The 125,000-nt window shown below is 43.8% G+C and overlaps 5 protein-coding genes across 10 annotated transcripts in view; 3 read left to right on the top strand and 2 right to left on the bottom strand.

The window, feature by feature from the left end:
- The window catches only part of LOC123999961 (ras-related C3 botulinum toxin substrate 2), a 26,316-nt gene extending 12,497 nt beyond the window's left edge, over positions 1-13,819 (top strand). The window contains exons 2-6 of the mRNA XM_046306014.1: positions 2,803-2,874; positions 3,444-3,561; positions 4,279-4,341; positions 12,450-12,609; positions 12,926-13,819. Of these exons, the coding sequence (XP_046161970.1) occupies positions 2,803-2,874; positions 3,444-3,561; positions 4,279-4,341; positions 12,450-12,609; positions 12,926-13,056 (544 nt within the window). The 3' untranslated portion in view covers positions 13,057-13,819. The remainder of the gene's footprint in view (positions 1-2,802; positions 2,875-3,443; positions 3,562-4,278; positions 4,342-12,449; positions 12,610-12,925) is intronic.
- Positions 13,820-37,879: 24,060 nt separating this feature from the next.
- On the top strand, positions 37,880-61,648 carry LOC123998732 (somatostatin receptor type 5-like). Its single transcript, XM_046303842.1, has 2 exons — positions 37,880-38,147; positions 54,780-61,648. Exon 2 carries the CDS (start codon positions 54,871-54,873, stop codon positions 56,314-56,316), a length of 1,446 nt encoding a protein of 481 aa, XP_046159798.1. The 5' UTR covers positions 37,880-38,147; positions 54,780-54,870; the 3' UTR covers positions 56,317-61,648.
- A 27,754-nt stretch (positions 61,649-89,402) lies between these two features.
- Positions 89,403-97,892, top strand: LOC123999917 (eukaryotic translation initiation factor 3 subunit D). Of its 2 annotated transcripts, none has more exons than XM_046305949.1 (16): positions 89,403-89,541; positions 90,251-90,376; positions 90,485-90,530; positions 90,688-90,824; positions 90,932-91,017; positions 91,122-91,194; positions 91,377-91,492; positions 92,176-92,308; positions 92,534-92,681; positions 92,883-93,013; positions 93,179-93,264; positions 93,460-93,589; positions 93,719-93,861; positions 95,349-95,541; positions 95,755-95,851; positions 97,790-97,892. In XM_046305949.1, the coding sequence occupies exons 2-16, from the start codon at positions 90,254-90,256 to the stop codon at positions 97,804-97,806; spliced, it is 1,659 nt and encodes a 552-aa protein (XP_046161905.1). In that variant the 5' UTR covers positions 89,403-89,541; positions 90,251-90,253; the 3' UTR covers positions 97,807-97,892. The 2 variants fall into 2 exon arrangements, with proteins under 2 accessions (XP_046161905.1, XP_046161904.1); XM_046305948.1 differs by having other exon boundaries at positions 91,371-91,492.
- A 2,901-nt stretch (positions 97,893-100,793) lies between these two features.
- LOC124000752 lies at positions 100,794-105,585 on the bottom strand. 5 transcript variants are annotated; one of them, XM_046307336.1, is made up of 6 exons: positions 105,500-105,585; positions 104,056-104,152; positions 102,637-103,233; positions 102,504-102,539; positions 102,194-102,322; positions 100,794-102,086 (listed from the first exon to the last, which is right to left on the bottom strand). In XM_046307336.1, the coding sequence occupies exons 2-6, from the start codon at positions 104,085-104,087 to the stop codon at positions 101,096-101,098; spliced, it is 1,785 nt and encodes a 594-aa protein (XP_046163292.1). In that variant the 5' UTR covers positions 104,088-104,152; positions 105,500-105,585; the 3' UTR covers positions 100,794-101,095. The 5 variants fall into 5 exon arrangements, with proteins under 5 accessions (XP_046163292.1, XP_046163295.1, XP_046163294.1 ...); XM_046307339.1 differs by having other exon boundaries at positions 102,194-102,319; XM_046307338.1 differs by lacking the exon at positions 105,500-105,585 and adding an exon at positions 104,567-104,702.
- A 4,695-nt stretch (positions 105,586-110,280) lies between these two features.
- On the bottom strand, positions 110,281-113,099 carry LOC123998565. The gene is made up of 5 exons (XM_046303532.1): positions 113,068-113,099; positions 112,232-112,828; positions 112,099-112,134; positions 111,794-111,919; positions 110,281-111,268 (listed from the first exon to the last, which is right to left on the bottom strand). Exons 1-5 carry the CDS (start codon positions 113,097-113,099, stop codon positions 110,281-110,283), a joined length of 1,779 nt encoding a protein of 592 aa, XP_046159488.1.
- Positions 113,100-125,000: the final 11,901 nt, after the last annotated feature.

Genomic DNA, 125,000 nt, shown 5'->3' with positions numbered 1-125,000 from the left:
AATATACAGTAAGTTATTACTAATCATGTCTTCCACAAGGGTATAAACTATGAATGTTTCTCCAGTTCTTTTCAATGGCATCTATCAGGTTTCTTCTACCCAACCTTGAATGCTAACCTAATGATGTTCAAGGTGGAGCCAATCTGTAGAAGAAGCTGATGGTAGCCTGCGTACGTATAGCCCGGGGTGTCACTTTCTAACCTTGCCCTAAAAATGTAACTCTGGGAGCACTCCTCAGACTAGCATTCCTTCCCTCCTGTCCGTACATGCAGGTGCGTGCTTCTTATTGGAATTTTACTGCAAAAACCTTGACTGTGTTTTTAGCTGTTGTCTGTCAGAGGTGTTTTAGAACACTGACAAGAAGCTAGAGAAAGCAGATTACTGCTTCTCAGAATGTAGGCAAGCCAGGCCCCATCATGCTGTTCATTCAGCACATTGTACATAGTTAGAATGTCTATGGCCATTCGTCATACTGTAGCAAGAAATAAGGACAGTATATTGGCATCTTCTTTGCACAGGGAAAACCAAAAAATGAGTTGGCGTGCTGTTGTTGTACCATTTTATCATGAGTGGGAGTGGATCATGATAGATACCAAGCTGATTTTAATGATGGTATTCTGGCGAAAATATGGTGGAAGCTTTCCAACCAAGAAACATGTAAAGAATTTACCATATTACCATATTAAGGCAGCTAACCTTTACAAAAAAAAGAAGAAAAAAAATTTCACCACTGGTCTCCCATCCAGCAAACAAACAGTCGGATGCAGGGTGCTATCCTGCTGGAATGAATGAGCCGAAACTTGCAACTGGAATCTGTACTTTACTTTACCATTTATATTTTTGACAACTTTTACTTTTACTTCACTACATTCCTAAAGAAGATGATGTACTTTTTACTCCATACATTTTCCCTGACACCCAAAAGTACTTGTTACATTCTGAATGCTTAGCAGGATAGAAAACAGTTCAATTCACACACTTATCAAGAGAACATCCCTGGTCATCTCTACTGCCTCTGATCTGGTGGACTCAGTAAACAGAGAACATCCCTGGTCATCCCTACTGCCTCTGATCTGGTGGACTCAGTAAACAGAGATCATCCCTGGTCATCCCTACTGCCTCTGATCTGGTGGACTCAGTAAACAGAGATCATCCCTGGTCATCCCTACTGCCTCTGATCTGGTGGACTCAGTAAACAGAGAACATCCCTGGTTATCTCTACTGCCTCTGATCTGGTGGACTCAGTAAACAGAGAACATCCCTGGTCATCCCTACTGCCTGTGATCTGGTGGACTCAGTAAACAGAGAACATCCCTGGTCATCCCTACTGCCTGTGATCTGGTGGACTCAGTAAACAGAGAACATCCCTGGTCATCCCTTTTTAAAATGATTCATTCTTTTACTTTTGATGCTTATGTATATTTTAGCAACTATATTTACTTTTGATACTTAAGTATATTTAAAACCAAATACTTTTAGACTTTTACTCAAGTAGTATTTTACTGGGTGACTTTCACTTTTACTTGAGTAATTTTCTATTCAGGTATCTTTACTTTTAGTCAAGTATGAAAATTGAGTACTTTTTCCACCACTGGAAAAAGGCAGAGAAAGCAAAGGCCAGGGTAACATGACCAAAAATAGGTAGAATTGTTTCATTTAATTGCATCCATTTACAATTCATTTTCCCTCGCTTTGACAATTTTTTTCCTTGCATTATTTTGTTTTGCTATCAATACTTTTGGATTTATGTTTTGCTTTCAATATTATTATTTTTGTTTGCAATACTAAGAATTGTGTTCTTGACTTCAGAAGTTTTGCTTGATATTACAGTTTTTTCCAACTGCTTTCACAAGTTTTCAACTGTCTCCTTTTTTTCAAAACTCTACACACAATTCCCAAAACTGCACACACAAAATGCAAAATGCCTCACATCTCCTTCAAAATGTAACACTGCATTCAAAATGCCATAAACACATGTCACAAATGAAGCATTTGCATCAAATGGCAAACACTGCTTTCATAATAAATATTTTCTGTTTCTACATTGCATTGGTGTTCACAGTGTACTTGTTACCCCTCTACATTGTATTGAGATGTAGATATAAGCCTATGAAAGACTAAAGAGTTTTAGATTTAGAACAACAGTGTTTACATGGTATATCCAAAAATGTACTATTATGAAAGCAGTGTTTGCCATTTGATGCAAATGTTTCATTCTGACATGTGTTTATGGCATTTTGAATGCAGTGTTACATTTTGAAGGAGATGTGAGGCACTTTGTATTTTGTGTGTGCAGTTTTGGGGATTGTGTGTAGAGTTTTGAAAAAAGGAGACAGTTTTGAAAACGTGTGTAAGCCGTTGGAAAAAACTGTAATACAAAATGAATATGGTTTCACTTGTTACATTTTACCTCAATATGAAAACAGCTACAGTATCTCACATGTGAAAATGCAGTTTTGACATGTGTTTTTTTTGTAAGAGAAGGGAGTTACTCTGGCAGCCACCCTGTAATGACTATAGGTTCTCTCAGTGTGTGCTAGAGTAAAGGTGTGTGTGTGTGTGTGTGTGTGTGTGTGTGTGTGTGTGTGTGTGTGTGTGTGTGTGTGTGTGTGTGTGTGTGTGTGTGTGTGTGTGTGTGTGTGTGTGTGTGTGTGTGTGTGTGTGTGTGTGTGTGTGTGTGTGTGTGTGTGTGTGTGTGTGTGTGTGTGTGCGTGTGTGTGCTCGTGCGTCAATGTGCTATTGCAGCAAGAAAATGTGTGTGTATGTGTTGGCACACAACTGATTGCCCAATGTCTGTTTCAGTGCTGTGGGAAAGACATGCCTGCTCATCAGCTACACAACCAACGCCTTCCCTGGAGAGTACATCCCCACAGTGTAAGTACTGGACCACAGACAGACACAGTGGACATGATATGGCTGGTACAGTGACAAATGTGTGGGCTGAATGGACAAACATCATACATAATGCAACCAATAACCAGAAATAGGAAACAATACTATATTCACAATAATTCTAGGGATTGGTATGCTAGATATTGACTTTACTTTCACAAACACCTATGGTATGCAGTTTTTATACATTCAGTGGCCCGTTTATTAGGTACACTATCAAGTATGGGGTCGGACCCCACTTTACCTTCAGAACAGCCTGAATTCTTTGGGGCATGGCGTTCAATTGTTGATCAATTGGTGTCAAGGGACCTAACGTGTGCCAAGAAAACATTCCCCACACCAGTACCGTTAACACCATGGGTCCATGGATTCAAGTTCATGCCTGTCTGCCTGCTTTATATAGCAAGCCACGACCATGTGCCTCACTGTCTGTATGAGCGATCCATTTTCGTGAACGGGGTGGTGTACCTAATAAACTGTATACTGTTTATTCTGTGTAAGGTTTTTCACTGTGATATGTTCTAGATGTAATGGACTCATTTGTCTTGCAGGTTTGATAACTACTCAGCCAATGTGATGGTGGACAGTAAGCCAGTGAACCTGGGACTGTGGGATACAGCAGGACAGGAGGACTATGACAGACTCAGACCTCTGTCCTATCCTCAGACGGTAACACACATACAGAATCTCTATTACAAATGATATACAGTGGGGTCCGGAATTATTGACACCCTTGATAAAGATGAGCAGTAATGACTGTATACTCTCAAATTAATAAAGGATGCTGCCATGATTATGAATAATCCTGAATGAATCGTGAATAATGATGAATGAGAAAGTTACAGAGGATCAAAAATCATAGCCCCAAAACATGCTAACCTCCCCTGTTATTGGTAATGTCTTGGGGGTGTGATCTTTGACCCTCTGTAACTTTCTCATTCATCATTATTCATGATTCATTCAGGATGTAGGCTGTTGACTACTTTATTTATAAGAATCTTTAGGGGTGTCAATACATTTGACAACTACTTTTTGAGAAAAACATAATATTACTTGCTAAACTAAATCTCTTTGAGCAATTGTATTAGCATAAAATAATATAATTCCCACGTTGTTTGGAGCACACAATGTAGTTCAGTATTTGCATACTACATTTTATATAGTCATTATCGCTCATATTTATCAAGAGTCAATCATTTCGGACCCCACGTCTTCTACTACTCTGATACACCGTTCTAACCTTCGGTACAACCACATGTATTACTCCCTACACCTTCACTGACCAATGACCATATACACTATATGAATCACTAGATTAAATCTGTTTACAACATCTCCCTACAGCTTTAATACTACCATTGATCAGGCACTATGTTTGTCCCCTAGGATGTGTTCCTCATCTGTTTCTCTCTGGTGAGCCCAGCATCGTTTGAGAACGTCAGAGCCAAGGTGAGTGGATGCTGTGTGATCTTCATGGCTGTTGTGCTACAGTGTATAGGTACATATAGTATTCAATACACACATATTCTATTTGATCTGCCGCCGGTGTTTTCCTCTGTACCTAATGCAGGGATAGCGGAGGACTTTGGTCTCATAATGTAGGCGTTGATTGGCGTTGATTGACACAGTGTCATTATAAAGGCTGCAGCATCCCCAAGAGCTGCATGCAGTATGCAGCATACATTATAGATTACTATATGGAGAGATTAACGTGTCAATACTGTTGATCACTCCTAAAGCACCTGCACCTGCTTACCTTTCTGTGAATATAGATGGGTCATCATCTGTCAGTAATACAGAGGGGGTTGATGGAGAACAGAGCAGGATAACAGTAGTATTTTTTAAAACCTTTATTTAACTAGGCAAGTCAGTTAAGAACAAATTCTTATTTTCAATGACGGCCTAGGAACAGTGGGTTAACTGCCTGTTCAGGGGTAGAACGACAGATTTGTGAGCTCGGGGGTTTGAACTTCCAACCTTCCAGTTACTAGTCCAACACTCTAACCACTAGGCTACCCTGCCGCCCCAGTTAATCCATAAAATGCCTGTCAAGATTAAGATAATGAAGTGAGTCTAAACACAGAGAAATCAATCAATTTATAAAGGATAGGCTACTCTGGTTTACCTGCTTTCAATAGAACATCCAAGTGTACCGTATAATAAAACAAACATATTGCAGATTCTGGCATTTACGGTACAGTAATAGGATATAGTCCAATGGACAATATCCTAACTATGTCTGAGTAATGCTATTGTCAATAGTTGTTTTGTGTTCCGCTGCTTTCAGCTCTACCTATTGTTGCAGAGGCTATGGTTTAATCGCTTCAGTCAGACAGTCATAAATAAAATATTTCAAATCCAAGGGCTAGAACAGCACATCTATTCAGGTGGCACCTTGCATCCCGTTGGATTCCAATGAACCTCACTCCATTTGGATAGGATATAGAGATCTGTTCATCAATAGAAATCATATTCAATCATATTCATTCAGGTTTTTGTCAAAGAGAAGTAATCATCTCTTCTTTAAAGGAGTCAAACATGAACTTAACTCGCCTAATGCACGATGAGACCTCTACCTACTCCCCCAGGTAACTGTCAGGGTCTGTGTCTTTTCACTGCACGGGGCACACAGTTCACCTTGGCAGCTCTCAGCTACTGCTGAACGAAGCTGTCCTTGAGCCCTCTATCACTCTACTGCCGTTCTGATGGAAAGGAGAAAATAGTAATTGTCCCATCCTGTCTCTCCATCTCCATCTCTCCAGAAGTCATGGGTTTGAAACTGACACACTACTATAGACGTTGAATTCACATCAAAGAGCTATAATATCACCAAAAAAGCCTGCCAAACATTACTCTTTTCAAACACTTTTTATTGTTGATTATTCTCATACCATTGCCTCAGCAATAGGCTTTGTCAAGTTCTGGGAAATGGTTAAAGAACTGGAGAATAAACCCTCCTCCTCACAGCTGCCCATGTCCCTTAATGTTGATGATGTGGTTGTTACTGACAAGAAACACATGGCTGAGCCCTTTAATCACCACTTCATTAAGACAGGATTCCTATTTGACTCAGCCATGCCTCCTTGCCCGTCCAATATTTGCTCATCTCCCACCCCTTCTTAATGCGACTATCCCCGATGCGTCTCCCTCTTTTTTCCCTGCCCAGCTACAAAGTTTCTCCCTGCAGGTGGTTACTGAGTCTAAGGTAGTAAAGGAGCTCCTTAAACTTGACAGAGTTAGATGGTTTAGACCCTTTCTTCTTTAAGGTTGCTGCCCCTATCATCTCTGGCCTATTAAACCTGTCTCTCCTTTCTGGGGAGGTTCTCATTGCTTGGAAGGCTGCCATGGTTCGTCCTTAATTTAAAGGGGAAGATCAAGCTGATCCTAACCTTTATAGGCCTGTTTCTATTTTGCCCTGTTTATCAAAAGTGTTGGAAAAACTGGCTTTCTTGATGTCTATAGTATTCTCTCGGGTATGCAATCTGGTTTCCGCTCAGGTTAGGGATGTGTCATTGCAACCTTACAGGTCTACAATGATTTCACCATTGCCCTTGATTCTAAGCAATATTGTTCTGCTATTTTTATTGACATGGCCAAAGCTTTTGATACGGTAGACCATTCCATTCTTGTGGGCCGGCTAAGGAGTATTGGGTATTGGTGTCTCTGAGGGGTCTTTGGGCTGGTTTGCTAACTACCTCTCTCAAAGAGTGCAGTGTATGAAGTCAGAAATTTTGCTATCTCAGCCACTGCCTGTCACCAAGAGAGTACCTCAAGGCTTGAGCCTAGGCCCCACGCTCTTCTCAATTTACATCAACAACAAATCAAATCACATTTTATTTGTCACATACACATGGTTAGCAGATGTTAATGCGAGTGTAGCGAAATGCTTGTGCTTTTAGTTCTGACAATGCAGTAATAACCAACGAGTAATCTAACCTAACAATTCCACAACTACTACCTTATACACACAAGTGTAAAGGGATAAAGAATATGTACATAAAGATATATGAATGAGTGATGGTGATGCGTTTTGCAGACCTCACTACCCTCTGGAGAGCCTTACGGTTGTGGGCGGAGCAGTTGCCATACCAGGCGGTGATACAGCACGACAGGATGCTCTCGATTGCGCATCTTTAGAAGTTTGAGTGCTTTTGGTGACAAGCCTAATTTCTTCAGCCTCCTGAGGTTGAAGAACGCTGTCTGTGTGGGTGGACCAATTCAGTTTGTCCGTGATGTGTACGCCGAGGAACTTGAAACTTACTACCCTCTCCACTACTGTCCCGTCGATGTGGATAGGGGTGTGCTACCTCTGCTGTTTCCTGAAGTCCACAATTATCTCCTTTGTTTTGTTGACGTTGAGTGTGAGGTTATTTTCCTGACACCACACACCGAGGGCCCTCACCTCCTCCCTGTAGGCCGTCTCGTCGTTGTTGGTAATCAAGCCTACCACTGTAGTGTCGTCCGCAAACTAGATGATTGAGTTGGAGGCGTGCATGGCCACACAGTCGTGGGTGAACAGGGAGTACAGGAGAGGGCTCAGAACGCACCCTTGTGGGGCCCCAGTGTTGAGGATCAGCGGGGTGGAGATGTTGTTACCTACCCTCACCACCTGGGGGCGGCCCGTCAGGAAGTCCAGTACCCAGTTGCACAGGGTGGGGTCGAGACCCAAGGTCTCGAGCTTGATGACGAGTTTGGAGGGTACTATGGTGTTAAATGCTGAGCTGTAGTCGAATGGTGGCCCTCTTGAAGCATGTTGGAACAGCAGACTGGGATAAGGATTGATTGAATATGTCTGTAAACACACCAGCCAGCTGGTCTGCGCATGCTCTGAGGACGCAGCTGGGGATGCCGTCTGGGCCTGCAGCCTTGCGAGGGTTAACACGTTTAAATGTTTTACTCACGCCGGCTGCAGTGAAGGAAAGCCCGCAGGTTTTGGAAGCGGGCCGTGTCAGTGACACTGTATTGTCCTCAAAGCGAGCAAAAAAGTTATTTAGTCTGTCTGGGAGTAAGACATCCTAGTCTGCGACAGGGCTGGTTTTCTTTTTGTAATCCGTGATTGACTGTAGACCCTGCCACATACCTCTTGTGTCTAAGCCGTTGAATTAAGATTCTACTTTGTCTCTATACAGACACTTAGCTTGTTTGACTGCTTTGCGGAGTGAATAACTACACTGTTTGTATTCGGTCGTGTGTCCAGTCACCTTGCCCTGGTTAAAAGCAGTGGTTTGCGTTTTCAGTTTCGCGCGAATGCTGCCATCAATCCACGGTTTCTGGTTTGGGAATGTTTTAATCGTATAACATTGCCAATGCACTTTCTAATGAACTCGCTCACCGAATCAGTGTATTCGTCAATGTTGTTGTTGGAAGCAATGCGGAACATATCCCAATCCACGCGATCGAAGCAGTCTTGAAGCGTGGAATCAGATTGGTCGGACCAGCGTTGAACAGAACTGGGCGGGAGCTTCCTGTTTTAGTTTTTGTCTGTAGGCTGGAAGCAACAAAATGGAGTCATGGTCAGATTTTCCAAAAGGAGGGTGGGGTAGGGCCTTATATGCGTCACTGAAGTTAGAATAACAATGATCCAGGGTTTTACCAGCTCTGGTAGCACAATCGATATGCTGATAGAATTTAGGGAGTCTTGTTTTCAGATTAGCCTTGTTGCTAGATTACAGAAACAGAATTTATTGATTGGCAGGTTAAGGGTGCTCTCGAGCGGCTAGGTGTTCTTTACCATTCGGCCATAGATTTGCCACCAATGCTTCTTATAGGACACATCACTGCACTCTATACTCCTCTGTAAACTGGTCATCTCTGTATACCCATCTCAATACCCATTGGTTGATGCTTATTTATAAAACCCTCTTAGGCCTCACTCCCCCCTATCTGAGATACCTACTACAACCATCATCCTCCACATACAGCACCCGTTCTGCCGTTCACATTCTGTTAAAGGTAACCAAAGCACACACATCCCTGGATCGCTCCCATTTTTAGTTTGCTACAGCTAGCGACTGGAACGAGCTGCAACAAACACTCAAACTGGACAGTTTAATCTCAATCTCTTCATTCAAAGACTCAATCATGGACACGCTTACTGCCAGTTGTGGCTGCTTTGTGTGATGTATTGTTGTCTCTACCTTCTTGCCCTTTGTGCTGTTGTTTGTGCCCAATAATGTTTGTACCATGTTTTGTGCTGCTACCATTTTGTGTTGCTACCATTTTGTTGTTATGTTGTGTTGCTGTTATGCTGTGTTGTCATGTGTTGCTGCCCTGCTATGTTGCTATGTTGTTGTCTTAAGTCTCTTTTTATGTAGTGTTGTGTTGCTTCTAATGTTGTGATGTGTGTTTTGTCCGAAATTTATATTGTATTTATTTTAATTTTTAATCCCAGGCCCCCGTCCCCGCAGGAGGCCTTTTGCCTTTTGGTAGGCTGTCATTGTAAATACGAATTTGTTCTTAACTGACTTTCCTAGTTAAATAAAGGTTAAATCAAATAAATACCATTTTAAAAATGACAGCTAAGTGTCTGACTCCTCTGACTTCACTGTCAACCATTTGAATTGAGCTGATTAGTTTGGGAACTGTCAGTGTTGGAGAGGACAGCGTTATATCAAGAGCAGTGGAGGTCAAAAGACAATGAAGTTTGATAAATCTGCTTTACTTGATATGACATTGTCAAAACAACCCTAATATGGTCCAGAGTGGTCTGAAGGCAGGTTTGGTAGGTCGCTGGAAAGTATTAATGTGTCATTTATTCTACTACATAGATTTCAAGTGCTCAAACTAAGAAGGTCTGGAAAGCAAAATGCTCTTGCTATTGGCAATTATTGAAAAGACCAGTGTTAATCCATTCCAATTTGTGCCGTTACGAATCGCACCGCTATCCCAAATGACTTTACTCAGCCCTTTAATTTATGATTAGCTTCAAACAATAGCAATCTCGCTTCTCCAGCCCTTATGCAAATGTTTGCCACTTTTCACATTTCAAGAACAAACCTCTTTAGTTGTTTTTCCTCCTCTCTCCATCTTTCTCAGTCTGTTTTTTCATGGCATGTTCCCAATGAGTCTCCATGGTAACATTGACCATGTATGCAAATGGAGCCTTAGTAGATTACCAGGCTTTCAGGTGACATTAGGATCTATTTAACATGGAAGGTAGGATGTTACTCACACTAACCCACCCATGTCACTCTGGTATTTGCCTGTCAAAAGGAGATTCAATTGACCCGTGTTATCTCTGATTATTGCCACAGTCCTCCTCCTACTGCTATCACCGTTTTGGATCAGCAGGAGATTAATGATCATTTAGCCATCGCTGGGTAAATGGTTGGAGCTTGAATTTCTCTCCAAGCTTCTCAAGACAAGTGTTGTGGTTTATGTCTTCCATTATCATAACACTGTATTGGCCAACTCATATCTTAACCTAGCAGAACCTAATTCCCTCACTCAGTTTCAGAGAGATACTAGTAAACTAAAGGTGCCATTTTCGAAAACACAGAATTGCTACACCACTAAATGAATGTTTCCATTTAATCCAGTCAGCCTCCATGGAAGTTAGGGATGATTTAACTCATGGCACCATCGCCTTTCTTAGTAGGAAGCTGGGAAGTTTTATTTGTTAAATTGACATCTCTTACCTGTCCTGGTATATAGAGAAGCATCCTTTCATCTCTCTTCCACAGAGTCTGTAGGGTCAGGGCAGAGGTAACCCCTTAGTGAAAGCCTTTTATTGTAAAGCTGCTCTTCTCCAATGAGTCCTCCCAAAGAGCTAAGACTCTGTGAGATCTACCCCAGTCCTTTGTGTCGCATTCAAGGTTTGATGGCAGGAAGGACAAAGAGTGCAGAGGAGTGGGCATTTGTCCCCATAGACGATGACTAAATAATGGCTACCCTGCAATGAAAGAGAGACAGACACGAGAGGCAGAAAAACCTTGGTACCAATGGCAATGGTACCGAGAATGCAATGGTACCGAGAATGCAATTGTACTGAGAATTCTTGATGCATTTTTCACAGAATGTAGTGTGTGTGTGTTTTCTCAGTAGACTCGGTGAAATACCTGAAATGTGTGTGTGTGTGTGTGCATACAGTATGTGCGTGCTTCACTGTCACTGTTCTCATTACTATACATTCATGCTCTATAAAAAGGAAACATTTTCAACCTTGACATTCCCTCCACTCTGCTGTAACAGCTAATGATGGTGTCACGCCTTGGTCTTAGTGTTTTGTGTTTTCGTTGATTGTTTGGTCAGGCCAGGGTGTGACATGGGTTTGTTTTGTTGTATTTGGTATTGGGGTTTTGTGGTTATTGGGATTGCGGCTGAGTAGGGGTGTTGTATGGGCTTGGCTGCCTGAGGCGGTTCTCAATCAGAGTCAGGTGATTCTCGTTGTCTCTGATTGGGAACCGTATTTAGGTAGCCTGGGTTTCGCTTTGTATTTCGTGGGTGATTGTTCCTGTCTCTGTGTAGTTTCACCAGATAGGCTGTAATTAGGTTTTCACGTTCCGTTTGTTTTTTTGCTTTTGTATAAGTTATTTCATGTATCGCTTTTTTCATTAAAGTCATGAGTAACCACCACGCTGCATTTCGGTCCGACTCTCTTTCTACAAACGAAGAACGCCGTTACAGATGGCTTGCAGGATGGATCCTATATTGTATTAGAGACGGCAATAATTACTGACGTATAAACATACGTAGAGCTGTTAACCAGGTGTTAAGCAGAGAAGCTGATGAAAGGCCTCCAAATGAACAGAGGCACACTAAAATAAGCGAAGGTGACTCACTAACGTCATTCATAAGCATTCATTTCCTATTCTGCAAAAGCATGCACTGCTCTCTTGTTTCTATCAGTCACTCAATGCGGAAGAAGGAACTTCCTTTTTTATTGAGTGACTGATAGAAACAAGAGAACAGCCATTTTATTTGAATAGTGTAATAATAATGACGGTAATGATAGTAGTAATAATAATAATAGTAATAGACAGAGTAGCCTAGATTTTATGTGTGAGGAGCTATACCAGGAATCAACCTCTGCATTAACTGGCTACTCCATAATACAGTAGTAGAACCAGAGGGTAAGAGACGAAGCGAGAGGCTTGACTCTGCCCCTAAATCTGTCCACAAAATCTGTCCACAAGTAGGGATTTTTATAATGAGTGTCGAATTTCGCCAACTAAAAAATGTCATTCTAATTTGTTACGGGAGCCTTATTTTATCGAATAGACATTTTGTAATGTTTAGGTTGTTACGAATGTTCTGAAATAAGTGGACACACATGGCATTCCTGCAACTTTGAGAAAAAATATTTTATTTTATGTGTATGTGCCCTCTTATTGGTTAGAATGTTCCCGTCTGACCCCGTCTCCTCCTGTCTACAGTCCGCTTGGCGGACATTTATTCTCATTCTTAAAGCGGTCAGTCCAGTATCTTGTCAGAATATAGATCATCTTTGGTAGAATTAACAATGAGCTGTATCACAGAAAAGGAAGTGAAAAGTAATTCAGTATCTTTTGCTGCGACCATGTTGACCGACTCTATGTGTGTGTGCTTGCTCCCACTAGTGGTACCCTGAGGTACGACACCACTGCCCCTCCACACCCATCATCCTCGTGGGCACCAAGCTGGATCTGAGGGACGAGAAGGAAACCATTGAGAAGCTGAAGGAGAAGAAGCTAGCGCCCATCACCTACCCACAAGGCTTAGCACTAGCCAAAGAGATAGGTATGTAGATCTCTGAGATCCTGAATTAGTGATCGTGCATCAGAGATCTGATTGGTATACAGTGGTCACATATACAGTGGTCACTCTGGGTTTGTGATTGGATATGACTGAATCAGCGATTGATTATCTGTCATCTGTCGTTTACAGAGTTGTACAGTATCATGGAACACTTTGTATTCTGCTCTTAGTCCTTATACTGCATAGTTGTTGAGATTTCATGTTGCCCAAGCCATCGCCCGCCAGCCGTGTATTATGCCAGATAAACAGTCTATCCTCTTCATGTCCCTCATACATCTTTTGTGTGTTTTCTGGGTAGACTCGGTGAAGTACCTGGAATGCTCTGCCCTGACCCAGCGGGGGCTGAAGACGGTCTTTGACGAGGCCATCCGAGCGGTGCTGTGCCCCCAGCCCACCAAGGTGAAGAAACGACCCTGTCTACTCATCTGATCTTAGACCTGTGGATAGACCAAGAGAGAAGGGCTCAGGAATCACACAACAGCAAATGTTGATTTTAGTTAAATACAAAGTTTGGCAGTTTTACAAAGTGGTCTAATGTTCAGATGAGTCAACATATGTAGTGGTGAGTCTTGCCATCTGTAGTGTATATCCAGCTATAATTACAGTATATAGTGTATGCCTCAATCCCAAATGAATGGAAGATAGTTAGACCGTCAGATTGTACCATTACAGATGGTGCCTACCTTTCCCACTGGTTGGGGATTGAGGCATATAGCTGGATCTACGATTCTTCTCAATGTTAGACCACTGTTCAGGTCTGAAAACAACCATCAGACTTTCTGGAGCATCAATATAAATGTCCTTAATATTTTCAAGACAAATCCTGGATATGTACACATGGATAAGTGTTTTAGATTCATATATTGGTATTTGGTTTTGGTTTCTAACTCATTTTCTTATACACTTCTTCTATATGGTTTGTTAATGCAGTGACTGGTCCTTACTGTACAAGAAAGACACTGAAAAATACATAGACCAAACATTACAGTGTGTATAGTGATTACATTATAGTCAGAAATGTATTGCACCATCCTAATGTAAGAAACTTTCCAAAATGATCATGTTGTTTACTCTATAAAATGTATTTTTCATATTTTGACATGATACAGCATTCTACTATATTTCTACGGTACCGTATTACTTTTCTCTCTATTACAATTTAATTTAACACAAAATAAAACATATGGGTGTGTTTGTGTGTCCCCTTGCCCTTAGAACAGCCTCAATTTGTCAGAAGCATTCCACAGGGATGCTGGCCCATGTTGACTCCAATGCTTCCCACAGTTTTGTCAAGTTGGCTGGACATCCTTTGGGTGGTGGACCATTCTTGATACAAACGAAAAACCCAGAAGCGTTGCAGTTCTTGACACAAACCAGTGTGCCTGGCACCTGCTACCATACCCCGTTCAAAGGCGCTAACATGTTTGTCTTGCCCATTCACCCTCTGAATGTCACACATACACAATCCATGTCTCAATCATCTCAAGACTTAAAAATCCTTCTTTAACCTGTCTCCTACCCTTCATCTACACTGATTGAAGTGGATTTAACTAGTGATAATAATAAGGGATCATAGCTTTCACCTGGATTCACCTGGTCAGTTTATGTCAAAAATATTTTGTATACTCAGTGATAAGTACAGCATGCAAGCTTTTATTTGAGGGTATTTTCATACATACATGACCTGTTTTGCCATTTGGAAATGAAAGCACTTTATGTTTCTCGTCCCTCCATTTGAAGAAATCATAAGTGTTTGGATTTAAGTCAAATGTTTAGCATTTGGTACCATTTTCCTTGCACACAATGACTACATCAAGCTTGTGACTTTTCAAATGTGTTGGGTGCTGGCCTCCCGAAAGGCATTGCATCACAGTGCTTGAGGTGTCACTACAGACCCGGGTTTGATCCCGGGCTGTGTGGCAGCCGGCTGCGACGGGGTTTGGCCGGCCGGGATGTCCTTGTCCCATTGTGCTCTAGCGACGTCTGTGGCGGGCCGGGCATATGCATGCTGACACGGTCGCCAATTGTACGGTATTTCCTCCGATACATTGTTACGGCTGGCTTCCAGGTTAAGCGAGCAGTGTGTCAAGAAGCAGTGCAGCTTGGCAGGGTTGTGTTTTGGAGGATGCATGACTCTGTACATGAGTTGCAGTGATGGGACAAGACTGTAACTAACAATTGGATATCATGAAATTGGTGAGAAAAAGGGGTAAAAAGATTTTAAAATGTAATAAATTATTGGGTGCTTTTGTGGTTAGTTTTGGTTGTGTTTCTGATTATGTTTTGGAACTGAATGGTGAATAATGTTTGTGCCAATATGTTTCATGTTGATGCTACCATGATTATTGCTAATCATGAATTAATCGTGAATAATGATATGGGGCATAAAGATCACCCCCCCCAAAAAAATGCTTATTTAGTTGAATGCCTTTATTTATGATTCATTCATGATTTGTCTTAATCATGGCATTATCAGGATTCATTTAAAAGTGTTCAGAAACATCTAATCAAGGAATCCTAGTAGACCGGCGACGCCGACTGCCGAGCGCCGCCCGAACAGGGAGAGGAGCCGCCTTCGGTAGAAGTCGTGACAATACTGTATGGGACCAAATACTAAACTTTTGACTATTTGAATACACTATAAGTGAATTTGTCCAAATACTACTGACTTATTCTCATGGGGGGGACTAGATACATATAGTGTTTTCAATTCTAAACGGTAGAACAGATAGTAATATATATGAGAATACCCTCAAATAAAAGGGTATTTGAAACATTTAATCTCAAATTTAAAATTCTGGAGTATAGAGCCAAATACAAATGTTTAACTGTCCAAATACATATGGAGGGGAGTGTGTATACCAGTATCCAAGTTCTACTGGGGCCTACTTTTACAACAGCTACCTAGACATCGTCTCCCCTCCAGGGCTACAGCATAGTACTGTGATGTGTCAGAAACTGTACTACCACAGAAATCCACTCTGTCTTAAAATAAACTCGTATTTTCTCTAGTAGCCTCGGGTATTGATTCCAACCACAGGCATCACTCTCTCATGTTGCCTGTAGGGGAATAGAGGAGTTTCAGAGCGGCAGGATAAAGAGGTTTATTCCTCTGACTCATGACAGGGATGTCTGCTGAACCCTTTGATCCATCCTTCTGGCAACTGGACTCTGAGCAAAACAGGCATCTCACAATCAAAAGTTTGATACAAAATAGGAAATGGCTCTGGCAATTCATCATTTTCACACACAGTTAAGGGTTTATTCAAACACCCATGTTATGTATGGATGGTTTGTCTGTTCTCTCCTCCTCAGGTACAGCACAGTAGGTTACAATACAGTGTGTGACTGGATGCTGCTGGAACAGTTGTTTCAGTAATCAAACATGAGCTCTGTGTGGAGTCCTAGTGATAAAATCTGTCATTTAATCACTACTTGAAAGCCTGCTGTGACTGTGTAGCTTTTAGCCAAAGATGTAGACCAGGGCTCTCCAACCCTGTTCCCGGAGCGCTACCGTCCTGTAGGTTTACACGCCAACCCTAATCTAGCACACCTGATTCTAATAATTAGCTGGTTGATAAACTGAATCAGGTTAGTTACAACTGGGGTTTGAGCGAACACCTACAGGACAGTAGCTCTCCAGGGTTGGGGATCCCTGATGTAGACAAACACACACTCCATAGAGCTAAGTTTTTTTAAGACTAGCTTTTTGGCTGAGACTTTGGTATGCCTGCGTTCAACAACAGATGATTGAGAACGGGGAACCTGGAGCAGGCTCCTTATCCACTGTAGACCCACTGGTCCACAACCGCTCCAGGCACTGTCTGATAAGCTGATTTGGATGGTGATTAAGTTTCAAATCAAATGTTGTTATTGTATCTGTGAACACACAGATCAGCTCAGCCTCTAGGTCCTTATGAGACCAGCTCTGATCTGCCACATGTGTGTCTCTGTGTGACTGCCTGGTAAAGAAACTTCAATCAGACACCCTCCCATGGACATCAAAGGGTGTTAAGCCAAAGTACAAACGCTGCTGTCACTAAGTTCACAGCTCCAGCTCTCAGCCTCATCAGGACGTGTTTGACTGAGCCCTGGAGTTAGACGAAGGCACATTGAAGCAGATGATATTGTGGGTGTAGCGAAATACTTGTGTTCCTAGCTCCAACAGTGCAGTTGTATCAACAATACACACAAATCTAAAAGTAAAAATATATAAATATTAGGACGAGCAATACGGAGTGGCATTGACTAAAATACAGTAGAATAGAATACAGTATATACATATGAGATGAGAAAAGCAGTATGTAAACATTATTAAAGTGACTAGTGTTCCATTATTAAAGTGGCCAGTGATTCCATGTCTATGTATATAGGACAGCAGCCTCTAAGGTGCAGAGCTGAGTAACCGGGTGGTAGCTGGCTAGTGATGGCTATTTAACAGTCTAATGGCAGTCTATAGGTCTCAGCTTTGATGCACCTGTACTGACCTCACATTATGGATGGTAGTGGGGTGAACAGGACGTGGCTTAGGTGGTCGGTGTCCTTGATGATCTTTTTGGCCTTCCTGTGACATTGGGTTCTGAAGGTGTCCTGGAGGGCAGGAAGTGTGCCCCCGGTGATGCGTTGGGCAGACCGCACCACCCTCTGGAGAGTCCTGCGGTTGCGGGTAGTGCAGTTCCCGTACCAGGCGGTGATACAAGCCCGACAGGATGCTCTCAATTGTGCATCTGTTTGTGAGGGTTTTAGGTGACAAACCACCTTTCTTCAGCCTCCTGAGGTTGAAGAGGCGCTGTTGCACCTTCTTAACCAAACTGTCTGTGTGGGTGGAAGATTTCAGATTGTCAATGAGGTGTACGCCGAGGAACTTTGAAGATTTTCACCTTCTCCTGTAATGAAGATACATTCCAGGTTATAGTGGAGTTAGATGAAGAGACATTACAGGTTATAGTGGAGTTAGATGAAGAGACATTACAGGTTATAGTGGAGTTAGGTGAAGAGACATTACAGGTTATAGTGGAGTTAGGTGAAGAGACATTACAGGTTATAGTGGAGTTAGAGCCAATCAAATCAAATCAAATTGTATTTGTCACATACACATGGTTAGCAGATGTTAATGCGAGTGTAGTGAAATGCTTGTGCTTCTAGTTCCGACAATGCAGTAATAACCAACAAGTAATCTAACTAACAATTCCAAAACTACTGTCTTATACACAGTGTAAGGGGATAAGGCGCCGACTGAGATGGCCGCCTCGCTTCGCGTTCCTAGGAAACTATGCAGTTTTTTGTTTTTTTACGTGTTATTTCTTACATTAGTACCCCAGGTCATCTTAGGTTTCATTACATACAGTCGAGAAGAACTACTGAATATAAGATCAGCGTCAACTCACCATCAGTACGACCAAGAATATGTTTTCCGCGACGCGGATCCTGTGTTCTGCCTTACAAACAGGACAACGGAATGGATCGCATGCAGCGACCCAAGGAAACGACTCCGAAAAAGAGGGAAACGCGGCGGTGTTCTGGTCAGACTCCGAAAAAGGGCACATCGCGCACCACTTCCCAGTATTCTTCTTGCCAATGTCCAGTCTCTCGACAACAAGGTTGATGAAATCCGAGCAAGGGTGGCATTCCGTAGATTGATGGCAGCATTCGCGTGAAACTAAAAGCGCGAACCACTGCTTTTAATCAGGGCAAGGTGTCTGGTAACATGACTGAATATAAACAATGCAGCTATTCCCTCCGTAAGGCTATTAAACAAGCTAAGCGTCAGTACAGAGACAAAGTGGAATCTCAATTCAATGGCTCAGACACAAGAGGCATGTGGCAGGGTCTACAGTCAATCACGGACTACAAGATGAAATCCAGCCCAGTCACGGACCAGGATGTCTTGCTCCCAGGCAGACTAAATAACTTTTTAGTTATTAGTTCAAGTGGCTAGTGATACATGTATTACATAAGGATGCAGTCGATGATATAGAGTACAGTATATACGTATGCATATGAGATGAATAATGTAGGGTAAGTAACATTATATAAGGTAGCATTGTTTAAAGTGGCTAGTGATATATTTACATCATTTCCCATCAATTCCCATTATTAAAGTGGCTGGAGTTGAGTCAGTGTCAGTGTGTTGGCAGCAGCCACTCAATGTTAGTGGTGGCTGTTTAACAGTCTGATGGATGAAGAGACATTACAGATTATAGTGGAGGGAAATCAGGCCACAGACAGTACATTCCTGTTAACTTGGGCCTATTGACTATAGCGAGAGCCTAGAGTTATTCCTGGTTACGACACATGGTAAGGAAGAGCTTGGTCCTAACAAGACACCAGACATATAAACATGTGGCTTTCAGAGAATAAGAAGGGCAGTATGTGCCAAGTCAGGGCGGTCCCATGACACCATGCTCAACGATGCTGCCAGTGAGGAGGATCAAGGAGGCAGTTTCCACCGTCACCTCGTATCACAGAGCCTCACTGAGCTAAAGACAGAAAGGCAATCAGCTGGAGTCGAATCTGATTCTGCACACAGACACTCTGTGGGCGCAATTGATGCACAATGCCTCAAACAGTTTCTTAGATTAAAGGGGAGGGGTCAGCTGAGGTTTGTTCCCAGGTTCAGGACTCCGCCACCGGCTGCAAATGAGAAAGCCGAGGCGAAGCATTTAAGGAATTTCAATGAGCAGATCCCATTGCGATGCAGAGGGAAAAGAGAGCATGTGAACAGGTTGATGCTGTATTAGGTGGTATGTGCTGCCCACAGTACTGTGGCCAGAGCAGGTTTGGATCAGATCCAAAATGGTTCGATATGCTGTATCTTTTCTCCTGAACAGAACTCAGATTAGCCTATCAGAGGAATCATAATGTTGAAGACTGCTGGTTATGTAAAACACCTTGGGGAAACAGAACATAATATTCACCTATTCAAAATGGTTGAATGTACTGTACTGTAGCTTCATTCACTGTAATTTCGTTGTTGTGTTTCCAATTGTCTGAGGGGACAATGTTTGAAGGTCATCTCACACATTCAACATAATAGCGTACTGATTTCCCACATGACAGCTTTTGAATCATTGCTATGCCAACATTTGACAGACACTCTTCCACAAAAACTGTACATGATGCCTCCTGGCCTGGTCTCACAACATGGGGGTCTCAATGCTAACCGTCCCTGTCTCCCTGCAGTTTCCTCTGGTATATATCCTATACTGAATACTGAAACAACATGCTCTATATGAAATACAGTAGGCAGAATCAAAGGTAGTGACAAAAATAGTGTTAGTCCATATCTCTTAACAGCATAGACACTATGTTTCATACTGAATAATTAATATAACATATTATCTCATCATTACACTATTGGTATAATACACAATCAAATCATTATTTCAATCTCTATTTGAGATATGGTTTGAGATTAACTCTTCAACTGTGGCAATCTCTCGCCACGACAGTACCCAAATCTTCTTCTTTCACCCTTGTTCAATTGATGTCATGTTTTGTCATTTATTATCTTGTCTTGTCCCTGTGCTTCCCATTCTATTCGTTTCCCTCTGCTGGTCTTATTAGGTTCTTTCCCTCTTTCTATCCCTCTCTCTCCCCCTCCCTCTCTCACTCTCTCGCTCTCTCTTCTCTCTATCGTTCCGTTCCTGCTCCCAGCTGTTCCTATTCCCCTAATCAATCATTTAGTCTTCCCACACCTGTTCCCGATCCTTTCCCCTGATTAGAGTCCCTATTTCTTCCTTTGTGTTCCGTTCCTGTCCTGTCGGTTCCTTGTCTAGAATTCACCGTGCTGTGTTTGTGTATCGCCCTGTCGTGTCGTGTTTTCCTCAGATGCTGCGTGGTGAGCAGGTGTCTGAGTCTGTCTGGTTCAAGTGCCTTCCCGAGGCAACCTGCTGTTCACCTGCTGTTCAAGATCGAGTCTCCAGTTTGTCCTCGTCATTTCGAGTGAAAGTTGTGATTTTTGTTTGTATTTACTTTACTGGATTAAAGACTCTGTTTTCGCCAAGTCGCTTTTGGGTCCTCTTTCACCTGCATGACAGAAGGAACCGACCAAGGAATGGACCCAGCGACTTCAGACGCTCGTTACACTGCCGTCGAGATCCAAGGAGCCATGCTCGGCAGACACGAGCAGGAATTGTCTGCTGCTCGCCATGCCGTGGAGAACCTGGCCGCTCAGGTTTCCGACCTCTCTGGACAGTTCCAGAGTCTACGTCTCGTGCCACCTGTTACTTCCTGGCCTGCCGAGCCTCCAGAACCTAGGGTTAATAACCCACCTTGCTACTCCGGGCAGCCCACTGAGTGCCGCTCCTTTCTCACGCAGTGTGAGATTGTGTTCTCTCTCCAACCCAACACATACTCTAGAGAGAGAGCTCGGGTTGCTTACGTCATTTCACTCCTTACTGGCCGGGCTCGAGAATGGGGCACAGCTATCTGGGAGGCAAGGGCTGATTGCTCTAACAAGTTCCAGAACTTTAAAGAGGAGATGATTCGGGTTTTTGACCGTTCAGTTTTTGGTAGGGAGGCTTCTAGGGCCCTGGCTTCCTTATGCCAAGGTGAACGGTCCATAACGGATTATTCTATTGAGTTTCGCACTCTTGCTGCCTCTAGTGAGTGGAACGAGCCGGCGCTGCTCGCTCGTTTTCTGGAGGGACTCACGCAGTGGTTAAGGATGAGATTCTCTCCCGGGAGGTTCCTTCAGATGTGGACTCTTTGATTGCTCTCGCCATCCGCATAGAACGACGGGTAGATCTTCGTCACCGGGCTCGTGGAAGAGAGCTCGCATCAACGGTGTTTCCCTGCTCCGCATCGCAACCATCTCCCTCCTCTGGCTCAGAGTCTGAGCCCATGCAGCTGGGAGGGATTCGCATCTCGACTAAGGAGAGGGAACGGAGGATCACCAACCGCCTGTGCCTCTATTGCGGAGTTGCTGGACATTTTGTTAATTCATGTCCAGTAAAGCCAGAGCTCATCTGTAAGCGGAGGGCTACAGGTGAGCGCAACTACTCAAGTCTCTCCATCAAGATCCTGTACTACTTTGTCGGTCCATCTACGCTGGACCGGTTCGGGTGCTACATGTAGTGCCTTGATAGACTCTGGGGCTGAGGGTTGTTTCATGGACGAAGCATGGGTTCGGAAACATGACATTCCTTTCAGAGAGTTAGAGAAGCCTACGCCCATGTTCGCCTTAGATGGTAGTCATCTTCCCAGTATCAGATTTGAGACACTACCTTTAACCCTCACAGTATCTGGTAACCACAGTGAGACTATTTCTTTTTTGATTTTTCGTTCACCGTTTACACCTGTTGTTTTGGGTCATCCCTGGCTAGTATGTCATAATCCTTCTATTAATTGGTCTAGTAATTCTATCCTATCCTGGAACGTTTCTTGTCATGTGAAGTGTTTAATGTCTGCCATCCCTCCCGTTTCTTCTGTCCCTACTTCTCAGGAGGAACCTGGCGATTTGACAGGAGTGCCGGAGGAATATCATGATCTGCGCACGGTCTTCAGTCGGTCCCGAGCCAACTCCCTTCCTCCTCACCGGTCGTATGATTGTAGTATTGATCTCCTTCCGGGGACCACTCCTCCTCGGGGTAGACTATACTCTCTGTCGGCTCCCGAACGTAAGGCTCTCGAGGATTATTTGTCTGTGTCTCTTGACGCCGGTACCATAGTGCCTTCTTCCTCTCCGGCCGGGGCGGGGTTCTTTTTTGTTAAGAAGAAGGACGGTACTCTGCGCCCCTGCGTGGATTATCGAGGGCTGAATGACATAACGGTTAAGAATCGTTATCCGCTTCCCCTTATGTCATCAGCCTTCGAGATTCTGCAGGGAGCCAGGTGCTTTACTAAGTTGGACCTTCGTAACGCTTACCATCTCGTGCGCATCAGAGAGGGGGACGAGTGGAAAACGGCGTTTAACACTCCGTTAGGGCATTTTGAGTACCGGGTTCTGCCGTTTGGTCTCGCCAATGCGCCAGCTGTTTTTCAGGCATTAGTTAATGATGTTCTGAGAGACATGCTGAACATCTTTGTTTTTGTCTATCTTGACGATATCCTGATTTTTTCTCCGTCACTCGAGATTCATGTTCAGCACGTTCGACGTGTTCTACAGCGCCTTTTAGAGAATTGTCTCTACGTAAAGTCTGAGAAGTGCTCTTTTCATGTCTCCTCCGTTACTTTTCTCGGTTCCGTTATTTCCGCTGAAGGCATTCAGATGGATTCCGCTAAGGTCCAAGCTGTCAGTGATTGGCCCGTTCCAAGGTCACGTGTCGAGTTGCAGCGCTTTTTAGGTTTCGCTAATTTCTATCGGCGTTTCATTCGTAATTTCGGTCAAGTTGCTGCCCTCTCACAGCTCTTACTTCTGTCAAGACGTGTTTTAAGTGGTCCGGTTCCGCCCAGGGAGCTTTTGATCTTCTAAAAGAACGTTTTACGTCCGCTCCTATCCTCGTTACTCCTGACGTCACTAGACAATTCATTGTCGAGGTTGACGCTTCAGAGGTAGGCGTGGGAGCCATTCTATCCCAGCGCTTCCAGTCTGACGATAAGGTTCATCCTTGCGCTTATTTTTCTCATCGCCTGTCGCCATCTGAGCGCAACTATGATGTGGGTAACCGTGAACTGCTCGCCATCCGCTTAGCCCTAGGCGAATGGCGACAGTGGTTGGAGGGGGCGACCGTTCCTTTTGTCGTTTGGACAGACCATAAGAACCTTGAGTACATCCGTTCTGCCAAACGACTTAATGCCCGTCAAGCTCGTTGGGCGTTGTTTTTCGCTCGTTTCGAGTTTGTGATTTCTTACCGTCCGGGTAGCAAGAACACCAAGCCTGATGCCTTATCCCGTCTGTTTAGTTCTTCTGTGGCTTCTACTGATCCCGAGGGGATTCTTCCTTATGGGCGTGTTGTCGGGTTAACAGTCTGGGGAATTGAAAGACAGGTTAAGCAAGCACTCACGCACACTGCGTCGCCGCGCGCTTGTCCTAGTAACCTCCTTTTCGTTCCTGTTTCCACTCGTCTGGCTGTTCTTCAGTGGGCTCACTCTGCCAAGTTAGCTGGTCATCCCGGTGTTCGAGGCACTCTTGCGTCTATTCGCCAGCGCTTTTGGTGGCCGACTCAGGAGCGTGACACGCGCCGTTTCGTGGCTGCTTGTTCGGACTGCGCGCAGACTAAGTCGGGTAACTCTCCTCCTGCCGGTCGTCTCAGACCGCTCCCCATTCCTTCTCGACCATGGTCTCACATCGCCCTAGACTTCATTACCGGTCTGCCTTTGTCTGCGGGGAAGACTGTGATTCTTACGGTTGTCGATAGGTTCTCTAAGGCGGCACATTTCATTCCCCTCGCTAAACTTCCTTCCGCTAAGGAGACGGCACAAATCATTATCGAGAATGTATTCAGAATTCATGGCCTCCCGTTAGACGCCGTTTCAGACAGAGGCCCGCAATTCACGTCACAGTTTTGGAGGGAGTTCTGTCGTTTGATTGGTGCGTCCGTCAGTCTCTCTTCCGGGTTTCATCCCCAGTCTAACGGTCAAGCAGAGAGGGCCAATCAGACGATTGGTCGCATACTACGCAGCCTTTCTTTCAGAAACCCTGCGTCTTGGGCAGAACAGCTCCCTGGGCAGAATACGCTCACAATTCGCTTCCTTCGTCTGCTACCGGGTTATCTCCGTTTCAGAGTAGTCTGGGTTACCAGCCTCCTCTGTTCTCATCCCAGCTTGCCGAGTCCAGCGTTCCCTCCGCTCAAGCGTTTGTCCAACGTTGTGAGCGCACCTGGAGGAGGGTGAGGTCTGCACTTTGCCGTTACAGGGCACAGACTGTGAGAGCCGCCAATAAACGCAGGATTAAGAGTCCAAGGTATTGTTGCGGCCAGAGAGTGTGGCTTTCCACTCGCAACCTTCCTCTTACGACAGCTTCTCGTAAGTTGACTCCGCGGTTCATTGGTCCGTTCCGTGTCTCCCAGGTCGTCAATCCTGTCGCTGTGCGACTGCTTCTTCCGCGACATCTTCGTCGCGTCCATCCTGTCTTCCATGTCTCCTGTGTTAAGCCCTTTCTTCGCACCCCCGTTCGTCTTCCCTCCCCCTCCCGTCCTTGTCGAGAGCGCACCTATTTACAAGGTACATAAGATCATGGACATGCGTTCTCGGGGACGGGGTCACCAATACTTAGTGGATTGGGAGGGTTACGGTCCTGAGGAGAGGAGTTGGGTTCCGTCTCGGGACGTGCTGGACCGTTCACTCATTGATGATTTCCTCCGTTGCCGCCAGGATTCCTCCTCGAGTGCGCCAGGAGGCGCTCGGTGAGTGGGGGGTACTGTCATGTTTTGTCATTTATTATCTTGTCTTGTCCCTGTGCTTCCCATTCTATTCGTTTCCCTCTGCTGGTCTTATTAGGTTCTTTCCCTCTTTCTATCCCTCTCTCTCCCCTCCCTCTCTCACTCTCTCGCTCTCTCTTCTCTCTATCGTTCCGTTCCTGCTCCCAGCTGTTCCTATTCCCCTAATCAATCATTTAGTCTTCCCACACCTGTTCCCGATCCTTTCCCCTGATTAGAGTCCCTATTTCTTCCTTTGTGTTCCGTTCCTGTCCTGTCGGTTCCTTGTCTAGAATTCACCGTGCTGTGTTTGTGTATCGCCCTGTCGTGTCGTGTTTTCCTCAGATGCTGCGTGGTGAGCAGGTGTCTGAGTCTGTCTGGTTCAAGTGCCTTCCCGAGGCAACCTGCTGTTCACCTGCTGTTCAAGATCGAGTCTCCAGTTTGTCCTCGTCATTTCGAGTGAAAGTTGTGTTTTTTGTTTGTATTTACTTTACTGGATTAAAGACTCTGTTTTCGCCAAGTCGCTTTTGGGTCCTCTTTCACCTGCATGACAATTGAAGCCTCCAAACTCTAGTGTGTGGAATCTCTCTCTTTCCTAAAAGGCTGAGGGGGAGAGAATGAGGATATTTGTTAATTAATTTTCCCTCCTTCTTTTCCTGACCCAGGATGACCTTGTACAACCTTTCCTCAGAGACGTCATTATTACATAACCACAACAGAAACTTAGTATATAGGCAACTCTTCCCTCCAATACGGCTCAATCGCTGACTAAAATATGTGTGTGTGGTATTAACATAGGGGTATGGGTCTAAGCAGGTTATGTGTGTTTCCAGCATTAGTTAAACCAGAAGAGTTTTATTAAATGACGAGTTCCATACTTCCAGCCCTCAATCTCCCTTTCTGTCCCTCTGTTGCTGACCCTGGGGCCAGCTGGTGCAAGGTCACATGATCCTCTCTGGCACTCCACTGAAGATGCTGCTATGTCATATTGGAAATAGTAATTGCTTGAATAGCAGTAGTTGAGCGAATGAGAGGAGGCTAGTCTCTCTCATTAAGAGGAGTGTGGGCACCTGCATCTCACTCTCAATTGAAGGATGAAAGAGAGCACTGCCAAGCATTCAGAACAACCCACCACCAAACATGAATACACACATAGATACAAACGGTCTGTAGTAATTTCTTTATAGATTTAGATGAGTCTTGGATAAAAAACTAAACAAGGCTGTTTGAGGATGAGATAACGAGAGGTACGTTTCATTTCAATGATGAGAGCGTGGCATTGCCTTCAGGCTAACTTGAAGCTGGACTCGCTGGTCACCATTTGACAGTTTAGATACATTTTGAGGGAGATATGTGATAGTTGTGCTTGTTTTGATTAATCTTGTTGTACTGTATGTGTTGTATTGTGTTGATGTTATTTTGCTTTATGTTGTATTGAATTGTGTGTTCATGTTCACAGGGCTCCCTTGAGAATGAGACCCTGGTCTCAATGGTGACCCACCCGCAAAAGTTCAATAAAACAAATTATAAAAACAAATGAGGTAAGAGCACTTAATTAGAAATCTTCTTGGAAATAGTATCATACACATACAGTATGTTTCATGTTTTTTTAGTAGCACAGCAAATACTAAATCTCTCATCAAAGCAAAGTATGTGAATTGATTGCCCCCCAACTATCTTCAGAGTTCGTTCTGTTAGATGACCTAAACTGGGATATGCTTAACACACCGGCAGTCCTACAATCTAAAATCAATCTCACACAGATTATCAAGGAACCCACCAGGTACAACCCTAAATCCGTAAACATGGGCACCCTCATAGATATTATCCTGACCAACCTGCCCTCCAAACACACCTCTGCTGTTTTCAATCAGGATCTCTGCAATCACTGCCTCATTGCCTGCATCTGCTATGGGTCTGCGGTCAAATGACCATGTCATGCAGGTGAAAGAGGACCCAAAAGCGACTTGGCGAAAACAGAGTCTTTAATCCAGTAAAGTAAATACAAACAAAAATCACAACTTTCACTCGAAATGACGAGGACAAACTGGAGACTCGATCTTGAACAGCAGGTGAACAGCAGGTTGCCTCGGGAAGGCACTTGAACCAGACAGACTCAGACACCTGCTCACCACGCAGCATCTGAGGAAAACACGACACGACAGGGCGATACACAAACACAGCACGGTGAATTCTAGACAAGGAACCGACAGGACAGGAACGGAACACAAAGGAAGAAATAGGGACTCTAATCAGGGAAAGGATCGGGAACAGGTGTGGGAAGACAAAATGATTGATTAGGGGAATAGGAACAGCTGGGAGCAGGAACGGAACGATAGAGAGAAGAGAGAGCGAGAGAGTGAGAGAGGGAGGGGGAGAGAGAGGGATAGAAAGAGGGAAAGAACCTAATAAGACCAGCAGAGGGAAACGAATAGAATGGGAAGCACAGGGACAAGACAAGATAATAAATGACAAAACATGACAGTACCCCCCACTCACCGAGCGCCTCCTGGCGCACTCGAGGAGGAATCCTGGCGGCAACGGAGGAAATCATCAATGAGTGAACGGTCCAGCACGTCCCGAGACGGAACCCAACTCCTCTCCTCAGGACCGTAACCCTCCCAATCCACTAAGTATTGGTGACCCCGTCCCCGAGAACGCATGTCCATGATCTTATGTACCTTGTAAATAGGTGCGCTCTCGACAAGGACGGGAGGGGGAGGGAAGACGAACGGGGGTGCGAAGAAAGGGCTTAACACAGGAGACATGGAAGACAGGATGGACGCGACGAAGATGTCGCGGAAGAAGCAGTCGCACAGCGACAGGATTGACGACCTGGGAGACACGGAACGGACCAATGAACCGCGGAGTCAACTTACGAGAAGCTGTCGTAAGAGGAAGGTTGCGAGTGGAAAGCCACACTCTCTGGCCGCAACAATACCTTGGACTCTTAATCCTGCGTTTATTGGCGGCTCTCACAGTCTGTGCCCTGTAACGGCAAAGTGCAGACCTCACCCTCCTCCAGGTGCGCTCACAACGTTGGACAAACGCTTGAGCGGAGGGAACGCTGGACTCGGCAAGCTGGGATGAGAACAGAGGAGGCTGGTAACCCAGACTACTCTGAAACGGAGATAACCCGGTAGCAGACGAAGGAAGCGAAGTGAGCGTATTCTGCCCAGGGGAGCTGTTCTGCCCAAGACGCAGGGTTTCTGAAAGAAAGGCTGCGTAGTATGCGACCAATCGTCTGATTGGCCCTCTCTGCTTGACCGTTAGACTGGGGATGAAACCCGGAAGAGAGACTGACGGACGCACCAATCAAACGACAGAACTCCCTCCAAAACTGTGACGTGAATTGCGGGCCTCTGTCTGAAACGGCGTCTAACGGGAGGCCATGAATTCTGAATACATTCTCGATAATGATTTGTGCCGTCTCCTTAGCGGAAGGAAGTTTAGCGAGGGGAATGAAATGTGCCGCCTTAGAGAACCTATCGACAACCGTAAGAATCACAGTCTTCCCGCAGACAAAGGCAGACCGGTAATGAAGTCTAGGGCGATGTGAGACCATGGTCGAGAAGGAATGGGGAGCGGTCTGAGACGACCGGCAGGAGGAGAGTTACCCGACTTAGTCTGCGCGCAGTCCGAACAAGCAGCCACGAAACGGCGCGTGTCACGCTCCTGAGTCGGCCACCAAAAGCGCTGGCGAATAGACGCAAGAGTGCCTCGAACACCGGGATGACCAGCTAACTTGGCAGAGTGAGCCCACTGAAGAACAGCCAGACGAGTGGAAACAGGAACGAAAAGGAGGTTACTAGGACAAGCGCGCGGCGACGCAGTGTGCGTGAGTGCTTGCTTAACCTGTCTTTCAATTCCCCAGACTGTTAACCCGACAACACGCCCATAAGGAAGAATCCCCTCGGGATCAGTAGAAGCCACAGAAGAACTAAACAGACGGGATAAGGCATCAGGCTTGGTGTTCTTGCTACCCGGACGGTAAGAAATCACAAACTCGAAACGAGCGAAAAACAACGCCCAACGAGCTTGACGGGCATTAAGTCGTTTGGCAGAACGGATGTACTCAAGGTTCTTATGGTCTGTCCAAACGACAAAAGGAACGGTCGCCCCCTCCAACCACTGTCGCCATTCGCCTAGGGCTAAGCGGATGGCGAGCAGTTCACGGTTACCCACATCATAGTTGCGCTCAGATGGCGACAGGCGATGAGAAAAATAAGCGCAAGGATGAACCTTATCGTCAGACTGGAAGCGCTGGGATAGAATGGCTCCCACGCCTACCTCTGAAGCGCCAACCTCGACAATGAATTGTCTAGTGACGTCAGGAGTAACGAGGATAGGAGCGGACATAAAACGTTCTTTTAGAAGATCAAAAGCTCCCTGGGCGGAACCGGACCACTTAAAACACGTCTTGACAGAAGTAAGAGCTGTGAGAGGGGCAGCAACTTGACCGAAATTACGAATGAAACGCCGATAGAAATTAGCGAAACCTAAAAAGCGCTGCAACTCGACACGTGACCTTGGAACGGGCCAATCACTGACAGCTTGGACCTTAGCGGAATCCATCTGAATGCCTTCAGCGGAAATAACGGAACCGAGAAAAGTAACGGAGGAGACATGAAAAGAGCACTTCTCAGACTTTACGTAGAGACAATTCTCTAAAAGGCGCTGTAGAACACGTCGAACGTGCTGAACATGAATCTCGAGTGACGGAGAAAAAATCAGGATATCGTCAAGATAGACAAAAACAAAGATGTTCAGCATGTCTCTCAGAACATCATTAACTAATGCCTGAAAAACAGCTGGCGCATTGGCGAGACCAAACGGCAGAACCCGGTACTCAAAATGCCCTAACGGAGTGTTAAACGCCGTTTTCCACTCGTCCCCCTCTCTGATGCGCACGAGATGGTAAGCGTTACGAAGGTCCAACTTAGTAAAGCACCTGGCTCCCTGCAGAATCTCGAAGGCTGATGACATAAGGGGAAGCGGATAACGATTCTTAACCGTTATGTCATTCAGCCCTCGATAATCCACGCAGGGGCGCAGAGTACCGTCCTTCTTCTTAACAAAAAGAACCCCGCCCCGGCCGGAGAGGAAGAAGGCACTATGGTACCGGCGTCAAGAGACACAGACAAATAATCCTCGAGAGCCTTACGTTCGGGAGCCGACAGAGAGTATAGTCTACCCCGAGGAGGAGTGGTCCCCGGAAGGAGATCAATACTACAATCATACGACCGGTGAGGAGGAAGGGAGTTGGCTCGGGACCGACTGAAGACCGTGCGCAGATCATGATATTCCTCCGGCACTCCTGTCAAATCGCCAGGTTCCTCCTGAGAAGTAGGGACAGAAGAAACGGGAGGGATGGCAGACATTAAACACTTCACATGACAAGAAACGTTCCAGGATAGGATAGAATTACTAGACCAATTAATAGAAGGATTATGACATACTAGCCAGGGATGACCCAAAACAACAGGTGTAAACGGTGAACGAAAAATCAAAAAAGAAATAGTCTCACTGTGGTTACCAGATACTGTGAGGGTTAAAGGTAGTGTCTCAAATCTGATACTGGGAAGATGACTACCATCTAAGGCGAACATGGGCGTAGGCTTCTCTAACTCTCTGAAAGGAATGTCATGTTTCCGAACCCATGCTTCGTCCATGAAACAACCCTCAGCCCCAGAGTCTATCAAGGCACTACATGTAGCACCGAACCGGTCCAGCGTAGATGGACCGACAAAGTAGTACAGGATCTTGATGGAGAGACTTGAGTAGTTGCGCTCACCTGTAGCCCTCCGCTTACAGATGAGCTCTGGCTTTTACTGGACATGAATTAACAAAATGTCCAGCAACTCCGCAATAGAGGCACAGGCGGTTGGTGATCCTCCGTTCCCTCTCCTTAGTCGAGATGCGAATCCCTCCCAGCTGCATGGGCTCAGACTCTGAGCCAGAGGAGGGAGATGGTTGCGATGCGGAGCAGGGAAACACCGTTGATGCGAGCTCTCTTCCACGAGCCCGGTGACGAAGATCTACCCGTCGTTCTATGCGGATGGCGAGAGCAATCAAAGAGTCCACATCTGAAGGAACCTCCCGGAGAGAATCTCATCCTTAACCACTGCGTGGAGTCCCTCCAGAAAACGAGCGAGCAGCGCCGGCTCGTTCCACTCACTAGAGGCAGCAAGAGTGCGAAACTCAATAGAATAATCCGTTATGGACCGTTCACCTTGGCATAAGGAAGCCAGGGCCCTAGAAGCCTCCTACCAAAAACTGAACGGTCAAAAACCCGAATCATCTCCTCTTTAAAGTTCTGGAACTTGTTAGAGCAATCAGCCCTTGCCTCCCAGATAGCTGTGCCCCATTCTCGAGCCCGGCCAGTAAGGAGTGAAATGACGTAAGCAACCCGAGCTCTCTCTCTAGAGTATGTGTTGGGTTGGAGAGAGAACACAATCTCACACTGCGTGAGAAAGGAGCGGCACTCAGTGGGCTGCCCGGAGTAGCAAGGTGGGTTATTAACCCTAGGTTCTGGAGGCTCGGCAGGCCAGGAAGTAACAGGTGGCACGAGACGTAGACTCTGGAACTGTCCAGAGAGGTCGGAAACCTGAGCGGCCAGGTTCTCCACGGCATGGCGAGCAGCAGACAATTCCTGCTCGTGTCTGCCGAGCATGGCTCCTTGGATCTTGACGGCAGTGTAACGAGCGTCTGAAGTCGCTGGGTCCATTCCTTGGTCGGTTCCTTCTGTCATGCAGGTGAAAGAGGACCCAAAAGCGACTTGGCGAAAACAGAGTCTTTAATCCAGTAAAGTAAATACAAACAAAAATCACAACTTTCACTCGAAATGACGAGGACAAACTGGAGACTCGATCTTGAACAGCAGGTGAACAGCAGGTTGCCTCGGGAAGGCACTTGAACCAGACAGACTCAGACACCTGCTCACCACGCAGCATCTGAGGAAAACACGACACGACAGGGCGATACACAAACACAGCACGGTGAATTCTAGACAAGGAACCGACAGGACAGGAACGGAACACAAAGGAAGAAATAGGGACTCTAATCAGGGGAAAGGATCGGGAACAGGTGTGGGAAGACAAAATGATTGATTAGGGGAATAGGAACAGCTGGGAGCAGGAACGGAACGATAGAGAGAAGAGAGAGCGAGAGAGTGAGAGAGGGAGGGGGAGAGAGAGGGATAGAAAGAGGGAAAGAACCTAATAAGACCAGCAGAGGGAAACGAATAGAATGGGAAGCACAGGGACAAGACAAGATAATAAATGACAAAACATGACAGACCACCCCTCATCACGGTCAAACGCTCCCTGAAACACTTCTGCGAGCAGGTCTTTCTAATCGACCTGGCTCGGGTATCCTGGAAGGATATTGACCTCATCCCGTCAGCAGAGGATGCCTGGTTGTTCTTTAAAGTCATTTCCTCACCACCTTAAATAAGCAGGCCCCTTTCAAAAAATGTAGAACTAAGAACAGATCTGGTTCACTCCAGACCTGACTGCCCTTGACCAGCACAAAAACATCCTGTGGCGGACTGCACTTTGATCAAATAGTCCCCGCGATATGCAACTTTTCAGGGAAGTTAGGAACCAATACACACAGTCAGTCAGGAAAGCAAAGGCTAGCTTTTTCAAACAGAAATGTGCATCCTGTAGCTCTAACTCCAAAAGTTTGGGACACTGTAAAGTCCATGGAGAATAAGAACACCTCCTCCCAGCTGTCCACTGTACTGAGGACAGGAAACACTGTCACCACCAATAAATCCATGAAAATTGAGAATTTCAAAAAGCATTTCTCTACGGCTGGCCATGATTTTCTCCTGGCTACCCCAACCCCGGCCAACAACTCCGCACCCCCCGCAGTTACTTGCCCAAGCCTCCCCAGCGTCTGCTTCACCCAAATCCAGATAGCAGATGTTCTGAAAGAGCTGCAAAACCTGGACCCTTACAAATCAGCTGGGCTAGACAATCTGCACCCTCTCTTTCTAAAACTATCCGTCCGCCATTGCTGCAACCCCTATTACCAGTCTGTTCAACCTCTCTTTCATATTATACGAGATCCTTAAAGATTGGAAAGCTGCCGCGGTCATCCTCTTCAAAGGGGGATACACTCTAGACCCAAACTGTTATAGACCTATATCCATCCTGCCCTGCCTTTCTAAAGTCTTTGAAAGCCAAGTTAATAAACAGATCACTGACATTTTCGAATCCCACCGTACCATCTCCGCTGTGCAGTCCGGTTTCCGAGCTGGTCACGGGTACACCTCAGCCACGTTCAAGGTATTAAACGATATCATAACCGCCATCGATAAAAGACAGTACTGTGCAGCCGTCTTCATCAACCTGGCCAAGGCTTTTGACTCAATCACCGTATTCTTATCGGCAGACTCAACAACCTTGGTTTCTCAAATGACCGCCTCACCTGGTTCACCAACTACTTCTCAGATAGAGTTCAGTGTGTCAGATTGGTTGTCTGGACCTCAGGCAGTCCCTATGGGGTTACCACAGGGTTCAATTCTCGGGCCAACTCTTTTCTCTGTATATATCAAAGATGTCGCTCTTGCTGCTGGTGACTCTCTGATCCACCTCTATGCAGACGACACCATTCTGTATACATCTGGCCCTTCTTTGGACAGTATGTTAACTAACCTCCAAACGAGCTTCAATGCCATACAACACTCCTTCCTAGGCCTCCAACTGCTCTTAAATTATAGTTAAACTAAATGCATGCTTTTCAACCGATCGCTGCCTGCACCCACCCGTCCGACTAGCATTACTACTCTGGACAGTTCTGACTTAGAATATGTGGACAACTACAAACCCCTAGGTGTCTGGCTAGACTGTAAACTCTTCTTCCAGACTCATATTAAACATATCCAATCCAAAATGAAATCTAGAATCGGCTTCCTATTTCGCAACAAAGCCTCCTTCACTCATTCCGCCAAACATACCCTCGTAAAACTGACTATCCTACCGATTCTCAATTTCGGTGATTTAATTGACAAAATAGCCTCCAACACTCTACTCAGCACACTGGATGCAGTCTATCACAGTGCCATCCGTTTTGTCACCAAAGCCCCATATACCACCCACCACTGCAACCTGTATGCTCTCGTCGGATGGCCCTCGCTACATATTCGTCGCCAGACCCACTGGCTCCAGGTCATCTATAAGTCTTTCCTAGGTAAAGCTTCACCTTATCTCAGCTCACTGGTCACGATAGCAACACCCACCCATAGCACGCGCTCCAGCAGGTATATCTTTCTGGTCATCCCCAAAGCCAACACCTACTTTGGCCGCCTTTCCTTCCAGTTCTCTGCTGCCAATGACTGAAACTAATTACAAAAATCGCTGAAGTTGGAGACTTCTATTTCCCTCTCTAACTTTAAACATTAGCTATCTGAGCAGCTAACCAATCCCTGCAGCTGTGCACAGCCCATCTGTAAATAGTCCATCCAATCTACCTACCTCCTCCCCATATTGTTTTTATCTACTTTTTTGCTCTTTTCCACACCAGTACTTCTACTTGCACATCATCTTCTGCACATCTGTCACTCCAGTGTTCATTTGCTAAATTGTAATTACTTCGCCGCTATGGCCTATTTATTGCCTTACCTCCTCATGCCATTTGCACACACTGTATATAGACTTTTTTTCTATTGTGTTGTTGACTGCATGTTTGTTTATTCCATGTGTAACTCTGTGTTGTTGTTTGTGTCGCACTGCTTTGCTTTATCTTAGCCAGGTCGCAGTTGTAAATCAGAACTTGTTCTCAACTGGCCTACCTGGTTAAATAAAGGTGAAATCAAAATCAATAAATAAAATAAACGTAGGCTTCCAACTAAAGGGGGAGAACATTGACATTGCTCTGAGACAAATTGAAAAAATGTTGCTGCATTACTCAGCAAGCTTTTTGCACAATGTTATGATTGCCTCGAGAAAATGAGGTAGAGCGTGATAGTGTGTGCTTATGTGTGTGCATATGTTTGTGTCCATGTGCGTCTGTGTGTGTCATTCAAGGCTGCCTAATGTTTTGAGGTGGGCCAGCGATTGCGTCTCTTCAGCTGAAAGAAAGAGGAAAAAGATAGAAAACAGAAAAGAAGTCCTCCTGGTCTGGAATTCTGTTTCTATAAAGTACACACTCCTACACACAGCTCACTACTCCATTTCATACCTTATTTGTCAATGCCATCGCAGGCGGAGTAACAATTCAGCCATTTCTTACACAACACCTCCCACGCAACCACAACTTCCATGGTCCTGAGAACACTGAGCAGCTTGCTTTGAATCATCCCCTCATGCACAGAATGTCAGTCACTCTTGAGTGAAAAAATCTAATTAGGACACATGATGTGTAACTGAGGATGCAGTGTCCTCAGCAGACATTTGGGTCTTGGAGAAGAGATGGGGAACACAGGAAGTGGTGACGTGTGCAGTAACTTTGGTTTGGTTGCTTTGGTTTTTAATTCACCTGCTTAGCTCCTCCAATGGGCTAGAGGGGACGAGGGGACTGCTGGTTTATCATTTACAACCAGAATTTTTTCTAATGATGGAGGCAGGAGAGAGATGGGTGACCTTTCAGGCATTGTGGGGGAGGTCTCTCCCTGTCGCAATATCTCTGTAATGTACAGAAGTCTGCTGCCACTGGGAATATGCATCAGGGAGGAAATCGCCCAATTAATTGACTGACCACTCTAAATGGTCAATGGACAGGGACGGACTGGGAACAGAAATCGTCCCAGACATTTATAACACATTGGCTCGTTTTGTTCTTTGAGGCCCCCACACCAGCCCATTGTTTTTCCCTTAAGGCCCCCATTACAAGACAAGTAATGACAATTTTGTGCAAAAAAACACAATTTAGACAGGCCCACTGGGCTCTGAGAGAGAGCACTGGAATTGTCCGTATGATGGCAAACTAACAGAAGAAAAGCAGATATAGATTTGTTTCTAAATGCCAACATTAGCATCTCTGTTTTAACTGGTGGTCTTGTCAAATATATTCTCCAATAGGTTCTATTGTGCCATTATAAATCAATACTTATCAGATGTTCTCATGCTACGGTCACAAGACGCAGGCCTCCTAATTGTCCCTAGAATTTCTAAGTAAACAGCTGGAGGCAGGGCTTTCTCCTATAGAGCTCCATTTTTATGGAATGGTCTGCCTACCCATGTCAGAGACGCAAACTCGGTCTCAACCTTTAAGTCTTTACTGAATACTCATCTCTTCAGTGGGTCATATGATTGAGTGTAGTCTGGCCCAGGAGTGGGAAGGTGAACGGAAAGGCTCTGGAGCAACGAACCGCCCTTGCTGTCTCTGCCTGGCCGGTTCCCCTCTTTCCACTGGGATTCTCTGCCTCCACCCTGTTACGGGGGCTGAGTCACTGGCTTGCTGGGGCTCTCTCATGCCGTCCCTGGGGGGGGGGGGGTGCGTCACCTGGGTGGGTTGATTCACTGTTGTTGTCAGCCTGTCTGGGTTGGCGCCCCCCCCTTGGGTTGTGCCGTGGCGGAGATCTTTGTGGGCTATACTCGGCCTTGTCTCAGGATGGTAAGTTGGTGGTTGAAGATAGCCCTCTAGTGGTGTGGGGGCTGTGCTTTGGCAAAGTGGGTGGGGTTATATCCTTCCTGTTTGGCCCTGTCCGGGGGTGTCCTCGGATGGGGCCACAGTGTCTCCTGACCCCTCCTGTCTCAGCCTCCAGTATTTATGCTGCAGTAGTTTATGTGTCGGGGGGCTAGGGTCAGTTTGTTATATCTGGAGTACTTCTCCTGTGCTATTCGGTGTCCTGTGTGAATCTAAGTGTGCGTTCTCTAATTCTCTCCTTCTCTCTTTCTTTCTTTCTCTCGGAGGACCTGAGACCTAGGACCATGCCCCAGGACTACCTGACATGATGACTCCTTGCTGTCCCCAGTCCACCTGGCCATGCTGCTGCTCCAGTTTCAACTGGCCTGGGCCCTAGGACCATGTCCCAGGACTACCTGACATGAGGACTCCTTGCTGTCCCCAGTCCACCTGGCCATGCTGCTGCTCCAGTTTCAACTGTTCTGCCTTACTATTATTCAACCATGCTGGTCATTTATGAACATTTGAACATCTTGGCCACGTTCTGTTATAATCTCCACCCGGCACAGCCAGAAGAGGACTGGCCACCCCACATATGCTCTCTCTAATTCTCTCTTTCTTTCTCTCTCTCGGAGGACCTGAGCCCTAGGACCGTGCCCCAGGACTACCTGACATGATGGCTCCTTGCTGTCCCCAGTCCACCTGACTGTGCTGCTGCTCCAGTTTCAACTGTTCTGCCTTATTATTATTCGACCATGCTGGTCATTTATGAACATTTGAACATCTTGGTCATGTTCTGTTATAATCTCTACCCGGCACAGCCAGAAGAGGACTGGCCACCCCACATAGCCTGGTTCCTCTCTAGGTTTCTTCCTAGGTTTTGGCCTTTCTAGGGAGTTTTTCCTAGCCACCGTGCTTTTACACCTGCATTGTTTGCTGTTTGGGGTTTTAGGCTGGGTTTCTGTACAGCACTTTGAGATATCAGCTGATGTACGAAGGGCTATATAAATAAATTTGATTTGATTTGATTTGACTTGATTTGACTATAAATGTATGTGACTGATTGATGTGCTGGAAAATTTCTCCTGAACTCCCTTGGGAAAAAGATCGCCACACCTTCTACGTTAACAATAGCATACTTCGGTTATTATCAAGAGGGCATACACCAGGCTACAGATTAAGTGGACAGAAACTGGTGGAGTGCAATGTCCAATTGACTCTATATGTAATTCAAAGAGTAGAATCCCCAAAGCCCCCCATCTCTCTCTCACACACACACAAACACACAGTAATTTATTCCAACACCTCCTACTTTTTTCTCTGGAGCGCCTGCGAGCAGAAGACCCGTTACCTAGTTACAAGCGAGTGATGGTGCAACGAGTAGCCTAATATAATGTTGGTGTCTTTCAGTGCAGGCTACCTCTCGGACTGTGAACAGTCAGGTGGAAGTGCGCGTAAAAGAAAGTTCATTCCGTTATAAATTATTATGTTTTATATCGGACACACTAAAGAAAGAACAATTGTGTACCCTATTATTTGCAAGTAACATTTTTGGGGGGTATTTCTCAAGAGAAAGCACAACTTCACCATTATTTAATCACCCAGCTGTGGATACTTACTGAAAAAACGTGTTTGCAAAAGTGAAAGGTAAGATTTTTTTAAATGGTTTTTGTTTAGTCTATTACTAGAGCAATATACACTGAGTGTACAAAACATATAAGAACACCTGCTGTTTCCATGACATAGAATGACCAGGTGAATCCAGGTGAAAGATATGATCCCTTATTAATGTCACTTGTTAAATCCACTTCAATCAGTGTAGATGAAGGGGAGGAGACAGGTTAAAGAATGATTTTTAATCCTTGAGACAATTGAGACATGGATTGTGTATGTGTCCCATTCCAAGAGTGAATGATTTAAGTGCCTTTGAACGCAACCTGGTCTCAGAGCATTTCGTATTATTCTGTTTGTAAACCAAGACACATAATTTAGTATATGCTATGTTTGTAACGTCGTTCGTCTGTTGTAAGAAGAGAGTCAGACCGAAATGCAGCGTGTAGGTTACTCATGACTTTAATGAAGATAATCGCGGTACATGAAATAACTGAATAAATACAAAAACAACAAACGGAACGTGAAACCTATTACAGCCTATCTGGTGAACACTACACAGAGACAGGAACAAACACCCACAAAATACAACGCGAACTCAGGCTACCTAAATACGGTTCCCAATCCGAGACAACGAGAATCACCTGACTCCAATTGAGAATCGCCTCAGGCAGCCAAGCCTAACTAGACACACCCCTAATCATACACAATCCCAATTAATACAAACCCCAATACAAAACACAACATATAAACCCATGTCACACCCTGGCCTACCCAAACATATACCAAAAACACAAAATACAATGACCAAGGCGTGACAACGTTTTGTATGGTATGTATTAATTTGTGGATTTCCATCAACAATTTTGTATGATATGTTATGAAATATGATTTATATTATATGTTACAAATTTGAAAAGGTACCATAAGTTACGAATTCGCCAAACGTACAATATGTTACGAATTTGCATAACATATGATCTGTTACAAATTCTAGCTAGGTGGCTAACAATCGCTAGCTCGCTAACATTAGATAGTTTAGGGGTTATGGTTAAGGTTAGGGTTAAGTTCAGGAGTTAGGTTAAAGGGTTAAGGTTAGATTTAAGGGAAGGGTTAGTTAAAATGGTTAAGCTTAGGGTTAGGTCGAAGGGTTAGCTAAAAGGGTTAAGATTAGGGTAAGAGTTAGCTAACATGCTAAGTAGTTCAAAAATAGATAAAAACTAGTAAGTAGTTGAAATGTTGCAAATTAGCTAAAATGCTGAAATTGTCCGTGATGAGATTCAAACTCACACCCTTTGGGTTGCTAGACGCATGCTGTTCATCACAGTGTCTCGCCAACATTCCCTAGGTGTAAAATACCTGCAAGGTGTTCTTGCAGACCATGCCCACTCCAAACACCCCTCACCTCCCTGCTCACCTCCTCCCACCAGCTGAAAAAGACATAAAATTATATATATATTTTTACTTCTTTAGTTTTGAAAATAAAAAAGCTGGGGGCTGATGTCTGCTGGAGATTGATGTACAAGCAGATGGACAGAGCGCAGAGTTGAGCCAATCTGAGGATGTTTTTAGCACTCAGTCTGAGCGATTGGTGGAAAATCTGGGACAGAGGGCCCCGGGGGCGATCAAAAGAAAAAAATTAGAGCTCAGTTAATGTTAAAGACCATACGAGAGCAGACTCACCAATGAGCATGATGAGTTCCATCTGTCTGTCCGTAGCTCTGGAGGGACAGTATGTGAGTCAGCAAGCCCTGAAGAGCTATACCCTGTAGAAAAACACCCACAGGATTAGGTTAAAAATAATAACATTAATAAATCTTTATAGACCTGCTGGATCATCACTCTTTAATTTATTCAAGGCCTCTTGGCAGATTTGAATATGTGGGTAGGACCTTGCTCAGATGGAAAATCTGGGATCCCAGCAGGCCCCCCCCCCCCACACACACACACAGCAGGCCCCCTCCCACACACATGCACAATCAGTATGTGTGGTCATGTGGCATTTACAGTCCATACAAAACAAACACACAATGTTAGGAACTTCTGTAGAAGGTCCAATGATGTTTGTTGTAATTAGAAAACAATGAATGGCTTTTATTAAGACATCACCTGGAGACTACAGTGTTAGAAAAAAAGGGTTCCAAAGGGGTTCCTTGACTGTCCCCATAGGAGAACCATTTTCAGTTCCAGGTAGAACTGTTTTTTGTTCAAGGTAGAACTCTTTTGGTTTCCATGGAAAGTGTTCTACATGTAACCCAAAAGGGTTGTACCTGGAACCAAAAAAGGTTCATCAAAGGATTCTCCTATGGGGACAGCCGAAGAACCCTTGTAGGTTCTAGATGGCATCTTTTTTTCCAAGAGTGTATATTATGAGTTGTCAGTAGAGCAGTGTCTTAGTTCTGTGACTGTTGGGATGGGATTTTTAGATGAAGGCAGAAATACGGAAGCAGATAAGGTATGTAAACATCTTTGCATGGCAATGACATTGACCTTGGTTCTCACGTGGTCCTGTTTGCATTCAACACTGAAGGAGACTGATTCGAATGGTGTGTCCAAGCCATACATGGTGGTTATGTATAGATGTAGGATCTTCATTTGAGCCAGTTTGCTACAGCAGGAAAGTCCTGCAGCAAAAAGAAATGTGGATTATCATATGGATTATAGTTAATGGATTTTTTTTTGTCAAAACACCTACAGTATGTTTTACCTCACAAGTGTGATAATTTATTTATTCGTCTTTTATGTAATATATTTTACAGTAAAAACAGATTAAGTGCCAAAACGTAAACCTAGTACTATATGTTAGGAGTGATGCAAGTGCTAGTTGGATTAGTTAGTGTGCTGTGATCATCTGTTGGCCAATTTGTGCTTGAATGCTTTCTGATTGGTACAAATGGTTAGCTGTATGCTAAATTTCAGGGACACTGAAGTCTTTCTGTACTGATAGATACATTATTGTGTTCAGTTCCCTTATTTCCTCAAACAATATGGCCTCTAAATCATCAGCTTTTATTGACTCTGACAGTGGCATGGAAAAACAAGATTGATATTTATGAGGCAAGAATTTTTGAGATTGCTTTCCGTTTGAAGGGCAAGATTAGATTGGGTAAAAAAATGGGACTGATACTTAATTAAAAACTGAATGACCCCCTAGAGGGTCACAGCTTGCAAACATCGTTATCTGCAAATGTCAGTAGGCAAAAATAACATAAAATAACAGTTCAAGGAAGCAGTGATTGTACCTCCCAGGTAGCAAATGACGGTGTTCTACATCTAGCCATCCAGTTAGTGGGACCAAATAACAGCTGAGAGTCTTCATTCCCATGGACAGCTATTATCACCACTTTATCTGAGATTCTTAGAAATAGCCCGGCTAGTCTAGTGTTCGGCAGCCATAAAACACTGTGCGTATGCTTCTGGTTCAACTGCAAGTTACCCAAGTTGATGATCACTTGTGATTTATCAGGCCTTTGTTAATGACTGCAGCTATGAAGCTTATGAAATATGTAACTGAAATTATTTAAGCAGGTTCGTGCATTAAAATGTATTCTGGAGATACTCTGTTTAAAAAAAAATTAAATTCTTATACGTCCCTTAATTGTGTACTTCTTTTACCGTTGCTTGTTTTAGGTTCTTTTTAGCCATTGGTGGAGCGTCAGGTACTATCTACAAATGTGGTCAGCTTTTGGGGAGTGACAAGTCATTTATGAAACATTTATAAAGCTATGTATAGTGCACACTTTAGATTAGGAGCTGCAAAATGGTTGATTAATAATTAATAAATGGTTTCTAAGCAACTACATTAATCGTCATCTGAGGTATTAATAAGTGCATGTAGACCTACTCACATTTATAAATGCACTCATTAAGAATTCCTAAATATCCCATTCATGATATACAGTGCCTTCAGAAAGTATTCATACCCCTTGACTTATTCCACATTTATATGTGTTACAGCCTGAATTCAAAATGGACTAAATTTATATTTTTTCTCACCCATCTACACACAATACACCATAAAGACAAAGTGAAAACATGCTTTTTGAAATATTTGCAAATCTATTGAAAGTGAAATACAGAAATATCTCATTTACTTGAGTATTCACACCCCTGAGTCAATACTTTATAGAAGCACCTTTGACAGCGATTACAGCTGTGAGTCTTTCTGGGTAAATCTCTAAGAGATTTCCACACCTTGAATGTGAAACATTTGCCTACTATTCTTTTCAAAATTCTTCAAGCTCTGTCAAACTGGTTGTTGATCATTGTCAGACAACCATTTTCAGGTCTTGCTGTAGATTTTCAAGTAGATTAGGTCAAATCTGTAACTCAGGAACATTCACTGTCTTCTTGGTAAGCAACTACAGTGTAGATTTGGCCTTTTGTTATAGGTTATTGTCATGCTGAAAGGTGAATTAATCTCCCAGTGTCTGGTGTAAAGCAGACTGAACCAGGTTTTCCTCTAGTCCTTAACAAATACAAGCATACAAATAACATGGTGCAGCCACCACTATACTATGGAGAGTGATGTAATGTGTAATGTGTTGTACTGGATTTGCCCCAAACATAACACTTTAGTCAGGACAAAAAAAAAAATTGCTTTGCCACATGTTTTGCAGTATCCTCTTCGGCAACTTCACCATGCGCAAAGGGATATTCAATATCTGCCCCCCCCCCAATCTATCAATAGCTGTCCTTCTTTTGTGAGGCATCGGAAAATCTTCCTGGTCTTTGTGGTAGAATCTGAGTTTGAAATTCACTGCTCGACTGAAGGACCTTACCAGTGGCTTCCCTAGAAAAAATGACCTAGAAGAAAACATAAAATCAAATCAAATCAAATCAAATTTATTTATATAGCCCTTCGTACATCAGCTGATATCTCAAAGTGCTGTACAGAAACCCAGCCTAAAACCCCAAACAGCAAACAATGCAGGTGTAAAAGCACGGTGGCTAGGAAAAACTCCCTAGAAAGGCCAAAACCTAGGAAGAAACCTAGAGAGGAACCGGGCTATGTGGGGTGGCCAGTCCTCTTCTGGCTGTGCCGGGTAGAGATTATAACAGAACATGACCAAGATGTTCAAATGTTCATAAATGACCAGCATGGTCAAATAATAATAAGGCAGAACAGTTGAAACTGGAGCAGCAGCACAGTCAGGTGGACTGGGGACAGCAAGGAGCCATCATGTCAGGTAGTCCTGGGGCATGGTCCTAGGGCTCAGGTCCTCCGAGAGAGAGAAAGAAAGAGAGAATTAGAGAGAGCATATGTGGGGTGGCCAGTCCTCTTCTGGCTGTGCCGGGTGGAGATTATAACAGAACGTGGCCAAGATGTTCAAATTTTCATAAATGACCAGCATGGTTGAATAATAGTAAGGCAGAACAGTTGAAACTGGAGCAGGAGCATGGCCAGGTGGACTGGGGACAGCAAGGAGTCCTCATGTCAGGTAGTCCTGGGACATGGTCCTAGGGCCCAGGCCAGTTGAAACTGGAGCAGCAGCATGGCCAGGTGGACTGGGGACAGCAAGGAGTCATCATGTCAGGTAGTCCTGGGGCATGGTCCTAGGGCTCAGGTCCTCCGAGAGAGAGAAAGAAAGAGAGAAGGAGAGAATTAGAGAACGCACACTTAGATTTACACAGGACACCGAATAGGACAGGAGAAGTACTCCAGATAAACAAACTGACCCTAGCCCCCCGACACATAAACTACTGCAGCATAAATACTGGAGGCTGAGACAGGAGGGGTCAGGAGACACTGTGGCCCCATCCGAGGACACCCCCGGACAGGGCCAAACAGGAAGGATATAACCCCACCCACTTTGCCAAAGCACAGCCCCCACACCACTTTCGTCTCTCTGTGTTTCATAATTTTCCTTCAATTCGCAAGAGCCTGAATATCTTTCACCGGAGAAAGCGTCTTAGCCAGCGAAACAGCGCCCCTCTGTCTCTGTAAGTGTAGGCCATCTATCCGATTCTGTCTGGTCAAAAAGTGTATGACATTGTTGCCTCCCGTAGCGTTTAATGCACAGGAAGACAGAATTTGGCCTCCCTTGATCAAATAAAGTATATAATTATAGCCTATCAGTGTTGACCTAAACTGAGTGAGCACAACTGTGAATGGTCCTGGCACACCAAATCAAAGTGTCAAGAGAAGCCAATTTGGATTTGGCTTCACTCAAATCACATCGAGAGCAATACGTCATTAACAGAAACATCTTGAATTGTTGCATCTCGTTGTGTCGTTGTCCTCTGGTGGCTAACTAGCTAGGTAAAATTGTCCCATTCCTAAATTATCCATGGATGGAGATAAGGATTTGGACTTGTGGTTTAACCTAAATCTCCATACTGGCCAATGATTATAACAGGGATTCTGATCCAATCATAAATTCATACATTGTGCCCACAGCCTGTGAGGATGGAAGCTCAATATGTAGCTAGATGTAGGTTAATGTTAATGAAGGTTAATGTTAACTAGCTAACATGGTCCAAGAAAGGAAGTTAGCGAGCAAGCATTTTCGCCAGGTAGCCTAGGACATAGACGTTTCGTCAACATGAAAGAGAGGAGGACAGCATTGGCATTTCTCTACAAGTAGGGTGAATCAACATACACACATAAATCAGAACCATGGACAGCCACATCATATTTAGGTTACATTGATTGGACTAAATCATTATTGGTATCTTTTAGTTCTAACTACATACATTATGCTTTGTGGACTTCACCGGACAGAGGTTGCTCTCTGGTTTTGTGATGAAACAAAAGTTGGGTTGAATTTATTCTGCCACTGTGTCCTCTTATTGACTAGGTCTTAGGTCTATATATCACGGCCGCAAGGCATATGAACTAACAGGTTAATGAGCAAACAACGCAATTATTACAACACATAGGTTGTAATAGGCCTTTTTTTCTGGCTTGGCTTCCCAAGTGATTTTACCCACCCACTGATACTGGACCTTAGAGATGATTATATGTGTGGGGTAGAGAGATGTGTTAGTCATTCAAAGATAATGGTAAACACTATTATTGTACACAGAGTGAGTCCATGCAACTTATTATGTGACTTGTTAAGCACATGTTTACTCCTGAACGTTTTTAGGCTTGCCATAACAAAGGGGTTGAATACATTTGAACTGAAGACATTCAGCTTTTCATTTGTAATTCATTTGTAAAAATGTCTAAAAACATAATTCCACTTTAACATTATGGAGTATTGTGTGAATACTTTCTGAAGGCACTATATACACTGCTCATAAAAATAAAGGGAACACTTAAACAACACAATGTAACTCCAAGTCAATCACACTTCTGTGAAATCAAACTGGAAGGAAGCAACAATGATTGACAATAAATGTCACATGCTGTTGTGCAAATGGAATAGACAACATGTGGAAATTATAGGCAATTAGCAAGACACCCTCAATAAAGGAGTGGTTCTGCAGGTGGTGACCACAGACCACATCTCAGTTCCTATGCTTCCTGGCTGATGTTTTGGTCACTTTTGAATGCTGGCGGTGCTTTCTCTCTAGTGGTAGCATGAGACGGAGTCTACAACCCACACAAGTGGCTCAGGTAGTGCAGCTCATCCAGGATGGCACATCAATGCGAGCTGTGGCAAGAAGGTTTGCTGTGTCTGTCAGCGTAGTGTCGAGAGCATGGAGGCGCTACCAGGAGACAGGCCAGTACATCAGGAGACATGGAGGAGGCCGTAGGAGGGCAACAACCCAGCAGCAGGACCGCTACCTCCGCCTTTGTGCAAGGAGGAGAAGGAGGAGCACTGCCAAAGCCCTGCAAAATGACCTCTAGCAGGCCACAAATGTGCATGTGTCTGCTCAAACGGTCAGAAACAGACTCCATGAGGGTGGTATGAGGGCCCGACGTTCACAGGTGGGGGTTGTGCTTACAACCCAAACACCGTGCAGGACGTTTGGCATTTGCCAGAGAACACCAAGATTGGCAAATTCGCCACTGGCGCCCTGTGCTCTTCGCAGATGAAAGCAGGTTCACACTGAGCACATGTGACAGACGTGACAGAGTCTGCAACATCCTCCAGCATGACCGGTTTGGCGGTGGGTCAGTCATGGTGTGGGGTGGCATTTCTTTGGGGGGCCGCACAGCCCTCCATGTGCTCGCCAGAGGTAGCCTGACTGCCATTAGGTACCGAGATGAGATCCTCAGACCCCTTGTGAGACCATATGCTGGTGCGGTTGGCCCTGGGTTCCTCCTAATGCAAGACAATGCTAGACCTCATGTGGCTGGAGTGTGTCAGCAGTTCCTGCAAGAGGAAGGCATTGATGCTATGGACTGGCCCGCCCATTCCCCAGACCTGAATCCAATTGAGCACATCTGGGACATCATGTCTCGCTCCATCCACCAACGCCACGTTGCACCACAGACTGTCCAGGAGTTGGCGGATGCTTTAGTCCAGGAGCATTCCCAGGCGTTTCTCATCAGGAGCATTCCCAGGCGTTTTAGGGAGGTCATACAGGCACGTGGAGGCCACACACACTACTGAGCCTCATTTTGACTTGTTTTAAGGACATAACATCAAAGTTGGATCAGCCTGTAGTGTGGATTTCTACTTTAATTTTAAGTGTGACTCCAAATCCAGACCTCCATGGGTTGATACATTTGATTTCCATTGATAATTTTTGTGTGATTTTGTTGTCAGCACATTCAACTATGTAAAGAAAAAAGTATTTAATAAGAATATTTCATTCATTCAAATCTAGGATGTGTTATTTTAGTGTTACCTTTATTTTTTTGAGCAGTGTATAAATAGATTTATAAATATCAAACCATTAGTCAGCCATTAACAAATACCTTATAAATCATCTTATGAGTTGATAATAATTTCTTTATAACTGTTTTATAAATACAACAGTAGAACATTATTAATAATTTACAAATTGTGAATATAAATTACTCTTTAGAGATTGCTTATTGACATTTACAAATGTAGGAACAATGATTAATACATGGTAAGTGAACTCTCTTTAAACTGTTTATAAATGATTCATTAAGGGATCTTTATCTCTATGAACTTCATGTTCTAACCATTATCTCAGATGGGCAAGAGAGACTCAGCATTGAGTCAAGGCCCTCGAACAATCGAAGAGCATCAAAATAGACTGGCATCAAAGGCTGTGACACATGTATCAAAGAGCATGACGAAGCCAAGAGCAGGACTGGGTGGCAGTTGTCAAAAAACATTGGATTGCTGTCGTTTTTTGTTGTTATTGTCGTCCCATTTATATCATGCCCAAGAAAACGAGCGCACTCCCTGTCCCTCAATAACCTTGCCATACAACATATCCTCATGACAGAAAGCGCCTATGGAAACATACAAAAATACACTCAGTTCCCAGTTTATTAGGTACACCACCCCATTCACTAAAATGGCTTCGCTCCTACAGACAGTGAGTCACGTGGCCATGGCTTGCTATATAAACCATGCAGACAGGCATCAAGGCATTCAATTACTGTTCGACTGAACGTTAGAATGGGAAAAACTAGTGATCTAAGCAACTTTGAGCATGGTATCATTCCAAGATTACATAGCAGTCAGGTGTCTTTGTCTTCGTCCTGTCGTGTCACATGTATATATCTTTTTCCTTTGCATTTTCTTCGTATATATTTCGTATATATTTTTTAAAGATTTTTTAACCTCAACTCCAACATACTCTCCTGCAACCCGGCTCACCCAATGGGGTATGGATCTGCTATTTTCTTTAACCAGAACCCCCAACAGAACCAGAACCCCCAACAGAAGCTAGCCAGATTACTAGCTAGTAGTCAGCTAGCCACTGCTAGCGGTCATCAGCTAATCTTTAGCCAGTCTGCACAGCTCCTGCCAGTCTGCACAGCTCGATTCAACCCAGAGCATACCAAACCCTTTTTCCCCACATCTCCGGATTCCTACCACAAGCTCTGAACCTTTTCACCTGGATCATCGCAGCTAGCTAGCTGCTATCCGAGTGGCTACTCCTGGCTAACGTCTCTGTCCCAAAGCAAGCACCAATTAGCCTGGAGCTCGCCTATGCTAGGCACATCTCCCGGCAAGCTGAAGAGGTCCATCAGCCACTTCCGACGATCCTTTGCGACTGGTCTACCGACGTAATCCACCCGAGGGGGTTTTCAACAGGCTCCTCCGTCGCGACGTCCCCTGAATGTCCATCTGCTAGCCTGCTTGATTGCCCCCCCTCTATCGTGAAAAACGGTACTATTAGGTGACCTAAACTGGGACATGCTTAACACTCCGGCCATCCTACAATCTAAGCTAGATGCCCTCAATCTCACACAAATTATCAATAAACCTACCAGGTACAACCCTAACCCGTAAACCCGGGCACCCTCACAGATATCATCCTATTCAACCTACCCTCCAAATACACCTCTGCTGTCTTCAACCAGGATCTCTGCGATCACTGCCTCATTGCCTGCATCTGTAATGGATCTGCGGTCAAACGACCACCCCTCATCACTTTCAAACGCTCCCTAAAACACCTCAGCGAGCAGGTCTATCTAATCGACCTGGCCCATGTATCCTGGAAGGATATTGACCTCATTCCATGCCTGGTTATTCTTTAAAAGTGCTTTCCTCACCATCTTAAATAAGCATGCCGCATTCAAAAAAATGTAAAACCAGGAACAGATTGGAAGGAACAAGATAGCCCTTGGATCTCTCCAGACCTGACTGCCCTTGACCAGCACTAAAACATCCTGTGGCGGACAGCATTAGCATCGAATAGCCCCCGCGATATGCAACTTTTCAGGGAAGTTAGGAATCAATATACACAGGCAGTTAAGAAAGCAAAGGCTAGCTTTTTCAAACAGAAATTTGCATCCTGTAGCACAAACTCCAAAAAGTTCTGGGACACTGTAAAGTCCATGGAGAATAAGAGCACCTCCTCCCAGCTGCCCACTGCACTGAGTATAGGAAACACTGTCCCCACCGATAAATCCATGATAATTAATCATTTCAATAAGCATTTTCTACGGCTGGCCATGCTTTCCACCTGGCTACCCCTACCCCAGTCAACAGCCCTGCCCCCCCCCAACAGGAATTTGCCCAAGTCTCCCCCATTTTTCCTTCACCCAAATCCAGACAGCTGATGTTCTGATCGAGCTGCAAAACCTGGACCTCTACAAATCAGCCGGGCTAGACAATCTGGACCCTCTCTTTCTAAAAAAGTATCCGCTGCAATTATTGCAACTATTACTAGCCTGTTCAACCTCTATTTTGGATCATCTGAGATCCCCAAAGATTGGAAAGCTGTCGCAGTCATGCCCGTCTTCAAAGGGGGAGAAACTCTAGACCCAAACTGTGACTGACCTACATCTATCCTACCATGCCTTTCTATAGTTTTCGAAAGCCAAAATAACAAACAGATCACTGACCATTTCGAATCCCACAGTACCTTCTCTGCTATGAAATCTGGTTTCCGAGCTGGTCATGGGTGCACCTCAGCCACGCTCAAGATCCTAAACAATATTATAACCACCATCGATCAGAGACAAAACTGTGCAGCTGTATTCATCGACCTGGCCAAGGCTGTAGACTCTGTCAATCACCACATTCTTATCGGCAGACTGAACAGCCTTGGTTTCTCAAATGACTGCCTTGTCTGGTTCATCAACTACTTCTCAGACAGAGTTCAGTGTGTCAAATCGGAGGGCCTGTTGTCCGGACCTCTGGCGGTCTCTATGGGGGTGCCACAGGGTTCAATTCTCGGGCCGACTCTTTTCTCTGTATGCATCAATGATGTCGCTCTTGCTGCTGATGATTCTCTGATCCACCTCTACGCAGATGACACCATTCTGTATACTTCTGGCCCATCTTTGGACACTGTGTGAACTAACCTCCAGACGAGCTTCAATGCCATACAACACTCCTTCTGTGGCCTCCAACTGCTATTAAATGCAAGAAAAACTAAATGCATGCTATTTAATCGTTCACTGCCCGCACCTGCCTGCCCGTCCAGCATCACTACTCTGGACGGTTCTGATTTAGAATATGTGGACAACTACAAATACAATAGGTGTCAAATACATACATGGTTAGATTGTAAACTCTCCTTCCAGACTCACATTCAGCATCTCCAATCCAAAACGAAATCTAGAATCGGCTTCTTATATCGCAACAAAGCATACTTCACTCACGCTGCCAAACATACCCTTAACTGACTATCCTACCGATCCTTGACTTTGGCGATGTCATTTACAAAATAGCCTCCAACACTTTACTCAGCAAATTGGATGCAGTCTGTTACAGTGCCATCCATTTGGTCACCAAAGCCCCATATACTACCCACCACTGCGACCTGTATGCTCTCATTGGCTGGCCATCGCTTCATATTCGCCGCCAAACCCACTGGCTCCAGGTCATCTATAAGTCTTTGCTGGGTAAAGCCCTGCCTTATCTCAGCTCACTGGTCACCATAGCAGCACCCACCCATAGCACACACTCCAACAGGTCTATTTCACTAGTTATCCCCAAAGCCAATTCCTACTTTGGCTGCCTTTCCTTCCAGTTCCAGTTGGAATGAATTGCAAAAATCACTGAAGCTGGAGACTCCCTCTCTAACTTTAAGCACCAGCTGTCAGAGCAGTTCATAGATCACTACACCTGTACATAGCCCATCTGTAACTAGCCCATCCAACTACCTCATCCCCATACTGTTATTTATTTATTTTGCTCCTTTCCCCAGTATCTCTACTTGCCCATTCATCTTCTGCACATCCATCACTCCAGTGTTTATTTGCTAAATTGTAATTATTTTTTCACTATGGCCTATTTATTGCCTTACCTCCCTCATCTTATCTCATTTGCACACACTGCATATATACTTTTCTATTATGTTATTTACTGTATGTTTGTTTATTCCATGTGTAACTTCGTGTTATTGTTTGTGTCGCACTACTTTGCTTTATCTTGGCCAGGTCGCAGTTGTAAATGAGATCTTGTTCTCAACTGGCCTACCTGGTTAAATAAATGTGAAATAAAATGTTTAATTAAAGTATGATCGTCGGTGCCAGGCGCGCCAGATCCAATATCTCAGAAGCAGCCGCTCTCCTGGGGTTTTCACGCACGAGAGTGTCTAGGGTTTACAGAGAATGGTGCGACACACAAAAAACATCCAGTCAGCAGCAGTCCTGTGGGCAAAAACAGCACATTGATGAGAGATCAAAGGAGAATGGCAAGCTAACAGACGGGCCACAAACAGGCAAATAGCGGTGCATTACAACAGTGCTGTGTATCTCAAAATGCACATTTTGTCAATCCTTGTCACGGATGGGCTTTTGCAGCAGACAAACACACCCAGTTCCACACCTATCAGTTAAAAACAAAGCGACTCCAGTGGGCACGTCATCACAAACACTGGACCAATGAGGAGTGGAAAAACATTGCCTGTTCCGACAAATCCCAGGATTTGGTGTAAGCAGCATGAGTCCATGGCCTCATCCTACCTGTTGTCAACGGTACATGCTAGTGGCGGTGGTGTGGTATGGGGAATGTTTTCCTGGCACACGTTAGGTCCCTCGATATCAATTGAGCAATGATTCCATGCCCCAAATAATTCAGGCTGTTCTGGAGGCAAAGGGGGGTTAGACCCAGTACTAGATGGGTGTACCCAATAAACCGTGTATGATCATGTGCATTAGTGATCATCTTTAAGAGGCATGTGTCTTCTGTTCTTCCCAGCTATGGAGCACAATTGATCTGGCTAAGAGGGCTGATTGCGTGGATACAGCTCTGAAGTAGTCACTTAGTTTTTATGTCTCTTTTCCCATGGCAACTCCGCACTGCCGCATTGACTGGCCAGACTCATTTAGAAATATTTGTTCACTGGACAAATGGCTCCCGAGTGGCAGTAAAAGAGAATTACATTGATTAAAAGATGTGTGTGGTCTGCATTCATACCATACCATCCTTCATACCATCCTGTCTTCACCATGGTACCCTAACCAGCTCAGAACCCCAATTTGTAATCTGTGCAGAGAAGAGAAATGCTGGAGATAAGAGACAGTCTTCAGAAAGAAACTGTCCCATCGTGCAAAGACCATTCCACTAACAATATGTTAATAACTGAAGGAAATCAAGGCATTAGTGACAATGTTATGTTCATAACCCAAGGATAAAGATAAATGCAATGGCATCCCTCTCTTCTCCATGTGGAGCTGAAGACTTCAGAACGTGATCTTGTTAGCCCGTCATGTGTGCCCTTGATTTGGTTCTGTTTGATTTATGGCAGCAATCCCAACGCGCTCCTTCTCCCTGGTGTCTCCGCAGCTCGGGGAAACCAGCACCAATGTTGGAGGATGGTAAATGTATGCACCTCGCATGAAAATAATCAAACCATTTAGAATATAGAAATTGTGCGATGTAGGAATATTCTCTTAGTCAAAATGAATAATTTAAGAAATATACACTGAGTGTACAAAACATTAAGAACACCTTCCTAATATTGAGTTGCATCCCCCCTTTTCGCCCTCCGAACAGCCTCAATTCGTCGGGGGCATGGACTCTACAAGGTGTCGAAAGTGGATGGATGTCCTATATGTGGTGGACCATTCTTGACACACACGGGAAACTGTTGATCATGAAAAACCCAGCAGCGTTGAAGTAGATTTAACAAGTGACATCAATAAGGGATCACAGCTTTCACCTGGATTCACCTGATCAGTCTGTCCTAATGTTTTGAACACTCAGTGTATATACTGTATTATATTTCTCTTCAACCCCTAAAACATCTGTTTATCTCTCACGTTCCTTTGCCAGTACATTTCCACGGTTGGTCTTTCCTCATGTATCTCCCTCAGATCAGAACCTGAGCATCAGTGAGGTGGAAAGCCTGCTCTGAATCTGCTTCACCTCAGCTTCCAGATGTTGAAGTGATGATAACCTTGTAGTGAACTGAGGAAACAGTGTTTGATGAACCCTATCAATGAGCTCAGCTCACGTCTGTGCAATTATAAGTAGGGTTTTGATTATCCTGAAAAAAATTCATTAAATTACATTTCCGAAAACAGAAAATATTATTATGCATATTTCATGGGACAGAAACGAATAGATTTGAAAAGCATGATAATATGCCAAACTGGATTACATTTGACTGTGGTGATATGACATGTTCTGACCCACTTGGTACAGATGTCCGTTCAACTACTCATTTTTATGTATATTTGGTTGAATTGTCAACTAATGTAAAGTCAACATGAAATCAACAAACAATTGCACCATGACGTTGGATTTACGTTATTAGTTTGGTGGGGGAAAAAAATCCCTTACTTTGATGACTTTTTGTAAATCCAATCAGTTTTCCACATTGATTCAACATCATCACGTGTATTTACTTTTCATGACATAGAAACAACCTTGATTCAACCAGTTTTTGCCCAGTGGGAAGTCCCTAGAATGCATGTGTATGTGTCCATTTTGTAGTTCAGTACATCCATTGCTGACCAAATACCTCTCTTGTGATGATGGCACCTATGACACAGGGCCAAGTACCAAGGGACAAAGGATGACCTGCTTGACCCAGGTTGTTATGTTAAATCAATACATAATCTTCTTTTTAATTTAAAAAAACAAGACACATTTTTGCAAGTGATTTAAAACTATATACATTGCTGTTACAGCTTCTTAGCATAAAGAGATGAATCCAGGGTCATTCCTGTATGTGTTTTCATGGGATCTACACAGTATGATGGAAGGAGGTAGATAGAGAGAGAGAAAGCCAGGTGTTCATTTGTTCCAGAACCCCTGCACGTCATCAGTAGTGGATGTTTACCCAGCGTGGCATTGCGACTCCACAGCTAGATACAAAAAGGGCCCTCCAAAGCCTTTGAGCTTACCTGAGATTTCTCCTGTCTCACATTAACTGTGCACACATACACACACTCCATATTTACATTCACACAAGTCCATACACACCGATGACAGCATATGTGTTGGCAGAAGAGCTACACACAGTGGTCTGTGGTGCACCAGAGCACCTAGTTACAAATAAAATGTCAATTATTAGCCCCAGCAGTGGCTGTTTGTGGGAACACACTCTGTTTAATTTGTCTGAGGGGTCAATAGCCACAAAGAGAAGCCAAACACAGGTGTTGCGATCTGGTCAATTTCTCTCCATGCCCTCACTCCTTGTCTGGCCTTAATTATTTCCTGTCTGACTCATGCTGGGCTGCTTACCTAGTGACATCCCGTTTGGGTGTCCTTTTTTATAATTTCATACTTATCATTTTATTTAACCTCCACCACCTGCTGCTCTTTTTTGTTTTGTTTAATCTTCCACTCTCATTGTTTCCCCCAGCTCTTCATTTGTCTTGAGACTTGTTTTAACAGCAGCTTTCCACACAACCAGACACTGACATCTTCTTCTCTCATGTACCTCATGCTTCTGGGAATTTACCAAAGAAGGCTTTCACCTGAATGAAGTGCAAGAACACAATTAAAGCTGTTTGGAAAACCCTCAATGATGTATTGTCTGGCTACTAATGTGCCTTGGCCCTGAAAGAGCCCATAAGAGGCATAACAGACATAAAGCCGCTGTCACATCCCTTTTAATTTGTGTTTCTCCTTCTCTCCATTGAGCTACAGATGCTTCTCAATAAAAGATGACATATGAAAGATCTTCTCAGTTTAACAAGTCTTTCTGGTCTCTCCACAGGACAGATGGGTGGGAGTTGAGAGAGACAGACAGACATCCCCCTGCTCCTCCATCTCTCCTGCCTGGACTTCTGCTCACCGCCCCCTCAGAGATGGCAGAGGACATGTGGGAGAACAGAACAGTCCCCAGCCCTTACCCCCACCTCCCCCTGTCTTTGCTACTATGTAACGACACCTTCCTCAATGACACCCTCCTCAATGACACCCTCTTCAACTGCATCAACTCCACCAACATTCCAGAGATGCCATTAGGACCCAGTGTAGCAGGGGTCCTCATCCCACTCATCTACATCATCGTCTGTGTCATCGGCCTTGGCGGGAACAGCCTAGTCATCCATATTGTGCTGCACTACTCCAAGACGGAGTCTGTGACTAACATCTACATCCTGAACCTGGCCATCGCTGATGAGCTCTTCATGCTGGGCCTGCCCTTCCTGGCTGTCCAGAACACCCTCCAGTTTTGGCCCTTTGGCTCCTTTATGTGCCGCCTGGTCATGACCGTGGACTCCATCAACCAGTTCACCTCCATCTTCTGCCTAACTGTCATGAGCATTGACCGCTACCTGGCAGTGGTCCATCCCATACGCTCCTCCAAGTGGCGGCGGCCCCAGGTGGCCAAGGTGGTCAACGGCACAGTGTGGGCCATCTCCTTCCTGGTGGTCCTGCCTGTGGTAATCTTCGCCAACGTCCACAAGACGGGCGGCACCTGCAATATCTCCTGGCCTCGGCCGGCCGACATTTGGAGGGCGGCTTTTATCATCTACACGTCCACAGTGGGTTTCTTCTGCCCACTCCTCATCATCTGCCTCTGCTACCTGCTCATCGTCTTCAAGATCCGCAGCTCTGGCAAGAAGGTCCACGCCACGTCCACCAAGCGCAGGAAGTCGGAGCGCAAGGTGACGCGCATGGTGGTGATCGTGGTCGCCGTGTTTGTCTTCTGCTGGTTGCCCTTCTACGCCCTCAACATCCTCAACCTGCTGGTGTCTCTGCCATCAGAGTACCCGGGCCTCTACTACTTTGTTGTGGTAATGGGCTACGCCAACAGCTGCGCCAACCCCATCGTCTACGGCTTCCTGTCAGAAAACTTTAAGCGGGGCTTCCGCAAGGCCCTGTGTCGTTCCTCACGCAAGGTGGAGAGCCACGACCTGACAGAGCGCCAGCAGCAGCAGGAGGAGAGAGGGAGGGTGCTGAAGCCCCGGGAGAGCTTGAGGAGGGTCGTACGAGATGAGGAGGAGGAAGAGGATGATGACTACAGGGAGGACGTCACAGAGATGACGGAGATCTGTAGGATCGCCCAGAATGGGAACGGACATCCTGAGAGTTCCCAGGCCCTGTTAACACCCAAGTCGCCAGCTCCAGGGGCATCTGAGCATGTGGTATCCCCAGAAAGGAAAGCCAAAGCTGGTGACATTGGTGGGAAAGGCCCAAGCTTGGGGCCTCCAGCATCCCTGCATAATGGACACACAAATGGGAGTGTCAAACCACTGCCAGAGGAGCCAGTGGAGAAGAACTCCTCACTGGAGATAAGCTACCTATAATGTAAAATAACTGTCCCCGAAGTCAGTTACCTGATGGAACGTGCATTAATATTTTGTAGCATTCATGTAATGTCTATTTAAATGTACAGCGCTATACACATATAGAGAAGAGAAGCACTCTGTAAGGCCATAGCACCTTTCATTATTTATTGCTACATTTCTGATCAATGGGCTGAGAGTGTTTGAACTCTGCATCAAGCCAATGGAATTTGTGTTACAATGACTTGATGCTGCCTGTAAAACGGTGTATATACTAGGTTGTTTCTGAAGACATTTGTATCATTTCAATCTGTGCAATATGTTTTACAACATGATCACTGTATGTACGTAATGTCTGTGCCTTTTCCCAAACTTATCTGACATATCTGATTGTAATTGTATTACATTTCTACTGCACAATGTGACAATCAATTATATATAGATGAATGTAGCGTCACTTTTATATCCTAGTCATTCACCTCGCTACACCTTAGCTGGAGGAACAGAGGACAGAAGAAAAAGAAGGCACCTTGTGTAGCTTCTATCCCATGGCAACAGAATGGCCCTACACTCTTAGAACAAGGGTTCCAAAAAGGTTCCAAAAGGGTTCTTTGGCTGTAGAGAGCACCTCTTTTTCTAAGACTGTACCAATTGTTTGTTTAGATTGTTGAGGACTGGGGGGTGCACAATGAGAGGAGGAAAACAGGTGCCCCGATTGGCATAAAATCAAACTGTGGTTATAGATTTTTGAGGGTTTATTTAGCTTGTGTGTTGTGAGCCGTGGTTGTGGTTGTGTTTGTACTGCTGCTATGTGGGGGAAGAAAAGGGCTCTGGAAAGAGTTGGCAACTTGGCATCCGGTGACAGTGTCTCATGTTACTGAATATCAAGGTGGAATATCTGGTGACAGTGTCTCATGTTACTGAATATCACAGTGGAATATCTGGCAACAGTGTCTCATGTTACTGAATATCACAGTGGAATATTTGGCAACAGTGTCTCATGTTACTGAATATCAAGGTGGAATATCTGGTGACCGTGTCTCATGTTACTGAATATCAAGGTGGAATATCTGGTGACAGTGTCTCATATTACTGAATATCAAGGTGGAATATTTGGTGACAGTGTCTCATGTTACTGAATATCAAGGTGGAATATCTGGTGACAGTGTCTCGTATTACTGAATATCAAGGTGGAATATCTGGTGACAGTGTCTCGTATTACTGAATATCAAGGTGGAATATCTGGTGACAGTGTCTCGTATTACTGAATATCAAGGTGGAATATCTGGTGACAGTGTCTCATGTTACTGAATATCAAGGTGGAATATCTGGTGACAGTGTCTCATGTTACTGAATATCAAGGTGGAATATCTGGTGACAGTGTCTCATGTTACTGAATATCAAGGTGGAATATCTGGTGACAGTGTCTCATGTTACTGAATATCAAGGTGGAATATCTGGTGACAGTGTCTCATGTTACTGAATATCAAGGTGGAATATCTGGTGACAGTGTCTCGTATTACTGAATATCAAGGTGGAATATCTGGTGACAGTGTCTCATGTCACTGAATATCAAGGTGGAATATCTGGTGACAGTGTCTCGTATTACTGAATATCAAGGTAGAATATCTGGTGACAGTGTCTCGTATTACTGAATATCAAGGTGGAATATCTGGTGACAGTGTCTCATGTTACTGAATATCAAGGTGGAATATCTGGTGATAGTGTCTCATGTTACTGAATATCAAGGTGGAATATCTGGTGACAGTGTCTCATGTTACTGAATATCAAGGTGGAATATCTGGTGACAGTGTCTCATGTTACTGAATATCAAGGTGGAATATCTGGTGACAGTGTCTCATGTTACTGAATATCAAGGTGGAATATCTGGTGACAGTGTCTCATGTTACTGAATATCAAGGTGGAATATCTGGTGACAGTGTCTCGTATTACTGAATATCAAGGTGGAATATCTGGTGACAGTGTCTCATGTTACTGAATATCAAGGTGGAATATCTGGTGACAGTGTTCAATTTGCTTGAGGGCATACCAAGGTTGCACATATCTGATTGTTGTTGTGTTGTTCAACACTTGGCCCTCTGGTTTCTGTAACTCGGCCTATATAGTATGCCATTTAAAAGGTCAAGGAACATCAGAGTTCCTACACACTGATTGTTTCTTTTAAGAATGACTTTTTCCTGTTCTTTTGAATGCTATCTGGCAGCTATGACAGGGGAGCCACATTGGAGGCATTGAGGTTGTACAGACAGAGGATATGAGAATATAGACAGATAAGATATGAGCATGAAGAGCTGAAATCACGACATTGTAGGGATGGTATCTACAATATCTGACATCTAGGTGATTCATATGACTAAATGTGTAATAAATGTATTTGTTTTATCATAGATATGTACAGTACTTGGACAACAAAAGGAGCGCAGAATGTCAAAATAGTGGATGTTTTCTTTAGAGGTTTAGTTCATTAGGGGAAAAGACTACTGTAAATCATGCACACACCAAGACATGAAAAGGAAACGGGTACTGTAGGTGCACACAAAATATGCATTATTAGACCGTTACACCTGAGTTACCACACAGCCACAAGCCCTCATTAACCAATTTGCCCAGTGGAGTGGAAGGCATTCGGTGAAACCACACTGACCAACACATAAAGTGCCTCAGTATATTGTTACACTCCACCAACATTGTTGACTCTTGTGTCCCTTTCACTGCATTCATTGATACAAATAGCAGTGTATTGTAGAAAGCAGTTTAACTCACTTGAACAATGCTATCTGATCCATGATAAATCCATTTCCTCTGCCACCCCCGCCGCTGGCACACTCCCACACACACACTCTCTCTCACAGCTGCATTGAGAGGTATGAAAACATCATTAAAGGCTTATGAAAAGTGAGTTGTTTCACCAATGCCATGCTTGCAGTTCCGCTATGCAGACTTGTGACAAGCAGCATACTGTGAAGTGTTGTATAATTGCCAGTTTCATGTCAAATATACACTTGTTTACTTGTACTTGAGTTGTGTATGGGATTATTCTATCAAATATGATTTTTGTTTTCCACTGTTTGTGTGATCTTTCCTCAGTGATAATCAGCGCAGTGCTTATTGTAGACGGAGGTGAGGCAAGCAGCTGACCACCTGATTGGTCGACGGGTGGTATCTTTATGAATCTGTGTGATTCATTGTTCGCTCTCTCCACCCACAGAAGCCCACCTCAGTATGATATGGGCACAGGAAGAAGCAAACACAACCGCAGGTGACTCTGATAACACTGATATAATTCACTCTTTTTGGCAGTGGCTACTATGGAAACACTATGTAAACAGTGCCTGTAGCGCAAGGGTAAGAACACAACAGAGCCCTGAAAGTCAGAGAATAGGCATAGTATTTCTCATCCAGATGTGCTATTTGGTTTGGGATGAAATCTCTCAATCCAAGGGCAACACACATGTATTGACATGTTCTCAGCTAACTATCTGTAGAGGAGCATTCTGTGGTGTGGTCATTGCGTTCCAATGGGCCATGCCAAAACACCATCAGTGTTATTGTGCCTCTTTTTTTGATTGTGTCTCAAGCATCTCATTGTGCCAATGCAATCTGACAGTTTTAGCATTGCTCAAAGAGACAGCTGGGGGGTAACAAGTAGTTTGCTGATGGTTTAAGGGAGAAGGGACTGTTCTGGCGGATGAGGTGTGGGAGAAGGGACTGATCTGGCAGATGAGGTGTGGGAGAAGGGACTGATCTGGCAGGTGAGGTGTGGGAGACGGGACTGATCTGGCAGATGAGGTGTGGGAGAAGGGACTGATCTGGCAGATGAGGTGTGGGAGAAGGGACTGATCTGGCAGATGAGGTGTGGGAGAAGGGACTGATCTGGCAGGTGAGGTGTGGGAGACGGGACTGATCTGGCAGGTGAGGTGTGGGAGACGGGACTGATCTGGCAGGTGAGGTGTGGGAGACGGGACTGATCTGGCAGGTGAGGTGTGGGAGACGGGACTGATCTGGCAGGTGAGGTGTGGGAGACGGGACTGATCTGGCAGGTGAGGTGTGGGAGACGGGACTGATCTGGCAGGTGAGGTGTGGGAGACGGGACTGATCTGGCAGGTGAGGTGTGGGAGACGGGACTGATCTGGCAGGTGAGGTGTGGGAGACGGGACTGATCTGGCAGGTGAGGTGTGGGAGACGGGACTGATCTGGCAGGTGAGGTGTGGGAGACGGGACTGATCTGGCAGGTGAGGTGTGGGAGACGGGACTGATCTGGCAGGTGAGGTGTGGGAGACGGGACTGATCTGGCAGGTGAGGTGTGGGACACGGGACTGATCTGGCAGGTGAGGTGTGGGAGAAGGGACTGATCTGGCAGGCGAGGTGTGGGAGAAGGGACTGATCTGGCAGATGAGGTGTGGGAGAAGGGACTGATCTGGCAGATGAGGTGTGGGAGAAGGGACTGATCTGGCAGGTGAGGTGTGGGAGAAGGGACTGATCTGGCAGGTGAGGTGTGGGAGAAGGGACTGATCTGGCAGGTGAGGTGTGGGAGAAGGGACTGATCTGGCAGGTGAGTGGTGGGAGAAGGGACTGATCTGGCAGGTGAGGTGTGGGAGAAGGGACTGATCTGGCAGGTGAGGTGTGGGAGAAGGGACTGATCTGGCAGGTGAGGTGTGGGAGAAGGGACTGATCTGGCAGGTGAGGTGTGGGAGAAGGGACTGATCTGGCAGATGAGGTGTGGGAGAAGGGACTGATCTGGCAGATGAGGTGTGGGAGAAGGGACTGATCTGGCAGATGAGGTGTGGGAGAAGGGACTGATCTGGCAGATGAGGTGTGGGAGAAGGGACTGATCTGGCAGGTGAGGTGTGGGAGAAGGGACTGATCTGGCAGGTGAGGTGTGGGAGAAGGGACTGATCTGGCAGGTGAGGTGTGGGAGAAGGGACTGATCTGGCAGGTGAGGTGTGGGAGAAGGGACTGATCTGGCAGGTGAGGTGTGGGAGAAGGGACTGATCTGGCAGGTGAGGTGTGGGAGAAGGGACTGATCTGGCAGGTGAGGTGTGGGAGAAGGGACTGATCTGGCAGATGAGGTGTGGGAGAAGGGACTGATCTGGCAGGTGAGGTGTGGGAGAAGGGACTGATCTGGCAGATGAGGTGTGGGAGAAGGGACTGATCTGGCAGGTGAGGTGTGGGAGACGGGACTGATCTGGCAGATGAGATGTGGATTTCGTACTCGCCTGGTGGCTCTTTTCTTGATTGTCATTCTTGAAGTTGCTGTGTTTTGTGCATCAGCAGGAGCAAATCCCTAAATGTTATTAGATTAATACAATAAAAAGTTGCTCTGGATAAGACCATCTGCTAAGTGATGTAAATGTAAAATGTAAAAATAAAGATTTTGTGGCTGTGAGTCGGCTGTCTGTTTGATTGACTGTGTTCGTTATCCAAAACAAGTGCAAACAATCCATAACAACCAAAGTCATAATATTTACCTTTACCAAAATGTCTTAATGTAGCCTGTAGTAATCATCATATTTCTTAACATAAATGGAGTTTATGTGCTTTACTATATACTCCTGGGAGTATAGGCCAGCTCTTAACTCAATCCACTGCTGAAGTACTTCAATCAAATATTTTCAATCCCATTTATTTCCTAACTCGTTTATCCAAAAGGCCATTTCTGCAAAGATTACAAGCAGCAATGACAAACTCTGTCCTGCCGGTCTCACATTGAAACAGCATGTAGAGCTATAGGTATAACACTCACTACACATTGTATTTCTCCTCAAGTAAAAACGTAGGTTGACACACGGAAATCGCATTTGGCAGAGACATGCTGCTGATTCGTCAACAGACCTTCAGTTGTTTTATATGAGGAAACGATTGGAAGGCATGGACCCCAGGGTTAGCCTCAATTACCATGCGAGAGCAGTAAGCAATGCAGCATGGGACCATAGTGGTATTGATCTACCCTCAGTGGGTGAAGGATAACTATCAAAACACTCTGATACAGGCAATTCCCCTGTAACAGAATGACACTGAGACTCAGATCTTTCACTTTAAAGCACAAGGACCACTGTTAACAACTTCCAAAGACAATTTTAACAAAAACACAGTTACTCGAAGAACAGTGCAGATGTCACATTTGGTTGCAGAATGACAATAAAATCGGACTCCAAATGAAGATTCAAAGATGTCTGCATAAAGAGTGGAATGTCAGCTATGATATGACACCTTGAGTTTGAACCAAATCTATTTTTGTTATACTCTTGCAAGTGACGGGGCAAGTCGCGTCACAGTTTTAGAATTGTGTAGGCTTTTTGAATGGTTTTCAATGGGCAAGAAAGTAGCACAATTGTATTTAGTGAAATTTCATCCATAAACACAAATATAATTTTTTCTATATTTTATATGACCACGTTTTCATGAATTTGATGATATAATCGTCAAGCCCATTCCAAAGACCAGGGACATGAACACAGAAGTATGATGTAGGAACGTGTCACTTGTAAGAGGTGGTTTAACACCCGATAACAGAATGATGGTAACAGATTGACATCATGGGTCATTGATCTGTACTATATTAGAATTATGGATTTCATTCTCTTCATGGTGATGTATCCTGAATTTGTACACAAAGGTAGAAAAATGTAACATCCTCCTTTGCATGTTTGGGTATTATTCTACATACTGGCTATTATTCTAATGCACTCCACCCCCAAATAAAATTATCTCGCCCAGTAGAGCACAGTAGAGAACAGCACATCACAGTACTGTGCACAGCAGTAGAGTAAAGTAGAGTAGGGTATAGTTCAGTACAGTTTAGTACAGTAGAGTACATTTTAGTACAGTGCATTATAGTATGGTACATTACAGTATAATACAGTAGATTATACTCTACTCTAGTGTGCTCTACTGTACTGACCTATACTCGACTCTACTTGTCTTTACTGTACTGACCTATACTCGACTCTACTTGTCTTTACTGTACTGACCTATACTCGACTCTACTTGTCTTTACTGTACTGACCTATACTCGACTCTACTTGTCTTTACTGTACTGACCTATACTCGACTCTACTTGTCTTTACTGTACTGACCTATACTCGACTCTACTTGTCTTTACTGTACTGACCTATACTCGACTCTACTTGTCTTTACTGTACTGACCTATACTCGACTCTACTTGTCTTTACTGTACTGACCTATACTCGACTCTACTTGTCTTTACTGTACTGACCTATACTCGACTCTACTTGTCTTTACTGTACTGACCTATACTCGACTCTACTTGTCTTTACTGTACTGACCTATACTCGACTCTACTTGTCTTTACTGTACTGACCTATACTCGACTCTACTTGTCTTTACTGTACTGACCTATACTCGACTCTACTTGTCTTTACTGTACTGACCTATACTCGACTCTACTTGTCTTTACTGTACTGACCTATACTCGACTCTACTTGTCTTTACTGTACTGACCTATACTCGACTCTACTTGTCTTTACTGTACTGAACACGCTTAGAAAAAAAGGTTCCAAAGGGTTCTTCAGCTGTCCCCATTGGAAAAACATTTTTGGTTACAGGTATAACACTTTTGGGTTCCATGGAGAACTCTCTTTGGAAAGGGTTCTACATAGAACCCAAAATGCTTCTACCTGGTGTCACGTTCTGACCTTTCTTTTCTTTGTTTTTTCATTATTTCAGGGCGTGAGTTGGGTGGGCAGTCTATGTTTGTTTTTCTATGTTTTGGGGTATTTCTATGTTTCGGCCTAGTATGGTTCTCAATCAGAGGCAGGTGTCATTAGTTGTCTCTGATTGAGAATCATACTTAGGTAGCCTGGGTTTCACTGTGTGTTTGTGGGTGATTGTTCCTGTCTCTGTCTCTGCACCAGATAGGACTGTTTAGGTTTTCCATGTTTATTGTTTTGTGGTGTTCATGTGTACATTTACGTATTAAAAGAACCATGGACACTTACCGCGCCGCATATTGGTCCTCTGATCCTTTTCGCCTTTCCTCTTCAGAAGAAGAGGAGGAAATCCCTGACACCTGGAACCAAAAAGTGTTCTTCAAAGGGTTCTCCCATGGGGACAGCCAAAGAACCCATTTAGGTTCTATATAGCAACTTTTTTCCAAGAGTGTACTGTGCTCTTACTATGCTCTACTATACTGTATGTAGTGTTCAGAGAGAGAGAGAGAGAATTTCAATCGCTGTTTGAAATTCACCGCTCGACTGGTACAGAGATGAGGTAGTCATTCAAAAATAATGTTGTTATTGAACACAGATTGAGTCCATGCAACTTATTATGTGACTTGTGAAGCAAATTCTTACTCCTGAATTTATTTAGGCTTGTCATAACAAAGGGGTTGAATACTTATTGACTTAAGACATTTCAGCTTTTCTTTTTAATTAATTTGTAAATATTTCTAAAAACATAATTCCACTTTCACATTATGGGGTATTGTGTGTAGGGCAGTGACACAACATCTGAATATAATCCATTGAAAATGCAGGCTGTAACACAACAACATGTGGAAAAAGTGAAGGGATGTGAATACTTTCTGAAGGCGCTGTAAGCCTTAACTTCTCAAACATATAGACTCTTAGCTTTCATATGACACCTCATTTGATGTGCTCCTATGAACTTCACATTAGTGCTCATGGGGCTTTTTAAATGGAAATGCCCACCTCTGGTTTACACAAGCAAAGTGTCAGTGCTGGTTCACTGTCTACCATACAGTGTATATTATCTTATCAACAAACTGTCAAAGGAAGAGTAATATGAGCATCTTGACTGGCCACATTTTGATTCCTCTGATTCCCATCGACGCTGAGGAGTGTTCTCTGATGCATCCTATTTTCAGACAATCGCTCCTATTGGATGGTAAAAATAGTGGGGGATGTGAACGTGATGTACGGCTGATTGCGGAGATTAAAAGAAATGTGGGCGCTCTCAGTCTGTATGGTTGATGATCCCTTCATTCCACAGAATGAGAATTAAGTTTGGATTCCACCGGGTCCAGAACTTATTCTGGTTAGCCGAGTTAAGTACTTGCGGGGTACATTATTTGTCATAGTGGGCTTACATTTTATTTTCTTAAGATCAGAACTGTATCTTTCCAAAAGCAAATCATTACATGGAGACGAAGGGAACAGGATCCAGGATGAGAGGAAAGAGCTAAAAAAAGACTGAAGAACAAAGGAAATATGTAGACAGGATCTGAGTTCTTCAAGTTGTTTGGAGACTTAGAGATAATGTACATCTGAATCACACGCAAAAAAAAGTTTAAAAACTAAGTGGAAGAAGCAGCACTCCGCAATATAACATCCAAAGGTTTAGGCAGAGACACAGAGCACACATTAGAGGCCTTAATACATGGCAGCTGGTAGTAATTTCCTTCCAACATATTGGAGCACATCCAATACCTCGATTACCATTAGCATTCAAGTGCAAACTGCAAGTTCAGCACAGAAGAAGCAGGTGGGTAAAAGGCAGCTTTCTGAATGTGTCGCAGCCTGGTGTTGACTGCAATGTTGCTAACCATTAACCTTTGCCTTCCTTCTCAAATGTGTAACATATCATACGAACTGGACGATGGACATCCACAAATGAAAAGCATCTGACTTGGAGTATTATTCAAGGGGTAATAATAGAGATCCGTTAAAATCTCCACTATGGTTGTTATTTGAATACTGCCCAAGAATCCCCAGAACAATTATAGAAGTGGTTTCAGCAGCTCAGTGAGTTTTAACAAATATTTTAACAATTAATATTGTTGAATTAATATGTATTAATGAATTTGCACCACTTTTCCTGAGGGATTTAATAAATCCAAGGTTTTCGTGTTTGGTCCTAATGTTTAGTGCAGGAAAAGTTTACTTTAGCTTCCATTAACAAAAACAAGTGATCCCTAACTCATAATAAACAACCGCAAACTTCATTCACACTGTATCATACATTCTGCAACATGCAACAGCAAAAACACACCAGGATCTGTACAGCCTTTGAACAGAGAGCATAGGCCTTCGGTTTCTCTTGTTCTGTATCCTGGCTTTTCTCACAGAAGGCTTAAAAGGAACGTCAGAGGCAAAGGCTCTTTATGCCTTTTGGAGGGCTTTCAGACATTTGGGGGAGTGTATCGGCACACATCCTACGCATGATACCTAATGGCCTGCTATTTCCATTTCAACTCTCCTAACACTGGAAGGATCAAGCAACCACCACATTAGCATCTACCTGTGAAAATAGCATATTCACAGTGCCTTAATATATCACAATACATTCTGAGGACATTTCTCCTATATCTTTAAACATTATGAATTAGAGACATCTAAAGTTGGTCTATAAAAGCTTCTTGGCTCTCATACCAGCCATAATGTCAGGGTATGTCCACAACCTGGACTCAGGGGTAGACGTAACATAGTAAATGTAAATCCGGGAAACTCCAATTAGTATGATATGTTAAGTTTTGTTTGGTACGTATTCATTTGTGGATGTCCATCGTCCAGTTCGTATGATATGTTACAAATTTCAATTCATATCTTACGGAGGAGAGCTGAGCCCCTATTCACATCAACGGGGCTGTACTGGAGTGGGTCGAGAGCTTCAAGTTCCTTGGTGCCCACATCACTAAGGACCTATCATGGTTCAAACACACCAAGACAGTCGTGAAGAGGGCATGACAATGCCTATACCCCTTCAGGATGCTGAAAAGATTTGGCATGGGCCCTCAGATCCTCAAAAAGTTCTACAGCTAAACCATTGAGAGCATCCTGACTGGTTGCATCACCACTTGGTATGGCAACTGCTCGGCATCTGACCGCAAGGCACTACAGAGGGTAATGCATACGGCCCAGTACATCACTGGGGACAAGCTTCCTACCATCCAGGACCACTATACTAGGCAGTGCCAGAGGAAAGCCCTAAATATGGTCAAAGACTCCAGCCACCAAAGTCATAGATTGTTCTCTCTGTTACCACACGGCAAGCGGTACCGGAGCACCGGAGCACCAAGTCTGGGACCAAAATGCTCCTTAACAGCTTCTAACCCCAAGCCATAAGACTGCTGAACTGTTCATCAAATGGCTACCGGACTATTTACATTGACCCCTTTATTTTCTTCTTATCATTCTTATTTTTTGCACTGACTCTCTTGCACAGGCTCAAACCACACACACGCACATACACACAGACACACACAAAACACACACACATGCATATTGACGCCACACACACATACATTCACATCCCTTCACACTGTTCACTTACGCTGCTGCTACTCTGTTTATTATTTAAGCCAACCACCCTACCTTCATTTTGCCTTCAGTAACCTTCTGTCTGACAAAAGTGTAACCTGTGTGAAATGGCTAGCTAGTTAGAGGTGCGCACTTGTAGCCTTTCAATCAGTGATGTCACTCGCTCTGAGACCTTGAAGCCATGGCTTTTGTGGCGCTATAGGTAACGATTATTCGTGGTTGACTGTTGTTGATCTGGTTCAAGCCCAGGTTGAAGCAAGGAGAGGGATGGAAGCAACACCGTTACATTGGTGTCGTGATCCAGATCACACAGTTGGGCTCTGCCCAACTGCTAGGGTTGCTGCAGAGAAGGAGGTGGTGAGGGTAACCGGTGTGAAATGGCTAGCTAGTTAGCGGTGCGCACTAGTAGAGTTTCAATCGGTGACGTCACTTACTCTGAGACCTTGAAGTAGTTGTTTCTGGATTTTGTGAAACGATAGGTAACAATGCTTCGTAGGTGACTGTCGAAGTGTTCAGAGGGTCCTTGGTTCAAGCCCAGGTTGGGGCCAGGAGAGACGGAAGCATCACTGTTATATAACCATAGCAAACGTAACATGTACTAATCTGAGTGTCCCGGATTTACATTTACTAAGTCTATGAGATCAGGCTGATGTCCATACAAACCCCATTAGCCTTATGAGACAGTATAACATGCAGATACATAATAATATATTCCATTTAGCAGATGCTTTTATCAAAATAAACTTACAGTCATGCATGCATTTTACAGGTGGCCCCGGGAATCAAACACACAATTGTGGCATTGCAAGTACTATGCTCTACCAACTGAGCCATACAGGACCACATAAACATGTGTGGCCACGCCATCCAGACATGTCCCACACATACAAACTAAAGACTAAATGCAATGCTAGTCTCTAAGGGAATGAGTCATGTTGCTAAGATACCAATAGTCTGGCTGAAGAAGAAGTTTTTGTGAGTGTGCTGATTATTAGATGGAGAGAAAGACAGGTAAGTGGGTGGATGGAGCTGCATCAAGGGAGATAGTGAGAGAAGGCAGACTGGTCTCATAGATCAGACGTAACATAGTAAACGTAAATTAGTACATTATGTTATGTTTGGTATGGTTACATTAGACAGAAGATTACTTAAGGCAAACATGTCAATGGGATTGTCAGTTGGTTGGGTGGATGTATAATGCAAACATCTAGTAACCCAAAGATTGCCTGTTCAAATCTCATTTTAGATAATTAGCAACTTTGCAACTATTTGCTTACGAGATTTGATCTACTTTGCAACTATATATAATACGTTTGAGAAATTCGTATCATACTGCACGAATTGAAACTTGTAACATTTTGTACGAATAGCAATGCGTTGCATATCATATGACTAAATGACTCAAATGGAAATGGAAACGAAATGGATGAGGGCGATCCACAAATTAATACATGCCATACGAAACATAACATATCATACTAAATGGAGTGTCACAAATTGACATACAGAATCATATGAAAAGCTCTGAGACCACGTTGAAAAAGGAGGAGGTAGAGAAAGAGAAAGATAATGAAAGGGCAAAATAGATTAGACCCACTCTGAAGGGCAAGCTGCTCCTTTGTCTTCCTCCTGAAAACCACTGCTCACTTTGGCTTGAGTACAGGGTGCTTCTACCACTGGTCGTCACATTAACAATACTAGCCGTAGTAGAGAACGATATAGCCTACAAGTACTTTTAGTCATCATCATAGATGAGCTGCCTGCTATTAGCGAACCAGGTAATTACCTGTAGGAACAAGAAGACATCAAGAGAACTTGAGCTCTTCTCAGAGTCGATGCACACATTCATCAATGTCCTAGGTTAACATTCTCACACCGCTTCTCTTCTATCCATCAACCACTGCTCTTTTATTCCCCACCATTCATCATTCGGTGCACGTGACAAAAATACATGTATTTGATTTGTTAGGGGGAGCTTTGTAATTGCTCCTGTCACTGGTTATCAGGTGATCATTTCTCAACTGCTCCACTGCAGGCTCCTCAATGACTCCTCAATGACTCTTAATCAGTGGGGTGCACCACCTGCCGATAGGCTTTTAATACCACCTCTACCCCACCACCACATGCGCACAGTGATGACCTCATGAATCTCCCCTAGAACTCATACTTCCCTGTCGACACTGCTTAGACTGGGGGCTCCGGGGCTCCTGTCCGCATCAGCAGCACCATTGTGAATCAACTACCAGGTAGATATAACAAGTATTTCATGTGGTTGATTGTTGATCCAATCAATCAATTTCACTTTCTAAATTGCATCTATTGTCACCACTTGGGCATGACAATTTTTTAATTGGCTATTGCAAGGACTTTGTTGCTCTCCAAAATCAAATAACGACTTGTCTCGGATTTATACTTCATGTGTGACTTTCATCTCCAGCACTTCAATATTCTGTCAGTTGTATTGAGAGAGCCATTTGTCTTGGATACATCTGATTGATAAATTATCACACCACGGCAGAAAAAAAGAACTGTGCTCTTGACTAGACTCTGTTAGTACACTCTTAGAAAAAAAGGTTCTATGTCGAACCTAAAAGGGTTATTCTGCTGTCCCATAGAACCCTTTGAAGAACCCTTGTTGGTTCCAGGTGCAACTCTTTTGGGTTATATGTAGAACCCTTTCCACACAGGATTCTACACGGAACCCAAAAGAGTTCTACCTGAAAACAAAAAGGGTTCTCCTATGGGGACAGCTGAAGAACCCTTTTCAAATCAAATCAAATTGTATTTGTTACATGTGCTGAATACAACAGGTATTCAACCTTACCGTGAAATGCTTACTTACAAGCCCTTAACTCTATTTCTTAAACTGCATTGTTGGTTAAGAAAATATCTATTAAATTAAATAAAAATGTAATAAAAATGTACACAATAAAATAACAATAAAAAGTGAGTAGCAGCAGTGCGGAGGGAGGGGTTAATGTAAGTAGTCCGGGTGGCCATTTGATTAATTGTTCAGCAGTCTTATGGCTTAGGTGTAAAAGCTGTTAAGAAGCCTTTTGGACCAAGACTTGGTGCTTTGGTACTGCTTGCCGTGCGATAGAAGAGAAAACAGTCAATGACTTGGGTGACTGGAGTCTATGACAATATTTTGGGCCTTCCTCTGACACTGCCTAGAATATACAGTGGGGCAAAAAAGTATTTAGTCAGCCACCAATTGTACAAGTTCCCCCACTTAAAAAGATGAGAGAGGCCTGTAATTTTCATCATAGGTACACTTCAACTATGACAGACAAAATGAGAAAAAAAATCCAGAAAATCACATTGTAGGATTTTTTATGAATTTGTTTGCAAATTATGGCGGAAAACCATGCCAAGCGGTGATGCAACCAGTCACGATGCTCTCGATGGTGCCACTGTAGAACTTTTTGAGGATCTGGGGAACCCTTTTTTCTAAGAGTGTACAATTTATTCATTTTTGGGAGGGGGGGGTTGTGATTAAATAGGACATTGGAACGGCTGTCTGACTAATGTCTTATCACATTTATACTCTGCAAAGCACTAAAATCATCAAAACAAATTAGAGTGAATATGCTACAAATGTGTTCCAGTCTATTAGTGCATCCTAATCAGAATAATGATTAATCTTGTCACTTTCAATACAGACACAGCGTGTTAGTGTGCATATCCCAACATGATGTGACAGAATATTTGATTTCAGAGGCAGAGGTCTCCACAGTAAACCTATTCTCAGCACATGGGTAATGATTGCCTGCCCACGTTTTTTGAAGGGCATTGCTTGCATACTACAATGCACAGGTAACCTAACCTTGGAGTTTTGCCTAAACAGCAGCATGCTCTGATGAGAGGACTGTGAGGTTGGATGCCTTTGAGAGTCCCTGGCCAATCATATTCATCAGCCACGGCAAAACGTGAATATTTTAGCACATCACACTAACCAAGACCAATTAAAAACATGCATACAAAGCACAAACTTAAACATGACAGATTATCAATGTTTCAAAGCAGACCTTTGTGTTACAGACATTATGCTGTTTGCTTAGCAAGTACCGCTTGCAGCTCACACTGAAGCTCAAACCAAGGACCTTTGCTTTGCTAACACATGCTCCTTGACAACAAAGCAACCATTTAAGCTATGGAATAATATCAAATGCCATAGGTCCATCTGCAACATTTCAATCTAGCTGTGGAGTAAACTTAAGTACGTCCTTAATTCTGTTACATTTGCATTTAGCACTTTGTCTCCGTTGTGATGTCATAACTTGAGGATATTGGAGTCTGTTTACGATCACAGTCAGACTGGACTGGGGGTGAACTCATGGATGCCACCATTATAACTCCACGTCTATTTATTGATTATTATTTCCAGAAGTGTAGAATATCTGCAGGGCTGCAGGTAGGTAGAATAGGATACTGAACATTTTAGGTTTATTTAAGAACAAATTATTTTTTACAATGACGGCCTACCCCGGTTGATGCTGAGCCAATTGTGCTCCGCCCAATCACGGCCAGATGTGATGCAGCCTGGATTCGAACCAAGTACTATAGTGACGCCGCTTGCACTGAGATGCAGTGTCTTGGACAACTGCGCCACTTGGTAGCAAATCTGTAGAATAAGATTATAATCTGTGGAAGCTAGCCTACTTCAGACTGATCTCTCGTGGACATATTTGGTACCATAGAATGTTTAATTGTAATCTAATATTTCAAATATATTTAGTAATATAATCACTTTAATTATTAAATAGTTTATCCGGACTTTCCAATTGCATAGTGTGCACCATTAAAATGTTACAAGTATGTCTGTAATGTAAAGGTACCTGAATAGACTTTCCCCATAATTAAATGTACATGATAGAAGGCAGAGTTTAGTAACTTGTTCAATTGTTGTAGAGGAAACATATTACAAAGCAACAGAAACTGGCATTGACACCAAAATGTGTAATGAAAAGGTTGCATGTATTTTTGGGGGATCTGCATTACAGTGGTGAGAGAAAGTTAGTGAACTCTAGGATTTTCTGCATTTCAGAATACATGTGACCTAAAATGTGATCAGATCTTCATCTGAGTTCTAGTACTAGATAAAATTAACCTGATTAAACAAATATCAAATTAAAATCAATGTTCTATTTTTCCAAATAACACAAAAACAATTGTACTTTTTAATTTCTTTATTGAGCAAATAGATCCAACATTTCTTTGTCAGACACGTGAACCTCTTGTAATGAATTTCCTCTTCTTCTGAAGAGGAGAGGCGAAACGGATCAGAGGACCAATACGCAGCGTGGTAATTGTCCATGGTTCTTTTTAATACGTTAAGGTACACACGAACAACTGACTACAAAAAACAAGAAATGTGAAAACTCAAAACAGTCCTATCTGGTGCAAAGACAGAGACAGGAACAATCACCCACAAACACAGTGAAACCCAGGCTACCTAAGTATGATTCTCAATCAGAGACAACTAATGACACCTGCCTCTGATTGAGAACCATACTAGGCCGAAACATAGAAATACCCAAATCATAGAAAAACAAACATAGACTGCCCACCCAACTCACGCCCTGACCATACTAACTAAATACAAAACACAGGGCAGGGGCTCGGGACAGAGGGGCAGGGGCTCTGGCGCCTCTGGGCTGAGGGGCTCTGGCGCCTCTGGGCTCCGGACAGGCGGGAGGCTCCGGCAGCGGCGCCGGACAGGCGGAAGCACCTGCAGGGAGGAGACAGAGACAGCCTGGTGCGTGGAGCTGCCACAGGAGGCAGCGGTGCCGGACAGGCGGGAGGATCCGGCAGCGGCGCCGGACAGGCGGGAGGCTCCAGCAGCGGCGCCGGACAGGCGGGAGGCTCCGGCAGCTCGCCGGACAGGCGGGAGGCTCCGGCAGCGGCGCCGGACAGGCGGGAGCACCTGCATGGAGGAGACGAGAGACAGCCTGGTGCGTGGAGCTGCCACAGGAGGCAGCGGCGCCGGACAGGCGGGAGGCTCCGGCAGCGGCGCCGGACAGGCGGGACGCTCCGGCAGCGGCGCCGGACAGGCGGGACGCTCCGGCAGGGAGGAGACAGAGAGACAGCCTGGTGCGTGGAGCCGCCACAGGAGGCAGCGGTGCCGGACAGGCGGGAGCACCTGCAGGGAGGAGACAGAGAGACAGCCTGGGGCGTGGGGCTGCCACAGGAACCACCAGGCTGGGGAGACCTTCAGGAGGCTTGGTGTTAGGAGGAGCCTGAAGGACCGGGCTGTGGGGGAGCACTGGAGCTCTGGTGCACAACCTTGGCACCACTTCCCCAGGCTGGACAACTACTCTAGCCCGGACCCTCCAGAGTGCAGGCACAGGTTGAACCGGGCTGTGGGTAAGCACGGGAGATCTAGTGCTTACTACATGCACCTATCCCTTAGGCTCCACACCCACATTTGCCCGGCACGAGCGGAGCACAGGCAGAGGATGCACTGCACCCTCCCAGCGCCCCGGAGACACAGCACGCAGAGCCGGCGCAGGATAACCTGGACCAAGACTGCGTACCGGCGACCAGACCCGCTGAGAAGGCACCATACGCCCTGGCTCAATGACAACACTCGCATGGCACTGTCGGGGGGCTGCCCTATAGCGCACCGGGCTATGGGCACGCACTGGCGACACCGTGCGCTTAACCGCATAACATGGTGCCTGACCAGTAATGCGCTGCTTATCATAAGCACGAGGAGTGAGCTCAATTCTGCTCCCTGGCTTAGTACCACACCTCGTGTGCCCCCCCCAAAAAAAATTGGGGCTGCCTCTCGTACCTGTCGCACTGGCTTCGTCAACCTCATTCTCCTGTAACCTTCCTTGCACTGCTCCATCGAATCCCAGGCGGGCTCCGGCACTCTCCCTGGGTCAACCGCCCACCTGTCTATCTCCTCCCAAGTTGTGTAGTCCAGTTTCTGCTCTGATGCTGGCCGCTGTTGTTGCTGCTGCTCTTATCGCTGCTGTTTACCACGCCGCTTGGTCCGAGTTGGGTGGGTGATTCTGTAATGAATTTCCTCCTCTTCTTCCGAAGAGGAGAGGCGAAACGGATCAGAGGACCAATACGCGGCGTGGTAATTGTCCATGGTTCTTTTTAATACGTTAAGGTACACATGAACAACTGACTACAAAAAAAACAATAAATGTGAAAACTCAAAACAGTCCTATCTGGTGCAAAGACAGAGACAGGAACAATCACCCACAAACACACAGTGAAACCCAGGCTACCTAAGTATGATTCTCAATCAGAGACAACTAATGACACCTGCCTCTGATTGAGAACCATTCCTGGACCGAAACATAGAAATACCCAAATCATAGAAAAACAAACATAGACTGCCCACCCAACTCACGCCCTGACCATACTAACTAAATACAAAACACAGGAAATAACGGTCAGAACATGACACCTCTAGATTCATCTAAAGTAGTCCAAACGCTATATATTCTTATTCCTTGTACTCAATGATTACTGATCACACTGATCACATTTTTATCAAATTTATGCAGAAGTACAGAAAATCTTAAAGGGTTCACAAACTTTATCTCACCACTGTAATTTTGAACATTCGGGGAAGTTAGAGCCATTCTGTTTATGTAGGCTAATGCATAACGTTTCTCTGTGCCAGGGGCCACTAGATCCGGATGGCAATCTGTATATAGAAGTCACTGTTAATAAATATTTTTGTCTTGTAAATGCCAGAGAGAGGAATAAACATTGCAATCTGAGTAATGTGTCTGATCGTGTTAAGATTTGAGAAAGCTTGACTCTGCATCCATCTGAGTCTAATTGCATTATAATGTACAGTTGGGTCCGAAATGATTGACACCCTTGAGCAAAAATGTATGTTTAAAAAGTAAATACTGAGCTATATTGTATGCAAAAAAATGTGGGTAAATGATATTATTTTAAACTAACACAATTGCTCAAAGAAATATCTTTTGTTTAACAAGTAATAAAAACAATTCTCAAAATTATTTGGGTCAAAATTATTGACACGCCTGTTTTCAATTCCTTTCAATACCCCACCTTGCAAGGATAACGACACTGGTCATTCCAGAACCAAAAATATCCTTCATCTGCGCTTATAGTCTGCCCTCTTCAATTCAAACCACAGGTTTTCAATGGGTTTCAAGTCCGGAGACTGAGATGATGTGTGCTTGTCTTGCTGGAAGATCCACTTGCAGACAAACTTTCAGCCTCCTGGCAGAGGCAACCAGGTTTTGGGCTAAAATGTCTTGGTACTGAGTAAAGTTTGTGATTCTGTTGACCTTAACAAGGGCCCCAGGAAAAGTGGAAGCAAAATAGTTGCATAACATCAAAGATCCACCACTATATTTTACAGTCGGTACGGGGTTCTTTTCTGCTCATTCATTCTCATTTCGATGCCAAAACCACCACTTGCGTGCATGGCCAAAGAGCCCCATTTACATCTGACCAAAGCAACGGGTTTCAATCCATGTGCCTATGCCATTTAGAAAACTCCAGGTGTTTACATTTGTAGGAAGACATGACAATAGAGCTCTTTGGCCAAAATGAGAAAAGCATTAGCAGAAAATAACTCCACACCTACTGTAAAATATGGTGGTGGATCTGTATAACGGTTTGTGCATGTCGAACATTTCACTCCATTGCATTAGTTCTCCTTTAGCGCCAAACACACTTTGTAAATCTTTGCTAATGTGTGTTCATGTTGCTAGCAATTAAGTGCATTCCTTTTGCTAAACATGTTCCACATTTCTGTATAAGATAAAATGTGAGAAGGAAGTGTGTTAAAAGTTACATTATATTGCCGACCTGTAATCACCACCGCAGATTGTTGAGGACTGATTATTTACAGAGTAGGTGCAGGTGGCGTCCACATTTGATCCACCAGGGCCCAGATGCACAAAACACATCTTACGATAAAACTTAAAAGGCTAATAAAAAATATTTAAAAAACGTTCATAGTGCAATTCTTAAAAATGTCTTAAAAGCCCAGTGCAGTCAAAAATGTGATTTGTTCCTTTATTTTATATATATTTCCACAGTATGAGGTTGGAATAATACTGTGACATTTTAAAATTATGATAATGCCCTTTTAGTGTAAGAGCTGTTTGAAAAGACCACCTGAAATTTCAGCCTGTTTTGGTGGGATTGAGATTTGGCCTTCCAAAGTGGCATCAACATTAGGTAAATGAGTTAATAGACCAATAAGAAAGAGATGTCCATACCTGGCCTTCCAAAGTGGCATCAACATTAGGTAAATTAGTTAATAGACCAATAAGAAAGAGATGTCCATACCTGGCCTTCCAAAGTGGCATCAACATTAGGTAAATGAGTTAATAGACCAATGTCCATGCCTTCCAAAGTGGCATCAACATTAGGTAAATGAGTTAATAGACCAATAAGAAAGAGATTTCCATACCTGGCCTTCCAAAGTGGCATCAACATCAGGTAAATTAGTTAATAGACCAATAAGAAAGAGATTTCCATACCTGGCCTTCCAAAGTGGCATCAACATTAGGTAAATGAGTTAATAGACCAATAAGAAAGAGATTTCCATACCTGGCCTTCCAAAGTGGCATCAACATTAGGTAAATGAGTTAATAGACCAATAAGAAAGAGATTTCCATACCTGGCCTTCCAAAGTGGCATCAACATTAGGTAAATGAGTTAATAGACCAATAAGAAAGAGATTTCCATACCTGGCCTTCCAAAGTGGCATCAACATTAGGTAAATGAGTTAATAGACCAATAAGAAAGAGATTTCCATACCTGACCTTCCAAAGTGGCATCAACATCAGGTAAATGAGTTAATAGACCAATAAGAAAGAGATTTCCATACCTGGCCTTCCAAAGTGGCATCAACATTAGGTAAATGAGTTAATAGACCAATAAGAAAGAGATTTCCATACCTGACCTTCCAAAGTGGCATCAACATTAGGTAAATGAGTTAATAGACCAATAAGAAAGAGATTTCCATACCTGGCCTTCCAAAGTGGCATCAACATTAGGTAAATGAGTTAATAGACCAATAAGAAAGAGATTTCCATACCTGGCCTTCCAAAGTGGCATCAACATTAGGTAAATGAGTTAATAGACCAATAAGAAAGAGATTTCCATGGCCTTCCAGACCAATAAGAAAGAGATTTCCATACCTGGGCATCAACATTAGGTAAATGAGTTAATAGACCAATAAGAAAGAGATGTCCATACCTGGCCTTCCAAAGTGGCATCATCATTAGGTAAATGAGTTAATAGACCAATAAGAAAGAGATGTCCATACCTGACCTTCCAAAGTGGCATCAACATTAGGTAAATGAGTTAATAGACCAATAAGAAAGAGATTTCCAAACCTCTCTGCCAATAACAGCTCATTTTCAGTTTCCCCCTCCCCACTCAGACCACTCCTACACAGTCCTAGCAAAATTATTCCGTGAGACATTGCCCTTTACCAAGAAGCTATTTTAGTTTATATTTGACCATTTTAATTGAAACCAATCATAGTAAGGTACTTAATTGTTATCCAGAAATTATTTGATATTGTGATCAAAATGGCTGCATTGGATCTTTAAGAATTCATGATTTTCTTAACAACTTCTCAAATATCTTCTTATGAATCATCTTCTTAAGATGATTGTCACTAGGCAACTGAGCTAGCTAGCTATCTGGTCAGCAATGGCAATCATTTATCTAACTGAGATTACTGTTCTAAAACATGTTCTTGGGTTTAAAACAATCAATACTTAACTTTTTGAGTCAATTAAACATGTTCAACTGCTTTCATTAACCTCGACAGGATTGGTGGGTAGTTATCTTTGTTAGTGGCACTATAGCCCTCGTAAGCTTCACGGTCGTTTCTTTGTTTCTTGTTTTGTTGGCGACATTTATATAAATAAAGGAAAATGTACGCTCACCACACTGTACCTTCGTCCGGTCATTTCCACGATGACGTCCGTGACAGGAATAATTCTTTATAATACTTCAAGATAATACTTAAAAGATTATGGTAAAAAAGTGCATGTTTTTTCTTTGTATTATCTTTTACCAGATCTAATGTGTTATATTCTCCTACATTAATTTCACATTTCCACAAACTTCAAAGTATGTCCTTTCAAATAGTATCAAGAATATGCATATCCTTGCCTCAGGTCCTAAGCTACAGGCAGTTAAATTTGGGTATGTCATTTTAGGTGAAAATGGAAAAAAAAGGGTTGGCTCTTTAAGAGGTTTGGAATAATCCACCCAAAAATAACATTGTCACATGTTTCATTAGCATGATGATGCTGAAAAGTGACAATTTGCTTTTTAAAAGTCATGTATCTTGAAAAGTTGATTGCTGACATGCAAAACATTTTTAGAGCCCGAGACAAATATTGTAATTTTTATTTTTCATTTTAAGATTTGGGAAAATTGCATTTGATTGACTTAATTCAGAACCAGAGTTTCCAAGAATGTGCAGTACACTTCATTGAGAATCATGAAGACAAATACCCAAAGCTAACCAAGTACTTCAGGGAAATGGCAGGGCATTGGAGAGATGAGGGCCAACTTTGGGCGAATGTTCAACAGTGTCAGAGACCAACAATCTGATTGAGAGGTAATGTACCTCTTTCACCATTACATTTTACAACAGAGAACATATCAGAACACATCAAATGTATGTTAAACTGTTAAGAAATCCTAGCATAAAGTATTGTTTTACACCTTTAGGTAGAGGTGCCCTCACCACTTCTGCAAGCCTCAGTATCTCACCTGTCAAGGTTCACCCGTGTAGAAAACCCTTACAGTTTCATATGACTATTTTTCAGGGCCCTCTCTCTCAGAGACACGGCTTAACCCTGTGTTGTCTTAACGGTAAAATATGACCCGCCAGTACAGTATGTTTAACAGCGGAGAAAACCCGCTAAATTATATTTTTTTCAACTTGAAATTTTATTTCTTTTCCTAAAGTGACCCCAACATTAGAAAAAGTAAAACATCTCCTTTGTTCATATTTCCATGAAAGCTTTACACCACCAGGGTACAAAGATTGTCTAAGGGTAATTTTTGACCCAGCAGTTATAAAATAATTTACACACCACAAAAAACACAAAGACACACACACAATGAGAAATTGAGATTTTGTGTGATGCTGACTGAACTCAGACAACTTTCTTGTCCATGTGCAGCATCTCCCCTCCACGACCCCACACATGACTCAAGTTCACAGACAAAATAAAAACTATTTCAGACCAAATAAACATCATTTTAGACAAAATAAACATTTCTTGAAAGCATTGTTTACTAATGGGGAATGCAGTCAGAGGCTGTAAAGGTGCTGCAGATGACAGTCCCCACAGTTCTCTCTTTGCTGAACCACGAGTACACGTTTCAGTGCCCAACAGGTCAGAGATCTGATCTTTTATCAGATGTCCAGGAGGAACAACAGAACAATGATTTAGAAGAGGAGCAGGCATCTGAAGAAGAAGATGGGGGAAAATACAACCCAAACAAATACTATGTGCTGCACATGTGAGAAATACATCCGCAAAGTCCACACATTGCATACTGTCCTACATGTGCTAATTAGATTGGATTGATTTATGTTCTTCACATTTTTGTTTTGTATCTATTATCTTATTTTATTCTTAGTTATTGTTGTTGTTTATACACCTTGTGGGTGGGGGCAATGGTTCAAAAATGGGAGAAAACTAGTATTTTGTAGTTGAATTCCTCATTGTACAGTATATAAGAATACACAGTTGAAGTCAGAAGTTTACATACACTTAGGTTGGAGTCATTAAAACTCGTTATTCAACCTCTCCACAAATTTCTTGTGAACAAACTATAGTTTTGGCAAGTCGGTTAAGACATCTACTTTGTGCATGACACAAGTAATTTGTCCAACAATTGTTTACAAACAGATTATTTCACTTGTAATTCACTGTATCACAATTCCAGTGGGTCATAAGTTACATACACTAAGTTGACTGTGCCTTTAAACAGCTTGGAAATTCCAGAAAATTATGTCATGGCATTAGAAGCTTCTTATAGGCTAATTGACATCATTTGAGTCAATTGGAGGTGTACCTGTGGATGTATTTCAAGGCCTATCTTCAAACGCAGTGCCTCTTTGCTTGTGTTGATGAATAACTATCAGAGAGAGAGACCAAATCACGGACGCTGGACAGAGTGGATTTCAGTTGTAACAAAAGGCAGTTTTATGAAGGTCAAAGATATCTAGCTAACGCGTGCACGGACCAATTCATTTAGCTCAGAAGGAGTTAGCTGAAAAGGGTCCCTAAACAGAGTGTGCAATGGATTTTGTACATAGAATGACGTAGGTTGATTCTTGTAGTTCTGTCTTCTGACTGGTTAGTGAAGGTTGGAGGCAGGTCCTGTCCGACCCTGTGCCGCATCCTCATTGGTGCTTCTTGAAGTCGTCTGATCCTGGCTCCTGCTCAGTTGAATTGGGTGCTGGGTGTGTGTGTGTTCGTATCATGTCTGTGTGTGTCAATGTGTGTGTCAAGGGGTCCTGAAATAAGAGGAACTGGAACTGACAGTTGGCGCTTCAGGCTAGGCCGTTTCCCTGTTTTGACAGGGACGCATGTGATAGCTTCAGTCAGACAGATGAGTTTGGTGTTCTACAGTTGCTTATGCGGTTAGAATCTGCTGAGGACAGAATGTGTTTGTGTTAATGCAGAAGTATGTCTTGAGCAATAGCCCCCTAAGTCTCAGTCATGGGGTGTGTTTTAATTATAGGGTTCCAGCCAAACTCTGCTAGGCTATGAATAATTAATATATTAGGGATATACTACACTTGACATCATGGAAAAATCCAAATAAATCAGCCAAGACCTCAGAAAACAATTGTAGACCTCCATAAGTCTGGTTCATCCTTGGGAGCAATATCCAAACACCTGAAGGTACCACGTTCATCTGTACGAACAATAGTACGCAAGTATAAACACCATGGGACCAGCCATCATACCGCTCAGGAAGGAGACATGTTCTGTGTCCTAGAGATTAACGTACTTTGGTGCGAAAAGTGCAAATCAATCCCAGAACAACAGCAAAGGACGTCATGAATATGCTGGAGGGAACAGGTACAAAAGTATTTATATCCACAGTAAAATGAGTCCTATATTGACATAACCTGAAATGCCGCTCAGCAAGGAAGAAGCCACTGCTCCGAAACTGCCATAAAAAAGCCAGACTACAGTTTGCAACTGCACATGGGGACAAAGATCATACTTTTTGGAGAAATATCCTCTGGTCTGATGAAACAAAAATAGAACTGTTTGGCCCAAATGACCATCATTATGGTTGGAGGAAAAAGGAGGAGGCTTGCAAGCTGAAGAACACCATCCCAAACGTGAATCACGGGGGTGGCAGCATCATGTTGTGGGGGTGCTTTGCTGCAGGAGGGACTGGTGCACTTTACAAAATAGCTGGCGTCATGAGGATGGGAAATTATGTGGATATATTGTAGCAACATCTCAACACATCAGTCAGGACGTTAAAGCTTGGTTGCAAATGGGTCTTCCAAATGGACAATGACCCCTAGAAAACTTCCAAAGTTGTGGCAAAATGGCTTAACACAAAGTCAAGGTATTGGAGTGGCAATCACAAAGCCCTGACCTCAATCCCATAGAAAATGTTTGGGCAAAACTGAAAAGCATGTGTGAGCAAGGAGGCCCATAAACTTGGTTACACCATCTCTGTCACGAGGAATGGGCCAAAATTCACCCAACTTATTCTGGGAAGCTTGTGGAAGGCTACTCAAAATGTTTGACCCAAGTTAAACAATGTAAAGGCAACGCTACCGAATACTAATTGAGTGTATGTAAACTTCTGACCCACTTGGAATATGATGAAAGAAATAAAAGCTGAAATGTATCATTCTCTCTACTATTACTCGGACATTTCACATTCTTATAATAAAGAGGTGACCTAAAACAGTGAATTTTTACTCAGATTAAATGTTAGGAATTATGAAAAACTGAGTGTAAATGTATTTGGCTAAGGTGTATGTAAACCTCTGACTTCAACTGTATCACCATGTTGCCAAAAAGTTCAAGACTGTTATTGTTTTCCTTCAGTAAATTGCATTCAAAACAATACAATTGATATCTGTTGCTAAAAAATGTATGTTTACACCTATGCAGTACCTTTAGCAATAATAATAATAATAAACCTCTACTTTAGTAAAGAAAACAATAATGACAGATGTGTTGTAATTAAAACGAGTGGTGTCCACTGATTAAATGCAGCCAGGTTGTTTCTTCATGCAAAATAGATTTGGGGTTTAAAATTTAATTAAACTGCTTTATTTTAGGGGTTTAGTGAAGGTGGTAATTTTTTTTACCCTTAGGAAAAGGGGAGTATACAGAATGTTAATACTACACAAGGGTTAAGTAGGACCATCCTTTTGCTCTGCTCAAACCATCATACTACGCTACTCTCATCACCTCACTGGGGAACCATCGATACGGCTGGCTAGGCTATCTTCAAAGAAGCATCTTGAAGAGTGAATGGAAGGAAAATCAACTCTGTAGTTGTGTTCAGGACTACACAAAAAGTTATCGGATACCGGACAACTACAAAGAAGGACAACAGTAGAAGAGTTGTTGGAACCATTTTGGACAATCAGAGCCTTACAAGCGTCCTGCAAAAAGGCCCAACCCCCTTTCCATAGGTGCCCCATTCACTGAGAGATCCCAGACGAACCCAGGCATTTCGCGTGAATACATTAATGATTTCTTGCTCAAAACAGGCGGTGGTTCGTGTCCAAAGAATATAGTTATTGTAAGTGAGAGTAGTTTCTGAATGAGGCAATGCTAAGTGTCTCTGTCCCTCTCCATCTCTTCTTTAAATTCTATTTAGAATATGCTTTACTTAGAACAGCTAATCAGCATATCAGTGATTGTCTGGGAGGGGATTTTAACATCTCCACCTCGTGCTGAGATTCAAAGTTCAAACCATTTTAAAAGTGCAGCTGCCGCTTCACGCTTTTTCTGGTTCGATGTGTTTTTTTCTTAACCCATCATTTATAACTCTTGCTCGAAAGAGGCAGTTCCAGCCAGCTGCCACGCTCCCTGACCTCACCACGGGGCAGAGATTACTCACTGTGCAAAGTTATGGAAAACAGTTATCTCTTATATCTTCTCAAATCACATCCCTCTCTTAACAAAAATACTTTCATCATCTTTCATATTACATGCACAAGCCATCGTATAGGAAACTTAATCTCTGTAGTGTGTATACTTTCCAAATTACAGTATTTCCTTTCTAACATTATTAAAGCCATCACAAAATAACAAACAAATTACATTAGTGCTCTATAGATTGCCTCTGACCATTCCCCACGTTTTACGTTAGAAATATTGTTCCAGTATTCACTTTTAAACGTGTTAGAGTTTTAGCGTGAAAAAGGTCTGTTGAGACAAAGCACATTAATTTGGTGAATTTGGAGAGAACATGCCTGGATCTTCTCCCATGATTTACAACAGGATGTGAGTGTCAATTTCCATGTGTTTTCCCTCCCCCTCTACAGGTGAAAGGGGGTCTGATTGAAGGTATTCATTGCAAACCTGATCTATTTGGATTCTCGTGGACAGTCATGACAACAGAGACAAAGTGGAGTTGCAGTTCAACGGCTCAGACACGAGACATAAACTGAGCAAAAAACACAGATCACAGATCTTCACTGTGATCTGTGTTTCCCATGCTTGCTCAATGAACCATAAATAATTAATGAACATGCACATGAGGAACCGTCATTAAGACACTAACAACTTACAGACGGTAAGCAATTCAAGTCACAGTTATGAAAACTTAGGACACTAAAGAGGCCTTTCTGCTGACTCTGAAAACACCAAAATAAAGATGCCCAGGGCCCTTGCTCATCTGCGTGAACGTGCCTTGGTCATGGTGCAAGCAGGCATGAGGACTGCAGATGTGGCAAGGGCAATAAACAGCAATGTCAGTACTGTGAGACGCCTAAGACAGCGCTACAGGGAGACAGGACATATAGCTGATCATCTGCGCAGTGGCAGACCACGTGTAACATCACATGCACAGGATCGGTACATCCGAACATCACATCTGCGGGGACAGGTACAGGGTGTCAACAACAACTGTCCGAGTTACACCAGGAACGTACAATCCATCCATCAGTGCTCAGACTGTTCGCAATAGAGGGGCTGGACTCTTGCTTGTAGGCCTGTTGTAAGGCAGGTCCTCACCAATCTTTATCTCCTCCGAACTGATGCTGTACATCATCACCCCCCCCCCCCCTGCAACAGACTGGTGTCCTGTCCAGGGGGTGTACCTGTGCATCAAGCTGCCTCATGCAGGTACTGCAGGTACTGCCCTCCTTTCTGCATCTTCTGCCAGCTGGATCATCGCCTGCTCTTCAAGGTTTATGTTCTCTGCAATTAAACACATTCCTTGGTCACCAGTAAATCAGGGTTTCATATTAATCCAGGTTTTCGGAGATGTGTGAACATTTGTTCCAGCCAAGCAGTTACACATGACTAAGTTTGTCAGGTGTGTTAGTGGCAGTGATCAGCTAGAATTAAAATGCACCACCACCCACACACACACACCTCCCCAACCCTCTCTCCACACACCCTTTCTTAACCCCGCTTTCACTTAGGTAATGAACATTTGGGCAAGATTTATGACTACACTGGTGAGAAATTCCATATTTTAATATTTTATATTAACACCATATGATATCATTTCTTGAAAGCTCGATACCTGGGAGCGCAAGTCTTGTAGTACAGCCCAGAATGGTTGGGTGAAGGTACAGGAGAGGAATATATGGTAAGAATATATGCAGGCTTTATCTCTGCCTATTTTTGTTCCATACAGTCCTTTTTATTATTGTCGTAAATGGCGGGTGCTCCGCAACACGTGTCTCGGGACAAGAGCTGTGTCTTGCTTTGCTCTCCGGGGCAGAGCAGAGCTGAAAGGAACGATAACTGGGGTGGGTTAGAGTGTTGAGGTGGAGTTGAGGATCCCCAGTGTCTGTGATGCACACAGTTTAGTGTGACACAGTCCCAGTGGCAAGCTCAAGACTGAGGAGACGCTGTCTATCCCTTTGAGTTAAGATAGTGAGTTTGTACCTGATAAAGTCATGCTAGGATATGTCAGGTATCCCATAAGAGTTTTTGTTTCAAACCCACTATGGTGTTTCAGGTACTAAGCTTATGGTAATATTGCAGCAGTATGTAGGAGGGAGATTCTAAAGTGTGAAAGGTGTACAGGAGGGCCTGGGACAAAGGAGTGTGTAGTTTTGGTGGGAAAAGTGGTGTGTTTCTATTGTGGGGTTGCTTGGGATCAGAAATGTCCTGTGCGAGTAAGAGAGGTTGAGGTTACCAGGGTTAGAGCAATGCAGAAAGTGTCAAATGCTGAGGCAGATCTTACCACAGAGGTCCAGAACCTGAAAAATAATTTGCATTTCTCCCAGGGAGCACTTGATGTGATGAAAACAGGACAGCAGCAAGATGGCAACTAACTGTAAGTCCACAAGAAATTAAATCTATGTTAACAATGACAGGGAAACAGGGTTATCTAGAAGGCTAATCAAGGCAAAATAACATTGTTGTGGATGAAATCCCAGAGTTTTCACATGAGACCTGGACGGAGTCTTCTCAATATTATGTTCTCTCTGATAAGCTACCCAGTAAAAGGATAAAGATAGCCCATATGAATATATAGCCTTAGAGATAAGGTTAGTGAATTCAATAACTGGCTTACATCAGATAATATTCATACAGTATATTGACTATCTCTGAGATTCACTTAGATAATTCCTTTGATAATAGAGTAGTAGCAATACAGGGATATAACATCTATAGAAGAGACAGGAATACTTGTGGGGGAGGTGTTGGTATACAGTATATATTCAGAGCCATATTCCTGTCAAGAGACGATCTCATGTAATGTTTTTGAAGTACTGCGGTCGAAGGTTCACCTGCCTCATCTCAAGCCTATTCTTGTGGGGTGTTGCTATAGACCACCAAGTGCTAGCAGTCAGTATCTGGATAATATGTGTGAAATGCTTGATAGTGTATGTGATGTTAACGGAGAGGTCTATTTTCTTGGTGACCTGAATATAGACTGGTCTTGAGCGGACAGCTTGATGAAAACAAGGCGTCTTACTGTAACCAGTGCCTGTAATCTGGTTCAGGTTATTAATCAACCTACCAGGGTGTTTAAAAACACTACAGGAAATATATCATCCATGTGTATTGATGACATTTTTACTAATGCTGCAGAACTTTGTTCTAAAACTGTATCCACACCCATTGGACATAGTGGATATACTATACTGTAGTGGGCTATATCCAGAAACGCCAAAGTTCCAAAGGCTGGGCCTAAAATAGTGTATAGGAGATCATACAAAATGTTTTGTAGTGATTGCTAAGTTGAAGATGTAAAAAAGATTTGTTGGTCTGATTTGTGCAATGAGGAGCATCCAGACACTGCACTTGGTGCATTTATGACATTGTTTCTTCCAGCTATTGATAACTATGCACCTTTAAAGAAACTGACTGTTAGAACTGTTAATGCTCCATGGATTGATGAGGAATTGAAAAACTGTGTGGTTGAGAGAGATGAAGCAGAATGAGTAGGCTCATAAGTCTGGGTGCACATCTGATTGGCAAACTTACTGTAAATTGAGAAATGATGTGACTAAGCTGAAACAAAAAGAAGAAGAAAATGAATCATTAAACTAAGATAAATATTATAAAGTATGAAGGAAAAAAAGCTTTAAAGTACTTTAAATGAAATAATGAACAGAAAGACTAATTCAACTCCATCTATCATTGAATCAGAAGGCTCATTCATCACAAAACCTTTTGATATTGCCAATTATTTTAACGACTATTTCATAGGCAAAGTGGGCAAAGTCAGAGATGAAATGCATAAAATACTTTATAATGAAATGAAAGTGTTGTGATTTTTTATTCTGTCAAGTTTGTGTGAAAATGTATTGTTGTCCATCAATAATGAGAAACCACCTGATATTGACAACTTAGATGGAAAGCCACTGAGGATGGTAGCGAACTATATTGCCACTCCTGTTTGTCATACAGTGCATTCAGAAAGTATTCAGTAACACAGTGGCCTCCATCATTCTTAAATGGATGAAGTTTGGAACCACCAAGACTCTTCTTAGAGCTGGCCGCCCGGTCTGACTGAGCAATCATGGTAGAAGAGCCTTGGTCAGAGTTGTGACCAAGAACCCGATGTTCACTCTGAAAGTCCTCCAGAGTTCCTCTGTGGAGATGGGAGAACCTTCCAGAAGGGCAACCATCTCTGTAGCACTCCACCAATCAAGCCTTTATGGTAGAGTGGCCAGACGGAAGCCACTCCTCAGTAAAAGGCACATGACAGCCCTCTTGGAGTTTGCCAAAGGGCACCTAAAGACTCTCAGACCATGAGAAACAAGATTATCTGGTCTGAAGAATCAAAGATTGAACTCTTTGTCCTGAATGCCAGACGTCACATCTGGAGGAAAACTGGCACCACCCCTATGGTGAAGCATGGTGGTGGCAGCATCATGGTGTGAGGATGTTTTTAGCGGCAGGGACTGGGAGACTAGTCAGGATCGAGGCAAAGATGAACGGAGCAAATTACAGAGAAATCCTTAATGAAAACCTGCTCCAGAGCACTCAGGACCTCAGACTGGGGTGAAGGTTCACATTCCAACAGGACAACAAAACAGCCAAGACAACTTAAGAGTGGCTTCGGGACAAGTGTCTGAATGTCCTTGAGTGGCCCAGTCAAATACCGGACTTGAACCCGATCGAACATCTCTGGAGAGACATGAAAATCACTTTGCAGCGACGCTCCCCATCCAACCTGTCAGAGCTTCAGAGGATCTGCAGAGAAGAATGGGAGAAACTCCCCAAATACAGATGTGCCATGCTTGTAGCGTCATACCCAAGAAGACGCAAGGATGTAATCACTGCCTAAGGTGCTTCAACAAAGTACTGAGTAAAGCTTCTGAATACTTATGTAAATGTCATATTTCCATTTATTTTAAGCAATACAAAAATGTCTAAAAACCTGTTTTTGCTTTGTCATTATGGGATATTTATGTTTAGATTGATGAGGCGGAGAAAAAAAACAATTTAATCAATTTTAGAATAAGGCTGAAACGTAACAGAATGTGGAAAAGGTCAAGGGGCCTGAATAATTTCTGTATATGTACTGATGTATGAGTAACTGTCAGTAATGTGTGTAACTGTCAGTAGGACCTTTTTTTGTGTTCTATTGCTCTTATTTTAAATGTGTGTAGTTCAGTCCTTGAGCTGTTCTTGTCTATTGATGTTCTGTATTCTGTCATGTTTTGTGTGGACCCCAGGAAGAGTAGCTGCCTCTTCAGCAACAAAAAATACCACAACAAAAAACAGTGAGGAAAGTAGAGGATGGTGAGCAACGGGTGAGGGAGCCTGAGAGGATCCCTGTGAATATTGGGCCAGTACAGAGTAACCCAAACAGTTTGTGCTTTAGTAAGGTTGACTTCTTGGCATTTATTGCTATGGTCATTACTGCACAGATGGAAAGGAAATCCCAGAAGACGGATTTGGTGGTAGAAGCACGTTTTGGGTGTTGAGACTTTAGTGCAGAAGAACTACAGGGGTATTTGAGAGAAGGGGTTCCAGCCTCCCAGTGTGATGGGCTGGTGTAGGATGTTAGGGCCAAAGTAGTGTGAAGGGTGGTGGGTTTGTTGGGGATAGTGGTGTATATCTAGGGGTGGATGGTGGTGCAATTCATTTTTCCCAATTTCACTTTTTGTGAACAAAATGTGCAATTCACACTCCGACCTGTGAAAGGCAGCAATATGCAACAAAGCTTATAAGTCTGCCGGAAAACAACTATTTACGGTACTTTTCCACTTCCTTTTTCTACGGCGCTTTTAGAAGAAAATTGTGACTCGGCTGATTGACCGAATAAAAGCTGCCGTTTGGTCGTCACAATCTTAAAGGTGAGATTCGAATAAGACATATAAAGATGCATGAACATGTCATGTTTACAATGACTTTTAGGGTAAACATAGTGTGAGATGTACTCGAGTGGATGCTACTGCCACCGCCGTTAGCTTAGCAGATTGCTATCTGCCACCTGGCTAACGAGCTAGCAAGCATGCTGGTTAGCTTGCCATAGTGTCCCTATGGAAACAGAACGTAGTTGCGCTCACTTGTTGATGTCCCCGATTAATGTTCCCTTACTAGATTTGGGTGTTGTGACATTTTTTGTTAGCTAAGTTAGTTAACTAGGTCGCCTGCTAATATAATGCTAGCTGGCTAACGTTAGCAAGCTTAGGCTAGGGTATTGTAGATAACGACGTTAGCTATAACTTGTACATTGCATTCTCTGCATGATTATTACTTATGCAATATGCAAATCGTCTATCGATGGCTGTTTCATAGCAATCCAATGGTTATGTGTCCTGGGTCCGTGATGACTAGGCCACTGCGCAAACTGAAATGCCTATCTAATGTTAGTGCATTGCTGAGTGAAAACAGTGCTGTTCATTGACATTGTCTGAGACCCTGCGGCCTAGGTTACTAATCGTATCATCCACTTGCGTATGTACACCAAAGTTATATCTAATATACATAGTATAAGGAAACTAGATATTGTTCAAATCTGCGTTTCGTTTTAAATGTTTACAACATCTGCCCTAACCTCAGACCATGGCGAAGTTCCATGCCCCTGAGATCCAGGACAATCCCTCTGGGTGGGGTCCCTGTGCTGTCCCTGAGAAGTTTAAGGACATGCCCTACCAGCCCTTTAGCAAAGGAGACCGTCTGGGAAAGGTTGGTCTTCCTCTGCTGCCTCTCACCTTTAATTATAAACAGCAGTTTGCCCTGCTTCAAGAGGAAGAAATTAGGCTGACTGATTTACTTTTCTGTCCATCTGTGCAGGTGGCTGATTGGACAGGAGCAACCTACCAGGACAAGAGATACACAAGTGGGTTAAATTGTATTGTAGGATTCACGATAATAACATGATATGGTGTAAACATCCAGAATATATTGCCTATTCTAAATGTCTATTCAATATTGATTTTGAGGTATTTCAGACCATGGGATGCCATCATTTGACATTTGGTTGAATGTTTTGACAGACAAGTATTCATCTCAGTTTGGGGGTGGTAGTCAGTATGCCTACTTCCATGAGGAGGACGAGACGAGCTTCCAGCTGGTGGACACTGCCAAGACGCAGAAGACTGCCTACCAGAGGAACCGCATGAGGTTTGCACAGGTACAAGACTAACCTGCTCGACCATACATACATACACACACATTACCCCAAAAAGGCTTTTCTGTGTCACCTTTTCTATGACAGGATGTTTTGTTCTGTTTTTACAGAGGAATCTGCGCAGGGACAAGGACCGCAGGAACCTGACCCAGTTCAATATGCAGACCCTCCCGAAGAGTGCCAAGCAGAAGGAGAGGTGAGCTGCCTGCAGTTGTTTAGCCAATCCACTGCTAATGTGGCTTTCTAAAACACATGTTGTTCTCTCTATAACTCTGTCTAATCTCATGTGGCTCTGTCCAGAGATCGCATGCGCCTACAGAAAAAGTTCCAGAAGCAGTTTGGCGTCCGTCAGAAGTGGGACCAGAAATCCCAGGTATGGGAAGATCAACAACATCAGTGCACCTCTGGACATCTGAACCGTATTGTGATACTCCTCAGATAATATCTGTTTCTGGCAACAGTCTTCCCAAACACCTGCTAACGCTACCATACGTGCCTGTCTCTCCTCCCTCCCCCTTCCCTTTCCCCCCTCATACCTTTCATTTCAAGGCCCAGTTGAAACCCCGGGACTCGTCGGTGGAGGTCCGGAGTGACTGGGAGGTGAAGGAGGAGATGGACTTCCCCAGGCTTATGAAGATGAGATACATGGAGGTGGAAGACCCCACTGACATGTGAGTGACTTATCAACACTGCACCTGTGCTCAATCCAGGGGAGAACGACTGCCCCCTCACATTGAGTTCAAGTTGATGGATGACCGTGGTACTGCAGGCATTGTTTCCACATAACAGTATCCCCCATTATAGTGAAAGGGGAAATGGTGCTCTTTGTGGTCAGTATTCGTAGATGTATATAAACAAAATATTAAAACACAATTATGGTACTAATAATGGCTTCTATTTCACCAGATGTATGTCCTTGAACCGATTACTTTAAAATCACAGACAAAGTTCTAAGAATAATCTAGTTGCTAATGGCAGCCTGCAGTCCTCTTATCGGCCTTCAACTTGAGATACTCCATGAGAGGGAGCAGCACTGAGCTGGCTTTCAACGTCACTTCATAGAGTAGGTTTCTAACAACTCCTGTGTAAAAGGATGGTGACATGCTGAGATGACACTTCCTTATCATGAAATGCGCCACTGAGCTTTCTCATAGGAAACAATGGGGTGATGTCATCGATGGCTTTGTCCATATTTTTTACAGTCTCACAGTTCAGAACAAAACCCACAGTCTGAATAACATGATGTTCAAGCTGCTTTTCACCTGCAATGAGTCTGGTCTGTTTTTTCCCTTTGTTTCTACTGGAAGACAATATCATATCCACATAAAGTCAGTTGATTTCCTTTCTCCCTCAGTGAGTGCTGTGGTGCGTTGGAGTACTACGACAAGGCCTTCGACCGCGTCACCACTCGCAACGAGAAGCCTCTCAAGAGCATCAAGAGGATCTTTCACACAGTCACCACCACCGACGACCCTGTCATCCGCAAGGTACACCCTCTCAATTCCACACTTACAGCACTGTGCCAGATACAATAAGCCAGAGCAACATATTATTGATTCAGTCCTTTTGTTGTTTTGTCTGAACATTCCTGTCCAGAACTAATGGTTTCGCACATTTCAGAAACAAAAACATGATTATTACAATGTCCACTGCCCAGTAGAGTGTGTTCTCTGCTCTGATGTAAATCCTTCCCTATACCTTCCTCTCTGCAGTTGGCTAAGACCCAGGGCAATGTGTTTGCCACCGATGCCATCCTGGCCACCCTGATGTGCTGCACGCGCTCAGTCAACTCCTGGGACATCATTGTGCAGAGAGTGGGCAACAAGCTCTTCTTTGACAAGAGAGACAACTCTGACTTTGGTGAGGCTTTCTCAAGCTAATCTATTCAGCTGTTGGTCCATCTATGACTGGTCAAGGAAGTCTTGTTTACTAGTGAATCAGTAGTTATACCTTATGTCAAACTCTCTAATATTTAAGTAGTCTTGTCATAATGCCAATGTTTAGGGGTGTGTTCGGTTTTTGTGCTTTCGGCTCATCTAACCATCTGTAACTACATGTCAGATCTGTTGACGGTGAGTGAGACTGCCAACGAGCCACCACAGGATGAGGGCAACTCCTTCAACTCGCCCCGTAACCTGGCCATGGAGGCTACCTACATCAATCATAACTTCAGCCAGCAGTGTCTGCGCATGGTAAGACCACTACAATTATACACCAATGGACATGTCTAGTACCATTCCTTCAATGTGAGTGATGTGGAAAACGTCCAAGCATTTCTGCCATTGTAAAGAATACATTTGAATTGGATGTTAATTCTTTCAGTTCTAATAGGATGCCATGTCTTTGTTTCCCCTCAGGGCGGGGAGAGGCACAAGTTCCCTAACCCCAACCCATTTGTAGAGGAGGACATAGACAAGAGTGAGGTGGCCTCTGTTGCCTACAGGTGGGTACTGACCCGTGCTGCTCTCATGCTGCTCTCTTACTACTGCAGACCATCTAATCATTCAGACCATCTAATCACAGCTTGTTAATTCACATCTGTAAGTAATGGATCCATGTGATGTGTCCTGCTGGACTCTGGGTTAGTGTTGAGGGGTGTAGCTGTGTAGCCCTGTAAACTCACCTGTTTCTGTCTCAGGTACCGCCGCTGGAAGCTGGGGGAGGACATTGACCTGATTGTACGCTGTGAGCACGATGGAGTGATGACCGGGGCCAACGGAGAGGTGTCCTTCATCAACGTCAAGACCCTCAACGAGTGGGACTCCCGGGTAAGAGGAGGAACGAGTGATGACAGAAAAGACCGCATCAAATATGTAGTACTATCTCTGAGGATTAAATGCAGTGTTAACTTCCCCTCTAATGCTTAATGTTGTTGAATGTTTTGTTCTTGTCTTAAGCACTGTAATGGAGTGGACTGGCGTCAGAAGCTGGACTCTCAGAGAGGAGCTGTTCTGGCCACTGAGCTAAAGAACAACAGCTACAAACTGGCCCGCTGGACCTGCTGTGCCATGCTGGCTGGCTCAGAGTACCTCAAGCTAGGGTCAGTGCAACTATATACTAGAGGTCGACCGATTATGATTTTTCACCGCCGATACCGATTTATTGGAGGACCAAAAAGGCCGATAGCAATTAATCGTCCGATTTTATAAAGAAAGAAAGAAAAAGATAAAAAATTATTTATTTGTAATAATGACAATTACAACAATACTGAATGAACACTTATTTCAACTTAATATAATACATCAATAAAATCAATTTATCCTCAAGTAAATAATGAAACCTGCTCAATTTGGTTTAAATAATGCAAAAACAAAGTGTTGGAGAAGAAAGTAAAAGTGCAATATGTACTATGTAAGAAAGGTAACGTTTCAGTTCCTTGCTCAGAACATGAGAACATATGAAAGCTGGTGGTTCCTTTTAACATGGGTCTTCAATATTCCCAGGTAAGAAGTTTTAGGTTGTAGTTATTATAGGACTATTTCTCTCTATACCATTTGTATTTCATTAACCTTTGACTATTGGATGTTCTTATAGGAACTTTAGTATTGCCAGTGTAACAGTATAGCTTCCGTCCCTCTCCTCGCTCCTCCCTGGCCTCGAACCAGCAACACAATGACAACAGCCACCATCGAAGCAGCGTTACCCATGCAGAGCAAGGGGAACAACTACTAGAAGGCTCAGAGCGAGTGACGTTTGAAACGCTATTAGCGCGCGCTAACTAGCTAGCCATTTCACTTCGGTTACACCAGCCTCATCTCGGGAGTTGATAGGCTTGAAGTCATAAACAGTGCAATGCTTGACGCACAACGAAGAGCTGCTGGCAAAACGCACGAAAGTGCTGTTTGAATGAATGTTTACGCGCCTGCTTCTGCCTACCACCGCTCAGTCAGATACTTAGATACTTCTATGCTCAGTCAGATTATATGCAACGCAGGACACGCTAGATAATATCTAGTAATATCATCAACCATGTGTAGTTAACTAGTGATTATGATTGATTGTTTTTTATATGCTAGCTAGCAACTTACCTTGGTTTACTGCATTCGCGTAACAGGCAATCTCCTTGTGGAGTGCAACGAGAGATAGGCAGGTGGTTATTGTTACTAGTTTTGTTATTGTTACTAGTTGGACTAGTTGACTGCAGGTTGGATCCCCCGAGCCGACAAGGTGAAAATCTGTCGTTCTGCCCCTGAACGAGGCAGTTAACCCACCATTCCTAGGCCGTCATTGAATATAAGAATGTGTTCTTAACTGACTTGCCTAGTTAAATAAAGGTATAAAGAAATTGACGCCCAAAAATAGCGATTTCCGATTGTTATGAAAACTTGAAATCGGCCATTCCAATTAATCGGTTGACCTATACTATATATTATTATTATTACTATATACTGTTCACAGCAACAACTTTTCCCCTTCAAATTGTCCATAAATTCACTTGGTTATGAGCTGAATAGCTTGGTACATCTTCTGTTATAAAACAATTCAACTGACCTCCATCAGTTAAATCCCCTGCCCTCCCGTCTCCAGGTACGTGTCTCGTTATCACGCGAAGGACTCTGCGCGCCACGTGGTCCTGGGCACCCAGCAGTTCCAGCCCACTGAGTTTGCCAGCCAGATCAACTTGAGCATGGAGAATGCCTGGGGCATCCTACGCTGTGTCATCGACATCTGTCGCAAGCTGGAGGAGGGCAAGTACCTCATCCTCAAGGACCCCAACAAGGTGAGCCCGGGACTGCTGACCATTGAGCAGAGCATGCCCTTGACTGTTTCTGTAGAGCGCTGCCAGTGACTTGAAAGACTAGTACTTGTTTCTGCAACTGGTAGTAGTTGATTTCCCCCATTGTCTGACAGTGTCTGCACACAGCCCTAGAAATGTTAGTGTTCCTTACAGAGAGTCAATATTATCATTGTGTTTGTGTGCTTTTGCCAACAGCAAGTGATTCGCGTGTATAGCTTGCCTGACGGGACCTTCAGCTCGGATGAGGATGAGGAAGATGATGATGATGATGAAGAGGACGAGGAGGAGGAAGGTGAGAAGGACTGCCACCATTGCACTATGCGGTACCTGTACCTTACAGGGCATTCGGAAAGTATTCAGACCCCTTCACCTTTTCCACATTTTGCTACGTAACAGCCTTCGTCTAAAATTAATTAAATAGATTTTTTCCTATCAATGTACACACACTACCCAATTACATTTACATTTAACATTTAAGTCATTTAGCAGACGCTCTTATCCAGAGCGACTTACAAATTGGTGCATTCACCTTATGACATCCAGTGGAAAAGTCACTTTACAATAGTGCATCTAAAGAGAATTTGAATACAGGTTTTAGAATTATTTGCAAATTAAAAATAAAACATAACTATTCAGAGCCTTTGGTATGAGACTTGAAATTGAGCTCTGACGCATTCTGTTTCCATTGATCATCCTTGAGCTGTTTCTACAACTTGATTGGAGTCCACCTGTGGTAAATTCAATTGATTGGACATGATTTGGAAAGGCACACATCTGTCTATATAAGGTCCCAGTGCATGTCAAAGCAAAAACCAAGCCATGAGGTCGAAGGAATTGTCCGTAGAGCTCCAAGACAGGATTGTCTCAAGGCACCGATCTGGGGAAGAGTACCAAAAAATGTCTGCAGCATTGAAGTTCCACAAGAACACACATTTTTAAATGGAAGAAGTTTGAGCTGGCCACCCGGCCCTTGGTCAGGGAGGTGATCAAGAACACGATGGTCACTGACAGAGCTCCAGAGTTCTTCTGTGGAGATGGGAGAACCTTCCAGAAGGACAACCAACTTCGCAGCACTCCAACAATGAGGCCTTTATGGCCAGAAGGAAGGCACTCCTCAGTAATTTTTTATTTTACTAGGCAAGTCAGTTAAGAACAAATTCTTATTTTCAATGACTGCCTAGGAACAGTGGGTTAACTGCCTGTTCAGGGGCAGAATGACAGATTTGTACCTTGTCAGCTCGGGGATTTGAACTTGCAACCTTTCGGTTACTAGTCCAACGCTCTAACCACTAGGCTACCCTGCCGCCCCAAGGAACATGAAAGCCTGCTTGGAGTTTGACAAAAGGCACCTAAATACTCCCAATGCCAAGGGTCACGTCTGGAGGAAACCAGGCACCACTCAACTGGTCAGTACCATCCCTACAATGAAGCATGGTGGTAGTAGCAGCATCATGCTGTGAGGATGTTTTTCAGCATTAGGGACTGGAAGACTAGTCAAGATCGAGGGAAAGATGGACAAAGCAAAGTACACAGATCCTTCATGAAAACCTGCTCAGGACCTGACTGGGGCGACTGGTCACCTTCTAACAGGACAGCGACCCTAAGCACACAGCCAAGACAACGTAGGAGTGGCTTCGTGACAAGTCTCTGAATGTTGTTGAGTGGCTCAGACTTGAAGCCGATCGAACGTCTAGAGAGACCTGAAAATAGGTGTGCAGCGACGCTCCCCGGCCAACCTGACAGGGCTTGAGAGGCTCTGCAGAGAAAAATGTGAGAAACTCCCCAAATACAGGTGGCCAAGCTTGTAGCGTCATACCCATGAAGACTTGTAATTGCTGCCTAAGGTGCTTCAACAAAGTACTGAGTAAAGGTTCTGAATACTTAAGTAAATGTGATATCGGTTGTTTTTTTCCATTTAAAAAATAATAATAATTGCAAAAATGTCAACCTGTTTTTGCTGTGTCATTATGAAGTATTGGGTATAGATTGAGGGGGGGACAATGTAATCCATTTCAGAATAAGGCTATAACAAAATGTGGGGAAAGTGAAGGGGTCTGAATACTTTCCAAAAGCACTGTATATATTGGTCTTTATTTTTTTGATTGTGTTCTGTCTAATGGTTTGTAAGTAATGTGATTTAAGTTTACTTTTTTTACAATACGTTTAGCATATTCTGAATTATGTTTTCTCTCCCCCTTATTTCTCTCTACTTTCTGTCCTCTTTTTCTAGATGAACAAGAACCCTAAGGTGTGGCAGTTGCACTAGTGACCAGGTGGCCTGCATCACACAGAAAATACTCCTCGTTACATTCAAATAAAGATCTGAGAAACTGGCTCTTGTTTCCATTTATTTTGTATTTTCTCCCACTGAAAAATAATCACTAAGCAGGCATGAGTCATCAAAATGAGTCAATGATTCCTATTCTGCTCTTCTGTGAAGTGTATATATTGTTAATAGCAATTTAGGTTTCTGGTATATTTAGATACTTGATGTTTCTGTATACAGGTTGAGTGAATGGTTACTGGGTAGTTGGTGAGGGCAGAGCTACATCCATCTGTATGCTGATCTGTGTCCCAGATGACTTCCAAGGCATGTCACCTGTCTACTCCTCAAACACCTGGTCAAAGCTGAGCTACTGTGAAGGTGTTCTTCCAGTCAATGCATTTATTTGCCAAATAATTCATATGTAGCTGTTTGAGATCTTCAAACATAATGCCATATGAACTTCATTCTTTAAGGGTGAGCTCTTACATTCAATCTTGTTTGCCAGAGATGTGTGACTGATAAGTGAGTCTGTTTTGTTATCGCCAGGGCCCTGTCCAGAAACTACCCCTCCCAACTCATCTGACACTGAGCCAGTGACCAGAAGCTTGTCTCCCTCAACTACAAAGAAGCTGTTCCCATACAGTATTGTTTGGGGCTGTGTCACAGCCAGACTTCTGGCTATAGACCGTAAGCCATTCAGACAAGATGTCCCAAGATGGGAGGGAGAGGACCGGGGAAAACAGCTGTTGTATAAATTGTTCTGATGAAAGTGGATTATATTTGGCGGCACTGGTTGTGTGTTGCCATATCATACCAGTATGATAAACGGTGGATTCAGATGAGGTCATGGTGGAAATGGAAGCTCCGATTTTCAACCAGGTCAGTTTTTTTTATCTATCCTGGCAAAACTAGAAACAGGAAGTAAAAACACTGCAGTCAGAAACTGTCCTGACAGTCTCAATACAATGATTGTAGTGATGTCATGAGTGATTTTCATTGACAGCTATAATACATACTGTGAGAAAAGGTTGTTTAAAGATATATGCAATGAAATAGAACTATGCTATTCTGTTTGTTCATTTAGGCCAAGCAGTTTCTCTCTTTGAGGTCTCAGGGTTGCGAATACTCTTTATCGGAGAGAGGCGGGGAAGAGTGCTGTGGGACATGGAATCCTAGGCAGAAGGGGTGTTTGATGTGGTGTGGGTGAGAACCAAGGAGGCGGTGAGGAGGCAGGGCAAGGATGCCGAGAGGCAGTTGACAGTGGCAGATGCCTAGTTTGGGGGGTTCCCCTCCAGGGGGTCCGGAGGGACATTGTCCACAGCGATCCTGGAGGAGGCCAGGATCATTGATGTCCGGTATTAAATTGTCATGAGGAGAATGCAGTACCAAAGACCACCTTATATATATCCCCCTTCAGAATACCAGCAAGTAGGCCTGTTATTATTAACACAAAAAAGGCCAGACATGATCAGTCCCTTTTCATTTCATAACATTTCCACACAAGTCAACATCAGAATCAATTTTACTAACATGTTTCATTGCCTGTTAGCAAGACATCTTCAACAACTGCTGAAGTGAGGAATGTGAGTCTTCTGTGTATGAAGGTACAAGTCAGCATCACAATCATAGAAACATATTTCACTTTCAGTATTGACTGAACACATTGTAAACAGCTCTCCCGCTATCTCTCTCTGAATGACCTTCTTGATCCAAATCAGTCAGGTTTCAAGACTAGTCATTCAACTGAGACTGCTCTCCTCTGTATCACGGAGGCGCTCCGCACTGCTAAAGCTAACTCTCTCTCCTCTGCTCTCATCCTTCTAGATCTATCGGCTGCCTTCGATACTGTGAACCATCAGATCCTCCTCTCCACCCTCTCCGAGTTGGGCATCTCCGGCGCGGCCCACGCTTGGATTGCGTCCTACCTGACAGGTCGCTCCTACCAGGTGGCGTGGCGAGAATCTGTCTCCTCACCACGCGCTCTCACCACTGGTGTCCCCCAGGGCTCTGTTCTTGGCCCTCTCCTATTCTCGCTATACACCAAGTCACTTGGCTCTGTCATAACCTCACATGGTCTCTCTTATCATTGCTATGCAGACGACACACAATTAATCTTCTCCTTTCCCCCTTCTGATGACCAGGTGGCGAATCGCATCTCTGCATGTCTGGCAGACATATCAGTGTGGATGACGGATCACCACCTCAAGCTGAACCTCGGCAAGACGGAGCTGCTCTTCCTCCCGGGGAAGGACTGCCCGTTCCATGATCTCGCCATCACGGTTGACAACTCCATTGTGTCCTCCTCCCAGAGCGCCAAGAACCTTGGCGTGATCCTGGACAACACCCTGTCGTTCTCAACTAACATCAAGGCGGTGGCCCGTTCCTGTAGGTTCATGCTCTACAACATCCGCAGAGTACGACCCTGCCTCACACAGGAAGCGGCGCAGGTCCTAATCCAGGCACTTGTCATCTCCCGTCTGGATTACTGCAACTCGCTGTTGGCTGGGCTCCCTGCCTGTGCCATTAAACCCCTTCAACTCATCCAGAACGCCGCAGCCCGTCTGGTGTTCAACCTTCCCAAGTTCTCTCACGTCACCCCGCTCCTCCGTTCTCTCCACTGGCTTCCAGTTGAAGCTCGCATCCGCTACAAGACCATGGTGCTTGCCTACGGAGCTGTGAGGGGAACGGCACCTCAGTACCTCCAGGCTCTGATCAGGCCCTACACCCAAACAAGGGCACTGCGTTCATCCACCTCTGGCCTGCTCGCCTCCCTACCACTGAGGAAGTACAGCTCCCGCTCAGCCCAGTCAAAACTGTTCGCTGCCCTGGCCCCCCAATGGTGGAACAAACTCCCTCACGACGCCAGGACAGCAGAGTCAATCACCACCTTCCGGAGACACCTGAAACCCCACCTCTTTAAGGAATACCTAGGATAGGTTAAGTAATCCCTCTCACCCCACCCCCCCTAAGTTTTAGATGCACTATTGTTAAGTGACTGTCCCACTGGATGTCATAAGGTGAATGCACCAATTTGTAAGTCGCTCTGGATAAGAGCGTCTGCTAAATGACTTAAATGTAAATGTAAGTAAACTGAATACATTTCATGAAATTACCTTAATTTTTGTTTTATAGACTCGTGTATAGAATGATTCATAAAAATGGAAAAAGTGCTTTGTCACCATCTATTTTTGACTGTTGAACATTACAAGTGCCACTGTACAGTATGTTTGAGAGGCCCTAACTTAAAACTGGTAAGTATTTGATGTGGTCCTACTGCGTGATACACATTGATTTTTTCTCTTTCAGATTATGCTCCAGAGGGTAAAATGGCTGCTCCAGGATTCTCTGGCACTTCCTGGACTTCCAAATTCCTCTACACAGCGAGTCATGGATCCTCTGCCAGGAGTCCAACTCTGTGCGCCACAGTGCTGATCTGGCACGGATGAGCTGGGATCTCTCACTCTTGCTGCCTTTGGCCAGGCTGACGCTGTCTTTACAGATGAAGAAGACATCCAGGCCAATGAAGAGGGCGTTGAGAGTGATAAAACCAGCCCGCGCCGAGCTGGAGAGTGCTAGTGGGGTGCCTTTGGCCACCTGTCCAATGTCCGGGATTTCCCCTGCTAGCTTGGGTAGGTTTCGTGCTGCTTTGCCTTCCTGGAGCACCAGCTTACCAGCGCTTGCGATCAGATCTTCATTTGCAAAGGTCTTCACACTCAGAGCTGAGGCACAGTCTATTATGGTGTCAATGCCTTTTCTGATGGCCCCGGCTGTGAAAATCACGTTCCCTGCTCCCAGCACGACATCCACCCTGCTTTGCCCCAGGATGGGCTCCATATTCCTGGCCACATCCTCCAGACACTCCTGAAGACTCTCTACATCCTCCATGAAACTCTGAAATATTTCACTAGCTTTCTTCTCATGGATGCTATTGACCTTCATCTCTGTGATACCAGTGGTTATACTGTTGACCCCACTGGTGAGCCCCAGGCTGGCCCCTGCAATTGTGAGGGCCAGTGACACTCCACCAGTGACAGGGGTCAGGGCTAAGCCCACGATGGTTAGGATCCCTCCAGCCACCCCCACTGAGCTGCCTGCCACACTGGAGATCTTAGCCCCCAGCTTCATCCTGTCCAGCTGCACAGCATTCTCCTCCAACTCGGTCAGAAACTGCTCCATCCTGGGTCGGCACTGGCTGAACTGACCAATGAAGCGCTGAGCAGCCCCTTGGAACAGGAATGTCAGTCTGAGGTTCTGGTCCATCCTGGGGAGATGGATTCAACATCTATTTACTGTATACCAGTAAACATAGTATACCAGTAAACAAAAATATCAATAGAAGTTTAAAGAGAACAACCAAACTAACCTTACCTGATATCACTCAGCTGATTCAAATGGTCCAGCATCTTTTGTATGGACTCTTCCCGCACATCAGCACCAAGGTTGACCACAGGGATGTCATTCTTCTTTTTCCAAAACAGCATTTGACTGATGTAGCTACTGTAGCGATGCATATTAATTTCAACATTACATTATATACATTACATTATTATGTGGCTTTTGAATTATATCACAAAAGCCCAATAACCTTGTCAAATGACATCTGAGAAGGGCAAAAAAGAAAGAAAAATAGTACAACTATGCTAATATAATATAAAATGCTGATTTTGAGGGATCTTACCCAAGTTTATTCTCAGACTCTGGTCGGATCTGTAATCTTGAAGGAAAAAATGGGCATCAAGTGTTTGTAAAATGGCAATGAAGAAGATTATATGAGTTAATGTTAAAGCAATTGTGATGGGAGCTCCACTTACCCCTTCTCCATCCTTTTACAGACCTGCTGGCTGATTTGTATGTATCTATCCAGTTGGCAGGCCAGCACCTCTACATTGAGGAGGCTGGGCATAAAGAAAGCCTTAGCATCCCTCTTAAAATGGATGAGGAGAGGGCAGGCCATTCTGGCAGCAATGATGACAGCCTGAACACTGGCAGGGCTCGCCCCCTGAGGCAGACAGAGGAACCTGTTCTCCTCAAATACCAACAGACAGGTGACCGCCAGACACTCCACAGCATTCAGGAAGTAATCCAGCTTCTCCAGGCCTCCCAGAGTGTCCTTTAGTACAGCTCCCAGCTCCTTCTCCAGCTCCTCACGCCTACTGTCTGCAGTCACCTGGGTCAGACCGCTCCATACGAACTCCCCAAACGCCTTGGCCTTGGTCGCCGACTTACGGACATGGTCGAACTTAAGGTCAATTCTCTCTGCCCTCTCCTTGATGTCCCTCATCATTTCCAGTTCTGTCTCCCTCTGAAGGGCCCATTTGGAATGCCTGTCACAGAACTCCCTCACTGTGTGAATGTGGCTGAGGGTGTCTGAGATGTACTGGCCCAAGAGCTCCCTTGTTAACGCTGATCTGTAACAAAAGAGGGCTATACTATTGAATTCAGGATAATCACTATATAAAATTACGAAGTTGTAGATTTACAGAGTGCCAACTTTACCCTTCTTTTGAACAACCTTTATTGAATGAATACATTGGATTCTTTGTCAACACTGCCCTCTGTTGTTTTTGTAATTTAGCCCAACAGCACTCTCCTTACTGCCCCAGTTATTAAACCTCTTACATGTAAGGTCCGGTTCCAACTGACATTTTCGCTTATAAATCGATCTGTGGACACAGTAGATCGAAATGGATTAAGCGAAAGCCCTGGTTCCCACAGACACAGTATTATTTTTTCTGAGTCTGTGTGATGTAGGATATGAAATCTGAAACCACTTGAAGCTGGGATGTCCCTCCTACCATTTCATTCACTCTTCCTACTGTCCATCACCTCCTGAACCCTACATCACAGGTTTCATCATGGTAGCACATTCAGAGATAAGTTTTAGATGAATGGCTATACATCTATAGTTAGTCATTTTATAATTTGAATATGCTATATTTAGAAAGCATAAGTCATTTCAAACCTTATTCATACAGTTTTGTTGAATAGGAAATACATCATAAAATACTTCATATTTGTACTGTGTACTTGAGCATGTCCTCAAAAGTGACTACACCTCAGCAATTTATAACTTATTTTTGTTACCAGAATGGTGAGATGTTAACCTTTCTTTGAGTAGACAGCATTACTAGTTATTATTTACGGCCCTCTCATGATGCATTACTTTTGTGGATTACGTAGATGACATTTTTTATTACATTTAGTTACATTTAACTGGTTAATAGTCTCACCGTGACATGATGCTTTCCCTGTGTTTGGACATTTCCTGGTTTGGCTGATATCGTTACTGAACAGTGTTGCCTTGTCTCCAGTGTATGTCCAATGGAACTATGGATTAAAGATACAAATAAAATCACAGGCATGAAAAATAAAAGTCTACATTTCTGTTCTGAAATCCTTTTGAATTAGGATTCACAGACATCGCATAGCTACATGCGCAAACACAGTACTTCATTTGTAAATCGGGAGGTCCCGGAAAACATTGTGAGCGCGAGGAGTGGTATCCCACCGTATCCGGGGTACACAGGAAAGAAAGTGACAAACACAACGTAGCAGCGCAGCAGACAGAGTAAACAACCAAGTAGCCTACTATATATGGTGGTGAAATGAACAGGGGAATAAGTTGCTGATTACGATTTATTTTAGCCTCATTCTAGACATTAGTGTACAACAACAGTTTCAGACGTCACTGCAGAACATCCGCCATATGCATATGGATGCATATGCATCAAACTCGATTACCTTTTTCTTTGGGGCGAAATTTCTAATAACCGAAATGTTGCAAGTTCAAATCCCCGAGCTGATCTGTCGTTCTGCCCCTGAACAGGTAGTTAACCCACTGTTCCTAGACCGTCATTGAAAATAAGACATTGTTAACTGACTTGCCTAGTTAAATAAAGGTAAAATAATTTAATCTATTTTTTTTGGGGGGGGGGGGGGGGCTTTCCTACGTTTCAAATTCAGTAGGAAGGCTACGTGACGTGATTTACGCAGAGACCTCTTTTCACTAGTCAAGATCGGTTACTTATTAAACCCCCGCATAATGTACAAATAAGAAAGCTGGTATTGGATCACTGTGGCAAGATATGATGATTACACCGGATGACCGCGCTTTTACATGATGATCTTTCTGGGGGGGGCGGGAGCAATAACGAGGAGGCAACTTGATTTAACGCTCATCGCTTTTATTAGAACCGTAAATAGGTACCGGAATGACAAAGTCAAATCTGAGATGCTGGATCCGGCTCAAATTAAGCACTGAGGCCAAAGGTGTTAACACTTTTTGAAGTACAACATTTAAAAAGGGACAATCTGCAGTTGTTACATTCATTTTGTAATGTATAAAATAACGATAGCCCGATGTACACATTATCGCTTGAAGAATATAATATATTGTCTCATTAGCTTAGTCCAACTCTCGTATCCCACCATAACCTACAACATAGTTTGTTTTACTCCAATGTTTGTATAACACTATATACATACCCTCAATACATGGTTAACACTATAATGTTGATATTATGGATGGTCAGTCCTTGTATGCATAGGTCTGTCTGTGAAGTGGTTACAATCTCCAGTCCCTCAGTTTTCTGCTAAAACGCTTTGTTATTGTTTCAACTGTTGATTTCCCATTTCAATGAATTAAATAAATATGGATTTATAAATCTCACTCACCTTGACAAAGGGGCTGAATGCTGTTCAGTCTCCCTACATCGGGAATGCTGTCTTCTCAGTTTCGTTTCCCTTTACCAAACTCAAGTTGGACCCATTGTGCTATAATAAGAACGCTTGGCCACGTCACCGCCATGCCTTTGAATGATTGAGACTGCGAGGCGAGAAAGAAACGCTAAACACAGAGCAAATTCTTTAGTAAACAAATCTGTTGCGTGGAACAACATTGTGGCCTATTTTTTGTGTGTTCATTTTAAAGTTTTATTTTTGAGACTAGATATTCTGTAACATACTAGTGACTGCAGAGGGTAGCTGACAAATGTAATACCCATTTCAGACAGATGTGGTATGTTACCTGTAAAAAATACAAGGCAATATTTATATCTCATATACAGTAAGTGAACAGCAAACCTGGTTTCAAAAAACAATTAAAGCAACACCTCATGGCACAGCGCCCTTCCTCATGTGGTCTACTTTTGTGTGTATGTACTGACATGTATGTGTAACTTATAGATGAACACACAGGCGGACTACATGTGACATGTATGTGTAACTTATAGATGAACACACAGGCGGACTACATGTGACATGTATGTGTAACTTATAGATGAACACACAGGCGGACTACATGTGACATGTATGTGTAACTTATAGATGAACACACAGGCGGACTACATGTGTGTGACATGTATGTGTAACTTATAGATGAACACACAGGCGGACTACATGTGACATGTATGTGTAACTTATAGATGAACACACAGGCGGACTACATGTGACATGTATGTGTAACTTATAGATGAACACACAGGCGGACTACATGTGACATGTATGTGTAACTTATAGATGAACACACATTTAGACTACATGTGACATGTATGTGTAACTTATAGATGAACACACATGCGGACTACATGTGACATGTATGTGTAACTTATAGATGAACACACATTTAGACTACATGTGACATGTATGTGTAACTTATTGAACACACATAGACTTATAGATGAACATTTAGTGACATGTATGTGTAACTTATAGATGAACACACATTTAGACTACATGTGACATGTATGTGTAACTTATAGATGAACACACATGCGGACTACATGTGACATGTATGTGTAACTTATAGATGAACACACATGCAGACTACATGTGACATGTATGTGTAACTTATAGATGAACACACAGGCGGACTACATGTGACATGTATGTGTAACTTATAGATGAACACACATGCGGACTACATGTGACATGTATGTGTAACTTATAGATGAACACACATGCGGACTACATGTGACATGTATGTGTAACTTATAGATGAACACACAGGCGGACTACATGTGACATGTATGTGTAACTTATAGATGAACACACATGCGGACTACATGTGACATGTATGTGTAACTTATAGATGAACACACAGGCGGACTACATGTGACATGTATGTGTAACTTATAGATGAACACACATGCGGACTACATGTGACATGTATGTGTAACTTATAGATGAACACACAGGCGGACTACATGTGACATGTATGTGTAACTTATAGATGAACACACATGCGGACTACATGTGACATGTATGTGTAACTTATAGATGAACACACAGGCGGACTACATGTGACATGTATGTGTAACTTATAGATGAACACACATGCGGACTACATGTGACATGTATGTGTAACTTATAGATGAACACACAGGCGGACTACATGTGACATGTATGTGTAACTTATAGATGAACACACATGCGGACTACATGTGACATGTATGTGTAACTTATAGATGAACACACAGGCGGACTACATGTGACATGTATGTGTAACTTATAGATGAACACACATGCGGACTACATGTGACATGTATGTGTAACTTATAGATGAACACACATGCGGACTACATGTGACATGTATGTGTAACTTATAGATGAACACACATGCGGACTACATGTGACATGTATGTGTAACTTATAGATGAACACACAGGCAGACTACATGTGACATGTATGTGTAACTTATAGATGAACACACATGCGGACTACATGTGACATGTATGTGTAACTTATAGATGAACACACAGGCGGACTACATGTGACATGTATGTGTAACTTATAGATGAACACACATGCGGACTACATGTGACATGTATGTGTAACTTATAGATGAACACACAGGCGGACTACATGTGACATGTATGTGTAACTTATAGATGAACACACATGCGGACTACATGTGACATGTATGTGTAACTTATAGATGAACACACAGGCGGACTACATGTGACATGTATGTGTAACTTATAGATGAACACACATGCGGACTACATGTGACATGTATGTGTAACTTATAGATGAACACACAGGCGGACTACATGTGACATGTATGTGTAACTGATTTTATAAAAAAAAAAATTTCACCTTTATTTAACCAGGTAGGCAAGTTGAGAACAAGTTCTCATTTACAATTGCGATCTGGCCAAGATAAAGCAAAGCAGTTCGACAGATACGACACAGAGTTACACATGGAGTAAAACAAACATACAGTCAATAATACAGTATAAACAAGTCTATATACAATGTGAGCAAATTAGGTGAGAAGGGAGGTAAAGGCAAAAAAGGCCATGGTGGCAAAGTAAATACAATATAGCAAGTAAAACACTGGAATGATAGTTTTGCAATGGAAGAATGTGCAAAGTAGAAATAAAAATAATGGGGTGCAAAGGAGCAAAATAAATTAATTAATTAAATACAGTTGGGAAAGAGGTAGTTGTTTGGGCTAAATTATACGTGGGCTATGTACAGGTGCAGTAATCTGTAAGATGCTCTGACAGTTGGTGCTTAAAGCTAGTGAGGGAGATAAGTGTTTCCAGTTTCAGAGATTTTTGTAGTTCGTTCCAGTCATTGGCAGCAGAGAACTGGAAGGAGAGGCGGCCAAAGAAAGAATTGGTTTTGGGGGTGACTTGAGAGATATACCTGTTGGAGCGTGTGCTACAGGTGGGAGATGCTATGGTGACCAGCGAGCTGAGATAAGGGGGGACTTTACCTAGCAGGGTCTTGTAGATAATATATGCCATTTAGCAGACGCTTTTATCCAAAGCGACTTACAGTCATGTGTGCATACATTCTACGTATGGGTGGTCCCAGGGATCGAACCCACTACCCTGGCGTTACAAGCTCCATGCTCTACCAACTGAGCTACACAGGTCCACTTAGATGACATGGAGCCAGTGGGTTTGGCGACGAGTATGAAGCGAGGGCCAACCAACGAGAGAGTACAGGTCGCAATGGTGGGTAGTGTATGGGGCTTTGGTGAGAAAACGGATGGCACTGTGATAGACTGCATCCAGTTTGTTGAGTAGAGTGTTGGAGGCTATTTTATAGATGACATCACCGAAGTCGAGGATCGGTAGGATGGTCAGTTTTACGAGGGTATGTTTGGCAGCATGAGTGAAGGATGCTTTGTTCCGATATAGGAAGCCGATTCTAGATTTAATTTTGGATTGGAGATGCTTAATGTGAGTCTGGAAGGAGAGTTTACAGTCTAACCAGACACCTAGGTATTTGTAGTTGTCCACGTATTCAGAGCCATCCAGAGTAGTGATGCTGGACGGGCGAGCAGGTACGGGCAGTGATCGATTGAATAGCATGCATTTAGTTTTGCTTGCGTTTAAGAACAGTTGGAGGCCACGGAAGGGGAGTTGTATGGCATTGAAGCTCGTCTGGAGGGTTGTAAACACAGATTCCATAGAAGGGCCAAAAGTATACAGAATATTGTGGTATTGAAAACACAAACCATGATATTGAAGTGCCCAAAGTCGGTATGCTTTATTTTTTGTTTGTTTGGTCATTGGCACAGAAACCTGTTGGTGGAAAATCTGTTGTATATTTTTGATATAATTATAAATGTGGCATAAACATTTTGAAAATCTGGTTAACCCCTAGCTGATCATTGTCTACAGCCAGCTCTGATCGTAGTGTAATGAATCTGGCAGGGAGAGAACTCGTCTGCAGTGGTCGGCAAACCCTCAACCTTCTGGCCCTGCGTGGCATTAACTGTGTCACAAAAGCATGCTGAAGTAGTAAAGTCGATATCCACGATTAAAAACACAGGCTTGGTACAGTTATTGTTATTTGTGGTCGTACAAATGATTTAGAATTCATTCTATGAGAGGGAGGGTGTTCAGTTTATTTTATAGTACAAGGGGAGGGTCTTGTGAAATAATGTGTCACTTTGGGGAGGGTGTTCAGTTTATTTTATAGTACAAGGGGAGGGTCTTGTGAAATAATGTGTCACTTTGGGGAGGGTGTCATTATTTGTTTAGAACACCTTCATTTGGACAAGCCCCTCCCCCCAGTGCATTTTGATCTGTCCCTTTGCAAGACGTCTTCAACTTCCAGTGAAGTGAGGAATGTGAGTCTTCTGTGTATGAAGGTACATGTCACCAACACAATATTGGAAACATTATTACATTTCACTTTCAGTATTTTGACTAGACTGAACACATATTTTGGAAACATATGGCCATGATATTAAACAGACTCATTTTAAAAAGTGCCAAACTGAATAAGTTTCATGAAATTGAACATTGTTTTATTTCTTATAACATTAAATTGTAAAGTTGATAATAAAATTAGGCTTGTGTACAGAATGAGTGATGAAAATGAAAAAAGGGCTTTGTGTCATCTCTTTATTTTTAATTGTGGAACATTCTAAGTGCCACTGTACAGTATGTTTGAGAGGCCCTAACTTCAAAGACTGTTAAGTCATTTATGTTGTCCTACTGTGTCATACACATCGATTTCTTCCCTCTCAGCTTCTCCTCCAGAGGGTAAAATGGCTGCTCCAGGACGATCTGACTTTTCTCTAATGTTAATAGACCTCTATACAGCGAGTCATGGATCTTCTGCCAGGACTCCATCTCTGTGCGCCACAATGCTGATTTGGCACGGATGAGCTGGGATCTCTCACTCTTGCTGCCTTTGGCCAGGCTGACGCTGTCTTTACAGATGAAGAAGACATCCAGGCCAATGAAGAGGACGTTGAGGGTGATGAGACCAGCCCGCGCTGACTTGGAGAGGGCTAGTGGGGTGCCTTTGGCCACCTGTCCAATGTCCGGGATGTCCTCGGCTAGCTTGGGTAGGTTTCGTGCTACTTTGCCTTCCTGGAGCGCCAACTTACCAGCGCTTGAGATCAGATTTTTGTTTCTAAGGACTTCTGCAGACTTAAAACCTGAGGAAAGGTCAACTAGGGAGTCAATGCGTTTTCCGATGGTCCAAGTGGTGGCAATCACCTTCCTTGCTCCAACCATGTTCACCGTGCTCTGCCCCAGGATGGGTTCAATATTCCTGGCCACATCCTCCAGACACTCCTGGAGACTCTCCACATCCTCCATGAAATTCTGGAATATGTCACTGGCTTTCTTCTCATGGATCCTATTGACCATCTCTGTGATACCAGTAGTTAAACTGTTGACCCCACTGGTGACCCCCAGGCTGGCCCCTGCAATTGTGAGAGCCAGTGACACCCCACCAGTGACAGGGGTCTGGGCTAAGCCCACGATAGTTAGGATCCCTCCAGCCGTCCCCACTGAGCTGCCTGCCACACTGGAGATCTTAGCCCCCAGCTTCATCCTGTCCAGCTGCACAGCATTCTCCTCCAACTGCGTCAGAAACTGCTCCATCCTGGGTCGGCGCTGGCTGAACCGGCCAATGAAGCGCTGAGCAGCCTCTTTGAACAGGAACGTCAGTCTGACTTGCGGGTCCATCCTGTCGGAGGGGAAAGATATCTATTTACTGTTTTCCAATAGACTAGTTCTTGAATCTTGTTAAAAAATGTCAACATAAGTGTCACGTTCTGACCTTTATTTCCTGTGTTTTGTATTTAGTTAGTATGGTCAGGGCGTGAGTTGGGTGGGCAGTCTATGTTTGTTTTTCTAGGTTTTGGGAATTTCTATGTTTCGGCCTAGTATGGTTCTCAATCAGAGGCAGGTGTCATTAGTTGTCTCTGATTGAGAATCATACTTAGGTAGCCTGGGTTTCACTGTGTGTTGGTGGGTGATTGTTCCTATTCTCTGTGATTGCACCAGATAGGACTGTTTTGAGTTTTCACATTTATTGTTTTTTGTAGTCAGTTGTTCATGTGTACCTTAACGTATTAAAAAGAACCATGGACACTTACCACGCCGCGTATTGGTCCTCTGATCCGTTTCGCCTCTCCTCTTCGGAAGAAGAGGAGGAAATTCATTACAATAAGTTTTAAGAGAAGAACCAAACCATGGCAGAAAAACCTACCTGATCTCACTCAGCTGATTCAAATGTTGGAGCATATTTTGTATGGACTCTTCACTCACACCACCAAGGTTGACCACAGGGATGTCATTCCTCTTTTTACAAAACATCATTTGACTGACTGAGCTACTGTAACAATGAATATTCATTTGAATGATAAATTATATTCAGAACATTATTTTGTGGCATATGAATTATATCACATAAGCCAAAGAACCATGTCAAATTACATAAAAATTTAAGGAAAATAATACAACTATGCTAATATAATATACATGCTGATATTAAAACTGTGTGAGGGATCTTACCCAAGTTTACTCTCAGGCTGTTGTCTGATCTGTAATCTAGAAGGAAAGAATTGACATCAAGTGTTTGTAAAATGGCAATGAAGAACATGATGTACGTTAATGTTGAAGAAATTGTGATGGGAGCTCCACTTACCCCTTCTCCATCCTTTTACAGACCTGCTGGCTGATTTCTATGTATCTAACGAGTTGGCAGGCCAGCACCTCTACATTGAGGAGGCTGGGCATAAAGAAGGCCTTAGCATCCCTCTTAAAATAGATGAGGAGAGGGCAGGCCATTCTGGCAGCAATGATGACAGCCGGAACACTGGCAGGGCTCGTCCCCTGAGGCAGACAGAGGAACCTGTTCTCCTCAAATACCAACAGACAGGTGACCGCCAGACACTCCACAGCATTCAGGAAGTAATCCAGCTTCTCCAGGCCTCCCAGAGTGTCCTTTAGTACAGCTCCCAGCTCATTCTCCAGCTCCTCACGCCTACTGTCTGCAGTCACCTGGGTCAGACCGCTCCATACGAACTCCCCAAACGCCTTGGCCTTGGTCGCCGACTTACGGACATGGTCGAACTTAAGGTCAATTCTCTCTGCCCTCTCCTTGATGTCCCTCATCATTTCCAGTTCTGTCTCCCTCTGAAGGGCCCATTTGGAATGCCTGTCACAGAACTCCCTCACTGTGTGAATGTGGCTGAGGGTGTCTGAGATGTACTGGCCCAAGAGCTCCCTTGTTAACGCTGATCTGTAACAAAAGAGGGATTCAGATAGGAGCTTTACCATTGAATTCAGGATAATCACTATATCAAATTACAAAGTTGTAGATTTAGAGTGCCTATCCAACTTTACACTTTTATTGAATGGCCTTTATTGAAAACCTTGGATTCTTTGTCAACACTGCCCTCTGTTGTCTATGTAAAGTAATCCAACAATACTCCTTTTTTTGCCACAGTTATTTATTGCCTCAGTTATTAATAGTCTCACCGTGACATGGCGCTCTCCCTGCGTTTTGACATTTCCCAGTTTGGTTGATATTGTTTCTGAACAGAATTCGTCTTGTATTGGACATGTCCATTAACTGTGGATCAAATAGTCAACAATCATGAAAAATTGAAGTGTGCATTTCTCTGCTGAAATCATTTACAATCAGGATTCACAGACATGGCATGGCTTACGTGGGCAAACATGTTTAGATACTTTTCGAAGTACAACATTTCTTTAGTGTCAAAAAAAAGGATTTATTAAACCTCACTCACCTTGACAAAGAAATCTCTGTACAAGAAATACTTGGACAAACTTCGAAAATATTACATTAGGCTATTTTCTGGCAATTGTGCCTTTATTATGTGCCAGACTACAAAACAATCCGTGGTGAGTTTAGCATGTACATCTTGGTGGGGCAACAACATCAAAAAGTGGGATGCATGCCAGCAAAGCCACTACACAACATTAATTGCACTATACCACTGCTATACCACCTGGCTGTCAGCAGAGCCTTGTCTGGCAGCGAAATAGTTAATTCAGCCTAATTTACTGCCTTTAAAAAATGTATAGCTGATATGGCTGACTTGCTTAAACAAATATGGGTTCTACTGACAATTGAGATGTACAAACTATGGCATAAGAGGACGACAAGCGGATAAGAGGCAATCTGTAATTTCGATTAAGACATTAATGAGCGAGCTAGGATGTACGTTCGCACTTTTGAAATGTACTGTGACAGAATTCAGAACATGCGCTGTTCTTACAGTGTTCTTCCTCTACACAAAGTCAGAACCGCAGGATAAATAAAGGGGACAATGAACGCTCTTACAATATTCAACGATCACGTCTCTCAAAAACAGGTTATAGGCTACATGTGCACCACCAAGTCAGAACATTAGGCTAAATTAAGAGGTGAAAATTATTATGGTGAGGCACAGGGGCTACTTACATCTTACTACACAACATACACTTAGTATTACATTCTTAGTTACAGTATACATATCTTCCTGGCATATTACATCATTTATGCAGCAGCATACAATACATTTTTGGATGCACCTTGTTGTGCTGTGCTCCCTTGAAAAGGAAGGTCCTTCATGGCCAATATTTTTTTATTAAACTTTGTCATCAAAGTCTGGAATTCTCTGAATTCATGGTGCTTTCAAGACAACTGGGAACTCAAAGAAGAAGTTGAATCACGATGATGTCAGTGATCTTCAGGTAGTAGCTCTAGAAAGAGGCCCAAGTTCCTGATTTACAATTCCGAGTTGGATGAAAGTTCAAAACCTATTTTCCCAGTTGCAGCTCAGATTGTGCAGTTCCGAGTTAACAGTTGTTTTGAGAGCGGCACAAAGTATGCATCATTGACATCATGGCCAATTTTTTATTTTATTGAACTAGACAAGTCAGTTAACAACAAATTCTTATTTACAATGACAGCCTAGGAACAGTGATTTAACTGGCTTGTTCAGGGGCAGAATTAAATAATTTGACCTTGTCAGCTCAGAGATTTGATCTAGCAACATTTCAGTTACTGGCCCAACCTGCCACCAACGTTGAATGTTTATCATTTTAAACTAGGAAAAGAGTCCCTTATTCTTAGACCACACAGCTACAGGCAATCCACTGAATAGCAGGCTAATGATTGCTTTGCATGCTTGCAGTTAGCCACTGATTCCTTCCAAACCACACATTGTTGAATTTGCAATTTCCAACTTGTTGTGTAATGTTTATGTCCAATGGCCAATGAGCACTGCAACATTTTATCAATATTTCTCTTCATATTTTTTTTAACCTTTATTTGACTAGGTAAGTCAGTTAAGAACAAATTCTTATTTACAATGACAGCCTAGGAACAGTGATTTAACTGCCTTGTTCAGGGGCAGAACGACAGATTTTTACCTTGCCAGCTCGGGGATTCAATCTAGCAATCTTTTGGTTACTGGCCCAACGCTCTAACCACTAGGCTACCTGCCGCCCCATATGACAAGGATTAAAAAGGATTTGCCAGTAGATTGTCGACTTGATTCATGCTGATTACTGCTAGCTAAGATTTTGAAAGTCCAATCAAAGCTACTATAGATATAACATGATTTGATGTCATTTTATCTGTGGCCAATGACCTTGAGCCTTCTTGGATGGGGACTTCTAATGTAACTCAATAGCAGCACCCAAGGGGCTAGAATTTTCGAGATCTATCCTTAGACTTGGCTGTGACATAGTGTCCACATGAATGACAGAACACTGAGATAATCACTGCGCAACACTCCGTATTTCCTGCTGGCTTGCACCACCACCACCACAGAAGCACTGAGTTAGGCTGAAACACCTGCATTTTGGAGTTGCCTTACTCAAGAAAACAAAAAGAGACCATGTTTGTATGCGGCTTTATTAACTCAATAATATATATTTTTTTACATTGTTTGCAAACTGACATGTGACACATGTTAATGCCAAAATAACATGCAAAATAGGCAAGCCCCCCCCCAAAAAAACATAAACAGGTGGGGCTCTGACCCCCCTGCCCTGAATGACGGGTCGCCACTGCAAACAATTCTATATTGCCTATTTACGAGATTGACTTGTTAAGTCAGTAGGCATAGGCTACCAACTAAAATATGGGTTTATAATTGCAATTCAACTTTGCCATGGTCTGTTGAGCTAGATGCAGGTAGTCTGGCCCCTGATAGGCCAACATCTCATTTCAGGGAAAAGTCCACAATGAAACGGACATTAAATGTGGAGAATGATACATCTGCGATAAAGCTGTGACCATGAACACAATTGATAACTTCCAATTGAATTAACTAAACATGGCTGAAGTAATAGACTATCTATTAAATCCATTTGCCAGCTCCAGGTAGGCTACACAAGTTGCACAAATTTACTTGCAATGACTCCAGTAATATTGTCATTTCAACATATTTATTGTAATAGCCTACTTGATGGCCAACAGATACAAATGTATGCTTCTACACATTTAATGTCAGTAGCATGTGAGGGAGTTTCCACCTGAACAGCACTTGAGACCCAAGAACTGAGCATGAGTAAAATCCTTCCCATGATACTGTTTTCCATATTTTCCAGTGCTTTGCTGCCGTTATATCAGTTCTAGCACGTTAATATGTTTTATGGAAAAGGGTTTGAAATAGGTATCTATATAATGATCCAATTATCCTACCTACAATGATCCTACCTACAATTATCCTACCTAAAAGTTGTCACAAGGTGCTCTGCTGCAGGGCACTCTCATCCGGCCCACCTTCCACACCACTCCCTCAGTCAGCAACAGCTGGCTTGCTTACTGCCTGATAGTCAGTAGCAGCAGGTCACAGTAAAATATACTGTATATATATATATTTTTAAAGAGAAATGCCATGGCGGCCGGCAGTGCATTTTAGAAGCAGCCCAAAAACCCACAACCCATGGCCAATACATTTTCACCCACGACATTGTTTTCATAGTAGCCCAATTGTCCCAAAAACTGTGGTCATGGCAACCCTGCAAACAACTGTGCTTGCAAATTACTTTAGATGTTTGCTTGAAAAAATGAAAAGGGGGGGAAACCGGCAATATTACCCTGGGACAGTGGAGGGCTATGAGCTGGAAATAGCCATCTACGGCCAAACAAGGAAGTGACGACACACCCAAACAAGGAAGAGACGTGCAAGAGAATAAAATCAAAGATGGTACAGGCAGAAACTGCTTCTCCAATAGAAAACCCTGATCACACTTGTAGGTGATGTCAAGGTAATGTTGGCTAGCTAAGCTCATGCGCAGAAACACATCATCGGGTCCAACTGTTGTCTCGTTCCGAACTGAGCATGTGCAGGCCGTCAAATCAAAGGCACCTTTTCGATATAAAGTTGTTTTTGGCTAAAATTAAAATGTGTCAGATTGTCACTTTCACAAGGTTGGAGTAATAACAAGTTGGCTCTAATCTAGATTGTGCCTTTAGATTTAGAGAAGATTAACAACTAAGGAAGAAATTTTCACTTCTCTCATTGACTTCTCAAACCCCAAACCGCGGCTTGGTATGCTTGGCCTGTTTCGCAAGCGTTCCTGGAAGTCTCTCAATGTTGCGCCTCTAGGGTTAGAAAGTGTGATAAAATAGTGTACACATACATAGGAGATGGGAAACGAAGGTCTGTAACCATGGTTATGTGTGCTATTGGATCACTTCAATATGCTATTCTTCCACATACGTTCAGAGTAAGAATTTCAGATTAGTCCAGTGTACCGGATAATGCTGCGGCTGACCCCCTTAAATAGCTGCCTCCGCACTACTTCCACCTTGCGTCCTTTTTGAGGCGCCGGCAACAACGAGACGATACTGCCTAGAAAAAGGTGCTAGACGATGTAGCTACTCCTCTAGTAGAATGCATCACGACAGCAGACGGCAGAGGATGGCTGGCCAGCTGATATGCTGTCGTAATAGTGTCCACAATCCAGTGTAAGAGTCTTTGTATCGATAGGCTCTGGCCCAGAACTCTCTCACCTAGCAAATGAATAGCCAATCAGACTGTCGTATTGCCTGTGTCTGTGCAAGTGTCCAAGGCCCTGACCCGGGCAGAGCACACTTGGAGAAAAACACCCAGCTCACCCGCGGCCGCGGGAGGAGCATATGTGAACAAATGTCAAATCAAATCAAATTGTATTGGTCACATACACATGGTTAGCAGATGTTAATGCGAGAGTAGAAAAATGCTTGTGCTTCTAGTTCTGACAGTGCAATAATATCTAACATCTAAGTAATCTAACAATTCCCCAACAACTACCTAATACACACAAATCTAAAGGGATTGAATAAGAATATGTACATAAATATATGGACGAGCGATACCGAGTTCAAACTTGATGATTGATTCACATGTCTGTCAAACAGGACCTTGAGCAAGACAGAGAGGTTAAGACAGAGGGTGACACTCCTCTTGTCTGGACCCATTCGGAAAAACATTCAGTGCTCACTGAAAAGGCATGAAGTTCATTCACCCTCTTAGTGGAGGTAATAGCCAACAGGAATTCCACCTTCACGAATAGGTGAAGTAAAGTAATCAACTCTTGGAGTTCGAGAGTGGCTTAGCAAGCGCTGACAGCACCACGCCAACGTTCCAGTTTGGCACCGAGGGGGCCACTGCTGGACACGGACGTCGAACTCCCTTCATACATTTGGAGAGCAATGGGTAGTCAGCCATGGGTCACTCTTGGCATCCGTCTTGGCATGCCGAGACAGCGGCTAAATACACTCTCAATGTGGATGGCACTCGGCCCGCATCGAGCAGTGACTGTGAAAACCGTAAAACCGTTTGCACATATGGCTTTCAAACCAGGTACAGAATATGACCCACCACATTTGATATGATGCATTTGGCGGAAGAAAACATGGCGCCCGCAATGTGTTTACGACATTGTCCTGAAGGCCTAGACTGGTCCACGAACACCTCTCAGAGGACAAGCTTGAAGCTGGAAGCGGTGTGGGTCCGGATGCCACAGTGTCCCCCCAGCCTGAAAAGAAGGTCAGGCCTCATGTGGTCCTGAGTGGAGAGACAGCAGAAGACTGAACCATGGTGGTCTCGGCCAGCATGGAGCTGTCAAGAACAGCTGGTGGCCAATCAAGATGACCCTGTAGCTGTGTTCAGGGGAAATGGTGGGAAAGTGTAAAGCGGCATTGCGGGTCAATCGTGAGAGAGGGCAACGAGAACTAGCTGGGGCAATAAATGTTCTCCTGAAATGCAAACAGGTCCACCTGTGCTCTCCTGAACCTGTCCCAAAGATGTAGCACAGGTCCTGTGCACTCATCACCAACAGTTGACGGTGTCTGTGTTATTTTGGGTCGGCTGTGGGAGTTGAACCATCGCTGGAGTGGCCTGATATAGAATGCCAAGCGGAACCAACAGTGAAGCCACCAGCATGCCTCATCCAAGCCGGAAACGGTTGAGGTAGGATAGGATTTTGTTACTCTCACCTGAGGGAGACGTGACCTCATGAGAGTCAAGTCTATGGGCATCCCGAGGTAGATCACCTTCCGTGAGGAGGTCAGGTGACTCTTCTCCTCGTTTAGGGTAAGGCCCAGAACTCTAATGTGGTTCAAGAGGGTCCTCGTGTCTGTTCTGGCCTGTTCCCTGGATGGGGCAGACTATCCAATCGTTCAGGTAAGGCAGTAAAATGTGCCACCACAGCAAAACATAAAGGCTGGTGGACCAGCCGAAATGCTGCAGTAACAGTGTCCACCATGCAATGTGAGAGTTTGGTCGGATAGGCACTGGCCCAAAACTCTCTCACCATAATTAACAAAAACTGATAAAGCTTTCGTATTGCCTGCGTCTGTGAAAAGTGTTCATTGCCCTAGCCGGGCACAATACACTGGGGGAAGCACCTAGTTCACCCGCAACAGCGAAAGGAGTGTGTGGACAACTGTAATGGCCGGTTAACGTGTCTGTCGAATAGAACCCTTGGCCAGAATGAGGGGTTTGGGTGTCAGTTGACTCCTTCATCTGAACTCTTTCGGAAACATCCAGTCAACCAGGGCTTCAACATTATGTGGAAGGACCACCAGAGGGCCGGCTGGGCTCACGGACAGTAGCCCAACAAGGCATGGGAGACAAGGTAACCAGAGGCAATTAAGCACAGCTGACGGTACTAATGGCATATTCACCTTCCCCTATAAGAGAGAATATGGAACCAGCAGAGAGGGGGAAACTATCTCTGGAAGATGGCCACCGAGAGAGAGGAGCTATCCATGAAGAACCACTAAGACGGTGACAATCCCGTGACTTTTGTTGTAGTTTAAAGATAATTGTATTGTGTTCCTGTTTCATCTGGAGAAGAAGATGTATGTTTTTCCTTGGGAGAGTTTCATTGATTATGTTGGAGTGTTTGTGTTGACCAAATGCCCTCAATAGAGAACTGTGTTCAATCAAGAAAACCTACTCCTGACTCGTTTATTCCACCATTCCGCTTTAGAGTGACGCCCAATTACTTGGTCCCCTCACATTGGTGGAGAATGCGGGCGTTAGGTGGACGAGTGACACAAGGATAAGTGAGTAAATCAAGATTCTTCCAGTAGACCCGGAGGAACCATTCAAGAACGATGGATAACGCCCTACTACAACAATTGATCACGGCACAGCAGACGGCAATAGAACTCTTGCAACAACAGCTGAGCTGGCGAGAAGAACCTAGAGTTAAGCCAAGAGCGGCTGCTCATTCCATCTTACCTGATCTCTCCAAGGAGGATGATATTGAGGCCTTATGACCTTTGAAAGGGCGGCTACCTTGGAAGAGTGGCCGCCCACAGAATGGGCGAGCGCATTAGCCCCTCTTTTGACCGGGTTGGCTCAGGAAGCCTATTTTGACCTGGATTCTCACGAACCTGTGGACTAAGGGCGACTAAAAACCAAGATCATGTCCCAGTACAAGCTGACTGCCATAGGGCCGTAAAGTTCCATCAATGGACCTATACAGCTGATCAACCCGTCCGTGCCCAAATCTTCGCATTAACACGACTGACGAAACAGTGGCTAGAACCTGGAAAGGGAGTAGGACATGTGATAGAGACCCTCGTAGTGGACAAGATATTGAGGGAATTACCCAGTGACTTAAAAAGGGTTGTGGGGCAAGCCAACCCGTTGTCAGCCGACGACATAGCCCAGGCAGTGGAAACATATCGGTCTACAGGGGAGTTGTTAAAAAGTGACAAGGAGGAACGGAAGGATTCTTCCAATCCTGTACCACGACTCACCCCGGCGCGTCCGCCACCAAAACGTCCAAACCCCCTCCGGAGGTGGGAGAAGTCAGCCACCACACAGCAGGGTCGGTGTTATAAATGTCAGTCTCCCGACCATTATGCCCCACAATGTCCTAGCAAGGACGAGCCCATGGTCACGGAGTCATCACTGCCTACCCCCACACATCCCGCTTTGAGGGGGCAGGATCAACACTGTTGGTTAGCAGAAATAGCCCCAGCCCCAGAGATTCCGGTTCGAGTCGAAGGACAAGATGTGGTAGCCATTCTCGACGCGGGAAGTATGGTTACGTTAGTAAGGAGCGGACGGTGACCACCGCAACACTGCTACCAGACAAAGTAGCCGTATCATGTATCCATGGAGACACCCACTATTACCCCACTGTGAATCTGCCTATTCTCAATCCAAAAGAAAGGTGTACAGTGAGGGCAGGGAAAGTGCCCCAGCTGAAGGTGCCATTATTGATCGGGAGAGACTGTCCCAAATAAGGACAGGCAGATGACGTTATGCATGGGAAGAAGGGGGACAGGAAAGAAGAGAAACTCCAAGCCCGGGGTAGTAGTTGTCAGGACCCGGTTACGAACCCGGGTCTCCGGAGTGAGAAACAGTCACTTAACCAACTGAGCCACGAATAGTCGGCAGAACCCAGAAGATGAGGCAGTCACAGCAGTACTTGAGACGGTGTATTTAATGAAGTAAAAAGTGAAGTTCTTCAGGAAAACATGTAACTCCACAACCTCAAAAGGAATTCCACAAGAACAAAGGTAATCCTCCAAGACAAAAAAGGTAAATCCACAAGGTGGAAGGTAAAGCACAAAAAGCATCAAAAGATACTCAAAAAAAACAAAACAAACAAGAACAAAAAACAGAATTCCAGAAGAGAGTCCACCGGGATCAACAAGAGTTCACAGAGTACTAGGACTGGGTGCTAACATACAAACACAGAGCAAAGAGCTGAGGAAAACAAAGGGTTTAAATACAATCAGGGGAAACGAGGCACAGGTGCAAATAATAATGGGGATCAAGGGAAAACAAAAGGTCAAAAGGCACAATGGGGGCATCTAGTGACCAAAAACCGGAACTGGCCAAATCCTGACAGTAGTCCTACAAGGAGATGTAGCCGCGTCCTCGTCCTCTGCAGCAGAGGAAGAAATAGCGACCCAACGTTTACGACAGATATTCCAGGAAACCACTGATGAAGACACCTGCGAAGGGTTATACACAACGCAGGAAGGACGGAGCAATCAGGCGCTAAGGGAGATATTTGAAGCTCCATCCGAGGAGGGAACCTGGAAGGGATTCTCCTCGGTCACCCCTGATGGGGATGGGGAACAACCTCCACATCCCTCTACCTAGATCGATCTGCCCCAGGTATTAAAGGGACAGTTCGCCACCTCGCAGCATAGAGACCCAGACCTAAGGGAGGCCATGAGGAAGGTGAAGGTGATCGACGGGAGGAACGTTGACAGGTCAGGTAAGCCCCCTCTTCCTTACTATGCAATCAGGCGGGGTCTCTTATACTGGGTCGTACGCAATCCGCTCTCAATTAGAAGACCCTGAGACATTAGAAGTGCCAGAATTATAGTGGTGGCCAGCATCGGAATTGGAGTTCGCAGCCTTCCATCACTGTATTCAGTGCCCATGGGGATTCCACTTGCCTCTCTCACTTTGGCCTTTGGACCTGTGAGAAGCTGCCAATGCCCGCGGCAAGCACCTCAGGGCGACAGCAGAGTACCACCCTTCTTAGATGCAGTCCGCTGCCTGTGGGCAGGGACTCCTCGCATTTCTCAAGGCGAAAAGCCATACTGGACATGGTAGTTTCTCACTGTGGGAAGAAGAGATGGATAGTGCATAACCTGCAGTATATCAAAGTAATATGGCAACCCATCTATACACTGTGTAAGACCAGCAGTGTAATCTAGCTGTTATGGGAGTTTCTAAGGGAAACTAGGATAGTTACTGTCTGTACTGTAAACTAATGTAACAAAAATATAGTAAACTCAGCTATATATTGAAACCCTCAGTGTAATAGATCTGAGATGTGAGTTTCCAGGGGAAACTAGGATAGTTACTGTCTTAACTGTAAGTAAAACAGAAAACTAATAACACCTGCAGTGTAATAGCTGAAAAGTGAGTTTCCGGGGGAAACTAGGGTAGTCACTAGAAACTAGCATAGTTACTGTATGTAGTCTACTGTAGTAGTGCATCAAGTAGTGCAACAGAACAACTACAGTAAACCCAGATACACACTGTGTGAAAAAACAGTATTGTAATAGAGCTGTCAGTTTCCAATTAAGGGATAGTTACTGTCTGTACTGTGAAGTAGTGCAACAGAACTATAGTAAACACAACTACACACTGAAACCCTCAGTGTAATATAGCTGCGATGTGACTTTCCAATGGAAACTATGATGGTTACTGTCTGTACTGTAAAATAGTGTAAAGAAAACTATCGCAACTGTGTGAAAAAAACACCAATGTAATCTCACTATGGTTGGGCTGACATAAACTCCAGCCAGATACTGGAAAGGCAACGGTGTAATATTACTGTCTATAATATACACTGTTTAAATACTGTACGATAGTATAGAATGGGACCTACAGTATCAGCCTTTGTCTCATAGACTAACTGAAGGAGAGGAGACGTGAATGGGTGTACCTTTTCTTTGTGGAAAAATAATCAAGCCAACAGTGTAAACTATACTATTTCCTACATTGTAGAATAACAGTGAAGACATCAAAACTATGAAATAACATATATGGAATCATGTAGTAACCAAAAAAGTGTTAAACAAATCAACATATATTTCATATTTGTGATTCTTCAAAGTAGCCACCCTTTGCCTTGATGACAGCTTTGCACACTCTTGGTATTCTCTCAAACAGCTTCACGAGGTCGTCATCTGGAATGGCTAGTTAAAAGTTAATTTGTGAAATGCATTTCCTTCTAGATGCGTTTGAGCCAATCAGTTGTGTTGTGACAAGGTAGAGGCGGTATACAGAAGATAGCCCTATTTGGTAAAAGACCAAGTCCATATTATGGCAAGAACAGCTCAAATAACAAAGATAAATGACACTCCATCATTACTTTAAGACATGAAGGTCAGCCAATCCGGAAAATTTCAAGAACTTTGAACGTTTCTTCAAGTGCAGTCATAAAAACCATCAAGTGCTATGATGAAACTGGCTATCATGAGGACCGCCACAGGAAAGGAAGACCCAGAGTTACCTCTGCTGCAGAGGATACGTTTATTAGAGTTACCAGCCTCGGAAATTGCAGCCCAAATAAGTCATAGACTCATTTCAACATCCACTGTTCAGAGGAAACTGTGTGAATCAGGCCTTCATGGTCAAATTGCTTCAAAGAAACCACTACTAAAGGACACCAATAAGAAGAAGAGACTTGCTTGGGCCAAGAAACACGGGCAATTGACATTAGACCGGTGGAAATCTGTCCTTTGGTCTGATGAGTCCAAATTTGAGCCTTTTGGTTTCAACCAATGTGTCTTTGTGAGATGCAGAGTAGGTGAACAGATGATCTCTGCGTGTGTGGTTGCCACCGTGAAGCAACTGAGGAGGAGGTGTGATGGTGTGGGGGTGCTTTGCTGTTGACACTGTCAGTGATTTATTTACAATTCAAGGCACATTTAACCAGCATGACTACCACAGCATTCTGCAGCGATACGTCATCCCATCTGGTTTGCACTTAGTGGGACTATCATTTGTTTTTCAACAGGACGATGACCCAACACACCTCCAGGCTGTGTAAGGGCTATTTGACCAAGAAGGAGAGTGATGGAGAGATGACCTGGCCTCCACAATCACACGACCTCAACCCATTTTAGATGGTTTGGGATGAGTTGGACCACAGAGTGAAGGAAAATCAGCCAACAAGTGCTCAGCATACGTGGGAACTATTTCAAGATTGTTGGAAAAACATCCCGGGTAAAGCTGGTTGAGAGAATGCCTAGAGTGTGCAAAGCTGTCCTCAAGGCAAAGGGTGGCTACTGTGAAGAATCTAAAATCTATTTAGATTTGTTGAACATTTCTTTTGGTTAATACATGATTCCATATATGTTATTTCATAGTGTTGATGTCTTCACTGTTATTCTACCATGTAGAAAGTAGTCAAAATAAAGAAAAACCCTTGAATGAGTTGGTGTGTCCAAACATTTGACTGGTACTGTA

This window comes from Oncorhynchus gorbuscha, linkage group LG16, assembly GCF_021184085.1.
Source record: "Oncorhynchus gorbuscha isolate QuinsamMale2020 ecotype Even-year linkage group LG16, OgorEven_v1.0, whole genome shotgun sequence".
Taxonomy (NCBI): Eukaryota; Metazoa; Chordata; class Actinopteri; order Salmoniformes; family Salmonidae; genus Oncorhynchus; species Oncorhynchus gorbuscha.
This window is presented reverse-complemented; position numbering and strand designations above follow the sequence as displayed.

Coding starts and splice junctions, on each gene's coding strand:
- LOC124000752 (XM_046307336.1), bottom strand. CDS start 104,087: ATGTCCAAACACAGGGAAAGCATCATGTCACG. Junction 102,540..102,636: donor TGTAAAAGGATGGAGAAGGG/GTAAGTGGAGCT, acceptor TTTTCCTTCAAG/ATTACAGATCCGACCAGAGT. Junction 102,087..102,193: donor AATCAGCTGAGTGATATCAG/GTAAGGTTAGTT, acceptor CCATCTCCCCAG/GATGGACCAGAACCTCAGAC.
- LOC123998565 (XM_046303532.1), bottom strand. CDS start 113,099: ATGTCAAAACGCAGGGAGAGCGCCATGTCACG. Junction 112,135..112,231: donor TGTAAAAGGATGGAGAAGGG/GTAAGTGGAGCT, acceptor CTTTCCTTCTAG/ATTACAGATCAGACAACAGC. Junction 111,920..112,098: donor CAGCCTGAGAGTAAACTTGG/GTAAGATCCCTC, acceptor TCATTGTTACAG/TAGCTCAGTCAGTCAAATGA.
- LOC123998732 (XM_046303842.1), top strand. CDS start 54,871: ATGGCAGAGGACATGTGGGAGAACAGAACAGTCCCCAGCCCTTACCCC.
- LOC123999917 (XM_046305948.1), top strand. CDS start 90,254: ATGGCGAAGTTCCATGCCCCTGAGATCCAGGACAATCCCTCTGGGTGG. Junction 91,493..92,175: donor GTGGAAGACCCCACTGACAT/GTGAGTGACTTA, acceptor TTTCTCCCTCAG/TGAGTGCTGTGGTGCGTTGG. Junction 93,862..95,348: donor TCAGAGTACCTCAAGCTAGG/GTCAGTGCAACT, acceptor TCCCGTCTCCAG/GTACGTGTCTCGTTATCACG.